We start from the raw sequence: 144,179 nt of genomic DNA on the forward strand, positions 1-144,179 counted from the left end.
CCTTCCTCTTGCTTCATCCGATTTTTCACTGCAACTTTCGATTTTCTTTGCCTGTTTTCTTTCCTTCTGTAGAATTCAGGTAACTCCAGACTTTCCCTTAAGTACCCTCTCCTTTGACATTTGACTTTGCCTTAGGTTCAGGGCTCTGCCATTCCTTTTTCATCCTTAAGTCTTTTGCTGAACAGTGAGTGTAATTTCTTGCTTAATTAGTTTATTTCTTTTACCAATCATCATTCATTTCCATGACAATCATTATGTGAATCATGGGATGGTAAATAACGAAAGAGTTGAAATAAAGAGGTGAAGAAAAACTTCATATATGAGGAATCAAATAGTTCAAGGTAAACAGAATTTACAAGGCAGACATTAGATCTTTTAAATAATGAACACCCAGACCACTAAGAGAAAACAATCTGATATTCGATTTCAAGAATTGTCCTTGATTGATGCTTTGATCAAATCTGTAGGTTGCAGATTCCTTAGCTTCCCCTTCTTTGTGAAATTGCGGAGCTCCATCCATGGTGTATTTAGGCCGACATCCCCAAATTCCCTTCTATCTTCCTGTTTTTCGGCCTCAAGCCGCCCTTTTTCGGGTTTTCGACATGAGCCTCCTCCCTTAGGTACGAGCTGCCCTTTTCGGGTTTTCAGCACGAACCCCCTCCTTTAGGTACGAGCCGCCCTTTTCGGGTTTTCAGCACGAACCCCTTCCGGTACTTCTTCACCGCATCCGCATTTATTGGATTAGGCAGATCTCCCCCATCCATGTCAGCCAAAATCAAAGCTCCTCCTGAAAAAGCCTTCTTTACCACGTATGGCCCTTCTCAATTCGGCATCCATTTTCCCCGAAAATCAGTTTGATTAGGGAGTATTCTCTTGAGAACCAACTCTCCTTCTCGGAACTGCCTGGGATGAACTTTTTTCTCGTATGCTCGTATCATCCTTCGTTGGTACATCTGACCATGACAAAGAGCCGCCAGCCTTTTCTCCTCAATCAGATTCAACTGTTCGTAGCGGGAGCGGACCCACTCAGCATCTTCCAATTTTGTTTCCATCAACACCCTCAATGATGGGATTTCTACTTCAACAGGTAGGACTGCTTCTGCACCGTATACTAATGAGTACGGAGTTGCCCCGGTGGAGGTACGCACAGAAGTTCGATATGCATGTAGGGCAAACGGAAGTTTCTCATGCCAGTCTTTATAAACTTCAGTCATCTTTTCGACAATCTTCTTGATGTTTTTGTTGGCTGCCTCTACCGCTCCGTTCATCTTCGGACGGTAAGTTGTCGAGTTATGATGCTTGATCTTGAATTTAGCGCAAACATCCTTCACCATCGCACCATTCAAATTGCTTGCGTTATCCGTAATGATCCTTTCTGGAAGTCCATACCGACATATGATCTCCTTTTGGATGAACCTACACACCACCTTTTGTGTCACATTGGCATAGGAAGCTGCTTCTACCCATTTCGTGAAATAATCGATGGCCACCAATATGAATCGATGTCCATTAGAGGCTTTTGGCGTAATAAGTCCAATCACATCCATTCCCCACATTGAAAATGGCCAAGGTGCTGTGAAAACATGCAATGGGGCTGGTGGAGCATGGATCCTATCAGCGTATACTTGACACTTGTGGCATTTTCGAGCAAAGTTTATGCAGTCTGATTCCAATGTCAACCAATAATAACCAGCTCTCATAATTTGTCTAGCCAACATATGTCCATTAGCATGAGCTCCACAAGTTCCTTCATGGACTTCTTTCATTATTTTGTTGGCTTCCGCAACATCCACACATCTCAAGAGTACTTGGTCTCGACTCCTTTTGTAGAGCACTTCTCCGCTAAGGAAGAAACCCATTGCTAATCTTCGAAGAGTTCGCTTGTCATTATCGGTGACATTCTCAGGATATGCCTGGTACTTGATGTATTGCCTGATATCATGATACCACGGCCTACCATCAACCTCTTCTTCAACATTTAGGCAGTGTGCGGAGACTTCACGAACTTCTAAATCAAAAGGGCGTACATCGACCGCCTCTTTTATTTTGAACATCGCTGCGAGGGTGGCCAAAGCATCAGCAATCTGATTCTCTTCTCGAGGTAAATGGTTGAAGCTGATTTCTTTGAATTGTTTGCTTAATTCTGTAACCAGCTTTTTATATGGAACTAGTTTAGGGTCTCTAGTTTCCCATTCACCTTTCATTTGACATATCACTAAAGCCGAATCTCCGTAAACATCTATCGCGTCAACCTTCATCTCAATTGCTGCTTGTAATCCCATTACCAACGCCTCATACTCCGCCATATTGTTGGTACAATTGAAATTCAATCTCGTCGTGGCTGGATAGTACTTTCCGTTTGGAGAAATCAACACTGCCCCAATTCCGTGCCCCAAAGCATTGGATGCTCCATCAAAATACACCTTCCATGGATTAAGTTCATTGGGACTAACCTCTTCTATATGCAAGACGGCCATCAAATCTTCGTCTGGAAAATCGAAACTTACAGATTCATAATCCTCATTAGCTCGATCTGCAAGGAAATCGGCGATGGCGCTCCCTTTGATTGATTTTTGGGACACATACACAATGTCATACTCAGACAATAGCACTTGCCATCGAGCTATTCTTTCGGACAGGCAGGGTTTTTCAAAAATGTACTTGATGGGATCTAATTTCGCCACCAACCATGTTGTGTGATACAACATATACTGCCGGAGCCTCTGAGCGGTCCATGCTAGTGCACAACACATCTTTTCGAGCGCAGAATATTTGGACTCATACTCCATGAATTTCTTGCTCAAGTAATATACGGCTCGTTCTTTCTTCCCAGTTTCATCATGTTGTCCCAATACACATCCCATAGAATTCTTGTTCACAGTCAAATACAAAATAAGAGGTTTTTCGACCGTCGGTGGCACCAACACCGGTGGATTTGTGAGATATTCTTTGACTTTATCAAAGGCTATTTGACATTCTTCATTCCACTCTCCTGGGTCTTGTTTCCGAAGCAGCTTGAAGATTGGGTCACATTTGCAGGTGAGCTGGGATATAAATCGAGCAATGTAATTCAGCCTCCCTAAAAATCCTCTCACTTCTTTTTGTGTTTTGGGAGGTGGTAGCTCTTGAATAGCTCGTATTTTATCCGGGTCCACTTCGATTCCTTTTTCACTGACTATGAACCCCAACAATTTCCCAGAGGTTACACCGAAAGTGCATTTTGCAGGATTCAACTTGAGCTGGAACTTCCGCAATCTCTCGAACAGTTTCTTGAGATTGACAGTATGATCCCTTTCTGTATGAGATTTTGCAATCATGTCATCCACGTATACCTCTATCTCTTTATGCATCATATCGTGGAACAAAGCTACCATTGCCCTTTGGTAAGTGGCGCCTGCATTCTTCAATCCAAATGGCATTACTTTGTAACAAAAAGTTCCCCACATGGTCACGAACGTTGTTTTTTCCATATCTTCGGGTGCCATCTTAATCTGATTGTAACCAGAAAAGCCATCCATGAATGAGAACAAGGCATGTTTTGCCGTGTTGTCCACAAGAGTATCAATATGTGGCAAAGGGTAGCTATCCTTCGGACTCGCTCTGTTCAAGTCCCTATAATCGACGCACATTCGAACTTTTCCATCCTTCTTAGGAACTGGAACTATATTAGCTACCCATTCAGGGTACTTAGCCACCTCTAAAAATCCAGCATCGAATTGCCTTTTTACTTCCTCTTTAATCTTCAGCAACATCTCTGGCTTCATCCTTCTCAACTTCTGCTTAATAGGCTTGCAATCTGGTTCCAAAGGTAACTTGTGAACAACCATGTCAGTATTAAGACCTGGCATGTCCTGATATGACCAAGCAAACACGTCCACATATTCATGGAGCAATTCTTCCAGCTTTTGCCGTTCATCGGATGACAGCGAGGTGCCAACCTTAACCTCTTTCTTCTCTTCCCCATTTCCGAGGTTAATCATTTCCGTGAGTTCCTGATGAGGTAAAATCTCATTTTCTTCCTGTTCCAACATTCTCGACAAATCAGGGGGTAAGCTGTAGTCATCCACCTCCTCTTCATTTTTCAATCCATCAATGTTCGGAATTATCTCAAAATCGATATTCAAATCATTGTCTAGATTGTCTTCGTGTTCATTATTTAAAGACCTGCAAACAGGTAAAGTTGGACGGGTGTATGGGCAGGTATTTATTGGCTAAAAGAATAGATGAAAGGAAATATGCAAAAAGATTGATGAATTATGAAACACATTATGCATTGTCATTTATTCAAATGATGAAGGTAATAGAAAGCCCTACTTAAACAGAAAATTAATCTTAACACCCTTGGGCATAGGCATTTAGATAAAATTGTTCATTACATTTTGGAAGACTTAAAGATGATGGGCAGTTTCGTGGCTGTCCAATTGCTTAGCTCCTCTCCTGGCAGTACTGGATACACCATAGGGATCTCGTTAAGTTCTTCATCTTTGATCATATGAATTGATAGCTCATCAAACATCCGTGGAACCTGATTGACCTCGTCCGATGCCTTGCACCCCACGAATCGAAAGGTTTCATACAAAAAGGGAATTGTCTTTTTCCAAAATTCTTCCTCCTCACTTTCTTCATAAAACTCGATTTCTGACAAATCCATCAACTCTTGCAACTTAAGACGAAAGCCATCACAATTTTGAATGGAATGTCCAACAACCCCCATATGGAATTTGCAAGAAAGGGTGAGATCATGTCCTACTTCTTTTATCTCTATCGGTTCTGGAGTGATGGTTTTTATTTTGGACAACGCCTCAAACACTCTATCCATCGGTGTTCGAATCTCGTCGACATTCTTTTTCACCCTTCGAATCATCCCTTCATGTATTGCATTCACTGTCGGTCTTCCATGATTAGGTAACGGGTTCCCATCAACATTCGAACTGTCTTTTTTGGCAAAATTTAGGAGCCCTACCTTAATGAGCGCTTGGACCTTATGTTTTAAAGCAGTACAATTCTCGGTGGAGTGCCCTTGAATTCCAAAATGGTAATCACAATGTGCATTCGGGTCATACCATTTTGGGAAAGGTGGTCGGAGTGGTTCTAAAGGGGTTCGAGCAAGGAGTCGATTTTCTATGAGTTGTGGCAACAATGTAGTGTAAGGGACTGGAATATGATCAAACTTTGGTTTTTCTAGGGTAGTTCTAGGTCCTCTTTGACCATTGCCAGGATTATTGGTTGAAGCTACTGGTCTTGGTGGTGGAGTTTGTGGAAGAACATTGGTTTGAAATGTTGGTTGCGGGGCGGGTTGGTACACATATGGGTTTTGTGTGATGTTGCCTATGTGCCGATAGAAAGGTTGGTATGGAGGGTACGAGTAATATGGGTTAAAGTTGTGGGCTTGTTGGCTGTCGTGAGCGACTGCTTGCACATCTCCTTCTTTCTTCTTGGGCATACTCCCTTTCTTTGAGCTGGCAACTTCATGCCCTTCAATTTTTCCGCTTTTGATAGCTCCTTCTATTATTTCTCCCGATAAGACCAAATCTGCAAAGTTTTTCGTGGCATTGCCGATCAAGCGCTCATAGAATGGAGCTCGGAGGGTATTTATGAACAAAACAGTCATCTCCTTATCAGTGAGAGGTGGTTGAACTTGCGCTGCTGTATCTCTCCACCTTTGGGCATATTCCTTGAAGTTCTCGCTTTGCTTCTTCTCCATAGTTTGTAATGACAACCGATCAGGGGCTAATTCAGCCACATGCTTGTACTGAGCTATGAAGGCTCTTGCTAAGTCTTTCCAAGTCTTGATACGGTTTCGATCTAGCTGTACGTACCACCGAGCAGCTGACCCAGTCAAGCTGTCTTGGAAAAAATGGATCAATAACTTATCATCGTGAGACTGTGCAGCCATCTTCCGACAGTACATGGTGATATGTGCCATGGGACATTTTGTTCCGTCATATTTTTCAAATTCCGGAACCTTGAACTTGGCAGGGATCAATACATCCGGCACTAAGCATAGCTCAGTTGCGTCCATGGTACCAAACCTATCAACTCCTTCGATAGCACGCAGACGCTCTTCCAACAGATCGTACTTCTTCTGATCTTTTTCATTTTCCCCCGTTTGTGACGAGTCCTTTCTCAGTTTCTCTTGCTCTTTTGGATCGTCTAAGTCTGGAACATTTATTGGTTCAGCAGGATTTATCCCAAGGTATGGCCCAAATTGCCCCTGAGTCGGTTGATGGCCTAGCGGGGGTGGTGCATTGTAATAGATGGATGGCATCACTTGAGGGTGGACCCTTTGAGAGGTTTGGGCATGTGGTGGAGTGAACCCTGGGGGATAGGATGGATCATCCCTTTGGTTTTCACTGTCTTGTGCTGGTGGGTTTTCTAACGGAGCTGGCTCTTCGATCGCTCTTTTTCCTTTACTGAGACTCATCATCAATTCCATCATCTTTGCTAACTGTTCTCTCATTTCTTCTTGAGCTCTCTCCATTCTATCCATTCGCTCACTTTGTTCTTCTTCCATGATCCTTGCTCGTCGACGCGTATTATGAACACGCTGGTCACTTGACTTAGGTGGTCGAGCTATTTTTGGAACCTTATTGTAATCATAAACGTGAATTAGATGCATGTATGAATGAAAAAATGAACCCCTTATCTTTATTTACAGGTGAAAATACTTATTGTCATGAAATGAGGATTTATGCACATATGAATGATCATGTACTAAAAGTATCTGTCACATAACACCCCTCAACAAAGTAATTCAATGCATAAGCTATTGTTTTGATGCCATTCAGGAGTCATCTTTTGCATCTACTTTGTCAATGGTTGTCAAATGACATACTTTTCCTATATACAAAATTATGATGCAAAAATGCATATGCAAAAAGTTCAAGTTAGCACTATAAACAAAAATTCCAAAAGATGAATGAAAGTAATTAGTAACCTGATACCTTTATTATTCGCGGAGAAAAATTTAGAACAAGGGGATTATGAAAATTCCTTCATGTGTACCTAGTCAAAAGGTATATTCTCACGGGTGAAGCTCTACCTAAGCAAAGGCGACTCTCGGTATTCTACATGCTGAGTTTGGGTTGAAAATGGAGCTAAAGGTTCCCAAATCGCTCCTCACTGTCGTCCACACGGACTAGTAAGGCACCCCGGTCCTCACCCATTACAAGCTTCAAACGGACTAGGTTCGATTTGAGTGGGAGTCTTCACTAGCCCATGCGGAGGTTATCACCTCACGAGAGCGTAGCTACTTAACTCCCTCCTAATCAAGGATAAAGCCCGGGTGGAAGGCTTATGCATGAATGCAAGATGTGTAGTGTGTGAGAAGGAATATACCGACCTTGGACCAATAATTTCACATTCCCCTTATCCTAAATTTCCCGCAATTATTAAAATAGTGAAGTAATAATAGCAAAATAAATAAATGCATTAAACAAAAATATGCAAAATTGATGCTAGGGAAAACAACAAATTATTCAAGGCTAAAGATAACTTATGATTAATTAATGGCTTGACTCTCGAAGTCCCCAGTGGAGTCGCCATCTGTCGTGACGTGCGGGTCCGAGAACCCGTCCGCCAGACGCGGGCGAAAATTAATATCTCAAAGGTGTGGGAGTCGCCACCAATCTTTTTTATCTAGGTGTGATTGGTCACCTATTAACTCGATTCTTAATCGACGAAGCCCTAAATTAATTTTGGGTCCGTCAAAAGAACGAGAACTGGTCACGTTTTTTAGAGATGGGTTCGGGAGTGCGGTTACGCACGGAGAAGGGTTAGCACCTCTGTGACGCCCGTTCTACGAACGGTACCATTTAATCTTAAGTTATCTTAATATAGCCTTTCTTAGTTTAATCCCTATTTTTATTAATTAAATTTTATTGAATTGTCAAACTGAGTTTTTCACTTGGTTTTACGTATGCATATGATGCAAGCGTAGAATGATATCGTGACTTGTTTATTTTAAATGATGGAGTCGGTAATCTTTTATTGGAAAATTATTCGAAGACTATCCCAACGCTTTGGTGAAGTCTCGAAATTTTCCTCACCTAGAGATATCCCCGGAAGAACTCGTCTCTACGAGCTCCTCAGGAAAATTCCATCATCGGGATTCTCGCGCCATTTGCAAAATATGAGTGGCATGCAATGACAGTGTAAAATGATGGTATCTATATGCACGCGTTTATTGATTGTTTAAAAAATTTTTGGTTATTTATTTATTATTTATTATTTATTATTATTTATTTATTATTTTTATATATACTTTATTTTTTGGTTATTTAAATCCATGTTTGTTGTTGGTCAATTTTTACTTGTTTACAAAGCTTATCTAAATAATTAATTAATTAACCTTTAAATGATTAATTTAACTTTGTTTAGTAATATTTATTTGAATTAACAAAATCTTTCTACATATATTATTTTCTAATAATGACTATTTGACTTAATGGGTTTTGAAATTTAGAGTTCAGATTTATCCCGACGCTTCGGTGAAAATCCGTCTCGAATTTCGTACCCGAAAAACATCCGCCCGAAAGAGGCAACTCTTTGCCCCCATTTTGGCGGTAATACTCAAATATTTTCTTCCAATTATATTATTTATTATTATTATTTATTTATTTTTCTATTTTATTATTATCTTTTAATTTTTATATTTTATATTTTATATTTTTTTTTATCTTAATATAATATAATATATATATATATATTTGCATCATAAATTACTATTATTATTATTTATTTTATTTTTTGATTTTTAATATTAAATATAAGTACCCATATTATATAAATATTTATTCCCTAAAAAAAATAAATAAATGCATTTAAATTAAAAATGGGCTAGACCCAAGCAAAACAAAAAAGGTTATACCTTGTTGGGCTGCGATTGGCCCAACTCGGCGACCCGTGGGAGCCCAAATTCAGCACCCCGGCCTGTTTCAGGAAGCCCGCACGGTGAAGTCCAAAACGCACCGTTTTGATGCCTGCGAAGCCGCTCAAAACGACGCCGTTTTGCCTGGTCCTTTCAGCTTCTGCTTGCCTCTCCGAAACGACGTCGTTTTGCCCACGAACCCTAGGTATTTAATCCCCTTTTCTCTCTTTCTCTCTTCAGTTTCACTCCTCACTTTCTCTCTCTAGCCGCGGCGCCCTCTCCCTTCTCTCTAAAAATCTTCTTCTTCTCTCTTCGCCGGCGGTCTCACTCCTCTCAAATCTCTCCCTTCCGTCGGTCTCTCTCCTCCCAGATCTCACCGGCTTCCTTGCACCTCTTCCCTTCCGATCGACATCTCTCCTCTCCGATCTCACCCCCCTCTCCTTGTTTTTCTTTTTTTGTTTCTTTTTCTTGTCTGCGGCTAACTGTTGATGATTTTTTGGTTTTTTCGTGTTGTAGCTAACTGCTGTCTCCCTTTTCTTTTGCAGGTTTTGCAGGGTTTTAAAGAGCCGGGTTGTCCAATTTTTTGGACAACCCGGCGAGGGGGTTCTGGCACCCTTGGAGTTGGTGGCCAGAACCCCCCGTCCCGCGTAGTGGGTGGGGGATGGGACGGCGACGGGATGGCTGGGCGTATGCCCAGCCATCCCGATTTTTTTTTATTTTTTTTATTTAATTAATTTAATTTATTTATTTATTTTTTTTTAAATTTATGTGTCTACAGCTACACAAGGAAATCTTTCAACCTTTTCCACCACTGGGTGAAAGTAGTTTTCCCATCAAACTTGTTAATTGAAAAATTCGTAGAATTGGTAACTTTCGACATCCTTGTTGAATCTTGATTTTATCAAACTCAAAGCTCTAATACTAGTTTGTTATCAAAATTGCCTAAGAAACAATAAAGATAAAACATAGAGAAATCAAGCGAACATAAAAACATAAAAATTTACATGATTATATCTATTGCTTATGTCCACGAAGTGAACCCATTTTTTTATTAATGAGAAATTAAAGTATAATAAATTGACCTCTATGGTTCCTCAAATCAACTTAAGATCCCTTGCACACCCTTTCTCAATAACCTCCCAAGAACACTCACCCAAACCACTCTAGCTCCACTTAGATCAAAAAATAGAGTTACAATGTATTCCCTCTATAGGGCTTTCAAAGCACTACTCACTATTCTAAAGCCTAGAGATCCACTTTTATAATATAAAAGTCCAAAGTATAATGTGATTAGGACTCGATGTGGAACTAGAAGTTTAAAAACCATACAACTACTCAATGTTGTACACAGACAATAATCCTAGTCAAATAAGATCTAGAATTCTAGTAAACTTAAAACTCAACACAAAAGTTCCAACATCTAAATCTTGAATTCAAGCAACAAAACCAGCAAGAAAAGTGGCACAAATCAGCCGCTATTTCCAACGCCAATTTTTGAGTTTTAAGAACTGCACTTTTCATGGAACCTTTCCAGGGATTGGTGCTGCTCATAAATTTCAGCAAAGATACTAATAATTCTTCATGTTTGATTGAAATTATTAACTCAAAAATCAGTTAGGAATTAGCTTCAAAATGGCCCCATAACTAGTCCAATTTTGGCTAGAAAATTCTGCATTATGCTGCCTTACTTTTCAATAAGCTATCTTGTACAATAACAACCCCAAAACTTGAACTTTTCAAGGTTTGTTTGCTGCCATTAGTTTCCAGCAAATGTGCATAACATTTCTCCACCCATTGATAGAAAATTCTAGACCCAAACAACCCCAAACAACAAGAAACAAGCCAAAAACAACTTGCACAATCCCACATGGCAACACCAAGCAGACCTACAAAACAGTCCTAAAATTCACCAATTTTTTTGTGCATCTAATTCACATTCTTGGCTCATATTAGGAAACTTTTAAAATGAATTAAATGACCATGAATCAAGGATTGAAAGCATGAATAACATGCTATCCAGAATTTCAGAAAAATCAAAACAAGTTTTGAGAAATTTCTAAAATTCAAAATCGCATCAAATCGACACAATCAAAAACCAAAATTTGAAATTAACAACAACCAAGTATAAACCAAATCAAGAACAGCCAAGAAGGCTCTGATGCCATTATTAGTGATTGGCCATGCAAATTAAACAAAGTATGCAGCAAAAAAAATTTAAACATTTGCTTATCACAAACCGAGGATCACTTGAGTTAAATGATTTGGTGGAAAAACAAGAATATCAAAACTCTTTTGATAGAGATGTGATTACCTTTGGCCCTTGGATGTATGAATCCACAAAGAGCAACAACTCTTAGGCTCGAAATCATGCACATTGGAATTGGTTGTTGCAAACTAATAGCCATCCAATTGTCTGACCTCCAACAGTGTCCACACAACGCCAAAATCAAAAAGCCTTCTCCAAGGTTGGGATAGTTATGGCCACAAGCCTTGTGCTAGCAAGGAGGATTTCAAAAGTCCCTTCTTCAACTTGTATTTCTTTGTTGGCTGAACCTATGGAGAAGAAACTATTTTCTCTCCACTACCAAAGAGGCAACTAGGAATATAAAGTAGCACTAACTCTTCTAGGTTGGTGAAGGAGTGGCTACAACTTAGTATTTATACTTGGGTTATATTTTCAACTCATACTAAGGTTAACACTTAATCTTTTAGTATTTGTGAAAATAACCCCAACCTCAATTAAACATTGTAATTTAGCCTTTTGGTGGTTCTCAATTAAGTTCCACTTAAAACAACTCCCATTTTAATTTCAGTTTTGTCACTTATTGTGTGTGAACCATTAGATTCCTAGCATGTTGCTAATAAACATAAATTATAATCCAAGTCCAGTTAGGATTAAATGAATCATATTCACTATCAACCTTAAGTTGATTAATTCAAGTTTATAGACCAAGATTGGCATTTAGAAATACATCATGGCCACCTAAATATTAAGAATGTCAAAATGGTTTGACTAACCTTTCAATGTGCAATCTACTAGTGTAATTCATTCCTTTCATCATATATCCCAAAAAGACTAAAAGCATGACACAGTGTCTTCTCTTAAAGTATTTCCATATTAGTTCTTGCAGCTAATTTATTAACTCCTATGAAATTCAAAAAACTCTTTTCCAAATATTCATACTACCTTGGCCAAGGATTTTTATGAGTTAATACTAGCCAAGAAACAAACAGGATATGTCCCCTAACAATTCACATGGGGTGATGAATCCTCTATAGACCACTTATATACCTTCATATGTTTCATGTTATACCCAACAATATTCTGTTTAGGCATCCTTGGTAGAACTCAAAGGGATGAAATCAAAGTAACGCACTCCACATGTAAGACAACCTAGTGGCATAAGTCAAAAGAGTACTTATATGACTGACATGTGAGAAGTATTCCATAAACACTTGGTGAGATACCAAATGGACTTCTTATGACGGGTCATGTTCAATGAATTTGCTTTCCTAGGCAAGCACCCACATGTTAGTTCTAAGTATCAATATACTTCAACCTATGACACCAATTGCTTACTTAAGAAGGAACATAACATGTGCTAGTCTTTAAGCATTATCGATGCCCTGTCTCAATAATACAATGACCAAGAACTATTTAGGAATAATGCTTTGATGTACAAGGATTTCATAATTTTAACTCCTTACAATTCCTTTGCAAAACATATTTAATTCCTAGGGCTTTATCCAATAAGTACATGATAACTCTTTATCATTAAACTTATTGATGAAGTAACCTTTAGTATTTAGATTTAACCAAATGATTATGCATAAATAACAATATAACCCTTGACCAATCAGATTGGCTATATGGTATATACCAATAGAGACACCTTTTATTTTGAAAATACACCAACACTCAGTACAAAAATCTAAAAAATATAGCTTAGAACAACAAGCACAGTTTACAAGCATAAGGAAATAAAGCACTGCTAGAAGGTCAATTTAACATAAATATTTTATAAATAACTGTAACAGTTGGTATTAAAAACCTTTTAATAAAATTAATATTTTATATTCAATCAAAAGCTTCATAAACAAATTATTGCAAGATAGCTAAAAAGTTTCTAGTGCAATAAATCCCAATTTTTGCTAATTCATCGACAATTGAATTTGCTTCTTTAAGAATATTTTGGAAAGAGAATTTTAAAATTTGACCTTCTACAACTTCAATACGATTTGAGATAAGCTTTATTTATCAAGAAACTATTATATTATTATTTTTGCTTGAAATTATGTTATTGGAATTACTTTCAATAATGAGAAAATAAGAAGAAGTACTACATGACATGCTCCACGTGGCCAATGTCAAATGCAACTAGATATATCTACTCATTTGGATCTTTGTATACCACAACAAACAGAATACCCTTGAATTTACCTTTCAGATTTGTGGCATCGATAACAACTACAAACCGTATTACAGCACTGAACCCTCAAATACATGCCCCGAATGCCCATAAACAATATTTGAATTGTTGTTCCCCATCCGTAGCAATAGCTATGACAGTACAGAGATTTTCACGTTCCAATATATGGAAATATGAGGGAAGGAGTTGGAATGACTCCTCTAGGGGACCAAAAACAAGACTCTTCGTATACTCATTCGCTTGTCAGGCCTGACCATATAGGCATTGCAATCCCCACTTGCAATTCATCTCCTCCATTATTTCCTTATGTCTCAATAAGGTTACATTATTTTCTTGTAGCTTGGGGGAGATAAACTCACCAATTATCCTCGCGCTTACAGTTTGGTATCCACCTTGCAAACCATCAACAGTACACATGTGTACCTTCTAGAATGTTCGAACTTGCCAATAATCTCCCTTAGGCAACTTTGTTACATGTAAAGCAAACTTGCATGCCTTCTTTATACAAACAACCTCCAAATGAGCGTGACATGACTTTTTAACTCTAATCTCAAAATCCTCTTTCGATGCTAACATGCTCAAAGCTCGTTTCAATTCGGCTTTCAATGGAAACACTTTTTCATCCATTAATCTGGACTCCTCAATTGTAATTGTTTGGAAAGATATCATATCTACTCACGGAATAATCCATTGATGAGATACCCTTATATTTACCTTCTCTTGATCACTGTCATCAAGCGAACAAATCGCATTCTCAAGTGTGATGAGGTTGTCGTAAATAAGGTCAGCACCCTCAACATCTTCTAATTCAACAGTTGTGGCATGGTCATCGCACTGAACCTCATCTAACGCAACAATTGTGGCATGTTCTGTACTATCATCTGCATGATTGCAATCCAGAATGTCATTATGCTCACCCCTGTCATCCTTTGAATAGTCATCATGTCCGCCAACGTAATCATCTTTACAGTCCTCCTCCAACTGATTGTTCAAATCCGTAATGTCTTCTTCTTCAACATCATCTTCAATCTGATCAAATGCATCATCATCACTCATAATCAGCATAGTGTCTTTTGCGAATGGCAATGGACCCACTGCATTTTCGAGCCATGGTTGCGTTTGTTGCAAAGTACCAAGTATTTCATTTGATGCACATTTCAATCAGAATTGTGTAGACATCATTTGCAAACACCTCATGTGTGTACCAAGCTGCTCAAACTCATATGCATACATCAATGGTGATTGCCATTGTTGTTTGTTAAGAAATGCATGGTGTGGTATGTCAGAATAATTAACATACTGTTGTAAGTGATTACTATGTTGGACACCATATTCATGTGGAATATCATTTGCATTTCATGCCTTAACTGTCACAAACACAACAACTGCCTTCTCATCTTGCAAAATACTTGCTACATCTTGATCGTCCCTAATAACTATGCGTGAAACCCCTACAACATAACTAAGCAATGCATGTAGCTCGATTTCGTTATTATGTGAGTTGATCTCAACAACCTCTTCAACCAGCTTCACTAGGCCCAAAAATGACAAGTCACTCCTAACACCCCTCGCTCGTGTCTCACCACCCTCGTAAGTGTCATCGACCCAATGACTACCGTATGTAATCATAAGCTTCACATTTTGCAGGCCATTGAAATTGAATAGAAAATAAGTGTCGCAATCAGTCAATTTATCAAAACCTACCCCTCAATGTATAAAAACCACCTATGCAATGCCTAAGTCACGGAATAACATAAAGTCAGTCTTGTAATGTCTAATACACATTCACGCAATGCTTAAAAACTAGTGAAAAATGCCTCAAAACAATATATGCATTGCACAAGTCATGCATCGCTAGTCTCACAATACCTAATAATAAGTCACTTGATAGCTCTATGATATAGAGTTATTTGGGCTTAATTTTGATAATAATTTGGCTTAGTTCTTGTAGTAATGCATAAAAATTAGTAGGTTTTATTTTATTACTTTAAATTAGCTAATTAGGTGAGTCAATCTAATCTTAGTTAATTTTATACTTAATTTGGTGTTAATGTGATAAAGATAGGTTGTTATTAATTTATTTGTGCTTTTGTAGGTATTTGATGAAAGAAGTATCTTAATGAAAAAAGGAGATCAATTTCAAGGTGTAGACTTCCACTGCACATGTTTCAATATTTCAACCATAACTCTCTCTACAATATTTCAAATGAATATATTCTTGAACCATTGGAAAGATAAGAGAAAAAGCTACAACTTTTGTGTTTACCACTTTGCCCAGTTCGACTTAAAACGTGGTCAAAAAATCTTATCAAAGTTGATACATTGCAGTAGTCCTAGAGCAATTACGATTTCTGTTAATTAATTGGGCAAAGCTGCGGCATACATAGTATGATGAGGAAATCCCAGCTGAAATTGACTTCTTTCTCCACCCAGCTTGGCCTAACTTTAAAACCCTATAAAAACAATCTTTTAGAGGACTTTTAAAAGAGAACAAAACACCAAATTGACAGCTGAGAGTCAAGCCACAGAGTCATTGAAGCTAAGAAAAATTTGAAGGATTCAAAGAGATTTTCAGATCAAGAATACAATTCTTGGGCTTTTCTATCTTTTTGTTATTTTCTTATTTTTCTTAGTTTGATTTTAATGTTTAAACTTTATTCAATGATGATGTGTGACTTGATGCGGAACTAATTCATGAATCTAAGATTATGATTGAACTCAATATGTAGCCTAAATTATTTCTCTCATTTTTGCTTATATTTGATAGATTTAAGTTGTTTATTTTATTATGTTCTTGATCTTCTAATTGACTGGCCACCAATTAGATTGAATTGGAAACCTAAGTTAAACCTTGACGAAGGAGATTTAGGTAGACTTTGAATAGAATAGCGTATGATCAAATGCACTTAGTTGATTATGTGGTTTGATTTGCATATAGCATAGACATACACCTATAAGTCATACGTAGCCAAAATTAGAACACAAATTTAATGAATCTTTCTTCAATATAATTTGCATAGACATATAGTAAATTAATTAGGAGAGGTATTTTTATGAGAAACTCGATAAAGACTTGTAAATAACCTAGGACTCTAGGTTAGCAACTTAATCCATTAAACTGAGTTAAAAGAGAGAGACAATATTTAGATGAAGTATTAAGAGATGTCATAATCTTAGGTTTGGTAATCACTAGAAGTAATTTTGCTAATATATTAGTTTTAATTATTAGTTTATTAGTTTCAATTTTTCTTTTTAATTTTAATTGTTTATATAAAATTAGGGTGTTTTAATTTTAGTAAGGATTAATTCAATTCTCTGTGGAATCGACAGTCTACTCATCTCTATATTATCTTTGCGATACGTACACTTTCGTGTGTAGAAAATTGAACATCATCACTCCATGCCTAACAGTTATTCATGTTATACCAAAATAACTAGTCACGTATTAGCCTAACGTCACGTAATACATAATAATAAGTCACGGAATATATACCAACCAGTCACGTAATGACTAAAAAACAGTAAGAGATGTCTCAAAATAAGATGTGTTGCACAATTCACACAACGTCTATAAGTCAGTCTCGCAATACCTAATAATAAGTCACTCAATGCCTAATATCCACTCACGTTATGCCAAAATAACCAGTCACGTATTGGTCCAACATCACGCTATACATAACAATAAGTCATGAAATACATAACAACCAGTCACGCAATACCTAAAAAAAGAGTCAAGAAATGTCTTAAAACAATATATGCATTGCAAAATTCATGCAGCACCTATAAGCTAGTCTCACAATACCTAATAATAAGTCACGCAACGCCTAATATCCACTCACGTTATGCCAAAATACACAGTCACGCATTGGCCTTATATCACACAATACATAAAAACCAATCACGGAATACATAACAACTAGACATGCAATGCCTAATATCCATTCATGCAATGCATAATATCCATTCACTTAATGCCTATAAATAAAATAATATTCCAACTTTTGTCATCATACCTTTGCTTCTCTTATATAAATAGAAAATTAAGAAATTAGGGTAAGTAAACAAGTTACCATGGTTCATTTCTTCCTAATCCCATCTAGTATTTCACAAATTTCAACTAGAATCTTGTTATTGCCCAGAATTTCAGTCTCTAGGACTTTTGTTCTAAACAACACTTTATCCATCAACCCATGCATGTCCTTCTCCATGTTCTCAATTTGGTCCATCAACTTGACCAAATATGCTGCAACATTGTCGAGGATATCTTCCTCTTTAACCTCAACCCCCTTCCTAGTTTCGCCTTTGGAATGTTTGGAAGCCATGAGAATTTTGAGATTTTCTTTCAGATGATTTTGATTAAAATGGATAGTGGTTCCCTTTATTTATAGGCATGAATGCTGTAACGACCCCTACTTAGTCGCTACCGACGTCTGAGACCTCCGGGAAATCCCGCCAAGTCTCGAACAAGCTTAAAAGAAATTTCTTCATAACTCGTTGTACGCCTTTACTAATCCATATAAATGTTTGAGCCAATATATATTTTTATAACTTAAAATTTCACAAGAAGCATAGCCATTAAATTTTGACTTTAAGTCATGATATCACAATTAAATACATTGAGTTCAATAATTTAAAATTTATGTTTTATCAAAACTAATATTTGTTTACATAGTAAAACCAAAGTACCATAACTCAATCTCTAACAGCAGAGTGACTCGGAATAAAAGGCCATGAGATGCCTTTACCTATTTGCGGTAGACCGAACGCGTTGATGATTATTCGTTAGGTCGATCCTTGTCTGCAAAAAAAGGGAAAAGAGGAGTGTGAGTCTCACAAACTCAGTGATCATCAGCTCCGTGAGTAGGGCGTAGATGGGAAACAAGCAAATAGCATATCAGTTGAATATAAAAATGCAAGATTACAAAAATAATTTATTTTGAACGGGAGTTTGTGCCTTATATGTAAAACCGAGGATTTTTTAAGCATTGTAAACACTTCAATTGGTAAGTCAACCAAGGTAGATAAAAATTTTGCTATAAAACAGATCAATAACCTTATTCAAGTCAATCATTTGAAATATTGAATTAAAACAATTTTAAATAAAGAAAATTCCGCCCTCAAAATCAATTGACATTTTACTCAAATCAAATCAGTATATTCAACAAGCTCCCATGAAATCGAATGTTAATCAAACTCATACGTAAATCACAAATCACCTTGCACTTGAGGAGTTAAAATTCATTTCACCGTAAAAATAAGGAGAGCTGTAGAAAAATCATTAAATTTCGTTTTTACCATGCAAAGAAATATGAGTTTGAAAACCCAGAGATGTCACTCTCGAGTAAGGAATGAAAATAAACCCGTGGTCTCGCTACCACGTAATAACATCCGGGAGTATCGTTTCCACCGAATTCCCATGTGCCATGGCAGTCTCACGATGTTGGCCGACATCGGAGAATCAAATGGTCGTAACCGTGTAATCATCTGGTGGCCTAGCCACGCATACATATATCAAAAGCCGTGGCCCCAACCACGCCTAACCGCCCGTCGGTGACCTAATAGTTCTCTAGCTAGAGCTCACTCGTGCACGAGGGTCACACTTAACCGATGTGACATTCGGGCTACTCTAGAATCTCTCGATTTTAAAAAAAATTATTTTAGAATCGCTTTATGTCCTTAAAATCTCATCTCAAAATTATTTCCAAATTATCCAACATAGGATATGATAAAATCTATCATTTTCTCAAAATATATTTATGTATGAATTTCAAAATAATAATTCACATGGTGAATAAGCAATATAACCATGAATGCACACTGCACAAATATAAGGCACAGATTTTGATGTAAAATAGTATAAAGGGCTTGTTTCCCGTTTTTTTAAACACTTTACATATAATTTATACATATAAATATTCAAACCGATTTCTAGACGTCATTTGCAACCACAATTTCCTAAAATTGTTACCAGCACATGCTATCCATAATTTTCGCATTTAAAATAAGTCATATGTATAGGTATATATATTTATGAAAATTTTAAAATTGGCACCCCCTACTCACCTCATAATAGAGGGATGTTACGTCGCTATTAATTCAAAGACGTATCGAGCTACTCCTTCTTACCAGTAGTTCGTTATTTCTTTCAACCTTTCACCACAGTGCACCATTTATTTATATCTTCTAAATATTAAAACCCACTTAATTAATATATCTATTTTTATTCTAGCATCCTTATTATATATATATATATATATATATTTTTTTTTTTTTATTTTCTTACCTTTCTTTCTCGTTTTTTCCTTTCTCTTCTACTTTTTTTTTCTCTTCCTTTTTTCTCCCTCCTTTCACGCACTAATCGACTGCACTTTCTTCCTCTCTTTCTCTCACCGCTAGCAACACTCCAATACTCAGCTTTCTCTCTTTTCTTTCCTCAAAATACAGCAGTAACTTAGCTTTCTTTTCCCTTAAAATTTGCAGCAAACTCTCCTCTTTTGACTCCTCTAAGTGGCAGCACAAAATCTCTCTCTCCCAGCTCTCTCTTTCTCTCTTTTTCCTTCCTCCTTTCTTTCTTTGCTTCTCTCGTTTTTGGCAGGCCTTCTCTCCCTTTTTATTTCTCTCCATATGCTGCTGGTTAAGAAGGAAGAAAAAAAAATGACTTTCACGTGGAAGGGAGAAAAGAACGAACATGACAACTTTTGTCTTTATCTCCCTCCTTTCACTCAATCTTTCTTTCTCTTTTTACTCCTTGCCAGCCCCTATCATCATTCACCATAAAAAGAGATAGTTTCTTATTATTTTACTATTACTTTGACTCTTAATAAGTCACATGCAACCAACATCCATTCTTATCTTCTCTCTTTTCACCTTTATTTCTTCTTTTAATTATTCTATTCTTTCTTTCCTCTTTTGAAATGGCCGGCCCCCCACTCTTTTATATCTTCAATTGCTTGTTCAATCACTTCACACTAAGAAATTTGCTTGACTTTCCTTTTTACTTAGTTGACTAGCCTTTTCAACATTTGTCTACATCATCACTCTAATTTCAATTCCAACTCCTTTTGTTCCTCAAATGGTTGGCCCCTACTACCCAATTCATTACTTAAAAAAAATATATTCTTACTATTATTATATATATATATATATATTTTTTTTTATCTCATAATTTAATTATTTTATTTCCTCAAAATAATAAAGTTTACATATAAACTCTCCCCCACTTAAATTAGACATATGCCCATCTTTCAGACTAATTCCCGTAATTGATAATATTTTATTTTAAAATATTCTTTTTATCCGTGATCGCTCTCCAACACCTAAATTTACATCAATTGTCCCTTCGTCTTATTGATAGGTCTTATTGACGATTAAACGAGGATACGGGGTGTTACAAATGCTGACTCTTGGAAAGGTGTTCAATGGTTTTAGGCTTGTTTTCTAATGAATATGGTTTGTTCATAAATTTATGCATTAAGTGCTTTAAAGAGAATTTCAGAGTTTTGTATCAATTGAATCTGAATGGTTTTCTACACCGATATAAGTGGAATTAAGAGGGCTAAATTAGTTATTAAGCATGCCTAATTCTCTTCTAATTTTACAAAATTTGTTATTAAGTGGGCTGAATTAGTAGTTAATCAACTTCAGCATTAGGTAGATGAAGCAATGCAATAACTAAAAACCAGTCACGCAATGCTTACAAACTAGTCAAGCAAATTCTTAAAACCTCGTCATGCAATGCACAACTCATGCAATTCCTAAAATCTAGTCTCGCAATGCCTCTTATCTAGTCCCACATTGTCTAATATTCAGTCACGTAATGCCAAATAAATAGGTTACGATTCCTAATAATCAGTCATGCAATGCCTAATATCTAGTCACACACCTTAATATCTAGTGACGCAATACCTAACAAATATTCACGCATCGCTTATAAACTGATTGATTTCATTACTTCCAACCAGATTTAAGTTTTCAAAATCATATAATTTACCCATCAACTTTTACGTTCTATGAATATAAAAAAATAAACCCAAGAACCCATAACAAATACCTTGATGTCATCTTTGCACTTTAAGATAGTGAGAAAGTTGGATGGCGATATAGACCTTGATGGCGTTAGAGAGCTAGATGATGAGAAATAGACCCCGATGGCGTTGGAGAGTTGGAGGGCGAGATAGCTAAATTGAAATTTAATTTTGAAATTTTTTATCTGAATGACAGGAGAGGAGAATGAAACCGGAACCACGTAATTTGGATTAAATGGTTTAAAGGGTATTCTTATTAAGTCATGTCAAAAATTGTCTTAAAACAGTTAAAATTATAGTGAAGATTGTTTTTGAAGTGAGCTTATTAAAAAGGTTATTTCTCACAATTTCCTCTTGAAATTACTTTCAATAGTGAGAAAATACGAATAAGCTCAAAGTGAGGAAATGAAGAAAATATACCAATAGATTTGAAAATTACCCTTTTGGTCACACTACTATGATGTTGTAACACACCACCAACACAAAACTTCTCAATAACAGATTCATCAACATTTAGTTTCACAAAGCCCAAACAAGTAGAAGACCATGAAGTTACTAACCATTTGGGTTTAGCCCCTTCGAATTACAAGATGTCCCATGGCTCCAAAAAGAAATCCACATCCATAACCCAATAAAACAACCATCCAGCTAAATCCATTTTCGGATTCTGAGTCATCTACAGATGATGGTACTGGTTGCCCTACCTCGTCTTCTTTGCAATCTTTGGACAATGGAAATCCACATAACCCCAAGTTTCCTTCGAATGAACCATTTTCAAATGTATTGAATTGTTTACCTTGAGGTATGGGTCCAACAAGTTGGTTGTCGGAAAGGTTCAGGGAAGAAAGTGATGTCAAGTCTACCAATTGCTTTGGAATCTTCCCAACCAGCTTATTTGAGGAGAGGTCTAACCACTCAAGAGCATTCAGGTTTCCCATCGTCCAAGGGATATGACCAGAGAAGCTGTTGTGAGACAAGTTTAGTCCTTTAAGTGAAACAAGTTTTCCTATGGATATTGGAACTTCTCCTCGAAACTTGTTATTTGAGAGATCAATGCTCTTGAATATTTTCAAAATTTTTACGAGTTCCCTATCGTGTCCTTTCATTACCACACTTACAGAATAATCATAGGAGTAACCATACTGATTCCCAATATCACTCACGAATTCCAAATAAGGACTTTGGCCTTCCCCAATCTTTGTCATTGACTTCAGATTTTCAACGTACTTGCTTGGTAGAGAACCGGTAAAATCATTGTTGGACAGGTCTAAGATTCGTAAGTTGGAAAAACAGTTCTCGGTCTCGCAACCACGTATGGAACCATGCAACTTATTTGAACGTAAGACGAGAACTTGTAATTCTGAGAGATTTCCTAACCAATGAGGAAATGTATCGTTTATCATATTGTTTCCAAGATCAAGAACTTCAATGTTTCTGCAATTCACCATAGATCGTGGCAATGTTCCTTCTAGTCGATTTGAATTGATGTTGATATTCTTCAATCCACAATCCTCTGCAAATCTCGAAGGAATGGTTCCGGAAAAATTATTCATCTTTAGATTTAATACTGAAAGACTTGCATTAAAGCTTCCGAGGCATTCTGGGATGGTTCCGCTCAAATTGTTGTGAGACAAGTCGAGCACCTCAAGGAAACTTACATTGCAAATTTGAGAAGAGATCTGCCCGTTCAAGTTGTTGTTTGAGATTGAAAAGAAAACTGTTGAGAGAGGAAAAACTGGAAGATTTCCTTCAATCAAGTTGGATCGGAAGTCCATAACTTCAATATGTCTCCAAGGAATTTCCTCTAAAGATGTCAACAAGTTGTGAGAAAGATTTAGATAAGACAATGAATCCTTCCCCATGTCCCATGCCCATTTGGGCAGATGTCCTTGAATACCATTATGAGAAAGGTCTAACTGTTGCAAATTGGTTAAAACTTTTAAAAATTTTGGAAACTCATCTACTTTGCAAGATGACAAAAACAAAAACTCGAGGCTAACAGGCAATATAGGACTGTCATTGTTGTTAAAGGACAAGGATAAACTATTGTGGGAAAGGTCTAGAAAAAAAAGATTATTGAGCTCTGAGAACATGTCTAATTCTAAATTGCCACTCAAGTTATTGTATGACAAATCGACGTCAGTGAGGTTCACCAGTCTGGATATGGAGCTGGGAATCGAACCTTGGAATTTGTTGTTTCTCATATCTACTTCTATCAATGATGTTTGCTGAAACTCATGGATACGACCAATGAGTTGGTTATTATGGAGATACAAGTACTGTAATGATGATAGGGAAAACAACCAAGATGGCAATGTTCCATTAAGTGAGTTATAAGACAAGTCTATATAAAGTATACTATGAAACAAAGCTGCCATATTAGGAATAGAACCAACTAGTTGATTAGTTGAAAGCCGAAGAAATGTAAGATCTGTCAAGTTTATGAGTGAGGATGGGATATGGCCACTAAAACTATTAGCTGCGAAATCTAGATGAATAAGTTTCGAGAGGTTTCCCAATGATCTTGGCACTCTCCCAGAAAAGTTACACAAGGCAAAATTCAAATGCTTTAAAGATTCCAGATTGCCAATTGAATCAGGCAACTCTCCAGAGAAAGATGTGTCCCAAAGGCTCAAAAACTCTGAGGGTCCAGTCCAATTGGATTTTGGAATATAACCAATGAGTTCTGGGTTTCTGTGCAAACTAAGCAACCTGAGATTAGGTAGGTGAAAAACGTATTCTGGGAATTTTCCTTGCAACTCACAATAGTTAAGACTTAGAGATGTCAAAGAAGAAGACACATTCATCAAGGAACCAAGTTCAAATGACCCAAAGATAATTTGATCTAGAAAGATTTCTCTAATTTCAGTTAGATTCTGAACAAGTTTTCTGAAAGTAGGTTCTTCAATTGTCATTTGATAAAAATTGTTAGAGAGGTCAAGTGAAACCAAGTTAGACAGGTGAGAAGTACTAGATGGAACATTCCCAGAAAACGATGAAGAGGAGAGGTTAAGATGCATCAAACTAGCAAAATTACCAAATTCAGAAGAAACCGTGGAGGCTTTAAAATCATTATGGGCAAGGTTCAGCATCTGCAAGTTTCGAAGGAGGAAAAGGCTGCTATTCGAAGTGATGCTGCCAAGAAGCCAGCTGCAGCTTAGGTCCAAGCCTATCACATAACCTGTGGCACTGTCACAAGTAACCCCATCCCATGAGCAACAATCTGTACCATTCTTCCAAGAGTTTGTCTTCGGATAGGATTTAATACCAACAAGACCACAACCAGAAGAAGACATATTGTTAAGAGAAAAGGTGCTCTTAAATTGTAGTAAAGCAGCACCTTCATCTATATGTGTTGATGAAGGTAAAGAGGCTGACAAAATAGCTTGAAGTTTTAGGGAAAACAAGAGAATGCACAGCATTTGATACAACCATGCAAACCAAGCCATCTTTCTTCTTGATGGGAAAGAAAACCAATGCACCAATGTGAGTATCAGTACAGCGATAAGTTATGGTAGAAATGGATATTTATAGTCAAGTTAATCAAAGTAGTCAATGTAATACTTAAAAACCACAAGTGAACTTGTGTCTACACAGTGCCATATGGAAACCCCACAAAGTGGAGTTTGACTTTAGCAATTTTCCATGTCTAAATATATCTTGGAATAACAGTATTAGTTTCTTGCTAATCAAATGAAAGAAAACGACAGTTGTGGAACTAGCTAGTACGAGTAGCATTTCAAATAGTTGCCGGCTGCCATGTTGAAGACTATCCATAACATTTCAAATAGTCAATTCTATTTTAATATATACAGGTCACAGAACTAGTCTAGTCAAAGCCGGCATTAATCTTAAGTTATTCTGCCTTGATTTTAATCGACACATTCAATGATCGAATAGAAACATGCATGTAATCCAATACCAACACAAGCACATTCATGGTGGAAACTGACAATGCCTCAAAAACATTCAATTCAACTCAAACATGAATATAAACAAGAAAGAAGAAACTAAATAAATGATGACAATATTGTACCATATGTTATACATGGAGCTAGTATTATTAGGACAGAAGAAGATAAGCACAAGAATAAGAGAAAAGTACCGGCTTAAAGCAGGATATTTAAAGTAATAAACGACAGGTGATGCATTGATTCGATAATGAGTCTCAGCTTTTAAAACTTCAAATTGGGTTAGAAGAAGAATAGAAGAGGCAATTTTGGTCCGCCAAGACTTATTAGGTTTGACATATCAAGCGAGGTCTAGTTTAGAAGACACACATAAACAAAGTTGTCTCCAGGGAGTACGTCAGAGGATGGACAGACCGAGGAATATTTAGACCAAAGATACAAAGCTAGGATTGACTTCAAACACAAGCACCTATGCTGTTTTGGAGTATAGCAAATGATGTCTACAGATTCTTGAAATGACAATGTTTTAAGGCTTCAGATCCTGCCAGTTGAAAAAGATCCAGCTAAGCGAAGATGATTGTCATGGCTCCATGATAGGCTTGGAAGTATTAAAGGAAGGAATTACCCTTAAAATAATTTCAGAAGTTTCAGTGCAAGGCTTCAACCTCAGTGGCTCCAACATCTGCAGGTCCATAGTTTGATGCATTCTCAGAACCATCTATGCAAGTGCTGTTCTTAAATTGTTCCACTTGTTGGGAGTCCAACAATGGGGAAGGACCTTTCAAGACCTGGTGGATAAGGTTTTGTTGAACTTGTGAATTGTCTGATATGCAACCAATAGGCAACCCCAATAAACTTGCTGATTTGCGCTCACAAGGGAACTTTGTGGAAGCAGGTGATTCAGGTGTCTCAGGATGCTTTCCTGGCAACTCCAAAGGCCGATGGAAAAGTAAATGAGCAACTGTTCGGTCTATGGGATTGGTCTCTGTTTCTGCGTCAGACATCCTGTACCAGTACAGCTTATGAATAAGATGATACTAAAGCTTCTAATGCAATCTAACTCCAACAGGCACAAAATGCAGCATTAAGGGATAGAGATGGATATTTTAAGTTGGAAAAGGCTGTTGATTTATGGAAAGAATCTGAAACTTCAGAAGAAGACTTTACAATGATATACTACATTAAGCAAGAAACAAAAACCAAATAAAACCACACTAATGATTTTTAATTTGTTGGAGGGTGACCAGATCATGGAAACTTATGAAATCTCAGCAGAGAAGCAGATAATTAATAAACAAAAAATGAGTAAGCATATACTTCTTTAACTTACACAAACCTTGGCTGTTAATAACATGAAAAATAAAATAAAATTGAGGTGACGAAAAGAACCTAGCATGCTTGAATGTTCACCATAATTCCCTCCCAAAATACTGCAATGGAATGGGATAGTGTAGATGAAAGGAAACTTCTAGACACAGTTGCATTGTTTGGTTCGTTAAGTAAGAGCTACAATTCCATTTGTCAAACACTCTAGAGCATATTGTTGATCGTCAATGTCCAAAACTTGCAGTGACATAGCTATTGCAGAATTCAGTTTTGTCAGGAAATACACCAAGTCTTCCTATCGACAATTTCATTACTATCTATGGCTTTTTCTAATTTTCCATTATTATGACACCTTAGTTTATGTACTTCAAGCAGATGCTAAATTCAAAAGTTACCAAATTTTGAGTTTCTTCTTCCCGAAAATAATTTAACCACAGATCATTTAATTTGCCCAGCAAATTCTTCTTTTGTGGATGCATGTTTCCTAGTTTAAAGGCCATGATTGAATATTCTATGACATTTTCATCTTGGCTTTATTTGATCATTTTGGTTGTCCACATGATCTATAATGGATTATATCTCATAAGGATTGGAACTCTAGATGGACACTGAAATTGTCTTGAACCCCAAAAGAACACATAAATGAAACTCTTAGAGCTTGAAGCAAACGCTCTATACCAAATGATACAATTAAAAACTGATTCAAACCTAATTTAAGAAATGTGGCTTTATCTTTAATCAACTATCAAAGATGGAAACTCAAGAGAAAAAAAAGTAAGTTGCTTAACTGAAATTACATTCGTACAAAGGCAATGTGCGGTTACCCTTCCTTGGCTGCATCTATGGAAGAAATTGGAAACAGAAATCTTATGTGGTGACAAAATGGACAGGTAAGGGGTGCTAATTCTTTCAAAATTTTAGCCATAAGAGATGTTGAGAATTTTAAAAGAAATTTATTTAAAAAATTCCAGTAATTTCCTATAAGATCATTATGCAAAAAAATTGTCTCTTGATTGGAGAATTTTCTTCTTAGTCAACGCAAAATGGAAGAAACATACCAAGGCCCTAAATCTTCCCTTTTTCTACTTCTTTCCACAAATTAAAAAGGAAAAGAATGCAAACAGGATCTAAAGAAACTGCCAATAAATATATAATAGAGCCATCTAAGCCCAGGTGAAAAAAAGGGAAGGTGAAACCATAGTTATCACCATGCTATTTAAAGTGTAAAAAATAGCAAATTGTCATAAAGCTAGCAATTCATCAACCTAGAAAATGAGTTATGGGAAAAAAAATCTTTCGTTGAACACCCTTCCTATTTCATCTATATTTTTCGCCTTGGCTTAAAATACATTGATGCCTCACTAAGTCAGCATTCATCCATTAATAGTGCAAACCATAAGTAATCAACTGCTATTTAATTTTGCTAAAACCTTTGGAGAGTTGATGACAAAGATTAATGTTTCCAAGGATAATATAAAATCAGTTTTCCTTTCAAAATAAATATAAATGCAACAGTGTAGAGTTTACTAACCTGTTATGGTTCTTATTTTCTTCTTTTGCAACCTCATTTTCATCCCTGCTACTTTTGTTAGTGCTGCTTGTGTCACTGGCATAATGCCTCTGCATCGCACTTTGAGCCAACCGGAACAAGCTATCTCTTATGCAAAGTCTAATTTTGATGTCCAACTGTGAACATTGATTTGTTGGTGTCACTGATTCCTTATTAGCCAATGAGGGAAAAAATTTATTAGCAAGTCAAGCATACCTTTCCAATTACATCTTGTAGCCGGTAAAGTACTGTTTCCTCCACTGAGCAGTCATCAACTGCAACAGAGACTGTATTAGAGTCATCTTGCTCTAGAGAGGAGTTTGGGTCAAATGAGGCAAGAGTGGTAAGGTCTTCAACATCAGCTCTCTCAACATGCTGAAATTGATTTTCTTGATTACATTTTTGAATGACAGAGTGATCGGCACAAGGAACTTGACGATGAAACTGCTGTTGTTGTTTCTGAATGGCAAGTAGTGCTTGCATTTGCTGGCGCCGCCTCAATTTTTCAATTTTTTCCTGAGGTGTCATGCTCAAGGGTTTTGTAGAAGCCTCAACTGACCTGTTTACAGAATTTGCCTTGCTAGGGGAAACATCATAACAAGAAAGCAAGGGTTGCTGTTTAAATTCTCCAGACTGAACGTTGGACAAAACAGGTATTGTAGGATATTGGTTTGTAAGATTCCCGTATGCAGAAGGGGCCACAAATGTATTGGAGATGTGCTGGTACTGCAGTGAGTCAGATCCTCGAAGCTGCCTCTGCTGACCAACAACTGAAGATGGAGAAGATTTTACTATGGAGGTTGCCACATTATTCTCATATTGAGCCAATGGGTTTCCAGATGGAGTCCATGTACCATATAAATCCTGTAATAATTTTGCCTCACCTATGTCTCCAGATTTTTTCCAAAATTTCAACAGCTTTTTCTGCCTATGTGCCTGCACAGAGAAGAATTAAACTAAAAATAACACATTGACATCTTTACTGGAACAGCAATACTTAAAATGATGGTAAATTAATGTAATAACAGCAATCTCCCCCCCCCCCCCCCCCCCCCCAGGGGGGAAAAAAAAGAAGGAAGAACCCTCAAGAAGTTCTCTTGTATATTGGGTCAAGAAATAAGTTATTATTTAAGAGAAAGAATTACTCAAGCTTGAAGGAAAAACAAAAATAGGCCAAATTAACACATAAAAGTCCTCTGCGGATGACATTTTTAGGCTAAATGGGATATAACTTTTTTATACATGAATAAGTCAAAGATGTCTTTAGTTAAAGCAATCTCCATCATCTTAACTTCATAGCTCTATGGACAATATAAACCAGTAAACCTGTTGTCAATGTATATAGCAATCATCCACATGTCCAAAACTAAGCTTCTGCCCAACCAATATTTCTCAAATCGCCATAATATAAAAAAAGTGGGCCTGATTCAGCTTAATAAATTAGATATTGGACATTAGAACATCAATATATAATATTACATTCTCAGCATCTATTAGCTATTCCAAACTCCAAGCTATATCAGCATCTACCAAAAGCTCAAATAAAACTTAACACAGTAACAATGTGGCAACGGCTTGAAAAATACTGTGTCTACAATGGAAAGCACATAATCACAGTTAAATGTCATAGTTAAATATACAATAACATTAGAATTAGACAAGGAGAGGCACTTCTTCCTGGATGGTTGTCATTGGATAATATTATTAGATATCTTCCATGACCTAATAATACCAAGCCAAACCCACTAAAATCCAGGCACATGACAATCTAACAACCAATTCCACCCATCTATTTTGTTTATAGCTAACAAAATTATTTATTTATTTTAATATTCTGCCCTTAAAGATGCTGGACTCTTTTTTCGCTCCCTATATAGCACTAAAGAAAGGTTCTACAAACCTACTCCTATAGTTCTGTAAATGCACAGTGATTGGGACATCATTCAAACCTGCCATCCCCAGGAACATGGAAAATAGTAATTTATTCCAAACGTTAAAGAGATATACCAGAAACCAAAGCCAATTTGAATAGTTAAGTATTAAGTGTATGATAGGAATACCTTATCACCCAATTCATTAGGGGCCATAACTTTTTCAGCAACCATGTAAGACTTTGATGCACTGGTTTTTCCCCTGGTTTCCACATTCATCTGTGAAAGTAAAATTAGAAATTATGTTATTTATAGCTTGGTTTAGTTGTTTAAGTTAAAAGCATGAGTAATAAAGAATTGATCATTCTGCATGTGGATTTTTCGCACCTGCTCCTCAATTATGGATTTACTTTCATCTCCAGCAAATTCTACATGATGCAGACCATGAGATGTGGAACCATCCAATTTCTCATAACTAAGGGTAAATGGCTGGTTATCTTGTTGCTCATATTCTCTTTTGACCTCCAAATTCTCAGATGTGCTCCTTAATGCTCCTAAACCTAAACTAGGAGAATCCATAGTAGTAGGAAAGGATTTTGCTGCGCTGTTTGTTACCTCTTTAGATGAGGACCATAAGTCATCAGCACTACCAAGACTTACATTGCCAAATATTGGATCATCATTGCTGTAAAATCATCACTTGTGAGAATATTGAGTCAGATGGATGCCATTGTGTATGATAAAAAGAATGAGAAACAAGGAAAGGAACACTATGATTGGAGTTATCTCCTTTTTCCCTGAGAAGGGGACGGGGGTAGTTGAAGCAAGAAATGCTTTTATAATTAAGCAAGCTTATTTTATAAATTTACTTACGCTAATTTGGAACACTGCTACAAAATCAAGGGAAACACAAAACAAGGGCATACTAAATTTGGACAACCAAAGTGAACAAACTGGTGCAGGAGTTTCAGGTGCTTTAGTTCCACATTTAAGAATACACAGAATAGTTACAACTTAGAGCAAATGAAACTTGAAAATTTTGAAGTTAGAAGTCCACAAAAATAAAATGATCACTTATGTGAAGACACCACGGGTCATTCCACGGGAAGAAAAGTTATCAACTTGTGGTTACTTACCGAGTTCAAAAGAAAACATGAGAATCATAACAAATGCTACTTGGATGACTGCACAAATATCAATCTTCCAGACTAGATTGTCATTACAATGCTTTCATAAGCTACAAGAAAGGTAAAAATTGTGCTTTACCTAAAAATTCGATCAAGATCATCAAAGCTTCCAATGTTAGCCCAGCTGTAGTCCACTAAATCACCTTGTTCTTTACCTTCATTGGGATTTTGAAATATTTGAGAATCTTTAGTAAGTTCAGTCGTCCCTGCTGTTGAGAGAATGTGCCTATTTAGGGTTATAAAAAGAAAAAGAAAAAACAACTTCCATCGGCTTTAGTCTAAATAAATAATATTCTCACCATTTGTTGAACTATATTTATTTACTTCAGCCAAATGGTTAGAGACTTCACTTCCCATGGAATCCTGATCAGTTTTGGCTGCATTAGATAAAGATAACTCTGGCCACGAGACCATGCCAAATCCTGAAGTGGCAATCCCTCCATTTGCATTGAAATTGGAACTGCCCTCCACCTTTCTTCCATGAAGATCAACTTTATCCCCAGGTGTCTTTTGGTCAGTAGACTTTATGGTTGCAGTTTCTTGACTCCATTCCTTCTTACTATGACAGTTTTCACTTCCCTCTTGATAAGGTACTATATGGTCATCACTCTCACCATCCTCACCCCATATTATATTTGTTAGCTGAAAATATGAGTAAAGGATCATATCACCACTCATATGACATCCAAGAAAGTATTATCATATGAAGCAATCAAAATAATAATACTAAAGTAAAATGGTTAAAACAATTGAAAAGCTATAGCGAAGCAGCAGCTCTGTTGTTTGGTGGATGGGCCCATGGGTGTGCCTCATTAAATCACTGCCAATAACGATAATTTCACCACAGGAAAAAAAGATAGAAATTGTTTAGAACTCATAAGATATCAGAAGGATAGGATATGAGTTTCTCGAATGGAGATTATAATAAAAAATCATCAAGCTCTCTCCCCAACCCAGATCATTACTTTGTTCACTTGTATCACAGCCTCATTTATTCCACAAAGCCTCATAGTTTTCTTTCCTTCTGCTCAAATGTCTTGACTTCACTTGAAATCCATTCAATCTTCCTTCAACATGATTTGATTCCAAAATGAATTTGATCTCAAGAATGTTTATTGTTTCTATGTTGATTGGACCTATTACTGTTAATTATTTACTTTGAATCACAATTTAAAGCATCCTTCCCACAAATTAACCTTAGATAACACTACTTTCTATGTACATACAAAACAAAAAATTGCAAAAAAAGATAAAATAATACACTACTGTTCTCTCACTTGGATGTAAAGCAAACAGATTCAACATCAAAAGTAATTTCTTATTGATGGAGCAAAAAATAGTCATGGTCGAGATGTGCAAGTCCCTTTGAACCAGGAAAAAAAAAAGACACAAAGCACAATTGAGGACAATACATGCTGAATTGAATCTGACACACAGAATTAAAAGAAATTGAAGTTGCTGATTGAGAAGATATAGGAAGCCCATCTTTCATGAACTCCAGAAATTAACACATCAGATACAAAGGTAAGACATATAGGTTGGGAAAAATAATCCAGGGCGTACTTAAATAGTCCATCGACAAGGAGAAGTACGCATGTAGTAGTGAGATATAGAGTAGATTTATTGGAATATCCCTTTTTTTTTTTTTTGAACACAATTAAAATATCCTATCTGATCACATGTAAATATGTTCTTTTTTGCTGATGATAAATTTGTGGGTTCTTGAAGGGCCCGTGAACAAACCCATCCCAAATGTAGCAGGCACTATTAAGTCCCCATCCCAAATGTAGCAGGCACCATTAAGTACTAAAATTCAAACTCTGTTTTTCTTTTCTTTTTTTTTTCACATGTTAATCAATAATTAACACATACATGCAGGGAAGGGGAAGAGTACACATGATGAAGCAAACCGTTACTTTTAAAAGGCTATGTTCAGGCCCAATTACAGTCAAGAGTTGAAAGTATTTATCAAGAGCTGTGTCATATTTTAACAAATTGTTGTCCAGTCTATGGATGCTACTGCCCATGCAACTGCAGACACGGTTACATAAGCTTCCCTAGCGTGCAAATATGAAGGAAATGAATATCTGTTCAAAGATCTTCCTTGCTAATAAATAGCTCACTGATGTAGGCATGAAGGCACAACCTCTCCCAAACATAATGAAAAGGGGAAGACTACCTTAGACTGCTAAAAGTAATAACTTACAAAGAATGCAAGCGGAGTGGTTCACAGCACTCTTTACCATATGCGATCAAGAAGCATGCATATTTACCAAATATGTCTGTCTAATAAGAATGCAGACAGGTGAACAACTAGAAAGTTAATTTCCCCTGTGAGGCCTGATTAAGGTGGCACGAAATTTCAATTACAAATATACACTGCCTTGACATTGTAGATTTTAATATTCCACATGAAAGTATGTGATGTAGTGCAGCAGTGAAAATGGTAAAAAAGAAAACCAAAAACAGTGACGAAAACCAGACGAGCTAAAATTGATGTCCAATCGAATTAGGAACAAACTAGGGTTTAGAGTTCTAAAACCTCTATCAGAAAATAATCCAAAATAATACAGCAGCCTAATGAGTCTAAAAGGAATATTTACACTAAACATACCAAGATAACCAATTAGATATAAGATTTGGAGTTCTATGAATTACGGAGATTTGTATATTGAGGCTTTGATATTGGCAATTTTGATACTAAGAATTGACTATTGAGAGTTGAGAGTTGAGATTTAAGATTGGGAGAATCTTGATTAAAATTCCAGATTACGTCTTGAGTGTTTTGTTTAAGATGACTTGTTCTGCATCATGAGGCAGGCAATAGCACATACTGATGCAGGAGCATTATAGATAATCCTAAGCTACTACAAACTTAAATGATATGCGTACTTAAAAGCTAAGCCCTAAATCCTAATATAAGCTCAAATTACCAAATATAACTATAACAACGTAATACTTGGAAAATAAGTAAAATACTATAAATAGAAAACAACATATATAATCTAAAATACCATAAATATATGTAAAAAAAATTAAAGCATATCACACAAAAAAATGGTAACAAAATGTAAAAAATTTAATCCATCAAGTAGCTCTATCTATCTCACATCACCAGGGCCAACCTTAGTTACGTGTCCAAAACCGTCTAAAGGGCTTGAGCAGGTTGCCTCAGTGCTTGGTCTCCTTGTTAATAACACAGAAAATTTCTCTAATAAACTAATTATTTTTAAGCTACAAGAATGATCTTGAAGGCCAACTATGATTAAGTTTATAAACCAAGGACTCCCCTTGCTTTTACAATTAGAATAGTAATACGGACACAAGAGGGCTAGAGAGAACTTTACATGCAAAAATTATCTAAGTCCCTTGAGATGACTCTTTAGTCCTCATAGGTGCCAGGAAATTAGGGAGTCAACAAAATTAATTTAAAAATAATAATAATAAATAAATAAAGGAAGTGGGGAGGGAAGAAACTATGAACAGCCACATAGCATAAAATGAAGAAGAACCTTCATCCTTGCACTCATTATAAACCATGCAACCTACAGCACAACTGCAAATACTGACACTAATAATCATTCACCCTGTTATTTATTTCCTCTACTTTTCTGTTTTCATGTTAAGTTAACAAGAGGCTGCAGAACAGAGAATAATGCTCTGCTCCCCCATGCACATAAACTGTTTAATTAGTAGCAGACAAGTTCACTCCATTGATTCTCGTCTTTCATGCTTCCTAGTTCCTAACCCATATAAATTCTTCATAATGAATTGTTTTAATACCTCATAAAGACCAAAGCTCCATGTTAACCCCAGAAAACATCCTTTGGTTTTCCAGACTAAAATTGTTCTCAGGATTACTCCACTCTTGTACAGCTTAACACGTCCAATTCATCCTAGATCTCTAACATTAACCTCATTCCTGTGTTCAGTATCTTCTTTACCTAAACCCAAGACTCCTATTTTTCTTTCAACTCAAGCAAGAAAACCATTGAATTTTTAAGCAAGGAAATCCTAAGACCCATAGTTTTTCCATGATATCATTGCTAACCAAAAACCAAGATCTCATTGAATAATTCATCGAAAATGATGATAATTCATTATGGAAAATAAAAACCAGTACCCTAAGCACCCTCGATAATTTGCTAATTTCATAACAATTTTTTTAAAAAAAAAAATTCACTACAGTTACTATAATTGATAGTTGCATCACAATCCTAAGCAAAGATATTTCCTTAAATAGAAACCTTGACAAGTGCACTTCAATTTTCATAGTGAATTAATTCGAGCTGAACTACAGAAAGATCCATGTGAAAACATAGACAGAACACAAAAACAGAGCCAAAATAGCAAATTTTCAGTTAAATTTATTCCAAGTAAAATTATTTAAATTGAAAAAATATAAAATAAATTAAAAATGAAATTGAATTCATATTTTCTGAAACAACATACTCAAAAAAAAATTTTAAAAAACAGAGTTATTTACAGAGCAAGAAAAGAAATTAAATTAAAATTTAAAAAAAAAGGAACTTTAGATCTAATTACCTCTTCGTCGTTCCAATCAAACATTTCTAAAGAAACCGCAGCTAATCACAAATCCAATTCCAAATCTCGATTCAAAAGCACGTGCTGAAATTACTCCACACATCGCCAACTTCCCCAAAAACAAATACAAAAAAAAAGACCACTAAAACAAATGAAACATCACACAAAATTCAAACTGAAAATTAAAAATATAAGTTACTTTTCGGATTTTTCTTTTTTGTTAGAATAAACAGAGGAATGCTAAATAAGCAATGAAGACGAAAGAGAGAAACAGTAAACAGAGGAAGCGAGAGAAAGTGAAAGAAAAAATATAATTTTCTTTTTTCTTTTTCTTTTTGGGGGGGAGGAAGAAGGTTAAGATGGTGGGACCTAGTCCACGTGACGTCACGTGGGAGCTGACTGGCCAAGAAGATGACACGTGTGAACAGGCGTGTCTGAAGATGTGGTCAGGAATGAGCCGATCTGTTGCTGACTCGTGATTGGTCTGCTTTGATTGCATTTCAATTTCATTTGCATTTCAGTTTCATTTTGACGAAAATAGTTTCAGTTCCTTTTTGGGTTAAATTGCAATTACACCCTTTGGCTTTTCACATCTTTGCATTTAGCACCCTATGATTTTTTTAATTGTGAAATGCTTGTGGTCTTAATTCATTTTCATAGAAAGTTAAGTCAATATTATATATATTTATAAACACATCTTTGAAAATAATTAATATCAGAACCATATAATAACATTGAAACCAAATAAATAAGGGTGAGCAAACCGGTTCATTTATTTAAACTAAATTAACCTAATGTTGTTTAAAAGTTAATCTAACCAATTGAAAATTAAGTATTAACTAAGTAATCAAATTAGCTCAATTAATTCAGTCTAAATCAAACTTAATTGAAATATTCGACTTTAAGCCCAATTTTCTTATTTTCATTTTTTTCTATGTTAATTACAAAGTATTAATGCCGTAAGCTTAATACCATTAAAATGTTCCAACAAATATAGTTAAAAACATTATAATATTTCAACAAATATAAATAAAAATACATTGAAATATACCTATCTAAATACTTATAATCTTAAATCAATTAATTTAGTTCAATAAAACAAATTCAAAATCAAAATCAATCGAACCCTATTCATTTCCGAATTAATCAAACCGTTACAAATTATTCGATTAATTTAGTTTTAATAAAAAATTACTTACCCTTACGAATTCGATGTTAAAATGCAAATAAATCACGAACAAGACAAGAAAGACAAAAGTAAAAAGGGTGTAAGCATAATTATTCATTTCTTCCCTGTCTTGCCTTTTGGAACTTTCACCTTTTCGTACATGAATTCTTAATTTGACTAGAAACTAGAAAGGTCTAGGGTTCATAAAGGTTAAAAAGGAAAAGAAAGTTCTAGGGTTAGTGGTAGTGGTAGTGGTAGTGGGCAATTTGCATGTCACTATCGTCGGTGGGATAAGGACCAAAGCTTTAACCCAATGTCCTATAGTATAAAGATCCACATTAAATTATATAATTATTAGATTAAGGTCCACTAAACATCTTATCCAAAAAATAAAGATCCACATGTTGTTGTCTATTTGCAATCATCAGCATATTTATATAATTTCGTACTGATCATAACTTATATAATATATTTGAGTGAAAGTATTTGACATTAATTAACCCATCCAAATATATACAAATACATGCTTTGAAAATATCTAATTTTATATAATTATATGATTTTTTTCACTTTTTTGCATATAAATTTTGGGTAATTAGGGTTGGAAGGGGTGCCACAAAAATTGAAAAAAAGAATAACTATGGAGTTTTTGTATGTTTTTTGCAAGTATAAACATATAGTGTAGATGAAGACAATTTCTCTATATTGATCTGTTTTGTCAGCCTTATCCTATTAATTATCCATGTTGTATTAATATATGAATGATATAGTTGGAGTACTCTTGTTCTTTATACCAAAAATAGATAAACATATTCCAACATGTATGTTATTTAATTATTCAATTATACCAACATGTATAATCATAGAGTATATTTTCTTATTTCCTAATTAAGCATATTTTTAAGGTTCTATGTTTAATATATTGTCTGTATATGGTATCACTTAATCATAGAGTATTATTTTATAAATATTTAAAAATAAAATTTATTTATTAACAAAGAGATAATATTTGATTCGTTCATAACGCATGTCAGTAATAATTTCATTTTTGAATAAAATGAGAAAACTATAATAATTTCTTATTATTATTTTTTTTTGTTGATTAAGCATACCTATGTTTAAAACTTAATAATTTTGAGGTATATATCACTGAATTTAGATGTAAAATAATTGGTTTTTTTTTTTTACTTAAACATATAACAGTTTCTTTATTCATTCATTCATTTTATGAATTGTGTTTAATGATGTATAAATGAAGTATTAATTTTATTTTATTTATAATATTAAATATAATTATTTTTCAATTTATATCGTTTAGAAATAACAAATTGATTATTAAATTATGAATTAAAGTAAAAACGTATGGAATTGTTGAAATTAGTAAATACTTATAATATTTATTGCAATTCTCAAAAAGTAGTAAATATTGAAGAAAATAAATAAATAAGATATTTATGAGGATGCATAATGAAATATTAATTCAAAAAAATAAAAACATTGCTTTGATTTTCTTTTTTGTTTTTCAAAATTTGCAAAAAGAAAAATAAAAGGATTTGCTTTTGGGCCTACGAAAGGGGCTGGACGTTAGAAAGTTGGGCTCCATTACGTTACGGCCTCGTTGGCCCACAAAGGAAAATTCGCAAAACTTAATCCAAGTGCGACTCCACTGGGGATCGAACCCAGAATCTCTGGTTCCGTAGACCAGCGCCTTATCCATTGGGCCATGGAGTCCTTATTGCTTAATGCCAAGATTATATACTACTATTTTTTAACAATTTAAGTCCCTGTTTGTTTTGATTAAAGTATACAATATATCCCTATATTATATATTTTTCAATTTAATCTCTCTATTATAAATTTTATTTAATTCAATCCCTATTCTTTACTATTTTATGTATTTTGATCCTTATGAGAAATTCTTCTTAAATTTGTTATAAGAGACACAAATGTAGCATTGATGTGGCCTTTAACGTACTAAACGGTGATGACTTGACATTGACATGTCAAAAATATTTTTTTTAATATCCTCATGCTGAAATAATGTTTTATTGAGGATGATGTGTATACCCTTGTCCTTGTTTCTTTTTCATTTTCTCCTTTCTTTCTCTCTACCTTTTCCCTTTTTCTCTCTTGTTCCTTTCAAGCCCAAAATCTAGTGGGTTGCTGCTCAGATTTCGATCATAGCATGAAAATACTTAGGGTTTCTGTCAGCTTCCTTAACTCATTTAACTCTAGATTTTCATTACTAACACTATGTTATAAAAGTTTTTTTTTCTCATTTTCCTTAATTTTTTTATCTCTCTCTTCAATTTTTTTATCTCTCTCTTCTTGATATGCCTCTCACCCCTTCTCTCTTTAAGCCAAAATTGAAAATATTTTTTCAATAATTTTTTCTTTTAATAATTAAATTGACTTGATACATTAAGAAGCTAAAAATAGCTTACAATTTAACACTTTTTCAATGAATATATTTAGTGATTTTAACATTGAATTATAATAACAATTAAATCATTAAAAATTTTAATTTTTTATCAGTTTGAAAAATTTCAATAGTTTATCAAACATTCCCTAAAGTTGGAATTTGTGAAGTTGCCACATAAAATTAAGTAAATGAAAAGTAAAACAAAAAAAATGCTAAATTGATGAAACTCAATGAGTAGGTCAATGATATATCAAAATTTCATAAAAAATTTAATTAATAGGTGATGAATGAGAAGAACTTACCATAATTTGTACTTAAATTAACACTTATTAAAACTATATATATAGAGAGAGAAACTTCATGACCTTTACTTGAATCTTGCCATAATATTAAGATAAATAAAAAGTATGAATATAAATAAGTAGAAGAAAATCGCCTAAAACCCTTCGCTTGTGTTGCCTTCATTCTTATTCTTGAAGAATCCAAGAAAAAGAGAAAGAAAAAGAAACGAGAAAGTTGATGGCTCATGAACAAGAAAATCATCCTCTCAACCCTCAATTCCTTTAGAATCAGAAGCTTACTGTAGACACCTAAAAAAAAAAATAATAAATAAAAAATTTAAATTATAATAAAATAAAATAAAATATATATATAAAAAAAAAGAGGTATGGTTGGGCGTACGCCCAGCCATCCTTTCCCCAACCACCATGAGTAATGGGGCTCTGGCTACCAACTCTTTGGTGCTAGAGCCCCATTATCAGGTTGTCCAAATTTTTGGACAACCCCATTTTTAAAGAAGAGGACAGAGCAAACCAGAGGAGGGGGGCACCTGTAAAAAAAACCAAAAAAAACTGAAACAAAAAAACCAAGAATTAACCCCCAAAAAAAGCAAGAAAAAAAAAGAGGAAGAAAAAGAAGAAGAGAGAGAGAGGTGAGAGGTCGGCGTAGGGAAGGAAAGAGAGGCGCCGGCGGTGGGAGTGTTACGCCGGGGAGAAGAAGGAGAAGGAGAAGGAAAGGAAGAAAGAAGAAAAAGAAAAAAGAGAAGGGAGACCCACAGGGAGAAAGGAGAGAAAGAGAAGGAGAAAGAAAGAAAGAAGAAGCCAACGGGGAGAAGAAGGAGAAAGAGAAAGAAAGGAAGAAAGAAGAAAAAGAAAAAAGAGAAGGGGGACCCGCGGGGAGGGAGAAGAAAAGAAAGAGAAAAAGAAAAAAGAGAAAGAAAGGGAAGAAAGGAAAAAAAAAAGAAAGAAAAGGAAAATAAAAAAGAAGACGAAGCAAGTTGACCAAGAAACAAGATAAGAAAAAAAGTTGTGGGCTCTTGAATTCATCTGGGTTTCGTCGGATTCAAAATTAGGTAAGTTTTGTATTTTTTGTTATTTGGGTTATTATATTATTAGTATTAATTTTATTAGCATTCAATATAGTTTTTACAAAAATTATAAATGTATTTATAAAATAATAAATAAGAAAAAATATATTTAAGAAATCAAATAAATAATTAAATAATAACAATAACGATAACAAGAGTAAGTAAATGGGAAGAATAAAATAAAAAAAGAGAAAGAAATAGTTATATTATAAATATATTTAGATAGTTGTAAATATAATATACATACAAAAATACATGATACAAATATAAAAAAAAAATATAAAAAAATGAATGAAAAAATGATTATTGAAGAAATTCCACCTAAGAAAGGCAAAGAGTTGCTTTTTTTTAAGTGGATTTTTTTTATGCAAAGTTCGAGACGGATTTTCACCGAAACGTCGAGATAAATCCAAACTCTAAACTCCAATGCCCGTTAAGTCAAATAGTTGTTGTAAAAAAAATAATAATATATATAAAAAAATTTATATAATGTTGCATTTGAATTTAAATTAATAATATTAGTTAATTAGCTTAAATAAATATTACTAAATAAAGTTAATTTAATCGTTTGGAAAAATTAATTAATTGTTTATTTGATAAGTTATATAATCAAGTTAAATGTTAATCAACAATGTTAATTAAAAGATATGGATCTAAATAAAAAATGAAAAAAACAAAATAATAATAATAATAATAATAATAATAAAATAAATAATTCATAAAAAAATAAAAAAATGACAAAATAAACATATAAATAAGGTGATAAATTATTAAACACATAATTGGACGAATTATGAACCGCTTAATTCGATAAACGCGTGCATGTAGACATCAGCATCTTATCCTGTCATAGCACGCCACATTTATCTTGCAAATGGTGCTGAAATCCCGATGATGGGGTTTCCCCGAGGAACTTGTAGAGACGAGTTCTTCCGGGGATATCTCTAGGTGAGGAGAATTTCGAGACTTCACCAAAGCGTTGGGATGGTCTTCGAATAATTTTCCAATAAAAGATTACCGACTCCATCATCTAAAATAAATAAGTCATGACATCATTCTACGCTTGCATCATATGCATACGTAAAACCAAGTGAAAAACTCAGTCTGTCAATTCAATAAAAATTTAATTAATAAAGTAGGGATTAACTTAAGAGAAGGCTATATATTAAGATAACTTAAGATTAAATGGTACCGTTCGTGGAACGGGTGTCACGGAGGTGCTAACCCTTCTCCGTGCGTAATCGCACTCCTGAACCCATCTCTAAAAAACGTGGATCGGTTCTCATTCTTTCGACGAGCCTAAAATTAATTTAGGACTTCGTCGATTAGAATCAGATTAATAGGTGACCAATCATACCTAGATAAAAAGATTGGTGGCGACTCCCACACGGATTTTAATTTTCTCCCACGTCTGACGGACGGGTTCCCGGACCCGCACGTCACGACAAATGGCGACTCCACTAGGGACCTCGAGAGTCAAGCCATTAATTAATCATAAGTTATCTTAAGCCTTAAATAATTTGTTGTTTTCCCTAGCATCAATTTTGCATATTTTTGTTTAATGCATTCATTTATTTTGCTATTATTACTTCACTATTTTAATAATTGCGGGAAATTTAGGATAAGGGGAGTGTGAAATTATTGGTCCAAGGTCAGTATATTCCTTCTCACACACTACACATCTTGCATTCATGCACAAGCCTTCCACCCGGGCTTTATCCTTAATTAGGAGGGGGTTAAGTAGCTACGCTCTCGTGAGGTGATAACCTCCGCATGGGCTAGTGAAGACTCCCACTCAGATCGAACCTAGTCCGTTTGAAGCCTGTAATGGGTGAGGACCGGGGTGCCTTACTAGTCCGTGTGGACGATAGTGAGGAGCGATTTGGGAACCTTTAGCTCCATTTTCAACCCAAACTCAGCATGTAGAATATCGAGAGTCGCCTTTGCTTAGGTAGAGCTTCACCCGTGAGAATATACCTTTTGACTAGGTACACATAAGGGAATTTTCATAATCCCCTTGTTCTAAGTTCTTCTCCGCAAAGTAATAAAAGTATCATATCATTAATTATTTTCATTCATCTTTTTTAATCAGAATAGCTTTTGGAATTACTGTTTACTGTACTAACTTGAACTTTTTGCATATGCATGTTTGCATCATAATTTTGCATATAGGAAAAGTCTGTCATTTGACAGCCATTGACGAAGTAAATGCAAAAGATGACTCCTGAATTGCAACAAGGAAAAATAGCTTATGCACTGAATTACTTTGTTGAGGGGTGTTATGTGACAGATACTTTTAGTACATGATCATTCATATGTGCGTAAATCCTCATTTCATGACAATAAGTATTTTCGCCTGTAAATAAAGATAAGGGGTTCATTTTTTCATTCATGCATGCATCTAATTCACGTTTATGATTACAATAAGGTTCCAAAATAGCTCGACCACCTAAGCCAAGTGACCAACGTGTTCATAATACGCGTCAGTGAGCAAAGATCATGGAAGAAGAACAAAAAGAGCGAATGGACAGAATGGAAAGAGCTCAAGAAGAAATGAGAGAACAGTTAGCAAAGATGATGGAATTGATGATGAGTTTCAGTAAAGGAAAAAGAGCAATCGAAGAGCCAACTCCGTCAGAAAACCCACCAGCACAAGACGATGGAAACCAAAGGGATGATCCATCCTATCCCCCAGGGTTCACTCCACCACATGCCCAAACCTCTCAAAGGGTCCACCCTCAAGTGATGCCACCCGTTTATTACAATGCACCACCCCCGCTGGGCCATCAACCGACTCAAGGGCAATTTGGGCCATATTCTAGGATAAATCTTGCTGAACCAATACACGTCCCAGATTTAGACGATCCAAAAGAACAAGAGAAACTAAGAAAGGACTCGTCACAAATAGGAAAAAATGAAAAAGACCAAAAAAAGTACGATTTGTTAGAAGAACGTCTTCGTGCTATCGAATGAGTTGATAGGTTTGGTACCATGGACGCAACCGAGCTATGCTTAATGCCAGATGTATTGATCCCTACCAAGTTCAAGGTTCCGGAATTTGAAAAATATGATGGAATAAAATGTCCCATGGCACATATTACCATGTATTGTCGGAAGATGGCTGCACAGTCTCACGATGATAAGATACTGATCTATTTTTTCCAAGACAGCTTGACTTGGTCAGCTGCTCGGTGGTACGTACAGCTAGATCGAAATCGTATTAAGACTTGGAAAGACTTAGCAAGAGCTTTCATAGCCCAATACAAGCATGTGGCTGAATTAGCCCCTGATCGGTTGTCATTGCAGACTATGGAAAAGAAGCAAAGCGAGAACTTCAAGGAATATGCCCAAAGGTGGAGAGATACAACAGCGCAAGTTCAGCCGCCTCTCACTGATAAGGAGATGACTGTTTTGTTCATAAATACGCTCCGAGCTCCATTCTATGAGCGCTTGATCGACAATGCCACAAAAAACTTTACAGATTTGGTCTTATCGAGAGAAATAATAGAAGAAGCTATCAAAAGTGAAAAAATTGAAGGGCATGAAGTTGCCACCTCAAAGAGAGGGAATACGCCCAAGAAGAAAGAAGGGGATGTGCAAACAGTCGCTCACGACAGCCAACAAGCCCACAACTTTAACTCATATTACCCATACCAACCTTTCTATCCGAACATAGGCAATATCACACAAAACCCATATGTGTACCAACCTGCCCCGCAACCAACATTTCAAACCAATGTTCTTCCACAAACTCCACCACCAAGATCGGTAACTTCAAATAATCCTGGTCATGGTCAAAGAGGACCTAGAACTACCCTAGAAAAACCAAAGTTTGATCCTATTCCAGTCCCTTACACTACATTGTTGCCACAACTCATAGAAAATCGACTCCTTACTCGAACCCCTTTAGAACTACTCCGACCACCTTTCCCGAAATGGTATGACCCGAATGCGCATTGTGATTACCATTTTAGAATTCAAGGGCACTCCACCGAGAATTGTACTGCTTTAAAATATAAGGTCCAAGCACTCATTAAGGCAGGACTTTTAAATTTTACCAAAAAAGACAATTCAAATGTTGATGGGAATCCCTTGCCTAACCATGGAGGTCCGACAGTGAATGCAATACATGAAGGGATGATTCGAAGGGTGAAAAAGAATGTTGACGAGATTCGAACACCGATGGATAGAGTGTTTGAGGCGTTGTCCAAAATAAAAGCCATCACTCCAAAACCGATAGAGATAAAAGAAGTAGGACATGATCCCACCCTTTCTTGTAAATTCCATATGGGGGTTGTTGGACATTCCATTCAAAATTGTGATGGCTTTCGTCTTAAGTTGCAAGAGTTGATGGATTTGTCAGAAATCGAGTTTTATGAAGAATGTGGGGAGGAAGAATTTTGGAAAAAGATAATTCCCTTTTTGTATGAAACCTTTCGAGTCGTGGGGTGCAAGGCATCGAACGAGGTCAATCAGGTTCCACGGATGTTTGGTGAGCTATCAATCCATATGATCAAAGATGAAGAACTTAACGAAAAGGTCCCTGTGGTGTATCCAGTACTGCTAGGAGATGAGCTAAGCAATTGGACAACCACAGAATTGCCCATCATTTTTAAGTCTTCCGAAATGTAATGAACAATTTTATCTAAATGCCTATGCCCAATGGTGTTAAGAGTAATTTCCTGTTTAAGTAGGGCTTTCTGTTATCTTCATCATTTAAATAAATGACAATGCATAATGTGTTTCATAATTCATCAATCTTTTTGCATATTTCCTTTCATCTATTCTTTTAGCCAATAAGTACTTGCCCAAACAAGTGTCCAATTTTACCTGTTTGTAAGTCTTTAAATAATGAACACGAAGACAATCTAGATAACGATTTGAATATCGATTTCGAGATGATTCCGAATGTTGATGAATTGAAAAACGAAGAGGAGGTGGATGACTATGGCTTACCCCCTGATTTGTCGAGAATGTTGGAACAGGAGGAAAATGAGATTTTACCTCATAAGGAACTCATAGAAATGATTAACCTCGAAAATGGGGAAGAGAAGAAAGAGGTTAAGGTTGGCACATCGCTGTCATCTGATGAAGGGCAAAAGCTAGAAGAACTGCTCCGTGAATATGTGGACGTGTTTGCTTAGTCATATCAGGACATGCTAGGTCTTAATACTGACATTGTTGTCCACAAGTTACCTATGGGACCAGATTGCAAGCCTATTAAACAGAAGTTGAGAAGGATGAAGCCAGAAATGTTGCTGAAGATTAAAGAGGAAGTAAAAAAGCAATTCGATGCTGGATTTTTAGAGGTGGCTAAGTACCCTGAATAGGTGGCTAATATAGTTCCAGTTCCTAAGAAGGATGGAAAAGTTCGAATGTGCATCGATTATAGGGATTTGAACAAAACGAGTCCGAAGGATAGCTTCCCTTTGCCACATATTGATACTCTTGTGGACAACACAGCAAAACATGCTTTGTTCTCATTTATGTATGGCTTTTCTGGTTACAATCAGATTAAGATGGCACCTGAAGATATGGAAAAAACAACGTTCTTAACCGTGTGGGGAACGTTTTGTTACAAAGTAATGCCATTTGGATTGAAGAATGCAAGCGCCACCTACCAAAGGGCAATGGTAGCTTTGTTCCACGATATGATGCATAAAGAGATAGAGGTATATGTGGATGACATGATTGCAAAATCTCATATAGAAAGGGATCATACTGTTAAGCTCAAGAAACTGTTCGAGAGATTGCGGAAGTTCCAGCTCAAGTTAAATCCTGCAAAATGCACTTTCGGTGTAACTTCTGGAAAATTGTTGGGGTTCATAGTAAGTGAAAAAGGAATTGAAGTGGACCCGGATAAAATACGAGCTATTCAAGAGCTACCATCTCCCAAAACGCAAAAAGAAGTGAGAGGATTTTTAGGGAGGTTGAATTACATTGCTCAATTTATATCCCAGCTCACCTGCAAATGCGATCCAATCTTCAAGCTGCTTCGAAAACGAGACCCAGGAGAGTGGAATGAAGAATGTCAAATAGCCTTTGATAAAATCAAAGAATATCTCACAAATCCACCGGTGTTGGTGCCACCGAAGATCGAAAAACCTCTTATTTTGTATTTGACTGTGAACAAGAATTCTATGGGATGTGTATTGGGACAACATGACGAAACTGGGAAGAAAGAACAGGCCATATATTACTTGGGCAAGAAATTCATGGAGTATGAGTCCAAATATTCTGCGCTCGAAAAGATGTGTTGTGCGCTAGCATGGACCGCCCAGAGGCTCCAACAGTATATGTTGTATCACACAACATGGTTGGTGGTGAAATTAGATCCCATCAAGTATATTTTTGAAAAACTCTGCCTGTCCGGAAGAATAGCTTGATGGCAAGTGCTATTGTCTGAGTATGACATTGTGTATGTGTCCCAAAAATCAATCAAAGGAAGCGCCATCGCCGATTTCCTTGCAGATCGAGCTAATGAGGATTATGAATCTGTAAGTTTCGATTTTCCAGATGAAGATTTGATGGTCGTCTTGCATGTAGAAGAGGTTGGTCCCAATGAACTTAATCCATGGAAGGTGTATTTTGATGGAGCATCCAATGCTTTGGGGCACGGAATTGGGGCAGTGTTGATTTCTCCAAATGAAAAGTACTATCCAGCCACGACGAGATTGAATTTCAATTGTACTAACAATATGGCGGAGTATGAGGCTTTGGTAATGGGATTACAAGCAGCAATTGAGATGAAGGCTGACGCGATAGATGTTTACGGAGATTCGGCTTTAGTGATATGTCAAATGAAAGGTGAATGGGAAACTAGAGATCCTAAACTAGTTCCATATAAAAAGCTGGTTACAGAATTAAGCAAACAGTTCAAAGAAATCAGCTTCAACCATTTGCCTCGAGAAGAGAATCAGATTGCTGATGCTTTGGCCACCCTCGCAGCGATGTTCAAAATAAAAGAAGCGGCTAATGTATGCCCTTTTGATTTAGAAGTCCGTGAAGTCTCCGCACACTGCTTGAATGTTGAAGAAGAGCCGTGATATCATGATATCATGCAATACATCAAGCACCAGGCATATCCTGAGAATGTCACGGATAATGACAAACGAACTCTTAGAAGATTAGCAATGGGTTTCTTCCTTAGCAGAGAAGTGCTCTACAAAATGAGTAGAGATCAAGTACTCTTGAGATGTGTAGATGTTGCGGAAGCCAACAAAATAATGAAAGAAGTCCACGAAGGAACTTGTGTAGCTCATGCTAATGGACATATGTTGGCTAGACAAATTATGAGAGCTGGTTACTATTGGTTGACATTGGAATCAGACTGCATAAACTTTGCTCGAAAATGCCACAAGTGTCAAGTATACGCTGATAGAATCCATGCTTCACTAGCCCCATTGCACGTTTTCACGGCACCTTGGCCATTTTCAATGTAGGGAATGGATGTGATTGGACTTATTACGCCAAAAGCCTTTAATGGACATCGATTCATATTGGTGGCCATTGATTATTTCACGAAATGGGTAGAAGCAGCTTCCTATGCTAATGTGACACAAAAGGTGGTGTGCAAGTTCATCCAAAAGGAGATCATATGTCGGTATGGGCTTCCAGAAAGGATCATTACGGATAACGCAAGTAATTTGAATGGTGCGATGGTGAAGGATGTTTGCGCTAAATTCAAGATCAAGCATCATAACTCGACAACTTACCGTCCAAATATGAACGAAGCGGTAGAGGCAGCCAACAAAAACATCAAAAAGATTGTTGAAAAGATGACTGAAGTTTATAAAGACTGGCATGAGAAACTTCCTTTTGCCTTACATGCATATCGAACTTCTGTGCATACTTCCACCGGGGCAACTCCGTACTCATTAGTATACGGTGCAGAAGCAGCTCTACCTGTTGAAGTAGAAATCCCATCATTGAGGGTGTTGATGGAAACAGAATTGGAAGATGCTGAGTGGGTTCGCTCCCGCTACGAACAGTTGAATCTGATTGAGGAAAAAAGGCTTGCGGCTCTTTGTCATGATCAGATGTACCAACGAAGGATGATGCAAGCATACGAGAAAAAAGTTCATCCCAGGCAGTTCCGAGAAGGAGAGTTGGTTCTCAAGAAAATACTCCTTAATCAAACTGATTTTCGGGGAAAGTGGATGCCGAATTGGGAAGGGCCATACGTGGTAAAGAAGGTTTTTTCAGGAGGAGCTTTGATTTTGGCTGACATGGATGGGGGAGATCTGCCTAATCCAATAAATGCGGATGCGGTGAAGAAATACTATGCTTAAAAAAAAAAACAGAAGGGGTTCGTACTGAAAACCCGAAAAGGGCAGCTCGTACCTAAAGGAGGAGGCTCATGCTGAAAACCCGAAAAGGGCGACTTGAGGCTGAAAAGCAGGAAGTTAGAATGGAATTTGAGGATGTCAGCCTAAAGGGAACATAAGATGGAGGTAGAAATACACAATGAATGGAGCTCCACAATTTCACAAAATAGGGGAAGCTAGGGAATCTGCAACCTACAGATTTGCTCAAAGCATCAATCAAGGACAATTCTTGAAGTCGAATATCAGATTGTTTTCTCTTAGTGGTCTGAGTGTTCATTATTTAAAGATCTAATGTTTGCCCTATAAATTCTGTTTGCCTTGAACTATTTAATTCCTCATATATGAAGTTCTTCTTCGCCTCTTTATTTTAACTCTTTCGTTATTTACCATCCCATGATTCACATAGTGATTGTCATAGAAATGAATGATAATTGGTAAAAGAAATAAACTAATTAAGTAAGAAATTATACTCATTGTTCAGCAAAAGACTTAATGATGAAAAAAGGAATGGCAGAGCCTTGAACCTAAGGCAAAGTCAGATGTCAAAAGAGAGGGTACTTAGGGAAAGTCTGGAGTTACCTGAATTCTACAAGAGGAAAGAAAACAGACAAAGAAGATCGAAAGTTGTAGTGAAAAATCGGATAAAGCGAGAAGGTCTTGGAACCTTAATGAATCATAAACATGAAAAGCATTCTATCATGTCAATCATGCATACATGCCTAGCCACGCACTCGACAAGAATCAAAATTAATTCATGTCTCAAGCGTCGAAGGTAGAAAGTCACTCGACCTAAAGGGTTGAGATTGTAAAACTTTGATGGAAAGATTTGAGTTTTTTTTTTTCATTTTATGTTAATCCAATTAAGTTAGCATTAAAGAATTTAAATCGAACCTGTTGTGAGATAGGTCGAGCCTAGATTAAGTCTAGGAATTTCAATTTTAAATCAAACTTGTTGTGAGATAGGTCGAGCTTAGATTAAGTTTAGGAATTTCAATTTTGTTTAAATCGAACCTGTTGTAAGATAGGTCGAGCCTATATTAAGTCTAGGAATTTCAATTTTGTTTAAATCGAACCTGTTGTGAGATAGGTCGAGCCTAGATTAAGTCTAAGAATTTCAATTTTGTTTAAATCGAACCTGTTGTGAGATAGGTCGAGCCTAGATTAAGTCTAAGAATTTCAATTTTGTTTAAATCGAACCTGTTGTGAGATAGGTCGAGCCTAGATTAAGTGTAGGAATTTTAATTTTGTTTAAATCGAACCTGTTGTGAGATAGGTCGAGCCTAGATTAAGTCTAGGAATTTCAATTTTGTTTAAATCGAACTTGTTGTGAGATAGGTCGAGCCAAGATTAAGTCTAAAAATTTTAATCGAATTTGTTCTAACATGGGTCAAGCCCAGATCAAGTCTAGAAATTTCATTTTTTTAAAATCGAACTTATTTTGAGATAAGTTGAGTCTAGATCGATTTGATTAAATCAATTGGCTTCGAGATAAGTCAAATGCGGTGTCTACATCTTTGCACTATTCTTGATTTTCAAGAATGTACAAAGAGGGGCAACTGTAGACACCTAAAAAAAATAATAAATAAAAAATTTAAATTATAATAAAATAAAATAAAATATATATATATAAAAAAAAGAGGTATGGCTGGGCGTATGCCCAGCCATCCTTTCCCCAACCACCATGAGTAATGGGGCTCTAACTACCAACTCTTTGGTGCCAGAGCCCCATTATCGGGTTGTCCAAAATTTTGGACAACCCCATTTTTAAAGAAGAGGAGAGAGCAAACCAGAAGAGGGGGGCACCTGCAAAAAAAGTAAAAAAAAACTAAAACAAAAAAACCAAGAATTAACCCCCAAAAAAAGCAAGAAAAAAAAAAAGGAAGAAGAAGAAGAGAGAGAGAGGTGAGAGGTCGGCGTAGGGAAGGAAAGAGAGGCGTCGGCGGTGGGAGTGTTACGCCGAGGAGAAGAAGGAGAAGGAGAAGGAAAGGAAGAAAGAAGAAAAAGAAAAAAGAGAAGGGAGACCCTCAAGGAGAAAGGAGAGAAAGAGAAGGAGAAAGAAAAAAAGAAGAAGCCAACGGGGAGAAGAAGGAGAAGGAGAAAGAAAGGAAGAAAGAAGAAAAAGAAAAAAGAGAAGGGGGACCGGCGGGGAGGGAGAAGAAAAGAAAGAGAAAAAGAAAAAAGAGAAAGAAAGGGAAGAAAGGAAAAAAGAAAGAAAGAAAAGGAAAATAAAAAAGAAGACAAAGCAAGTTGACCAAGAAACAAGATAAGAAAAAAAGTTGTGGGCTCTTGAATTCATCTGGGTTTCGTCAGACTCAAAATTAGGTAAGTTTTGTATTTTTTGTTATTTGGGTTTTTATATTATTAGTATTAATTTTATTAGCATTTAATATAGTTTTTACAAAAATTATAAATGTATTTATAAAATAATAAATAAGAAAAAATATATTTAAGAAATCAAATAAATAATTAAATAATAATAATAACGATAACAAGAGTAAGTAAATGGGAAGAATAAAAAAAAAAGAGAAAGAAATAGTTATATTATAAATATATTTAGATAGTTGTAAATATAATATACATACAATAATACATGATACAAATATAAAAAAATATATATAAAAAAAATGAATGAAAAAATGATTATTGAAGAAATTCCACCTAAGAAAGGCAAAAAGTTACTTTTTTTTAAGTGGATTTTTTTTGGAATGCAAAGTTCGAGACGGATTTTCACCGAAGCGTCGGGATAAATCCAAACTCTAAACTCCAATACCCGTTAAGTCAAATAATTGTTGTAAAAAAAATAATAATATATATAAAAAAATTTATATAATGTTGCATTTGAATTTAAATTAATAATATTAGTTAATTAGCTTAAATAAATATTACTAAATAAAGTTAATTTAATCGTTTGGAAAAATTAATTAATTGTTTATTTGATAAGTTATATAATCAAGTTAAATGTTAATCAACAATGTTAATTAAAAGATATGGATCTAAATAAAAAATGAAAAAAACAAAATAATAATAATAATAAAAAATAAATAAATAAATAATTCATAAAAAAAATAAAAAAATGACAAAATAAACATATAAATAAGGTGATAAATTATTAAACACATAATTGGACGAATTATGAACCGCTTAATTCGATAAACGCATGCATGTAGACATCAGCATCTTATCTTGTCATAGCACGCCACATTTATCTTGCAAATGGTGCGGAAATCCCGATGATGGGGTTTCCTCGAGGAGCTTATAGAGACGAGTTCTTCCGGAGATATCTCTAAGTGAGGAGAATTTCGAGACTTCACCAAAGCGTTGGGATGGTCTTCGAATAATTTTTCAATAAAAGATTACCGACTCCATCATCTAAAATAAATAAGTCATGACATCATTCTACGCTGACATCATTCTACGCTTACATCATATGCATACGTAAAACCAAGTGAAAAACTCAGTCTGTCAATTCAATAAAAATTTAATTAATAAAGTAGAGATTAACTTAAGAGAAGGCTATATATTAAGATAACTTAAGATTAAATGGTACCGTTCGTGGAACGGGGCGTCACGGAGGTGCTAACCCTTCTCCGTGCGTAACCGCACTCCCGAACCCATCTCTAAAAAACGTGGACCAGTTCTCATTCTTTCGACGGACCTAAAATTAATTTAGGACTTCGTCGATTAGAATCAGATTAATAGGTGACCAATCACACCTAGATAAAAAGATTGGTGGCGACTCCCACACGGATTTTAATTTTCGCCCACGTCTGGCGGACGGGTTCCCGGACCCGCATGTCACGACACTTACAAGATCGTTGATGATATTGAGGTTTGTTTTAGTGCTAAATTTTGCAAAGCCGAATGTGTTCGCTTGGATTCAATTGTTGTTGCCATCAAATTTATTGATCTTGACTAGTGTTCCAAGGCTGATTTCGACAAGAATATTTAACATGAAACTGAGATTATGTCGTTTCCTCCTCACCCTAACATCCTCAACGCTCATTGATTCTTCACCATTGATGACCAACATTTTTGGGTGGTGATGCCTTTTATGTCTGTTGGTTTCTTACAATCCATAATTTCATCGTCTTTCCCTAATGGCTTATTAAAGCAGTGCATTGCCATTGCTTTCAAAGAAACCCTATATGTATTGTAGTATCCTTACAACCAAGGGCTTTTTCATAGACATATTAAGGCTGGCAACATTTTGATGGACTTAAAAGTGTGTGCTAAGCTTGTGAATTTTGGGGTTTTCAGCTTACCGCTGATGCACACTAACGTGACGGGAACACCATATTAGTTAGCCCTAGAGGTGGTCCATTACTCGCATATAGGATATAGTTTCAAGGTTGATATATGGTTTTTTGGTATAATCGTGTTTGAATTAGCCCATGGAAAGCCTCATTTATCTCATCTACCTCCTTCAAAGTCTTTAATTACGAAGATTAAAGAGAGGTTTAAAGTTTCTAATTACAAAAATAATAGCAAGAAAGTTAAGAGCAACAAGTTTTCCAAGGCATTTAATGATATGGTTGCTTCATATCTTGATCAAGATCCTACAAAGTGACACTCGATAGTAGAACTTTTGAAAAATTCTTTTTTTAAGAGTTATGGAGGTTCGAAATTTCTTGAGAAGTATGTGCTGTAAGGATTGCCTAGTGTTGAAGAAAGGTTCAAGGTAAGCAAGATTCCTAGGAAAGGTGTTGATGTTGATGAGGAGTCAGGGTCTCAACTTGTTGAACATACAAGGATTAATGGGTGGAAGTTCAATGAAGATGGGTTCAATCTTGAACCCCGTATTCCCTGATGAATCAAAAGAAGATTCAATTAGTTTTGGTGGCCAAACGATCATTGCAAAAAGATAGGGGAGGCAAATGGATCAAGTAACTATGAGGGGACAAATTTGAATTCACCAAAGGGGTTAGGTACGGAGGAGATGAAAAAAGTCTAGCATTGAGGGAATTACAGGGATGATCAACCTGGAGTTGAAGGCATTGTTAATACAGACTAATAAATAAAACATGAAATCCCAATTAATATTAAAGTGATATGTTAATGATGGGCTTTGCACGTCAAGTTGGGTCAATGTGAGATAAACCAATTTGCATGTGTTTTAGAGTTGATATCTAAGGTTTAATTACATAAAATCTAAGTGCTTTGCAACCGATTTTGAAAAAACTCAAAAATGGGTTGGGAATAAGTTTTTGAAATTAATTCTCTTGAAGATTGATCCCGGTTTTGTAGTTTTTGTTTTTGGAGTTTTTTTTTTTGCTCAGCAAAAATAGATTGGTTGAAGTCAAAAAAGAATCTAGAAAATTGCCTCATATTGTAAGCATTGCCTCATGATGTAAGCATTGCCATTCCACTCAATATGTCATATGGCTGGAATATTTTTCATTTGTTAAAGAATCAAGAGTCATGTATTTTTTTTTTGTCAATTTACTCTCTATATTCACAATTTGATCAATTCAATCCTTTAATTTTTAAATTTTGAACAATTTCATCCCTCCCCTCCCCTCCCCTCCCCTAAGTAGGTGGAAATTTATTAAAAATACCAAACTTACAAATACAGCTTAAACCCGAGCTGAGCTGGATGCATTTGAATCTTTATATGCATCAAATTATGAGATAAATTAATGATAATGTCCAATGCAAGATTACTAGCAATCTTCCCAAATGCTCATTTAAATCATTCCATTTAAGATTCTCCTCCCCTGAGTTTGACAATTATCAATGTGCCTAATAACATTGTTTGATTCATTTTTGTGAATGCACCAAAACCCAAAGATGAACAACCAGGGCCTGAAAAGAAAACAATGTGCAAGCAAACACAAGTTCATCTACGCACCAACATAACCACACACCCTTGAATTCAACTGCAAACGACATACCAAACAACATTAGCCATATTTGGATTCAGTAACAATGTAACCAACCAGAGTCCTACTTGAAAGTAAGTAACATTGGCAGACAGCTTGACCTGGGTTGTTGTTATGTGCAAGATGCATAGGTTTCAAGTTTTGTTTTGTATCTAGGGTCTTGAAGGAGTATTGGAGGTGTATACTCACCATCAATGTAAGGGTATATTGCCCAATACCTCTCTTTGTGGGATGTTTTGGTTTCTGTTGGTCCCCATATAAGGCATAAATTCATTTTTTCTTTTCTAATGAAAGCAGCTTGATAATTAAAAAATAAAAAGCATGTAACTGTTTTGGCTGGTAGTTAAGGATGTTTCAAGCTGGCATGATAAATAGACAGACTTGATACATACTCCAAACTTTCCTACTTCTTTTCACATTGCTAACTATTTCTTCACAGAGCAGAGGTTCAAATTCTGTATATAATTGTTTGGGGAAACCATTTTTCCATTTTAAAATTTAAAATTTTTTGTAAACAGGACATCTATTACAAATGCTGTTCAAATTGTAATTACATGCAGGAACTCGGAAACAAGTGATTTTGCTGAGAGCTAGCAAGAAAAAACCTATGGTGTCAACTCAAAACCTACTTGCCACATTTACAATTGCTGCTATCTTCTTTGAGAGTTCTACCTTATCAACACCTACAAATTTATCCGCTTATCGTCCATCTTTAAGAAAAAAGAATGTAGAAGTAGCATTGATATCTGATGAAGTAACTCTTTTTCGTAATACTGCCTTCACAATACTTTCAGCAAGTCTATTTCAGCTTTTTCGTATTTTTCAAGTATATCAGTTAATGGTGTACCCACTCTCTTATGAAATGCAATCAGTCCATTGTAGGTAATATTGATTATTTTAATTCTTTTCGAATTTAAAAGGAATCATAGTGTCCTTTGGTGAAATATCTAATGTGGCAAATGCAGCTATCACATGCTCACTCAAATCATCGCGTGCTTTTAAAGGATATAAACAATTAGCTCTAAGCAGGTCTTGAAATAGATCAAATACTACTTTTAATTCTTTGAAAGTCTTTTCCTTTAATTGATCGAGCGCATGCCAAGCATCATCTCTTGCATTTTACAGTCTCTCCCTCTTCCTCCGCGGTGTCTCATCTCCATCTCTAACTCCACCTCCATCTCTAGCTCCGTTTCTGTCTTCGTCAACTCCAATGCCAACTCTAACTCCGATGTCTCTATAGACATCAACTCCCAAGTCCCTGTCCATAATGGGAATACCACCATCTCCATCATCTGGAATACCAACTCCATCTCCCCTTCCCCTTCTTTTACAACACTAGCTCCCTCCCTCTCCCCTCCTTCTACTCTGATGGGTGCACTGAATATTTCAATGCCATGAAATCTAACTTGACGAAACCAGGGCTAGCAAGCATGAGCACCACGACCACCACGACCACGCTCATGACCGCGAGCTGATCTTTCTTCTTGTAAGCCTCCTCGTCGAAGGACAAGTATATCCTGACCGTTTCTCTCCTTAATGGTGAGGTGTCGTAAGGGAAGAATTGCCTGGAAAGCCATATTAGCGCCTTGAAAAATCACATCTCTACAGTTATCATGTAGAGCTAACAGTTGAGCTAGCTTTGTAATGTGAAGTTCAGCACGTTCAATTTCCAACCTTCCAATGGTCGGAACATTGTCGGCATCGAAAACAGGAGCTGCGACATCCATGAGGAAAAAGTATTTTTAGAGAGAGCCTTGGGTTGCAAGAAGTCTCGTTTTTGGAGTGTTTTGATGTATGAGTTTTGTAAAATTGAAGTCTAATTAAGTTTTAGTTAGTTTAATTGCATAAAAAACGAGCTAAAAAATTGAAAAATCTAGAAAAAATCTCAAAATAGACCTTACGGAGTATGTTCTCACCTAAAACATGTTAAAAATGTGCGAAAAATGTGCTAAAAATGTGTAAAAGATGGCGTGTGTGGCACGTGTGGGTTTTAAGGAGGTTCGATTTCATTTTCGTTTTTTTTAAAAGCCTTAGAATTTTAATTCTGAATTCTTGGATATTTTTTCAAAATTTTTATATGGCTTAAAATATTATTATTTAATTTTTGTGCATTTTTATGTATTTTCTCCAATTTATATGTATGTATTTTGTGAATTTGTTTTATTATAAAATATTTTCGCATGTTGAGAGTCTATTGGCATTGTGTACTCTCTTTAGATTAGCCTCATATTTTGTGTACTCTCAGGTTGAAATTATGTGCATAATTTAGAGACTGTATTGCATTTATGTGGAAAGTTCAATATCTTAAGTTTTAATGCAGCGCATATACTTTAAGATCAAATGAGATACATCTAAGCTTAGTATCTCAGTTGGAATGCTCTATTGTATACATTGGATTGAGTATGCAAATAAAGGACTTTGGGTAACTCGTACATTCCCGGTTTGAGAAAATTTTTTATTAATTGATATAAGTATTTGATTGTCAAAATGACTCATTTTCTTAAGTACCTATTAGGGGATGGTCTTTAAATTGCCTTATACAATTGCCTGCACAAAAGAGTTATTGTGTGAAGCAACTTAGAGTGGGACATGAAGTATCATAATTGAGGATATACCGGTCTAGAAGGTCTATTTGCCCAAAAGGGATAGATTTTTTGAAAAGTAGCTAGGATATTCTGCACCAAGGAGTTATTGTGTGGAACAACTTAGAGTGGGACATGAAATATCATAATTGAGGGTATACCAGTCTAAAAGGTCTATCTGCCCAAAGGGGATAGATTTTTCGAAATATAGCTAGGATATTCTCATATTAGTTTTACGTGGAGAGTGCCTATTAGCATGTCATATTCTCTGCTCAAAGGGGAGTCTATGGTGATGCACATGGACTCTTTGGTTATCTTAGTACATTATGAATTGTTGCTAATTATTTTGTTATTGCCTATTGACTAAAAATTGCATTTCTTGTCTTGAATAGTGAACTTTTCTATTTAAATTTTTTAAGTCACCTTTTCTGTTAATAAAAGACTTAGCCACCATGAGATTTTGAGTAGATAAACCTTAAGGATTAGAAAAGTAATGTGGATTAGTTTGTCATTTATACATACATAGATTTATCTATGAATATAGATAAGCATCTATAATATATTGTTGAAAGTTTTTTGAATGATAAGAAAACCTTTGAGGCATGAGAGAGATCTAATAAATTTTGTCTACTTGTTGTTAAAAGGTATATCCTTGTATACCTATTAAGTGGATTTCTTGATATTACTAAAATAAAGGAGTTCTCCACTATAGTAGCACTAAGGTGTAGGGTGTCATCAAATGTTGAAATTGACAGTTTTTTGGAAGGACTTTATTCCATGAGTTATGACGCGATAGGAAGATTTAAGATGTACATTATTAAGATGCTCCACTAAATTTAATACCTAAAAAGTTTAAGGATAAGAGAAAGAATCTAGTCAATCTGTGAGCTTAATAGTACCTAAAATTGTCTCAAGAAGGAACATAAATATGTTGTTTTCAAAGAAAAGAGATATAAGAAAGAAGATTGTCTTAAATATAAGATTCAGCTAGAAAGCATAAACTTAAAGAGATTAATAAGTAAGAGAAAGCCAAATAAGGAGACGTCTAGAGTCATGATTAGAGGTGGAAGTTGAATTTGTAAGATCAGTTTGTTGAAATTTAGTTTCAATTTCTTTATTAGACACTACTAGTTGAATTTTGAAATAAAGATTATATTATTAAGATAATTAATGATTCAAATTGTATTAGCCTATGTTCTTTGACTCATATATTATATAGATTGTATTTAGTTCCTATTAATATTATTGCCACCTTGTATTATGTTGAAAGGGTTGCCAAAAGACCCTACATAAAAAAACATCTTCCTTGTTGCGGCATAAAAGACTTTGCTACATTTCCAAAGAAAGGGTAAAAAGATTGATAAAGGATAACATCTTGCCTACTTCTATTTTTGATGACCTAGAGACATGTGTTGATTGTTGTAGGGATAAGATGACCAAGATAAATGCAAGAGATCAAATAGAAAGTTTTGATTTATTAGAACTCACCTACATTGACATAAATGGACCATGTACCCTTACTATCTCTAGTTATAGACATTTGAGGCATTCATTAATGATTTTTCTCATTATGATTATAATGTTCAACTATTTCTTGATGAGATCCCTCAACATTAGTATGTTGTATAATAGATGCCACAAAAGAGATCCACAAGGGTAAGGAAGTCTACTCTTTCCTTAGACATCTACGAATTCTATCTTTAAAACGGTGATTATGATATTGGCCATGTAATATATCTAGTAGCTTTTCTAGAAGTTGTTTTAACTCTTAAATTAGATCTGTGGTGAGATGTAATGAAGGATAAGACACAATCTATATTATACACTAGTTTTTGAGAGCTTGTTGAGCTAAGTAATGGTTGCAACCTCATTAGTTGTAAACAAGCATACAAGACTAAGAAAAATTCTAAAAGAAAGGTTGAAAGGTTTAAACCAAAAGTTAGTTGTCAAAGTTTTTAATTACAATTTTTTTTTTTGTTGTTGTATCCTACTAGGTTATTGTTTAGAGTATTTATGGCATTAGTAGTTCATTATTATTTAGAACCATACTAGATAAATGTTATGATTGCCTTTTTAATTGAAAATCTTATTGAAAAGATTTATATGTTGCAACCTAAAGAATTAAAAAAAAAAAAGATCATATTGTGTGAAGACCTAAAAGTCTATTTATGGGTTTTAATAATTTTTTTGCTAGTGATATCTTAAATTTGATGATGACTGATGCAAAGTCACATAGTCTAACATTTTTGTTGGTGGATGATGCAAAGACTCGTAAAAAGGTGCTTTTAGGACTAGTTCCATTTAGTCATTCCTCATGTCGAAATGCAATAGATTGACCATCACCTACAACAATTCCAAAGTTTGTTGAAAGCTACAAGAAAAATTTATTAGTAGGCACAAGTGGAGAAATTATATTTTTCCAAAGATTAGAGTTTTTATTATTGATAATAGCGTCGGGTAAAAAAGGCATTTGGCTCATAGTGAGTCTTCACCACAATTATCTCTCTTCGGTAGTTATCTCGTTCATTCTCATATCTCTAGAGTCATTTATTGAGTAAAGTTCGATTTTTTATTTTGAGATCAACTATACCTAACCTTCCTATATTTTTATGTTGACAAACTACATCCCATTTCACATAGTGTATTCCTCTACTCAAGCCATTACCTCTTTAAAGATATCTTCTTTGAATTTTTTCCAATTCATTTTTAACTCCCTATGGCATCTAAAAAAGTGACATGAAAAAAACAAGCAGACTATTCATCACAAATTTTATCAAAGTTATTCGGCCTTCAATTGAGAGCATTTCGATTTGCATCCATCCAATTTAGACTGAAAATGATTTATCACTAGTTGCCATATTTTCTTTGAAGCTTGAACAGCCCTCAACGGAAAGCTTAAATAGATAGATGGAAAGTGGCCTGCCTTGCATCAAATTCTTGCTACCCAAGTACTAAGTAAATTTGAATTCATACCCGCCCCAAAGAGATTACTCTTCTTTTTTAACAATCCCCCACTATGATTTTAGGAAGTTAAAATTATAGCCATCAGGCCTAAGAGTTTTGTTACCATCACATTCTTGTAAGATTTCCATAACTTCTATCTTAATGTAAGGTGCCTCTAAAGCCTCTCTGGACTCCTTTTTAATCTACGGATTCCACACTCTAAATCAACAAGTTTCATCACTTTTCTAGTACCATACAATTGGGTGAAGCGTTTAGCAACCTCCTTTCTTATTTGCATTGGCTCCTCAATCAATTGATCATTCACTGTTGAGATTTGTGATCTGATGCAAGCTTCTTCTAGCAAAGTCCATGATGGTTGTTTTTGTTGTAACTGCTAAACGGTGCAAGCTATTTGTTGTTCTTGTGGAATGTGATATTTCTTGTTCATGGATATCAATCGATATTTCTCACAAATAGCTTGATTGTAATATAAGATCAAGTCCACAAAATAGCTTTGATTAACTTGCGATTATTTTTTTTTCTCAGCTTTCTGTAAACCTAGGAATATTGGAGTAGATCTTGAAAAAAACTACCCCAATCAAGTGAAAGAAGGCAAGACAAAGAATTTTTGGGATTTTTCTAACATTTTTGACATCGACGAGCAACAGCTGACCACCAGTAGTGGTGGTTGTAGCGATGGCGGTCAGTTGGAATCTAGGCAGCTACCCACCAGATTCTTAGTTTGAAAAGAATAAGATATTAAAAGGACAAGGGTAGAGAGAGGGAGGGAAAAGAAAAAAAATGAAAAAAAGAAATTTTTTTTTTTATTTTTTCCATGTCAGTATAGCCTGACACGTCAAGGCTACGTCAGCATTTCTAACAGTAAATTTAGACAGAGTTACTCATAAGAACCAAATTATATGAAATAGCAATGTACATAGACTAGATTAATTAAATAAATTTTGTTTAGATTGATTAAATTGAACAAAACACTATACAATATGAATTTCCTGCGTACTTTTACCATTTGTTTTTTATTATCATAATTATCTTTTTTTTTTTGTATAAATGAGGTAATTATATTTATCCAAAAAAAGTTGCTATAGAAACAAACACTTAATAAAGTTACATCAGTTTAAGTTATTAAATAGCTGTTTATTAGCTGCACCACTAGTAACATTTTTTTTTGAAAGTTCCAGTAACATTCTTAAGCCTATTTAAACAAAAACAAACAATCTCCAATGTTAGTAAAAGATAAATTTAATATTCTGAATTGTTTATTGAACATATTTATTGTAATCTTACTGTATCATAATTTAACAGAATTATACTAATTTAATCATAACTTATTGAAATGAAGACAATCTCCTATGTTAAGAGAAGAGGATTCTAATATTCTAAATTGTATATTGTACAGAGGTATATATATATATATATATGCACATACACACACACACAAAGCTAACAGTATTCTAATCTAACTAAACCACATAGATTTAACCTATAGTTTGTATAATTGCTATAATTATATTAACACTCCCTTAAAACTCAAAATGTTATGATAGGTGGTGACCTTAATGATGTGGCAAAACATGTACCAGACTAGCATGCAATATGTAGCAAGCAGTTGTAGAAGACATAACAGAAGATGTGGGCAAATAACGTAACAGCATATGTGATAAGTAGTTGATTAATTGATAGACGATAAGACAGAATATGTTGCAGACTTAAATAGTATGGAAACATCGTTGCAGACTTAAACAATATGGAGATATGATTTCAGAATAAGATAGAATGGCTCTAATACCATGTTAGTAAAAGAAAAATCTTATATTTTAAATTATATATTGTACGGAGTGTGTGTGTATATATAACGCTAACAATATCATTGACAGTATCGTAATTTAATTGTATTACTGATATTAACATAATCTAGTTATTAATTTAGTCTATAATATGTAGAATTACTATAATTATTCTTATCATCCTGCATGCTTTTCTATAACTCTAGAATAGACTTAGGCTTTTTGCCAATGAACTCTGCCATTTCTCTCAGATAAAGGTAAATAATAGCCTCCCAGGCAAAGCCAAGGATGATCTTCAACAAAGCCTTGCCTATCAACCTGGTCTTAGCCCAAAGAAAATCTTGAGTGCCAATCGCCAACAGGTTTCTGGATTCCACAAAGCTTATAAAACCAACATCCAAAAGCTGCTCAGAATATATGACAAAAAATCTCATAAAGCAAAATGCTGGCAAATCTGTCATATGTTGGAAATCTCTTTCTTTAATTTTTCTTTTTCAATCAAACAATTTCAGTGGTCATCATGTGAAGTTCTTGAACACGTTTCAATACCATTGGAAAGTGACTCCAAATTGTCTAGTTCTGCTTCATAGTTCATTCAGGTACATCCAAAATAGGTCACCATCCAAGTTTTCAACAGCAATATCTAAGTGGGTTAATTAATTAGCTGTACCTATAAGTAGCATCCATCTTGATGTCACTAGGTTTGAGAAATTGTAGGCTTTGCATGATTCAAAATGAAAATGAAAGGGCTTAAAATTTTTAGAAGGAAAAAGGGAAATGTGTGAAGACTTGCCCATTAATTGGATTGATTTTCCTATTCTTTTGCCATAGTTAATGACTCATCAATTAATAAAACTTCTTGTATTTTAATTAATAACGAAAATAAAAAAAATTCAAGAATTGAAATGATTATCTAAGTAGTTTATATCAATCATAATTTAAGTATTTTCCATTTACTTTAGTTTGTCTTGATTTTTAATATTCAAACACTTAATGAGACTTTATTTTAATTATATGTAATCTTATAATTTTTAAAATTTTTAGATTCATGACTCATTACGTGTGAGTTTGATCGATTAATTTTATATTAATTAATTTATTTTTTAAATTAACTAATAAAAAGTTATGAACACATATCAATCACTTCTTGCAGTGTCAGATTTTTTGTGTGCTCTCATTCTAATTAATGGAAATTTAATTCTTAAAAATATTTCGATATTTATAGGAATAAAGGATGCCTACAACTAAGATAAAGAGGAAAAGGCACAGAAACTGAAGAAGGAAAAAGCTGAAGGTAATAGCTGGAGAATCCTATGTTTTCCCTTGACACTTTGCATCCATGCATGCAACTAGAAAACGACAATGCCATGCACCTTCATTTTCTGACAAACCACACTTTGCATTCATGAAATTCAATTAGTTTTGCTTTTGCTTTTCAGTATTTTAATCAGAAAAGAATAAAGGGTATCTGCTAAATTTTTAATTCAATGCAATAAAAAGCAGAGCTAGCTGGGTTGAAAAGCATGATAAACTTGAGCTGGCGTCAACTTCAACATTGGGTATCATACACAATTTCTTTTGCTATAAATAGGGAGGTAGAGGAGCAAGTTTTCTTCACCTAGCCTTTAGTTTTTGTACGTAATTAATTAGATTAGAGAGTTCAGAGATCAAACCAATGGCAACCCTCATTGCTCCTGACCACCCTTCTGCTGTTGAAGATGCTGAAGCCCTTCAAAAGGCTTGTAAAGGTAATCTTAATTTCACTAATTATATGTGTAGAGATATACATTTCTCTTCCTTATCATGGCAAGCATACCAAATTCACTGTGATCAATAATATAGTAACATATACTGGTATATATGATTTGCTAAACACAGTTGCTTTTGCAGAGTTTCATTCATACCATTGATAGACAAAACAATCCTTGTCTATAAAGGATGAGGCTACCATTGTTACCATAAAGCATGGAATATTGCTAAAACTAATTTTTGACAACTAAGCTGCCGGTGGGGTGCTTTTGAGCCTTATATAGTAGTGGTTTTGCAGTTAGAATTTGAGATTTCAATTTGAATGTCTCTTACTATGAAGTTCAAAACAATATGAAAAATCATATTTCTGCAATGAGTTTTATTGATTATTATTAAAAATTATATCATATAGTTCTTTACCAATGTCAGCAAGATCACTAGTGTTTAGGGTATATCATACAATATGGACACCTGGATTGCTAATTTGTATAGAAATAATTATATAATATATGATACAATTTGTGATAACTATTAAAGTAATTGATCTCATTCTATCTTCCAATTAAAAGAATTGAAGAAGTCATATCTAGTAACTATTTAATTATCTTGTGGGAAGGTTCCTTTTGATGTCACCAACACCACATACACCAAATTTCTACTTGGTAGGTGCAGGTTTTCTTGTCCTTTAATGCCACCTAGCTTCTTATGTCAACTTCTCTTTGATCTTTTTTGCCTTTTGATTTTCTTTTATCCAATTCTTTTCTGTTCTATTTTTCTTTCCTGGTGAGAAGAAAAAAGCAGACAAACTGCTCCAATTAATCTCTGTATATAGAACTAATTTTTTCTTGATTAGTTGCATAGGTATATGCATAGACATCCTACAGCTAGACCATGCTATAATTCAGAAAACTTTGCTGAACAATGAGAAAGATCTGATCAAAAAACTTTCAGAAAAATGGCTTAAAAGAGGGGTATCTGATAAAGATTAGAAGATTATATGTAGTTCACCTAACACTATTAAATGAAAAAGATCAAAAGATAGCAACATAGGGAAAGCATTTATTAGATTAATATATACGGAAAAAAGTGTAATAGGGAAGACTTCAAGAAAGGAATAGATGTGATATGAACAATGACATCTTTCTAGCTACTTACTGCTAATATCTAATTTCATTTTTCATCAGCCTGAGTTGGATCTCTCTGTATTAGATTTTATCAGATACAAACAATTTAGTTCACCATCTATGACCAAATTGAATAATATTAACCATTTCATTTCATTTATCGATTGGAAAAGGAATTCGAACCCGGTTCAGGAAATACGTATATCTATCATTAAGAAAAATGCTCAAAATTTAAATCCGATTTTTGAGTAGGGATTCATTCATCTATACCATTCAGTGTTTATTTTTTGGAAGAGAGTAAATAGCAGAAGTGATTTTTCATTTTCCTTTTAGTACAAAAGTACCATGACTTAAATTAACTTACCATTTCTGCTCCATTTCTTGTCCTTTCCCTAGCACTTGAGTCCAGCTTATTTAGCAAAGCAGAAAAACTTTTACTAATCAATTCCATATACTTGTAGTCTATAAAGTTACAGTAAGAAGAATTTTATGGTTGGAAATGAGAGTTGATATTCTTTGAAATGGAAGCATCTGTTACCAGGTAGGAAAGTATTGTATTGTATATGTTACAGCTAAGCATAAATTGGAAGATCATAAATATGCACTAAAATCAAGATAGCATATTTCATTCCAAGAAACCCAAGACCTGACACATTAATTTTCATAAATTAAGGCCAGCTAGAAAGAGTATAGTGAGGAAACTAGTATTATAAATAAAGGTCTTAAGGCAAGTCTCCTTCAAAATTCATTGACAGTCTCTAGAGACACAGAGGGAAAATAGTCCAAAACAAATGGCTACCATTGATGTTCCTCATCAGGCTTCTTTTCTTGAAGATGCTGAAGCTCTCCGAAAGGCTTGTCAAGGTTATTCCATTGACAATTGACAAATTTCTAGTCTTAGTCCTTTAATTTTATTAGATGACAATTTTCTATGGAATGATCATTGTTATTCTTATAATACTTCAGACTGGGAAGAAATATTTATGAGTTACACATGGTTTTTTCCTTGTAACTTTGCTAGGATGGGGGACTGATGAGAAGGCTATAATTTCAGTTCTGGGTCATAGAAATGCAGCTCAGAGAAAGCAAATCAGGCTAGCTTACGAAGAGCTGTACCAGGAAGATCTCATCAAGCGTCTTGAATCAGAGCTATCTGGTGATTTTGAGGTTAATACGCCAGGCGCCATCATCATTAGCATTTTCTGTTTCATTTCTGAAGTATGTGTATCAGTTTTTTGATAGTGATTAAGTTTGATTTGTTTGAACATAGAAAGCTGTGTATCGTTGGGTGCTGGATCCAGCAGATCGAGATGCTGTCCTAGCTAATGTTGCCATAAAGAAAATTAGCCCTGATCACCATGTGGTCATTGAAATTTCGTGCACCAGATCCCCTGAAGAGCTGTTGGCTGTGAGGAGAGCCTATCAGGCTCGTTACAAGCATTCCCTGGAGGAAGATGTTGCTGCTCATACCAAGGGAGACATCCGAAAGGCATGTCCTGATCAACATCGTTTTCTTTTCTTCATTTTATGGTTGATGAAACCTTTAAAGGAATGAGTAATTAATGAAGGTTTTTGGTTGATGTTGCAGCTCTTAGTTGCCTTGGTGAGTGCATTCAGATATGATGGGGAGGAGATAAATACCAGACTAGCAAATTCTGAAGCCAATATTCTTCATGATGCTATCAAAGACAAGGCTTTCAACCATGAAGAAGTTGTCAGGATCCTGAGTACAAGGAGCAAGATGCAACTTATGGCAACTTTCAACCGCTACAGAGATGATCAAGGCACTACCATCACCAAGGTACACATAAAAAGAGCACCTTTTTTTCATTAAAGTTTCAATAGCTTAAAACCAAACTATGCTCGCATATCAAATGCATTCTCTACCCTTTCCTTCTTGTTTCTCCAGAAATTGCTAGGTGAGTCAGGTGATGAATTCCTGGTGGCACTGCGTACTGCAGTTCGATGCTTCAATGACCCGAAAAAGTACTTTGAAAAGGTTCAAGTCTTACATGATTCTAATACCATTTTGATACCCTTTTTTCATCATAAGAGTTGGTATATGGACTCAAAATTTACCATTCTCTTACAACAGGTTTTGCGCAATTCGATCAAAGGGATCGGAACTGATGAGGATGCTCTTACCAGAGTGATCGTTACAAGGGCTGAAAAGGACCTGAAAGAGATCAAAGACCTTTACCACAAGAGAAACAGTATGCCTCTCGAACAAGTTGTCGCCAAGGACACCTCAGGCGACTACAAGGCCTTTCTTCTTACTTTGTTGGGGAAGGAAGATTGATATCTTCATTGGCCATTTGCTGGTTTTAATTAAGTGGTGTTATTTACTTTGGTGGAACCTTGTTGATCTGAGTGACTACCATCTTGAACCCTGTTTAAGTTCTATGTGGCGTGACAAAATTTATCCATGTATTTCCATTTCGTATGGTGTTTTTTTAATGGTCTGGAAGGTCTTGTTGTCTAATGGCATATACAGTGAGCTTCGAACAACATCTGAATGGTTTATGATACTCTATCCTACATCAGATAAGAATGCAATTTAATAAGAACTCGTAAGAGTTGAAATCATCTACCGCTAGGCTTTGATAAATGGAGACAACTAGCTAAGTACAAAAAGCACATAAAAGGTCTTAGGCCATATCCACTGAGCTGAGTCATAGCTGACATCAAACTCTAGCAAAACAACAGAACTACTAAAGCTACTTTTGATCCAAACATTTATTGTATCAAACTTTGATCAATTCAAAGCTGCTCTTGTCATCACACACATACCAACACACACAACATTCAAAGGGGTACGAAAAAAGTTGTATGTTCCCATTCATGGTAAGATGCATTTCCACCAAGAGTTCAACTGGTTAGGGGACAAGTTTTACTTTGAAATTATATACTAAACTATTGTAAACAACTACAGAACTGTATTATTGATAAAGTATCATTGATTATTCCTAATAGAAAAGGCAAAAAACTCTAATAACTTATGCTAATCACAGTCTCCTACAATGCAGATTGGAAAATCATCTCTGCAAGTTCCTGCAACAACACAAACAAATAGTCCTTTTAGATTTGATTCAAACTGAGAAAACATCTAACTAGACAATAATCTAGAATAAAGCCATACATAACGGCACATATAGAAAGAAGCTTGAAATGGAACATGTTACTCGACTCTGTGAAAATAATTGTCTTGTGTCATTTTATAAACCCCAACCCCAAATCCCAACCTCTCCTACTCGATGTTTGAGCAACATGCTCATCATGGTCAATCATGAAGTTAGTAAGCCTATCAACATAGTAAAAAGTAATATATCTAACTACCTGCTTGGCTGAAGCAACCTTTGGTTCGCCCCATTCCTTGGCTAGCTTCTCAAGCATTTCAAAATCAGCTTTACCAGCCTGTTGGATGATGCATTACTTACATTAGCCATAAAAATTTGCATATTTTACACCAAAAAGGAAGATATTACAGAAACACATCACCTCAATTTCAGCACCAATCTCTGTGTCAAAGCTGGAATATCGCTTACGAACAAGCTCAACCAAAGAACCATCCTATAATCAACAAATGCATTAATAAAGCAAAATAGGGAGAAAGTGAAAGAGTCAATAAGTGACGGACACTTGATGCATAATATATTACCTCAATTAGCTTGGCAGCATTTCGGAGTCCACGGGCCAAGGTGTCCATTCCACTAATATGAGCAATGAACAAGTCCTCAACATCTGTACTCTCTCTCCGTCTACAAAATCATAAAAAGTCAAAATTTTTATCTCAACAGGATGAAAGTAATGACAGTCTAGGTAGATACAATCACAAGTGAAAGAAAATTAATGAGGAAAAATTACACTCACAATTTTGCATCAAAGTTGAAGCCTCCTGGTGCTAATCCTCCCTGTAATAAACAAAAGTGAAAACACCAACTGTAGCCTCATTTGGAGTCAAACTCTCATTGAACTATCAAAAGTAAATAAAAACAATCCTTCACATACATTTCTTATCACACTTAGCATAACCATAGTAGCCTCTCCAATATCTGTCATGAACTGATCTGTATCCCAACCTGTATTGCAAACAAATCCATATCTTAAATTCTAAAAGGACTGTAGTTCCAACTTTGTGAACTGAAAGTAAGAAATTTTGAAAAAATAGGATGCTTTTAGTTATTGAATAGTACCAATCTGAGGATCGCCAGTGTTCGCATCAATATTTCCTAGCAATCCATTGATTCTTGCAGTCTCAAGATCATGATGACAGCTGCATATTACACATGTACCATAGATTGGCAGGGGAAATATACATGCATGCAGTTGTTGGACAATTTTACTCAGAAATAATAAGCAAGAATCACGAAATTGAAAGAATGGAACATCACAAACCTGTGACCAGAAAGGGTGGCATGGTTGCATTCAATGTTAAGTTTGAATTCTCCTGCAAAAGGAAAGAGCGAACAGTTAGTCAAAATGCAACTGCCAACCAACAGAGACGATAGCTAACATTGATTAGAGCTGATCAACTAAAATTTCTGATGTTCTGCTAAGTATGGTTTGCAACATTAGGTATTTGAATAATGATGATAGTTTACTTCATTACAGTTTCTGAACACATAGACAACAAAATGTTTCTACATAAGAAAATACCATAAAGCCCAATAAATTCCAAATTAGGTGATATTATTCTCTGGGCTGAGGGTTACCCCTTCTATAATATTTTTTCTCAGCCAGCTACTCTTACCATGAAATAATCAGTTTCTTCTTTGTTCTCCGGGTAAAAGCATGACCTAAACACTTGATTTTATCTAAAAGGGTGCAGTTTTCACTTTTCAAACAGCACATATAGTCACATTCATGAAATCAACTCTTGCTTTACCAGGTAACAGTTATCTATGAGACAAGTCCCCTTAAATGCACAAGTTTCTTTTTTGGCCAAACAAATGGACACATTTAGGTTATACTTTATTTAGCCAATGCATGCTGAAAATTAGAACCATGATTATTAAAAACAACAGAGTTAACAAAGATCATTTGGAAGGCAACATTAGGGATCAGATGAGAATTCATTAGAGCTCACCAAGCAGCCCGTATTTTCGCAAGAAGTTAGCTGTTGTTGCAGCATCCCAGTCATACCTGGAAAAATTAAGCATAGTTCATACAAAGAACAGAAGGGACTTAATTGACATTACTAAGCACAAAAGGTATGTTGAAACATACTGATGTTTGGTAGGTTCTTGAGGCTTAGGTTCAATCAGTAGAGTTCCTGAATCAAATTACGTTCCATTACAATTTCAGAAAAATGAAGAAAAAGAATGAAAAAGAACAGTAGGGAAGAAATTCAGATTGTAGAAGACTCCTTTGGTCCAGAACAGCGTCTTTTTTTCTTTTGTTACCTTCTTCCTACCCACCCATATTTGCAGGAAGGAGAATTATCATACAGTTTTTAAGATTAACATAATGGAAAATTACCATTGAATCCAATCTTCTTCTTGTAGGCAACAGCAGCTTCAAGAAATCTTGCCTGTCAAAATAAATAACAATAGTTTAATCTGAAGAGAACTAAGACACCACATCAGACACAACTTTGAATAAATTTCAATATGCGAAAAATGCATATAATATAGTAAATCTTTTAACTACATTAAAACTAACAAAAGCTGACATTGAAAAACATAACAAATTACCAGATGATCAAGCTCTCTTTCCATGTCTGTGTTCAAGAGTGATTGATAACCCTCACGACCACCCCAAAAGACATAGTTTTCACCCCCTAGATAATGTGTGACCTATAGAACGAGCAGAGCAGAGCAGCATATAAGCAATTATCAGAAAAAAGAACAATGCAACCGTAAAACTAAATGCACAAAAATAGACAAAGTTTCCTCAGCCACACACCTCCATGGCTTTCTTGACTTGAGCTGCAGCATATGCATATACACCCACTTCAGAGCTGCCAAGCAAACACAGATGTAAGTATTAAGTTCATCAAGGGTCAAGGCAATGACATTCTATTCAGGTATATAAAGGATATATGCAAGATACTCAATTGAGGATACCTAGTAGCACCACCATGCATGTAACGAGGATGCATAAATAGTTGAGCTGTACCCCACAGAGGACGGATCTTGTCTCCCTGCATTGTCAAGTAACAGAGATGTTCAAGAAACACATAACTTTGGCATGTTTTAAGCAACAAAAACTTATCAAGCAGTGAATATTGAAGCCCTACATGCAAGCATAATGTTCCACACAAGAAAAAATGGCAAAACAAGTTGCCAAATTATTGTGAAGACAAAAAATAGATTCTTAGTCTATTAGAAGGAAAAAAATAGCTAAAAAAAGGCAAGCCCCAATTAACAACCCTTCTCCAATCCCAAACTATTAATACAAGATTGTGAATTTTTCTATTTCTTTCAATCCCCAGGTAGGTAACCAAGCACTCAAATGAGACAATGACAATCTACTAGGACGCCTAGTAACTTATCGTTATACTTCTTTAACAAACAATAAACTAGTTCAACTTGTTTACATGATATGCATATGTTGACTGTAAATGACATGGCATGGGCTGGCTTAGATAATAACAGGCACAGTGCATACTACCAGTGTGATATTGATTGATAAATCCAGACTGTTAAAAACCAAATAAAAATAAATAAGTAAATAAGATGTAAAGAGATCTTCAAGAACATGTAGAATTATATGAAAGAAAAAAAATAGGACATTAGGTACTTAAGTAAGAGAGAATCCATTTAACACTTTTTTGCACATTCAGCTAGTTACCTGAAGTTCTTTAGCGAGGGCAACAACTTCATCCAAGTTTGCATTAGCTTCCTACAACAAACACAATAATACAATTATTGATAGACAATTATCAAAAGTAAAAGGATAGTTGTCAAAACAGTTTAGAAGAACCAGTTCATTTCCAAATCCAAACATTCAAATATTAAAAGCAACTTAAGTACTAACAAAAAATTTATCTGACCTCTAGGGTTTTGCCATCAGGAGCAATGTCCCTGTCATGAAAACACCACCGATCAACTCCAAGCTTGTTTATGAATTCAAAGTTGGCTCTCACTGCAATTTGTTTTAAGGAACAAAAAAGATTACTGCATGTCACAAAATTAGACTTAATCAGAGAAAGGTGGGCAATAACTATCAATCTTACTTCTTCTTTTGGCCATAGCAATGGAATTAGTACCATCTTCCCATGGCCAATACTTAGTGGGTGCACCAAAGGGATCAGCACCTGTCCCACGGAATGTATGCCAAAATGCAACACTAAATCTCAACCAGTCCTACATCATTGATAACTTGTCAGAAACCATGAACATCTTGACAAGTCTCATATAAGTTAAGAATAGAAACCAACCTTCATTTTCTTCCCAAGAATCTCCTCTTCCGCATTGTACCATTTGTATGCCAGTGGATTTTTGCTAGAAGTACCCTGCAGTCAAAATCTCTGTTAAATATCATATTTTTGTATAATTAAGCTATGATAATCACAACTCTGTTCACTTTGAGAAACATATTTCTGATTTCTAATAAAATCTTCCAACAAGAGAAAAATGTAGCGTTTCAGTAATAACAAAGTAAAAAATTACAACCCTTTAAATTTTAATTAACCAACACATGTACATTATTTTGCATATCATTGGGATGTAGCCATCTTTACCTCGTACTTAATTTTGGGAATTCCAGGGAAAAATTCCCCTTCCCAATCATCATCTTCAGCACATTTTCCACCAAGATCAGCAGGGCATGTTTGTGGTACAGCATTCTATGTGCAAAAACATTCCAATTCAGAAAAAAAATAAGAAAGAAGAAAGATAACATAATACAAGCTACATAAAGAACACTATAAAGGAAGATCTTTTACCACTATAAAAGAGACCGCATTCATACAAAGAAGTAACAATAAAATCCTGCCAGCCATATTTTTCTTTTCCAATGTCATGCAAACTAAACCCTGCAAAAACATAACCAACCAAACAAATAAATACTAATACAATAATATCAACTAATAATTATCCAACAAAACAAAAAAAAAATTTTTAAGGATTATCCAACATCATAAATCACATAAAAATGGGTCAAACATCAAACTTTAGACCAAAAGAAAAAATTAAACTTTAACAATGAGAAACTAATAATCTAAGAACAATCAACTCGAAAAGGTAATGAGCAAAATCAAATTTTTGCAGATAGAACAAAAAAAAATCTGTTTTTCTTTTTTCTGATGAATACCCATCATCAGATATCAGACAAAAACAACAACAGCATACAAAAAAATTGAAAATTTTGAACCATACCCATCATCGGAAATCGCATGAAAAATCAAGGGTCATTCTCAATTTTTTTAAACAAAAATAAAAACCCAAGCTGATATATAGAGAACTTACAGATTGAAAAACAGAGCAGGGTTTTTGAAAAGGAGGAGAAAAGAGCTGACGAAGAGTGGAAGAGACTCCGTATTTATACGTAAGTTGAAGAAAGAGTATCGGATTAGAAGGGTGTTAAATTGTAATTATTTTCAAAATGATTTTCAAGTGATTCTTTTGGATAAGGATAGGTACATTGCGTCACCATGTGTAAGTCCTTTTTTAATAGCTATTAATTAGGAAATTATTAGGTTTTTTTTCCTTTTTTAAACACTAATAAATAACATAAATAAAGATAAAAATATATTATAAAATTTATATTTAATATACCTTCATGACTTTATATCTTTCAAATAATCAAATGTTATGATTTTGTTAATAAATAAATTTAAATGCTAAAAATTTTAAAAATAAATATTTATAATTTTTAATTAATATTTGATTAAATAATAACGTATACATATTATACTTAAATAGTACATTAAATATAAATTTATATTTTATTATATCAAAAAATTATTGATAATTTAATATATTTCCTATTAGGAGTCGAATTTTTAAATTATGCAATAAATATAAACTTCTAACATATTCATCCTTCTCTTCTTATGAATTTATTTAAATTAAGAAATAAAATTATTTCTATTTAGTACTAACTTCGTTTGACACAAACACTATGAATTGTTCTTTATTGTAATTTTCTTTAACACACACACTTATTATTTATATTTTTATTATTAAATTAAATATTTAAATGTAAACATAATACCTTTCATTATTTTATATTTTTTTATTACATTTAATATTTGTGAAAAATAAGAAAAAAATAAAGAAATCCGATGAACCATCTCTTTCAACCCTTTAGACTAAGTTTTCTATGAGATAACAACATACACGTATGTCTCACGTGGCAGTTTCCTATTTTGTTAAATTTCCTTAGCTAAAGTTGAATTTCTTATCCAATATGGTTGAAACAGTACTTTATAAAGAATTTATGTTTTGAATTTTCTTTATTTTTTAAAAAAAATTGGAATATATAATTAATTACTCACCTTTGTTTCAAGTTTATTACCATTATTTAGAATTATTTTTTTTTATAATTCAACAGATTATTTAATCGATTCAAAATTACTTATTGTAAAATCAAATAAACTAATCAAATGACCCAAATTTCATATTTAATGTTATGATTAAAATGTAAAATTACTACTTTCATTAGTTAGGTCAGATTCATCACTAATCTTTTAATTGGCTTAATTTTACTATCATACTTTTAATTCGGAAGTGAATTTAGCCCAATTGTCAAAGAATATTTCAAAATAAATTTTCATAATTTTAAAAATATTTATTTTGAAAGATTTTTAATTTTTTATCTATACAAGTTAATTGAGTGTCGTTTTGTTAAAGTGTAAAAATATTCTACATTGACAGTACATCAAATGTACACTTATTTACTCTGTGATTGGTTCAAATTTATCACTAATATTTCAATTCATTTAATTTTATTATTGTACTTTTAATTTTGAAACAAGTTTGATGGTATTGTTGAGAAATAGTTAACGAAATATTCAGCTGGAAGTTGTTTTATAATTTAAAAAAAATTGAAGATAACATGAGACAAGAAAAAACTCCAATTCCACGTGTCCTCAAGCAATAATGCTACATTCAAAACCATTACAAAAATCAAACATTTTCAATTTTTGTGTCAACTTTTGCCTCTTATACCATGTCATTTTTTCTGAACGAAAAATAAGGTAATATGTAATTGAGCCAATTAAAAGATTAATAATAAATTTAAACTACCAACATATTAAAATAATAAATTTACACCTTATTTTCTAATACTATTTCCAATATATATAATTTTAATTTAGTTGCTTCCTCGAAGAAGTAACATTTGAAGTAAATGAGATGGAATTTGAAGATTCCTAGTGGTATAAAGTTAAATTATATAAAGTGATGATAAAAAATAGTTAATTTAATATATAATTTCGCACATTCAAACCACCAAAGCAGATTGCTGTTCCCAAAAGTGTTAACAAATTAAATTTGATTAATAAGAGCATATTATTTACATTTGATTTGAATATTTAATTTAATAATAAAAATATATTTTTTATATTTAAAAAGATATAATATTAAATTTTTTATTTTTGAAACTAAAGAGAAAAAAAATTATAACCCATTGTGAAGAATCAAGATCGGTCTTTAAGCTCATCCGAAATAATGTTTTCTTAAAACCCCATTGACCGATCATAAACATATTTTAATTTTAAATTTATGAATTAAAGCCTCTCATTTATCACATTCTATTCAATTTTAGTTATATAAAATATATATAAAACTCTAACATATTCATGAAATTTATTTAAATTAATAAAAAAGTTATTTATTTATTTATCTACTATCCTAATGATTATGCAAAGTAGTAGCAACTTTGTTTGACACAAACCCTAATTAAATTGAGTATTTAAATGCAAATGCAATTCCCTTCACTATTCCGTGAATAAAGTTTGGCTTGCGGCGTCATCTTTGTTGGTTGTTGACGTATTCTTTGAGTTGCTGCAGACGCAGAGATCTTGCCTTTGAAGTCTTAATCCTTTGTTTCAGATAAAGAATGAAGAATTGCTCCATGTCGATGCCAATTATCAACAAAGAATTGCCAGAAATCCTAGTGATGTAAATCCTTTTGAAGCTTCCTATTAAAGCCTTGATGAGATTCAAGTGCGTTTGCAAATCCTGGTGCTCTTCTTTTCAAACTTCCTATTTTATCACCAATAATAAAAACAATAACCTCTATCTCCTTTTCTTTAAGGGTTTTGACAAGGCCCCTCACTTCTCCTTACTTTCAACTAAAATAGAAATTAAGAAACATCTTAGACCTGATGTTGAGTTTAGTGTGAAAGTCAAGGAAAATATCCATATGCCTGTCTCTATCTATAGTTGCAGTTATCAACTCACAGTGTTTGGTCCATGCAATGGTTTGCTTTGTTTACACGATGGTTATAGGATTACCCTTTGGAATCCTTCCACGAGAGAAGTTAAGCTTCTTCCTAAGTCCCCTATCCTATGTCCTCCTTCGCTTGATCGCACTTATTTTTTTTTGCATTGGGTTTGGGTTTGATAGTAAGTCAGATGATTACAAGATTTTAATGACGGTTACGCATCGTGTCCAGTCAGAATCTATATATCTAACTTATTTATACAGCCTAAATACAAATTCTTGGAGAGAAATTCCTAATCCTAAAGTCTTTGTTAATACTTTCTTTTTTAACACTTACATAAATGGTAATTACTATTGGAAAGCTGCGGGATATGATGGTAGATATCTGATCCTTTCTTTCGACATGGCTGAAGAAGTTTTCTCAACATTACCTTTGCCGAATTTCGGTATGTCTAATCTTCAGTGTTGTTGGTTTATTGCTTCCTTTAATGAAGCTCTTGCTACAATTGTTCATCCAAGGGATTGGCATGGAAAAATGTTATAGCATATGGGTCTTGAATGGATATTCATGGACTAAAAAACTTACAATTGGGCCTATTGTTGGAGTCGAGAGGCCGTTGGCACTATGGAAGAATGGAGAATTGTTTCTGCTAAGTAAAAACAATTCACTAATTATGTTTGATCCTTGCACTGGAAAGCTTCAGGATTTTGGAATCAATGTGCCTAAGCACACAAGGCAGCTATTTGTTTACGCTGAAAGCATTATTCCAATTTAGGAAATTTCAGAATATGAGGCAAAATTATGCCACTAAGGCTTCAATAGTATTGTTTCAAGAAGAAGAAAGTAGCATTCAATGCATTTATTGTGTTTATTATATACTATTGATTTAAGTAGTAAAATCAAAATATGATTAATACTAATACATCATAGAATTGATGATTTTGAAAATTTTTATTGTCCAATTTTTTTTTATTTAGCATTTCTGACTTTAATATTAGTAGCTTTAATATTGGTAGATTTTTGTAATGTGGGCTGCTTTTGAGTTTTGTGTGATAAAGCAATAGAACCTTGATTAATTAAATACTAGTGTCTATCCTACATGAGCATGCTAGCTTGAATTGTTGAATCCATTGCATCATTGTGCTCTGCCATGTGTTATTAACTAAAATTTAATTACATCATATATATATATATATAGTTTACTGGCAAAATCTATAGTAGGAGAGAAATTCAACTTTAAATTCCAAAACTTATAACTTCACAACTTCAACTTCACATTGCAGAACCCCAACTTCACATCATTGCATTCAAGACAATTTAGTTTACCAAGTCTCTTTAGCTTTTTCCTGATATAGTTAGGTGTCTCACATTAATTAATGCTGCAAATATGATGTAGCACTAGAAGATTGCCCAGCTAATAGGGCAATGTGTCATTTATCTTGCTCCTTCTAAGATTTAGCACTGCCACAACTATTTTATTGTGGTAATGGCCCATCAAAATCATTAACATTAAGGTTAATACTCTTGAGTTATAGCTAGGTGTCTCACATTCATACTGTAAATTATTCCGATGCACTTTCAGGGAATTTTTTCTTTAATCATGGCCATAGCATAAAAGGAAGTTTTATAGCAGACCAAGAGAAGAGATTTCTACCTATTAACATCAGTGCATGCCATTTATTTTTCCTGGTATATCTTATCAAAAACATGTTTATTATCATTTAAATTTTAACAATACTATGCCACAAAGAGCAATGTAATTCAAAAAGAAATTTGCCCATTTCAACAAAGAAAGCTATACCTATACTAGCAATTCCGTGATGATTTCGTTCAGTTATTATTGTGGTTGGATCAAATTTACCACTAATATTTCAATTGATTTAATTCTACTAAATCTATTTTATTTATGTATTAACGATATGATAACTTCTTAAAGCCCCATTCACTGATCATAAATCTATTTTATTTTTAAATTTTAGTTGTATATAATAATTATAAAGCTCTAATTTATTCATTTTTCTCTTTTTATGGAATTTTTATTTAAAATAATAAAAAATATTTTTCTATTTATTTATTTACCAACATAATGATTATGCAGAGTAGTAATTTTGTTTGACACAAACACTTATAAATTAAATATTTAAGTGTAAATACAATTCCTTTTACTATTTTATTTTATTTCTATTCAACTCATTAAACATATTAGCTTAATCAAAAGCCCAAACCTAGAGTTGAGGGTTTTAAAGTTTTCCAGGCCGCATGATCTTTGTTGGTTGTTGATGTATCCTTTGAGTTGAAGTCTTCCAAGTCTTAATCCTTTGTTTTAGATAAAGGAGCTCCATGTTGATGCCAATTACGGACAACTGAGTTGGGTCCATGGAATGGCTTGATTTGTTTGCATGATGGTTATAAGATTACCCTTTAAAATCCTTCCACGAGAGAAGTTAAGCTTCTTCGTGAATCCACCATCTCACTTCCTCCTTCCACATCTCACACTTTTTTTTTTTTTTTAAATTTTGACAATACTATGCCACAACTTGGTCATTTGGTGATCATTACAAGGGCAATGTAATTCAGAATGAAATTTGCACATTTCAACATAAATATTTATAATTATTAAAAAATAAATATTTATAATTTTTAAGTATATTTATTTTGAATAGTAATTTGTGATTAAATAATACTATACAATAAATATAACATATAGACGATACATTAAATGTCAATTTATATTATATTATATTAAAAATTTATAAATAATTTATCATATTTCTCTTTTTATGAAATTTATTTAAATTAATAAACAAAATTATTTTTCTATTTAGTACTAACTTTTTTGACTCAAACACTATGTATTGTTTTCTTATTGCAATTTTCTTTAACACAAACACTTATTATTAATTTTATAATTAAATTGAATATTTAAGTGCAAAAACAATACCTTCCATTATTTTATATTTTTCTTTTAAATTCAATATTTGTCAAAATAAAGAAAAAAAAAAATCCAACTGAGGAACCATCTCTTTCAACCGTTAGACTAAGGTTTCTATGAGATAACCACATACACGTAGGTCTCTTGTAGCAGTCTCCTATTTTTGTTAGATTTCCTTTGCTAAAAGTTGAATTTCTTATGCAATATGGTTGAATTGTACTTGATGCTTTGAATTTCAATTTCTTTTTTTTTTTTATGAAAAATGGATATATGCTTAATTACGTACCAATATATCCAAGTTTATTTGCTTTATTTACAATTATATTTTTCTTATAATTATATTTCTCTTCTTTTGTCTAGAAAATAATATAGTGAATGTTACTTTTTTTTTAAATTTTTGTTAGTTTGAAATTCTCTAGAGAAGATATCCCAATCCTCCGGTCCCTATAAAAACATATTAATAGTAAGATTACTATACGTTTTGTCCAAAATTAATAGATTAATATATGGCTCCATTTAGTTTTATTTTTAATCTAATACATGTATTTTTGAAATGATATCAACAAGAAAAGCTATTTGATAATCAGAAACGTGAGCTAAATATATTTTTTCTCTTAAATTTAAAAAAAATTATTTTTTTAGTTTAATTTAGTCTCTAAGTTTTATTCAATTTAATCTTCGTACTCTAAATTTTTATTTAATTTAGTCTCAATATCATACATTTTTTTTCAATTTAATCCTTCTAATGTGACAATACCACATCATGTTAGTGTCACGTAAAAATGCCATGTCAGCATGTTAGAGTGACATTGTCAAGTTAGCTAAAATTTTACTCAATTTTAATCCCTATACCTTACATTTTTCTTAAATTTAGTCCCTTTAAGGTGATAATACCACATTAGCATGTTAGTAACACATGGCAGTGCCACGTCAATTTGACATGTTGATGTGGCACTGCCACATCAGTAAATCTACCATGTCAGTGTTGACATCATCCCCTTTAATGATAAAATTATATACCGTTAGGAGGAGGAATTAAATTGGAGCAATTCTCAAAATAATGGAACTAATTTATTTCGATTTTGAGTACATGGACTAAATTGAACAAAATGCATAAATATAAAGACTTCTTTAATATTTTGATCATATAAAAATATGAATGTGTGTGCAACTTTGAATTGATGAAAAAAGATAACACCATTTAATATATTTCTAAATCGTCGTTCGAAAACATCTTTTATTATAATTTTTAATTTTTAATTTTAATTAATTAATAAAGTTTTAATTTCTATTGAATTACATGTTTTAGAGTTGTAATTTAGAATAAATATCATAACTAATTAATTAATATAGGCTAGCTTCAACAAAAATAAAAATCCATAAATAAGAATTATGGTAAGAAGACATTTTTCAGCTTTAGACAATGGGAGAAATCAAAGCCTGAAAAGTCATACTATTAGAAAATAGAGATGAGATGGTTTCACAAATTTGGACAATTTCATAATTTCTGATAAAAACAAAGCTATTTTTCTAATATTCAAAAACTGAAGAACCTTCACTGTCATTAATCAAACATCACCCCCATGTGATTGAATCAAATAACTTCCCTATATCTAACTGAATCACCGAACCCCCAATCCACATTTGCTCATCAAAACTTTCTAATCTCTCACTCTCTCTCTGGCTATACTGAGATTTCCTTCGTCTTGTTATTGTAAACCTCGTTTCTTGTTTCTTTGATCATCAATGGCTACCCAAGACAGAGACATTCACCAAACACTTGGCCAACTCAATCAGACGCTCTCCATGATTGACCAAAACCTTGACCAAGTAAGCCAAGACAGCAGTACCAAAGTGCTTAATGGGTTGGCAGAGGCAGCAGCAAAACTCAAGGCGAATCAAGAAGATTTGAAGGAGGTTTTTTATGAGTTGCTGACACCATTCTATCAACCCGGTGAAGGTAATAATCACAACCTTGATCTTTCTCAGTTGCAAGATGAGGTTCTTAAAGTGATTGAAACCAAAGGAGAGGATGAGTTGGTAGGTTTAGTTGAAGGTCTTGAAGGGTTAAAGAAAAGAGGGGATGAATTGAATGAGAGAGTCATTGAGTTGATGAGGGATTACGATATAGTGCCAAAATGCAGTGGGATTGAAGAGAGTTATAAAGAGAATAAACCTATGGATCTTGAAAGTCTTGCTTTTACTAAAGAAGATGGAAAAGAGAAGAGTCAAGGGTTAAAGAGAAAATTAGAAATTGGAGACTTTAGCTTCTATGTTGTTGCTACTCAATTGTATGGGTTTCCATGGGATGCTGCAATGGAGATAAAAACGTCTCTAGGGCATAAGGGGCTGGTCAACAGTAATCGTGTATTTCTTGAAGATGAGGATCAAACTGTATTTGATGAAGATTCAGACTTGGATGATGATGGTGAATTGCAGGAAAAAGATGAAGGGGAACTGACATGGGTTAGAGTCAAGAAACTGAAACAGGTTTTTGAGGAGTTGAAGAAGAAAATTGATCTGAATGTTTCTCAAAAAGCCTCAGATTCTGTTGCTGAATTTGATCCTGTGACTGTGAATCTGAGAATAAGATTTCTGAAAGTGATAAGGAATTGGATTTTCCACATTGAATCTGTCTTTATCGACCTCATGACTGAAATTTACCATGTCTTTTCAGTCAATGAAGCACAAGAGACCATTTTCCAAGATTTGAAGTCTAAGCTGAAACATATGATGGAAATCTACCTTGGGATGGTACCCATTTCAGTCTACAAGATCATTTACATGATGGAAAATCCAGAAGAGCTAAAGCGAAGGGGACTGGTGATAAGGATGGCAAAACTATTTCGAGTTCAGGAGAAAATATTATATAAAAAAATGAATTTAAAACGCAGGATGGATCAAGCTCATAAAATAATCATGCGTTTGAGGTCAATGCTGGTTACTGCAGGTGATCTGTCCTATACTGGATTGATAAAGGAGGTTGAATCAGGTTCATATGAAAAGCTGCTTTCAGAATCTGAAAAGGAACTCAGAGACATCCAACGGAACCTCGATGTGGTATTGTCAAAACTCAAAATTAAATAGGTACAAAGCTGAGAAAGAGTGATTCTTTGGGGAGGGAGCACAGAAGCCGGAGAAAGGAAGGAAAGACCATGAGATTGGAGATAGGTTAATACAAGTTTGAGTTTCTTACTTACTGCCTAGAGATTGATTTGTTTTTTGTTTTTTGTTTTCCATTTACTTGTTGGTTTACCTGGATTTAAACATACCTATATAGGCATTGGGATACTGATAGAGAAAGATATAATTGACCTCTCTGCTTTGCTAGCATCATTGTCAATTTTTTTTCTTGAAATTGTTCATTGGATCAGTTTGAGAATGGAAGCAAACCATCTTTGCATAAATGGGACAAATTAACAACACAATTGGTAGCTTTTGGATTTATGCCACATTGGCATGCATTACAGAAATTGTCTAATTTACAATGCCGTTACTTCCATTACTCTGTTGGAGATTAGCTACGTGTCTATAAAGGTGGTCAGTTGATGAGAATTTCAAGTTTCTAAGTTCTTGCCAAGCCTATCAAAATCAAAATTTTATATATTTTATTTTTGTGATGAAGTATTTTAAATTTATTGTTTCATAGACACCTCTTTCATTGATGTAGTCATATTTGTACCTGTGTATAATATTACATTTTGCAATTTGTTTTTCTTGCATCTTACAAAATTATACAAATACGGTAACCTATAATTATATGAAATCTGCATAAGAACATTTAACTCAATGGTAGGTGCATACCATTAAGTCCACTGTTGGGATGCTTATCCATCAATTCTTAACGACCAATTAACATAATAAATAAGTCTGAAATGGAGTAGCAAATTCATGCTTTATTACAGGTTTATTACCAGAAAAAGTTTCTGGTAACCCCTATAGATGAAACAGCAAAAAGAAAACAAAAACATCAGAAAGAAAAGCAACTGGTTGTGTTACTTAAAAGAGAATGTGAAGTTCAATTGATGGACTCATGCAGAAGGCTGCTAGCAGCGATTTATATAAAGAGATCCCTAGATATCTTAGACATTGAATGTCAAGTATGAATGAAAGATTTATAGATAAAGTTGCCAGGTTTAGATGTAGGAGATGATTGATTAGCATCATGATCACCTTTAACATTCAAGAATGTAATGTTGCTACAGAAAGAAAAATCAGTAATGCAACAAATGAAATTGACAGGGAGGGGTCGATAACGATGGCAAAGACCAATGTGCCAGCTAGACAAGCCAAAAAAAGATTAAATTTATACATGGATGTCATAGTAAATTTCTGCAACTTAGACCTATGCCACTTACAGAAAGTGCAATTCAGTTTCCCATAATGCTATCACTTTAAAGGGGTTAATCAACAAAGATTAGCATCAAACAACGCGGCAGCATCGTTCATGAAATTTGACAAATTCCTCAGTGTAAGTAACCTTCACCACCTGTCCCTTCTTCAGTCCATAGTATTGGGCAATTGGGTTGGTTTGTAGCATCTGGGGGAGTTGAAAATTTAAGAATTACAGAAAAGAAATTAAGAAGTAGACAACATATAGTTTGATCTATCCAGAAACAATAACTTGTTGTGTAATAAGGCAGTATCAGCAATAGTAAGGTTGAAAAACATCTCAAGGGATGGCAACTGGCAAAGTACTCGTTAAGTCAAAATTAGTTGTTGTTGAAAAACCAACAACAGCATACAAAAAAATTGAAAATTTTGAACAATACCCTTCAACGGAAATGGCATGAAAAATCAAGGGTTAGTCTTAATTTTTTTTTAAATTAAAACTCAGCCTAAAGGTAGGACTTTCAGATTGAAAAAATACAGAAGGGTGTTTGGAAAGGAGAAAAGAGCTGAAGAAGAGTGGAAAAGAATCAGTATTTATATGTAAGTTGAGGAAAGAGTATTGGATTAGATGTGTGTTAAATTGTAATTATTTTTAAAATGATTTTCAAATGATTCTTTTGGATAAGGATAGGTACATTGCGTTACCAGGTCTAAGTCCTTTTTTAATAGCTATTAATTAGGAAATTAATAGGTTTTTTCCCTTTTCTAAATACTAATAAATAACATAAATAAAAATAAAAATATATTATAAAATTTATATTTAATATACTGTCAAGATTTTATATCTTTCAAACAATCAAATGTTATCATTTAATTAATAAATAAATTTAAATATTAAAATTTTTTAAAAATAAGTATTTATAATTTTTAAGTATATTTATTTTGAATAGTAATTTGCGATTAAATAATAACCTATAAGTATTAGATTTAAATAGTACATTAAATACAAATTTACATTATATTATATTAAAAATTTATAAATAATTTAACATAATTTTTCAATTGACTTAATTTTATCACTATACTTTTAATTTTTTGAAACAAATTTTGATCATATTGTTGAGAAATAGTTAATAAAATATTCTACTGGGAGTTGTTTTATAATTTCAAAACTAATATTAAAGATAACACGACCAAAAAAAAAAAAACTTCAATTCCACATGTCCATAATATTAATTCCCTTCAAAACCATTTTGAAAAATCAAACATTTTCAATTTCCGTGTCAACTTTTGCCTTTAAATTGGCTTAATTTTACTATCATACTTTTAATTCAGAAGCGAATTTGGCTTGATTGTCAAAAATATTTTAAAATAAATATTCATAATTTTTAAAATATTTATTTTGAAGGATTTTTAAATTTTTATCTATACAGGTTAATTGAGTGCTGTTTTGTTAAAGCGTATAAATATTCTACGCTGACAATACATCAAATGTACACTTATTTACTTTGTGGTTGGTTCAAATTTATCACTAATTTTTCAATTGACTTAATTTTATTACTGTACTTTTAATTTTGAAACAAGTTTGATTGTATTGTTGAGAAATAGTTAATAAAACATTAAGTTGGAAGTTGTTTTATATTTTTTAAAAAAAATTTGAAGAAACCATTACAAAAATAAATCATTACAGGAGATTACAAAAATAAATCATTACAAAAATAAATTTTATTACTGCTTTGTGTGTGTATATAGGAGGAAAAACTCCAATTCCATGTGTCCTCGAACAATAATATTACCTTCAAAACCATTACAAAAATAAATCATTTTCAATTTTTGCGTCAACTTTTACCTTTTCATTTATCATATCATTTTTTTTGAAAGAAAAATAAGGTAATGTAATTGAGCCAATTAAAAGATTGATAATAAATTGAACTACCACCATATTAAAATAATAAATTTAGACCTTATTTTCTAATACTATTTCCAATATATATAATTATAATTTAGTTGCTTCCTCGAGCAAGTAACATTTTGAAGTAAATGAGATGGAATTTGAAGTTTCTTAGTAGTATAAAGCTAAATTAAATAAAGTGATAATAAAAATTAGTTAACTTAATATATAATTTCGCACATTCAAACCGCCAAAGCAGATTGCTATTCCCAAAAGTGCCAGCAGATTAAATTTGATTAATAAGGGTATATTATTCACATTTGATTTTAATATTTAATTAATGATAAATATATATTTTTATATTTAAAAAGATATAATATTAAAATTTTTTATCTTTGAAATAATAGAGAAAAAAAGTATAACCCATTGCAAAGAATCAAGATTCATCTCTAAGTTCATCCCAAAAAATGTTTTCTTAAAACCCCATTCACTGATGATAAATAGATTTTATTTTTAAATTTACGAACTAACAAGATGGTAACTTCTCATTTACCATTCTACTAAATCTTAGGTGTATATAATAATTATAAAGTTCTGATATATTCCTTTTTCTCTTTTATTGAATTTTTACTTAAATTAATAAAAAATATTTTCTATTTATTTATTTACAATAATAATTATGCAGAGTAGTAAATTTGTTTGACACAAACATTTATTAAATTTAGTAGGTCAAAATACTTGGGAAGTCCCTGTACTTATGTATGTTGTGCATTTTGTTCAATTTAGTCTCTATACTTAAAATCGTAACATTTTAGTTTCTTAATTTTAAAAATTATTTCAATTTAGTCCCTCTTTCTAACGATATCCAATTTTGCAATTAAAAAAGATGATGTAAGCACTAACATCAAGTTGACGTGGCACATTTTGATGACGTGACACCTATATGATGACATGGCATTGATATGCTAATATGTTAGTGCCACACGGCAAATCAAAATTTTTTTTCAAAAATAGTTTTTTTGTGTCACGTCATAAGGATTAAATTGAACAAAAATATATAGTAAAGGGATTAAACTGAACAAAATTAAGATGTTAAGGGACTAAATTGAAAAAAAATTTGAAAAATGTAAATCTTTAAGTAGATGATTACTAAACCAAATATTTAAGTGTAAAAGATTTATGGTATTAAAAAATATATATAAATATATTCTTACTTGATTATTTGATTTTAAAATATGTACATTAATTTATTGTTTGTGAAAAATTAAGTTTAACTTCTCCTTTTATAAAAAAATTTAGAAAAAAAATTTCATACCTAAAATCAAATTTAGATGAATAACTTACATTATGTTGGAATAAAATAATATAAAACAAATAAATAAATTCTTTTTTGTCTATCTATAATAGTATAAAAGTTTGAAATTTATTTGACTTAATTTTTAACTTGAGTTGAATTCAAATTAACAAAATAAGTTGATTTAGTTACAACTTTCATAATTTACAAATAACTGTTCTTTTGGAATTATTCAACCCTTACCCAATTTATCTTTTATTTAAATTTACTCAAAATTTCTTATAAAATGATATTATTTAACTTCAAATACCACAATCAAATTTTGCTAAATTTAAATTTAAATTATTAATTTGGATCCACAAAAAAATTGTGAATACAAAATAAAATTATACAAATATTTACAATTATATTTAACTCTATCCACCATAAATATATGCAATCTTTAATCTAGGAAATTTCAGCCTAAAAAATATAACCTGAAATATTAAACAAAATAAAAATATAAAAAATAAATAAAAAATTAAAGGGGTGAAGTATCTTAGATTCTATGTTGTAATAAAAGGTTTGTAATGTCCAAATTAAACAAATCAGAATGAAGAATGAAGAATTATTTTTATAATTATCGCTAACTCCATATCTCCCTTCTTCATTATTTTAAAAGAAAAACTAAATCAATCTATTTTACTAATTTGAATTCAGCTCAAATTAAAATTAAGTCAAATAAATTTCAAATTTTTGTACTATTATAGATAGACAAAAAGAATTTGTTTAGTCTTTTTATATTATTTTATTCCAACAGAATGTAAGTTATATATCTAAATTTGATTTTAGGTATGAAATTTTTTTCTAAATTGTTTTATAAAAGGAGAATTTAACCTTAACTTTTTTAAAAATGATAAATTAATGTATATATATTCTAGAATCAAATAATCAAGTAAGAAAATATTTATATATATATTTTAATATCATAAATTTTTTATACTTAAATATTTGACTTATTAATAAGTATATCTATCATCTACTTAAAGATTTGCATTTTTTAAATATCTTTTTCAATTTAATCCCTCAACATCTTAATTTTGTTCAATTTAATCCTCATACTATATATTTTTGTTCAATTTAATCTCTATGACTTGGCACAAAAAATTTTTTTTGAAAAATTTTTGATCTCTCATGTGGCAATGACATGTCAACATGTCAAGGCCACACTAGCATTGCCATGTTACCATAGTAGTGCCACGTAGTACTACCACGTCATCACGTTGGTGTCAAAGTGGCATGCCTCGTCATCATGTAGGTGTTACGTCATAAAAAAATGTGCCATATCAATGTTGATGTCAATGCTGACGTTATTTTTTTAATAGTAAAATTGGATGCTGTTAGAGAGAGTGACTAATTTGAAGTAATTTTCAAAATTAAATAATTAAAATATTATAATTTTGAGTATAAGGATTAAATTGAACCAAATACATAGATACAGAGATTTTTCAGATATTTTAACCGCATATGTCACATGGCCATTGTCCCCAAAGCCGTTTTTCAATGAAAAGTTTGTGACTGATGTTCTGAAGATCGGGATTGTTGTTGGTATTCAGCAGTCGGTCAAAATGTTGGGAAATTTTGTGAAGAGAGAAGCGATACAGAAGGCAGTGAAAGAGATAATGGTGGGTGACACAGCGCACGAAATGAGAAAGAAAGCCAAGGCACTTGGGGAAATGGCAAAAACGGCTGTTGAAAAGGGGGGTTCTTCTTACACTGATTTGGATGATCTGACTGCAGAATTAAGCTTGCGTCGCCACTTGGCATTGAATAAAGAGGAAGAAAGCAAATCATTCTTCTGTCATCATTTGCTTCTTCTTAATTTCCTTTTATCAATTGCTGCATTAACGCTAACCTTTAGCTAGAGGGTTGTCTCGATGAATACTTTCCTTATACTCAGAGGTTGTTGGTAGATGATGCCTTCCATAGCTAGCTTGGCTTAGTGCAGTTTTCTGTCACTTTCAAGGAGGTCTATCAACAATCAATAAGCAGATTTGTCTGTTAGGCATTTGTAATGATCCTAATGAGAGGCTTAACCATTGAAAGGGTGGAAATTGGACTGTTGTAATTTGTAAAGAAACGATTGTCTGCTAATGTTATGACCGGCTAATACCAAGTTCTGATGCCTTGATCAATATGGCCATGAAGAAAAGGATAAGTATATAGATTCCATTGGCCGAAATAACTCCGTTTATGTTAATAAAAGATTACTAGTAGCATATAACTTATGAGTCTTTTTTTTTAATATTTATTAATTATAGAGAAAATTATGAGGAATAATCTTTTTTGATAAGGACATTTTAAAAATAACCATCAAAATCAATTTAACTGTTTTTAGTCATATTTTGTCATGACTTGACAAAAATATCCTTAAAACTATTTCAAATAAATTAAACCATTCATCACAATTTTTTTCCCATTTACACTTCTGATTTCTCTCTCTCACCATCACACTTTTTCAAATTTTATCGATTTCTCTTTTTGGTATTGGTCTGCTATGTTTCCTATTTCTTTTTCCCGCGTTTTTGGATTTTTCTTCTTGTGCTTTCAAGACACCAAACAATGATTTTGATATGCTTGGGTAGGTGGTTATTTGAAAATTTTGATTTTTAGGTATTTTGGATAAAACTAAAATGGTAGAAATGATCTTAAATGTTTGAAATAGCTCTTAATTGAATCAATTCGAGACTTAAACATCAATAAACTCATAGATTGAAATTTATAAACCTAGGTTTTTAAGAGAATTTTTTTTATTTTTAGTCAAAATAAGTGTTTAAGATAAGAAAATTTGTATTTTTATTTATAAAAATATGTTAAAAACACTTTAATTAATGCCAAATGGTCAAAAAAACAAAAAAGAAATAAAAAGAGTTGAGAGGATTTGAAGTTTTGGTTCATAAGTAATAATAACATTTTAGGCATTAAAGTGCAACAAAATATTTTTGAATATAGCAGACAACAACAATATTTTTTTTTCAACATGGTGTGTAACAACATTTTTTAATCATGGCGTGTAACATGTTTTTGTACATGACGTGTAACAACAATATTTTTTTTTCAACATGGTGTGTAACAATCTAACTATGGTGTGTAACATGTTTTTGTACTTGGCATGTAACAATAGTATTTTTTTTCACATAATGTGTAACAATATAATTATGTCATGTTACATGTTTTTATACATGGTATGTAACAATCTAACTATGACGTGTAATATATCTTTGTACATGACATGTAACAACAGTATTTATTTTTAATATGACGTGTAACAACCTAACCATGGCTTGACACATATTTTTGTACATAACGTATAACAATCTAATCATGATGTGTCACATGTTTTTGTATATGACGTGTAACATTATAGCGTGTAATTTCATTAAAGGTAATTTTATCTAATTTGATTAAAAATAGTTAAAATTATAAAAAAATTATTTTTAAAAATATTTTACCTTTAAAGATTATTTTTAAAAATACGCTTTAATTATAAGAGGATGCATCTTTTTTTGTATTAGACAGCTCAATGGCACCGGCATGAAATCGGTTTTTTCTTTTTATTCTCTTGAGAATAGAAATTATACAGTAGTACATAGTGGTAACTGTTTTCCAAATGAAAACGGAAAGAAAGTCAACTATGCGGGAAAAAAGCAATTTGAATAAGCTGAAAACTTAGCACAGCTTCCGACCTTTTAAGTAAAAAACTTTTTTGATGATAAGTATGTTGGACCTAATTTAGAAGCATCTAATTTCTAGTTGGACATAGTCCATCATCAAAGTGATTGCTTGAACGATGATAAATGATTAGACGTGAGCAAGCCCACCTGCTTTTTTTCAGAACCTACTTTTCCAACTTCGTTACGTAATGGCTGATGTAACACTAGAAATTGCTGATAATGAGAACCTGCTTTCGGCGGTAGTGGTCCTAGTAGAGTTGCACTTTGACTAGGTGGTTTGATATTTACATGGCTCTTCCCGAGCGGCATTGCCATTCATTTGCGTTAATATCAGGGAAGGTATTTGTGCGCTTTGCTCTGTAGTCCTAGTCTCTTCTCCATCCTATCCTCCTGTTTACCATATCTACTCCACCGTCCTTCATACGGCTTTAACAGAGGCTCGTTTCAGCTTGTTGGCTTGGATCAGAGTTTAAACTGTTACGGGAATTTCTGAAAACGAGCCCCATGAGTTGTAAAAACCGTCAGCTTCAAATCTTCTTCCTGCCCTTCATGGCTCATGGCCACATGATACCATTCATAGATTTGGCCATGCTCTTTACCGCTAAAGGTGTAAAGACAACCATCATTACCACTACTCTGAATGTGCCCCATATCTCCAAGGTCACTGAGAGGGCCAAAAACTTGGGCTATGAAATCAACATCCTCGTCACATATTTCCCTTCTGTGGAGGCTGGATTGCCTGAAGGATGTGAGAGCTACGATCAGGCTTCATCACCGGATATGCAGTTTAAATTCTTCACGGCTACCACCATGCTCAGGGAACCCCTTGCGCATCTACTCCAAGCTCATCGTCCTGATTGCCTTGTTGCAGACATGTTCTTTCCTTGGGTAACTGACGTTGCAGCTGCATTTGGAATTCCAAGAATTGTCTTCCATGGAACCTGTGTCTTCTCCCTATCCGCCACAGAACACATCAGATTGTATGAGCCTCACAAGAAGGTGTCGTCTGATTCGGAACCCTTTGTCATCCCTAATTTTCCAGGTGAGATCAAGCTGACAAGATCACAAATGCCAGATTTTGTTAGGCAAGAAACAGGCTTTACCAAGTTCTATAGTGAAAGCAAGGAAACCGAGCTGAAGTGCTATGGCGTTATAGTCAATAGCTTTTATGAACTTGAATCTGCTTATGCTGATCATTACACGAAGGTCTTGGGGAGAAGGGCTTGGCATGTAGGTCCCATATCGTTACGCAATAAAGGGACTATTGATAAAACAGAAAGAGGAAAGAAAACATGTATTGACGAAAATGAGTGCTTGGCATGGCTCAATTCGAAGAAACCAAACTCGGTTGTTTACATATGTTTTGGGAGTGTGACAAACTTCAGTTCCTCTCAACTTTTGGAGATTGCAACGGGTCTTGAAGCTTCAGGGCAACAGTTCATTTGGGTAGTCAGGAAAGAAATGAAAAATGAAGAGAAAGAAGATTGGCTGCCAGAAGGGTTTGAGAAGAGAATGGAAGGTAAGGGACTCATCATAAGAGGGTGGGCACCCCAAGTGTTGATTCTTGATCATGAAGCAATTGGTGGGTTTGTGACTCACTGTGGGTGGAATTCCGCTCTTGAATCAGTATGCGCCAGTGTGCCTGTGGTCACATGGCCAGTGGCTGCCGAGCAGTTCTACAACGAAAAGTTGCTGACTCAAATACTGAGGATTGGGATCGGTGTTGGTGCGCAAAAATGGGCCAGGCTAGTTGGGGATTTCGTGAAGAGACAAGCAATAGAGAAGGCAGTGAGAGAGATAATTGTGGGCGACAGGGCAGACGAAATGAGAAGCAGAGCCAAGGCACTTGCAGAGTCAGCTAGGAAGGCTGTTGAAAAGGGTGGTTCATCTGACTCTGATTTGAATGCTTTAATTCAAGAACTAAGTGCTCGTGCCTTGAAAACATACAAGTAATGGAGATTGGAGGGTATATGTAGCACTTTTATGGTCTAATTTTTTAATGAGTTTCCAATAATGATCATTGTTTCATAATCTCTTGAAAATTAACAACCCACACTCTTCCTCATAGCCTTACTCACCTTGTTCAAAGCTTTACCAACGATCTCGCTAGCTTTAGAATGTGTTTACCTACTTGTTTGAACTAATTTTCTTACTTTGCAGCGCACTACCAAAATAATAACAATAATAATAATAATAATAATAATAATAATAATAAAAGAAAGGTCAAAATACTTGAGAAGTTTTTATATTTATACATTTTGTTCAATTTAGTCATTATACTCAAAATCGTAATATTTTAATCTTTTAATTTTGAGAATTATTTCAATTTAGTATTTTCTTTTAACGGCATCTAATTTTGTCATTAAAAGGATGATGTCAGCACTGACATCAACATTGATATGGCACATTTTGATGACGTGACATGTCGCGTGGTACCGAATTGATGATGTGGCAATATCATGTGGCACTACTATGATGACATGGCAAAGCTGACGTGACACTGACATGTTGACATGCCAGTGTCACGTGGTAAATCAAAAAAATTTTTTAAAAAAAATTTTGTGTTACGTCATAGGGATTAAATTGAATAAAAATATATAATTCAGAGACTAAATTGAATAAAATTGAGATGTTGAGAGACTAAATTGAAAAGAATACTTGAAAAATGTAAATCTTTTAAGTAGATGATTAATATGCCAAATATTTAAGTGTAAAAAATTTATGGTGTTAAAAAATATATATAAATATTTTCTTATTTGATTATTTGATTCTAGAATATATATACATTAATTTTTTTTTTTTACAAAAATTAAGTTTGAATTCTCCTTTTATAAGACAATTTAAAAAAATTTCATATCTAAAGTCAAATTTAGATGAATAACTTACATTGTGTTGGAATAAAATAATATAAAAAAACTAAATAATTATTTTTCTTTTATTTATAATAGTACAAAAATTTGAAATTTATTTGACTTAGTTTTAACTTGAGCTGAACTCAAATTAGAAAAATAGATTGATTTAGTTTTTCTTTTAAAATAATGAAGAAGGGAGATATGTAGTTAGCGATGATTATAAAAATAATTCTGCGTTCTGACTTGCTTAATTTGGGCATTACAAACCTCTTATTACAACATAGAATTTGAGTTACTCCACCCCTTTAATTTTTTGTTTATTTTTTATGTTTTTATTTTGTTTAATATTTCATGTTATATTTTTTAAGTTGAAATTTTTTGGATGAAAGATTGCATGTATGGTTGATAGAGTTAAATATAATTATAAATATTTGTATAATTTTATTTTATATTACAAAATTTTTGCAGATCCAAATTAATAATTTAAATTTAAATTTAGAAAAATTTGGTTGTGATATTTGACGTTATATAAAATCTTTTTATAATAAATTTTTGGTAAATTTAAATAAAAGATAAATTATGTAAGAGCTGAATAATTCCAAAAGAATAGTTATTTGTAAATTGTGAAAGTTGTAACTAAATCAACCTATTTTATTAATTTGAATTCAGCTCAAGTTAAAAATTAAGTCAAATAAATTTTAAACTTTTATACTATTATAAATAGAAGAAAAAAAGAATATATTTAGTTGTTTTATATTATTTTTTTCTAGCAAAATGTAAGTTATTCATCTAAATTTGACTTTAGGTATGTAATTATTTTTGAAATTTTTTTATAAAAGGAGAATTTAAACTTAATTTTTACAAAAAAGATAAATTAATGTACATATTTTAGAATCAAATAATCAAGTAATAAAATATTTATATATATTTTTTAACATCATAAATCTTTTACACTTAAATATTTGGCTTATTAATAAGTATATCTATCATCTACTTAATGATTTGCATTTTTCAAATAATTTTTTCAATTTAGTCCCTCAACATCTCAAATTTGTTCAATTTAGTCCTTATACTATATATTTTTATTTAATTTAGTCCCTATGACATGCAACAAAAATTTTTTTTTAAAAACTTTCTGGTATGCCACGTGGCACTGACATGTCAACATCTCAGTGTCATGTCAGCATTGCTAAGTCATCACGTCGGTGCCACTAGCATGCCACATCATCATGTAGGTACCACATCAGCACTGATGTCAATGCTGGTGTCATCTTTTTAACAGTAAAATTGGATGTTGTTAAAAAGAGAGACTAGATTGAAACAATTCTCAAAATTAAAAGATTAAAATGTTACGATTTTGAGTACATGGACTAAATTGAATAAATTGTATGGGTACAGGGACTTCCTAGATATTTTGACCAATTTAGTATTTAAGTGTAAATACAATTTCTTTCATTATTTTATTATTTTTATTAAATTCATTAAATATGTTAGCTTAATCAAAAGCCTAAACCTAGAGTTGAGGGTTTTAAAGTTTTCCAGACCGCATGATCTTTGTTGGTTGTTGATGTGTCCTTTGAGTTGAAGTCTTCAAGTCTTAATCTTTTTGTTTTAGATAAAGAATGAAGAATTGCTGCATGTCAATGCCAATTACCAACAAGGAACTGGCATAAACCTTGGTGATGGAAATCCTTTTAATGCTTCAATTTAAATCCCTGATGACTGGTGCTTTTCTTTTCAAACCTCTTATCTTATCACCAGCTATAAAAACAACAACCTCAATCTCTCACATTTTGACAAAGTCCCTCTCTACTCCTTGTTTTCAATTGAAAGGAAAATTAAGAAAGATGGTGGACCTAATGGGTTTAATATGAAAGCCAAAGAGAATATCCATATGCCTATACGACGAACTGGGTTTGGTCCATGTATTGGCTTGCTTTGTTTGCAAAATGGTTATAGGATTACCGTTTGGAATCCTTCCACAGAGAAGTTAAGCTTCTTCCTGAATCCACCATCTCTCATCCTCCTTTCGCATTTCACACTTTTTTTTATGCGTTGGGACATGTTTAATATGAAAGTCAAAGAAAATATCCATATACCTATACAACAAATTGGGATCGGTCCATGGAATGGCTTGCTCTGTTTACATGATGGTTATAGGATTACCCTTTGGAATCCTTCCACGAGAGAAGTTAAACTTCTTCCTGAAGCCACCATCTCACGTCCTCTTTCTGCATCTCACATTTTTTTTATGCATCGGGTTCGGGTTTGATTGCAAGTTAGATGACCACAAGATTTTAGTGAAAGTTATTCACGGTGTCCAATCGAAAATTATACATCAAATTCATTTATACAACCTAAATACAAATTTCTGGAGAGAAATTCTTCATTCAGATGTCTATATTTATGCTCCTGAATTGTTTAACACTTAACCTAAACGAAATTTACCATTGGGAAGAATTGACGATGATGGTGGTGATTTGATCCTTTCTTTTGATATGGTTGAAAAAGTTTTCTCGACATTACCCTTGCCGAACTTAATAATGAGTGTTTACGGCATATTACTTCCTTTAATGAAACTATTGCTGCAATTGTTTATCCAACTAGAGGCATGGAAAACAACTATGACATATGGGTCTTGAATGCATATTCAAGGACTAAACAACTTACAATTGGGCCTATTCTTTGGAGGTCATTGGCATTTTGGAAGAATGGAGAATTATTTTCGGAAAGTGAAAATCGTAAGGAAGCATTATTCAAATCAAGTGAATTTTAGAGTATGAGGCAAAACTCATGGCCGGCCCTTGGGTGAAGCCACCCAAGCAAGGGCTTTAGGCCCCCAATTTGGAGAGGCCTCAGTTTTAGAGAAGATTTATAATTTTATAATAATTATAATATAATTAATTATATTAAAAATATATAAAAATTAAAAAATATAAAAATAAAAAATAATTAATAAAATTATTTGTTCTTTCACTTTTTTAATTATGTGCTTAATAAATCTCAATTTTCTATTACTTCTTTATTTCTAAAATACTATTAATTCTCAACTTTATTATCTTATTTTCAATAAACTAACAGTCATATGTATTTAATAATTTTCAACAGCTATTTTTTTCTCATTTATTTCTCTTATTCCCAATCAATGCATTTAATGATTTCCAACAGCTATTTTTTTCCTATATATAAAACCAATTATTTTTTTCAATGTATAATATCTACTTTTGAAATCTTCCTTTCTCATTTGCTCTTTCTTCCTTTAACTTCAATTTTTCTCCAAAGAATACATAAGAAGTCTATTCTTTTATTATTTTCATAAAGCTGTGAGCCTCATTTTTTTTATGCTGAAAATTCACGCAGGGCCCAGCTACCTTGTTAAATTTTATTAATTATAAAATAAAAAGTACAAAAGAAGGGGACCTAAACCATACCTTCAAATTACATGATCATAAGAAAGATTCGGAGAAGCACCTAGAGTAAGGAAAACCATTTTACGTGCATAACTTTTGATGCTATAGTAAAACATAAATTCCTTACTATTACATTGAGACAATAAACTAAAATAAAATTTAAAATAGGAAATGAAAATAAGAAAAGCACCTAGAGTGGAGTGTTTCATTTTATGACCATATTTTTTACTATCGTCATAAAATTGAAACACTTCCATATTACAAAAATCTATGTGAATAACAAAAGAAGAAAAATAAATTAGGAGTACTACTCCTTTACATTCATTTGAAGCGAACATAAGGTAAACTAACTTTATCTAATCTAAGAATACCTTTAAGCTGACCTTTTGCTTGTGAAAATACCTGCAAGTTCTGGTGCGTATGCCCTTGATTTGAGAGATGGTCTGCTGCTTGGTTTCCTTCTTTATGGATGTGCGAAATCCGAAAAGAGATACCACTCAAGGATTTGCGAATGGAAGCAAGCAAAGATCGAGTCCTAGAGGATCCCCGATGACCTTCAGTTATCATGTGTGCCACTACTTTTACGTCAATTTCTATCCAAAGTCTAGTAACATTGTACTCAATACACAAAAGTAAGCCCCCGTGTAGTGCCATAAACTATGCCTGTAATGAATCACACGGTCCAAAATTTTCAAAAAATCCAAAAATCATGGTACCTGTATGATCTCGAAAAAGTCCTCCTCCAACAGCATTCTGAAAATTATGCTTGGAACTCCTATCAACATTCAACTTAAACTCACCTGCTGATGGCTTATGCCAAGAGAATATTTTTGATGAATGTGGGGCTACCTGCTGAAATATTAGACCCCATGCCTGAGCAATATGTAGATCTCCCCTCCAATGCCACCGGTGGAATTGCCTCCCATGAAATAATTGGTGGTTTCAACAATAAGCATTCAACAATTAGGTACTATTGTTCTAATCTTTACAGATTTTTTTACTTTAATTTACTGATTTTTGCTTTTAGAATAATGTTAACAGTTCCAGTAAGTGTTGCTTCAGGAGAAAGAAGTTTTTCAAAACTAAAATTAATAAAATCTTATTTAAGATCAACAATGTCGCAAGAAAGATTAAATGGATTGGTTATATTATTAATTGAAAAAAAAATATTAAAAGAACTTGATTATAAAAGTTTAATTAAAAATTTTGCATCTCAAAAAGCTAGAAGAATAAAATTTTAATAATTTTTTTAATTTCAATAAAAAAAGCCTCATTTGAATATTTCGCTTTTGGTCTTTGAACTTATTGGGCCGCCCTTGGCAAAACTAACTCGTCAAGTTCTATTGTAAGTGTAGAATTTAGTTAACAACGCTTCAATAATATTGTATAAAGAAGAAGAGAGTAGCATTCAATGCATTTATTGTGTTTATTAAATACTATTGATTTCGGTAGTAAAATCAAAGTATGATTCATTTTGCACTAAAAAACATACTGATACATCTATTGATTTTGAAATTTTTTATTTATCATTACTGGCTTTAATATTAGAAGCTTTAATTCTCTATATATCAATGAAGGAAAGCTTTCCAAAAAAAAAAAAAAATAGTAGCTTTAATATTAGTATATTTATGTAATGTAGGCTGCTCTTGAGTTTTGTGTGATAAAGCAATAGATACAATTGTAAACTACATAGTATTGCATTATATGTGTTTCAGTTGCAGGAATCTTGAGATGTTCACTCCAAGTATAGTGTGAAGGGAGTGTCCAAAGGCAGCTGAGACAAGATTTTATCTTCCTCCTTAAGAAAGTCAAAAGAATAACAACTTGACAAAAGAATTTAAAGAAACAACAACTTGAGAAAAGAATTTAAAGAAACAAAAAATGGGAGAGGGATCAGAAGCCTTGATTAATTAAATACTAGTGTTTATCTTACAAAAGCATGTCTACTTGGATTTTTGAATCCATTGCATCATTGTGCTCTGCCATGTAACATTAACTAAAATTTTAATTACATCATATAGTTTACTGGCAAAATCTATTGAAGGATAGAAATTCAACTTTAAATTCCAAAACTTATAACTTCACAACTTCAACTTCAACTTCACATTGCAGAACCCCAACTTCAGATCATTTTTACCAAGTCTTTATAGCTTTTTCCTGATATAGTTAGGTGCCCTGTGTCTATGATTGGTCTTTCTCATCTTTCTGTGATGATTTCGTTCAGTTATTATTGTGGTTGGATCAAATTTACTACTAATTTTTCAATTGATTTAATTTTATTACTGTACTTTTAATTTTGAAACAAGTTTGATTGTATTGTTGAGAAATAGTTAATAAAAATTCAGTTGAAAGTTGTTTTATAATTTATAAAAAAATTTAAAGATAATAGGACGGAAGAAAAAACTCAAATTCCACGTGTCGATATACTATTCATATTTGATTTAAATATTTAATTTAATAAATATATATTTTTTATATTTAAAAAGATATAATATTTATTTTTTTTATTTTTGAAAGTAAAGAGAAAAAAGATTATAACCCATTGTGAAGAATCAAGATTCATCACTATGTTCATCCAAAACAATGTTTTCTTAAAACCCCATTCACCAATCATAAATATATTTTATTTTTAAATTTATGATAACTTCTCATTTACCATTGTACTAAATCTTAGTTCTATACAATAATTATAAAGCTCTAATACATTTATTTTTCTCTTCTTATGGAACTTTTATTTAAATTAATAAAAATATTTTTCTATTTATTTATTCACGAACATAATGATTATGCAGAATACAAACATTGTTTGACAGAAGCACTTATTAAATTGAGTATTTTAGTGTAAATACAATTCCTTTCACTATTTTATTCTTTTCTATTAAATTCAAAAATATATTAACTTAATTAAAAGCCCAAACCTAGTTGTTCCATTCTTAAGGCCTCACAAAAGAGTTGAGGGTTTTAAAATTTTCCTGGCGGTATGATCTCTGTTGGTTGTTGATGTATCCTTTTAGTTGAAGTCTTCAAGTCTTAATCTTTTGTTTAAGATAAAGAATGAAGAACTATTTCATGTCGATGCCAATTACCGAAAAGGAATTGCCAGAAATTTGGGTGATGGAAATCCTTTGTTTCAGATAAAGAACAAGGAACTATTCCATGTCAATGCCAATTACTGACAAGGAATTGCCAGAAATCCTGGTGATAAAAATCCTTTTGAGGCTTCCTATTAAATACTTAATGAGATTCAAGTGCGTTTGTAAATCTTGGTGCTCTTCTTTTAAGACCTCCTATTTTATCGCCAACTATGAAAACAACAACCTCAATCTCCTCTTCAGGGGTTTTGACAAGCTCCCTCGCTTCTCCTTGCTTTTAATGGAAATGGAACTCACTCGCTTTTCCTTGCTTTCAATTGAAACGAAATTAAGAACACGATGAACAAGAAGTCGGGTTAATGTGAAAATCATCCATATGCCTGTCTCTATTCGTAGACTCACAGTGTCCGGTCCATGTAATGGCTTGCTCTTTGTTTGCATGATGGTTATAGGATTACCCTTTGGAATCCTTTCACAGGAGAAGTTAAGCTTCTTGAATCCACTATCTCGCGTCCTCTTTCTGCACATAGCACTAATTATTTTTGCGTCAGATTCGAGTTTGATTGGAAGTCAGATGACTACAAGATTTTTGTGCAGGTTAGTCACTATACTCGGTTGGAATCTATTTATCAAATTCATTTATACAGTCTACATACGAATTTCTGGAGAGAAATTCCTCAACCTAACGTTGTTATTACTCTTGTTTAACACTTACATAAACGGCATTTATTATTGGAAAGTGACTGGTGATGATGATAGTCATTTGATCCTTTCTTTCGACATGGCTGAAGAAGTTTTCTCAACATTACCCTTGTTGAATTTTGGTATGTCTAATGCTAGGTGTTTGTGGTGTTGCTCCCTTTAATGAAGCTCTTGCTACAATTGTTCATCCAACGGAAGGCATGGAAAAATGCTATGACATATGGGTCTTGAATGGATATTCATGGACTAAACAACTTACAATTGGTCCTATTCTTGGAGCCGAGAGGCTGTTGGCATTATGGAAGAATGGAGAATTGCTTTTGCTAAGTGAAAACAATACATTAGTTATGTTTGATCCCTGTACTGGAGAGCTTCATGATTTTGGAATCCACATGTCCAAGTACACAATGTGGCTAGTTGTTTATGCTGAAAGCATTATTCGAATCAAGGGAATTTCAGAGTATGATGCAAAACTAACTCGTCAAGTGCTGCTGTAAGTGTAGAATTTAGTTGGCAATGCTTCAATAATTTTGTTTCAAAGGAAGAGAGTAGTATTCAATGCATTTATTGTGTTTATTAAAAACTATTGATTTCGGTAGTAAAATCAAAATATGATTTCGTTTTGCATTAAACAACATTCTGATACATCATAGATCTCATAATTGTCCAATCTTGTTATTTAGCATTACTGGCTTTAATATTAGTAGCATCAATATTGGTAGATTTTTGTAATGTGGGCTGCTTTTGGGTTTTGTGTGATAAAGCAATAGATACGATTGTACTAAACTATACAGTGTTGCATAGAATGTGTTGCAGTTGCAGGAATCATGAGATGCTCACTCCAAGTATAGTGTGAAGGGACTGTCCGAGGAAGCTGAGACAAGATTTTGTCGTCCTCCCTAAGAAAGTCAAATGAATTAAATACTAGTGTTTATCTTACACAAGCATGCTCGCAAAATCTATAGAAGGAGAGAAACTCATCTTTAAATTCCGAAGCAAAATTTATGACTTCAACAAAAGAGAGTTAAGTTTGCAACCTCAAAACTTTCAGTAATAGTTCTTATGTGGAATGACCTTATATATATATATATATATATATATTGCTCAGTCAATTCTGATTCATTTCATTAATTGATAAAAATATATACAAGTTTGGCAAGGCCAAGATAGAACATGCCATGGCCATAACACTCATGTCCGCACATACAACGCCCATACCATTTCTACAGAAAAATTGAGATGACCAAAAAAAATTTCTCGATATTAATTTTTTCGATCTTGACCAACAAAAAAAAGTGAAACTAATATCATTAATGATAATATGGAAAACAGCAGGCTGGATTAGATTTCCTTTGCTAAAAGTTGAATTTCTTATCCAACATGGTTGAAATAGTACTTTATATAGAACTTATGCTTTGAATTTCAATTTCTTTTTTTTTTTTTATAAAAAATAGAATATATGCTTAATTACATACCAGTATATCTCTTCTTTTGTATAATTATTTACATTATTTATAATTATATCTTTCTTATAATTATATTTCTCTTCTTTTGTTTAGAAAATAATATAGTGAATGTTACTCTCTTTTTTCATTATTGTTTAGTTTGAAATTCTCTCCCAATCCTCCAATCACTATGAAAACGTATTAATAGTAAGAATACCGATATTGTTTGTCCAAAATTAATAGGTTAATATATGGATCCTTTTAGTTTTATTTTTAGTCCAATATATGTATTATTGAAATGATATCAACAAGAAAAACCATTTGATAATCTGAAAAGTGAGCTAAATGTATTTTTCCCTAAAATTTCAAAAACAAAATTAATTTTTTGATTCAATTTAGTCTCTAAGTTTTATTTAATTTAATCACCGTACTCTAAATTTTTATTCAATTTAGACCATGTACTATATATTTTTTTCAATTGAATCCCTCTAACATGGCAGTGTCGCATCAGTGTGTTAGTGCCACGTGGCAATGCCATGTTAGCATGTCAAAGTGACGTGGTACTACCACATTAGCTAAATTTTTATTCAATTTTAGTCCCTATAGCATAGGTTTTCTTTAGTTTAGGCCATTTGACATGGCAATGCCACATTAACATGTTAGTACCATGCGGTAGCGCCATGTCAATTTGACATGCTGACATGGCACTGCCACATCAGCAAATCTACTACATTAGTACCAGGTCAGCTCTAATATAATCCTTTTTTAATGGAAAAATTAATTGTCATCAGGAAGAGAGACTAAATTAGAGCAATTCGAATAAAGTTTTAATTTATATTGAATTACATTTTTTAGGGTTGTAATTTAGAATAAATATCATCACTAATTAATCAATATACGTTAGCTTTAACAAAAACAAAAATCCATAAATAAGAATTATGGTAAGAAGGTATTTTTCAGCTTTAGATAATGGGAGAAATCAAAGTCCAACAAGTCATAGTACTAGATAATAGAGATGAGATGGTACAATATATAGTTTCACAAATTAGGACAATTTCATAATTTCTGATAAAAAGAAAGCTATTTTTCTAATATTCAAAAACCCAAGGACCTTCACTGTCATCTAATCAAACACCACCCGCATGTGATTGAATCAAATAACTTCCCTATATCTAACTTAATCACCTAAACCCCAACCCACATTTGGGCGCCAAAACTCTCCTCTCTCTCTCTCTCTGGCTATACCAAGATTTCCTTCTTCTTGGTATTGTAAACCTCGTTTCTTGTTTCTTTGATCATCAATGGCTACCCAAAACAGAAAAATTTTCCAAGCACTTAGCCAACTCCATCAGACGCTCTTCATGATTGACCAGAAACTTGACCAAGTAAGCCAACACAGCAGTACCAAAGAGCATAATGGGTTGGCCGAGGCAGCAGCAAAACTCAAGTCAAATCAAGAAGATTTGAAGGAGATTTTTTATGGGTTGCGGGATGAGGTTCTTGGAATGATTGGAACCAAAGAAAAAGAAGATGATTTGAAAGATTTAGCTGTAGGTCTTGGAAGCTTAAAGAGCAAAGGGGATGAATTGAATGAGAGGGTCATTGAGTCGATGAGGGATTACAATATAGTGCCAAAATGCAGTGGGATTGAAGAGAGTTATAAACCTTTGGATTTTGAAAGTCCTGGTTCTACTAAAGAAGATGGACAAGAGAAAAGAAAATTAGAAAGTGGAGACTTTAGCTTCTATGTTGTTGCTACTTAATTGTATGGGCTTCCATGGGATGTAGCAATGGAGATAAAAACATCTCTAGAGCATAGGAGGCTGTTCAACAGTAATCTTCTATTTCTTGAAGCTGAGGATCAAATAGTGCTTGATGAAGATTTAGGTGAATTGGAGGAAAAAGATGAAGAGGAACTGAAATGGCTTAGAGTCAAGAAACTGAAACAGATATTTCAGGAGTTGAAGAAGAAAATTGATCTAAATGTTTCTTCAAAAGCCTCAGATTCTGGTGACGAATTAGGTCCTGAGCCTGTGAATCTGGGAATAATATTTCTGAAAGTGATAAGGAATTGGACTTTCCACATTGAATATGTCTTGATTGACCTCTTGTCTAAAATTTACTATATCTTTTCAGTCAATGACGAGCTGGAGACCATTTCCCAAGACTTGAAGTCTAATCTGAAACATATGATGGAAATCTACCTTGGGATGGTACCCATTTCAGTCTACAAGATCATTTACATGATGGAAAATCCAGAAGAGTTAAAGCGAAAGGGACTGGTGATAAGGATGGTAAAACTGTTTGGAGTTCAGGAGAAAATATTTTATGAAAAAATGAATTTAAATTAACAACACAATTGGTAGCTTTTGGATTTGTGCCACATTGGCATGCATTACAGAAATTGTCTAAACTACAATGCTATTACTTCCATTACTTTGTTGGAGATCAACTACTTGTCTATAAAGCTGGTCAGTTGATGAGAATTTCAAGTTTCTAATTTCTTGCCATGCCTATCAATTGTCTATAAAGGTGGTCAGTTGAAGAAGTTTTCTCAACATTACCTTTGCCGCATTTCGGTATGTCTAATCTTCAGTGTTGTTGGTGTATTGCTTTCTTTAATGAAGCTCTTGCTACAATTGTTCATCCAAGGGATGGCATGGAAAAATGTTATAGCATATGGGTCTTGAATGGATATTCATGGACTAAAAAACTTACAATTGGGCCTATTGTTGGAGTCGAGAGGCCGTTGGCACTATGGAAGAATGGAGAATTGTTTCAGCTAAGTAAAAACATTTCACTAATTATGTTTGATCCTTGCACTGGAAAGCTTCAGGATTTTGGAATCCACGTGCCTAAGCACACAAGGCAGCTATTTGTTTACGCTGAAAGCATTATTCCAATCAAGGAAATTTCAGAATATGAGGCAAAATTATGCCTCTAAGGCTTCAATAGTATTGTTTCAAGAAGAAGAGAGTAGCATTCAATGCATTTATTGTCTTTATTAAATACTATTGATTTCAGTAGTAAAATCAAAATATGATTAATACTAATACATCATAGAATTGATGATTTTGAAAATTTTTATTGTCCAATTTTTTTTTATTTAGCATTTCTGACTTTAATATTAGTAGCTTTAATATTGGTAGATTTTTGTAATGTGGGCTGCTTTTGAGTTTTGTGTGATAAAGCAATAGAACCTTGATTAATTAAATACTAGTGTCTATCCTACATGAGCATGCTAGCTTGAATTGTTGAATCCATTGCATCATTGTGCTCTGCCATGTATTATTAACTAAAATTTAATTACATCATATATATATATAGTTTACTGGCAAAATCTATAGTAGGAGAGAAATTCAACTTTAAATTCCAAAACTTATAACTTCACAACTTCAACTTCACATTGCAGAACCCCAACTTCACATCATTGCATTCAAGACAATTTAGTTTACCAAGTGTCTTTAGCTTTTTCCTGATATAGTTAGGTGTCGCACATTAATTAATGTTGCAAATATGATGTAGCACTAGAAGATTGCCCAGCCAATAGGGCAATGTGTCATTTATCTTGCTCCTTCTAAGATTTAGCACTGCCACAACTATTTTATTGTGGTAATGGCCCATCAAAATCATTAACATTAAGGTTAATACTTTTGAGTTATAGCTAGGTGTCTCACATTCATATTGTAAATTATTTCGATGCACTTTCAGGAGATTTTTGCTTTAATCATGGCCATAGCATATGAAATGCCCCATACTTTGATATGGTGATAAATAAAGTTGGTCGAATGTGAATTGAGACATAATAAGGAACTTTGGGAACCAAAGAGACAAGATAAAATTTTTAGAATAAAATAATATTTTATTAATAAAATAATATTAAAATATTAATATTTAGTCGGATGTCAAAATCAGACATGAAGAAGGATCATATGGTTGATTCAAGTAGGGGAAAAGATGTCAAGTTTGACTCTATAAAATACTTGTCATGACATACATGTGATGGATAGCATGTTTGTATGCTAGAAGAGTCCCGAAAAAAATTTACAAAAGTCGGTATTGTACCTAGAGGTACAACAAAGTTGATTTAAACCTCGAACTAGATCAAATAGAGAATTTAAGATGAAACTAAGAATATTAAAGTCTCAGAATGGTTTAATATGGTGATTTGGAGTTCGAGGATTAATTTGGAGTCAAACTGGAATTTTCACTATCTAGGGGCAAAATGGTAATTTTGTCACCTCATGGGCAAAATAGTAATTTTCCACCACCAGGACATTTGTCTAGCACATGGTCTTCCCTTATTCTCATTTTGACCATTGACTAATTGTGTGGTGGAGATAAAAAGGATTAAAATTTTTAAAGTTTTAAAAACGGACCAATGATATGATGCCACGTGTCACGCCTTTATTAATTTATTATTTTCCTTTTAAAAGGCACAAAAATCAGCCCATCTTCCACCCCATGGCCGGCCAAACCAGCAAGAAGAGAGAGAAAACAAAAACAAAACCCTATAGAGAGAAAATCAAAGAAAAAGTGTGAATTTTCAAGGAAATCAAGTGAAAAAGGTGAGATTTTTTCTATTAAGCTTGAGTTTTCTTATTCCCAAGCATTTCTCCTTATTTTCCATGATTAAATTGCATGTTTTCATGGTGATTTAATGGCTGGTCATATGGGTCTAGAGAGAGAAAATTGTTGGATTGATTTGATTTTGATATATGTTAGTGTTTAGTGTTAGTTTAGCATGTTAGTAAACAAAATATGTAGAAAAACATTCATTTTTCCCATTACCTAGCCTTAGCTGAATTTTCAAGTCAATGGTGAGGAAGAATGTGATGTTATTTTAGGTTATTTGATTATGAAATCATGGTTTTTGATATGAAAATTAATGAATTATGGAAAGAAAATCAAGTAGGAAAAATTGTGACAATAATGCACCATTTTGGCCGAATTTTTCCAAGAATGAATATGAATGTGGCTTTGCTGATTTTTGGGTTATTTGGCTGGACATTGGTGATTTGAAGCATTAGAAAAAGAAATGGGATCAATTGGAGCTAAATTGGATGCGTATTTCAATTTATCGGGTTAAAGATCGAAATAGGTCAATACGGTGTTTAGGCAAAATTTAGACCTTTTGCATTTCATACCATGCATTAGTGATCTAAATTAGTTATTTCAATTTAAGGGCAACGTAGTAAATTTCTTGATTTTATACTGTGTCAAGGTGGTGTGTCCTTCGACAAAGGCAAAGAAATTACGCTTGGGGATCATTAAGCTGAGTACACCTGAAATCTGAACTTTTGAAACCTGTGAGTAAACCTATTATTGTCTGAATTATCTAAAGTAGTTTTTATTCAATTTTGTGATTTGTGAAAATTATTTTAAATGATGAATTTCTTGTTTTATGAATAAAATATGAATTTATAAAATAAATTAAAATTTTTATAAATTGATTTGAAAATAGAATGTTGGATTTGAAAATTTGAGTAATTGGAGACCATGTGATTTATTGTAAATTATGATTTGAATTAAATGGCTTGTGATAAATTGGCATGATTGGCTAAATTTATACTTGTGTTGAAAAATATGAACTGTCTGTTTTGCCTTGATAAATTGGTTAGTAATGTAATTGCCATGCTATGCCATTGAAATTTGATCAATTGATGGATTAAAGATTAGCTACTGCAGTGGCGGGGTTCCGTGGACCAACCTATTAAAGGAGTACGGTAAACTCCTTTATATTCTCACCTCGATCGTAGAGGCGCGTAGGGTATCTCCTGAGGTGGGCTTTTTGAGTGCACTTCACGTCTAACCACCACGTGAAGTGAGATTCAACCAACGCTAAGGAACGACTGCTTTTCAAAATAAAAATAAGTTTTTTTTATGATTATATAAAATTTTTCACAGCATTGGTGGACTCGGTTGGATACCCTTGGTCCAGGTGTCCCCGAATACAGGATTTGGCATGAGCCAAGTTTTGAGAAATTCACGAGCCATATTGATTATTTGATTGAAATGAATATTCGTGTTGTGAGAAATTTGCTGAAATGAATTATTTTTAATTGTCTCCCTTTACTCGCTTTTAGATTATTTAGATGGTGTTTGTTTACTTATTGAGATTTTATAATCTCACCTTTTTTTTTATCCCATCATTTCAGGCCTGGTTAGCTTGTAGATAGCAGACATCGTCGAGAACTATAGTTGGCCATACTACTTCAAAAATTGTAGGTTTACTGTCTTTACTACTTTTGTTCATTTGTGGGCCCACGTAGCACTGTAAATTAAATTTCATACTTTGGTTTTTCTTATTATAGTTTGTATAAATATATTTAACTTTTACGCTACTAAAAATCATTTTCAGAATACTCTATAAATATTAATTTGTAAGAAAATAGAATATTTTGTCGAATATTTTTATTTTTTTTAAATGGTTATAATTCCATTTTAAATCACGTTTTAGACATTCAAATTTAATTTCGATTTCGAAATATGCATTTCTCGCTTAAATACTACATTTTGGTTGAATTTGAAATTTTTGACGAAAAATGACCAAAATGCCCCTATGAAGTGAAATTTATTCTTCCACTGTTTTAAATCGGAAAAAGGCTAAAAAGCCTCTAAAATACGACATTTGGCAACGATTAACCATAGGGGAGATAAAAAAACTGATACGAAAGCCTTGCAAGGTCTCGATATGGTATTTGGGAGATGAGTGCCTATCGGGACATCGCGGCGGTTGTCACGAACTCGAGGATGGTTCCGGGTCGTGACAACATAAAAGGAAGTTTTATAGCAGACCAAGAGAAGAGATTTCTACCTATTAACATCACTGCATGCCATTTATTTTTCCTGGTATATCTTATCAAAAACATGTTTATTATCATTTAAATTTTAACAATACTATGCCACAAAGAGCAATGTAATTCAAAAAGAAATTTGCCCATTTCAACAAAGAAAGCTATACCTATACTAGCAATTCCGTGATGATTTCGTTCAGTTATTACTGTGGTTGGATCAAATTTACCACTAATATTTCAATTGATTTAATTCTACTAAATCTATTTTATTTATGTAGTAACCATATGATAACTTCTTAAAGCCCCATTCACTGATCATAAATCTATTTTATTTTTAAATTTTAGTTGTATATAATAATTATAAAGCTCTAATTTATTCATTTTTCTCTTTTTATGGAATTTTTATTTAAATTAATAAAAAATATTTTTCTATTTATTTATTTACCAACATAATGATTATGCAGAGTAGTAATTTTGTTTGACACAAACACTTATAAATTAAATATTTAAGTGTAAATACAATTCCTTTTACTATTTTATTTTATTTCTATTCAACTCATTAAACATATTAGCTTAATCAAAAGCCCAAACCTAGAGTTGAGGGTTTTAAAGTTTTCCAGGCCGCATGATCTTTGTTGGTTGTTGATGTATCCTTTGAGTTGGAGTCTTCCAAGTCTTAATCCTTTGTTTTAGATAAAGGAGCTCCATGTTGATGCCAATTACGGACAACTGGGTTGGGTCCATGGAATGGCTTGATTTGTTTGCATGATGGTTATAAGATTACCCTTTAAAATCCTTCCACGAGAGAAGTTAAGCTTCTTCGTGAATCCACCATCTCACTTCCTCCTTCCACATCTCACACTTTTTTTTTTTTTTAAATTTTGACAATACTATGCCACAACTTGGTCATTTGGTGATAATTACAAGAGCAATGTAATTCAGAATGAAATTTGCACATTTCAACATAAATTTTTATAATTATTAAAAAATAAATATTTATAATTTTTAAGTATATTTATTTTGAATAGTAATTTGCGATTAAATAATACTATACAATAAATATTACATATAGACGATACATTAAATGTCAATTTATATTATATTATATTAAAAATTTATAAATAATTTATCATATTTCTCTTTTTATGAAATTTATTTAAATTAATAAACAAAATTATTTTTCTATTTAGTACTAACTTTGTTTGACTCAAACACTATGTATTGTTTTCTTATTGCAATTTTCTTTAACACAAACACTTATTATTAATTTTATAATTAAATTGAATATTTAAGTGCAAAAGCAATACCTTCAATTATTTTATATTTTTCTTTTAAATTCAATATTTGTCAAAATAAAGAAAAAAAAAATCCAACTGAGGAACCATCTCTTTCAACCGTTAGACTAAGGTTTCTATGAGATAACCACATACACGTAGGTCTCTCGTAGCAGTCTCCTATTTTTGTTAGATTTCCTTTGCTAAAAGTTGAATTTCTTATGCAATATGGTTGAATTGTACTTGATGCTTTGAATTTCAATTTCTTTTTTTTTTTTTATGAAAATGGATATATGCTTAATTACGTACCAATATATCCAAGTTTATTTGCTTTATTTACAATTATATTTTTCTTATAATTATATTTCTCTTCTTTTGTCTAGAAAATAATATAGTGAATGTTACTTTTTTTTTTTAATTTTTGTTTAGTTTGAAATTCTCTAGAGAAGATATCCCAATCCTCCGGTCCCTATAAAAACATATTAATAGTAAGATTACTATACGTTTTGTCCAAAATTAATAGATTAATATATGGCTCCATTTAGTTTTATTTTTAATCTAATACATGTATTTTTGAAATGATATCAACAAGAAAAGCTATTTGATAATCAGAAAGGTGAGCTAAATATATTTTTTCTCTTAAATTTAAAAAAAAATTATTTTTTTAGTTTAATTTAGTCTCTAAGTTTTATTCAATTTAGTCTTCATACTCTAAATTTTTATTTAATTTAGTCTCAATATCATACATTTTTCTTCAATTTAATTCTTCTAATGTGACAATACCACATCATGTTAGTGTCACGTAAAAATGCCATGTCAGCATGTTAAAGTGACGTGGCATTGTCAAGTTAGCTAAAATTTTATTCAATTTTAATCCCTATACCTTACATTTTTCTTAAATTTAGTCCCTTTAAGATGATAATACCACATTAGCATGTTAGTAACACATGACAGTGCCACGTCAATTTGACATGTTGATGTGGCACTGCCACATCAGTAAATCTACTATGTCAGTGTTGACATCATCCCCTTTAACGATAAAATTATATACCGTTAGGAGGAAGAATTAAATTGGAGAAATTCTCAAAATAATGGAACTAATTTATTTCGATTTTGAGTACATGGAATAAATTGAACAAAATGCATAAGTATAAAGACTTCTTTAGTATTTTGATCATATAAAAATATGAATGTGTGTGCAACTTTGAATTGATGAAAAAAGATAACACCATTTAATATATTTCTAAATCATCGTTCGAAAACATCTTTTATTATAATTTTTAATTTTTAATTTTAATTAATTAATAAAGTTTTAATTTCTATTGAATTACATAATTTAGAGTTGTAATTTAGAATAAATATCATAATTAATTAATTAATATAGGCTAGCTTCAACAAAAGTTAAAATCCATAAATAAGAATTATGGTAAGAAGACATTTTTCAGCTTTAGACAATGGGAGAAATCAAAGCCTGAAAAGTCATACTATTAGAAAATAGAGATGAGATGGTTTCACAAATTAGGACAATTTCATAATTTCTGATAAAAACAAAGCTATTTTTCTAATATTCAAAAACTCAAGAACCTTCACTGTCATCTAATCAAACATCACCCCCATGTGATTGAATCAAATAACTTCCCTATATCTAACTGAATCACCTAACCCCAACCCACAATTGGGCGCCAAAACTCTCTCCTCTCTCTCTCTATACTAAGATTTCCTTCTTTTTGTTATTGTTAACCTCATTTCTTTATTCTTTGATCATCAATGGCTACCGAAGACAGAGACATTCACCAAACACTTGGCCAACTCAATCAGACGCTCTCCGTGATTGACCAAAACCTTGACCAAGTAAGCCAAGACAGCAGTACCGAAGTGCTTAATGGGTTGGCAGAGGCGGTAGCAGGACTCAAGGCAAATCAAGAAGAATTGAAGGACGTTTTTTATGAGTTGCTGACACCATTCTTCCAACCCGGCGAAGGTAATAGTCACAACCGTGATCTTTCTCAGTTGCAAGATGAGGGTCTTAGAGTGATTGAAACCGAAGGGGAAGATGAGTTGGTAGGTTTAGTTGATGGTCTTGAAGGGTTAAAGAAAAGAGGGGATGAATTGAATGAGAGGGTCATTGAGTTGATGAGGGATTACAATGTAGTGCCAAAATGCAGCGGTGGGATTGAAGAGAGTTATAAAGAGAATAAACCTATGGATCTTGAAAGTCTTGCTTTTACTAAAGAAGATGGACAGGAGGAGAGTCAAGGGCCAAAGAGAAATTTAGAAAGTAGAGACTTTAGCTTCTATGTTGTTGCTACTCATTTGTATGGGTTTCCATGGAATGTAGCAATGGAGATAGAAAGATCTCTAGGGCATAGGACGCTGGTCGAAAGTGAGCGTCTATTTCTTGAAGATGAGGATCATATAGTGCTTGATGAAGATTCAGATTCGGATGACGATGGTAAATTGCAGGAAAAAGATGCAGGGGAACTGAAATGGGTTAGAGTCAAGAAACTGAAACAGATATTTGAGGAGTTGAAGAAGAAGATATACATAAAGGAGGAAATTGATCTGAATGTTTCTCCAAAAGCCTCAGATTCTGGTGATGAATTGGATCCTGTGAATGTGAATCTGAGAATAAGATTTCTGAAAGTTATAAGGAATTGGATTTTCCACATTGAATCTGTCTTTGTTGACCTCATGTTTGAAATTTACTATATGTTTCCAGGCAATGATGCAGAAGAGAACATTTTCCAAGACTTGAAATCTAAGCTGGAAGATATGATGGAAATCTATCTTGGGATGGTACCCATTTCAGTCTACAAGATCATTTACATGATGGAAAATACAGAAGGGGCAAACCTAGAGGCATTGATGAAAATGATGACAACACTATTGGGTAGTAACGAAGAAATATTATATGAAAAAATGAATTTAAATGATAGGATGGATCAAGCTCATAAAATAATCTTGCGTTTGAGCTCAATGCTGGTTACTGCAGATCTGTCCTATACTCGATTCATAAAGGAGGGTGAATCAGCTACATATGAAAAGCTGCTTTCAGAATCTGAAGAGGAACTCAGAGACATCCAACGGAACATCGATCGGGTAAAGTCAGAACTCAAAATTAAATAGATACAAAGCTGAGAAAGAGTGATTCTTTGTGGGTAAAGTCAGAACATTTTGACTAGGGATACTGATAGAGATAGATATAATTGACCTCTCTGCTTTGCTAATATCATTACCAAATTTGTTTTTCATGAACTTGTTCATTGTAGTTGAGAATGGAAGCAAACATCTTTGCATAAGTGGGACAAATTAAGAACAAAATTGGTAGGTTTTGGATGTATGCCGCATTGGCATGCACTACAGAAATTGTCTAAATTACAATGCTATTACTTCCATTACTTTCTTCTAGATCACTTCAGAAATTAAATCAGTCTAACTATATTGATAAAATATAGAGAAGACAAGCTTCACTTCCATCTTTCATCACTTCAACCAAATCCAAATTAACAATTGCATGTATGAATTTGCTACTTGTCTATAAAGGTGGTCAGTTGATGAGAATTTCAAGTTTCTATCTCTTGCCAAGCCTATCAAAATAAATAGAATAATTTGAATAATTTGATTACATCTACTACTCCATGTAGTAACTTATTGACAATATTCCAAAGTTAGTCATGGCTATTTTATTGCAATTTTGTAGTAAAGATGGAGAAACAAATAAAAGAGAAGTCCCCAAAGGAAAAGATATTGATAAAAGGGAAAAAAATCGATACACAGAGGACCATGTGCAAGTAAGACCAAAGAAGAAGCAAAAGAGATATCAAACTTCATACTTGGATTGGGTTAAGATAAATTAAACATTAAAAAGCTTCTTTTCCCCTCACCAAAGAAAAACATCACACAAAACACAAGGCGCCTCTTTTCTGTCTTTGCTGTTTTGCATAATTAATGTCATTTCATGCAAAATGCAATCTTTGTCTAACTGACCAACTCACCCTTTAATCCAACCATTTTCTTTTGCTTAATGTTTTAGTCACACTCTAGACTCAAGACATAACAGACACCACATACCTATAAGATCTAATCCTACAAACATGTGAAGTTCGAAAACATATATCTTATACAACTAACTAAAGAGTAAAATATTTCTGAAAATATAATGATTCACAAAGCTAAGGCTATCAACATAATTCAAAAGGGATATAATTTGACAATGATCAAAAGTACGTTTCCAATACTATAAAGCTAAGATATCGAGATAAAGGCCTGAATAACTAATTTAAGATAACTAAAAGTTCATAACATTTAAATAATCCTAAAGCAATCCAAATCCACATGCTAGCCTATGAAACGTCAATCCTTGTAATTTCCCACGTGCCTAACCAATTCACAACCTGTGAAATTGTGAGAGAAGGCGTGAATATAACCACTTAATAAGTAACAAACTTCCCTTCAACCCGATTAAGCATGCCCAAAACATTTAAGTCAAAATATCATTAATCATATAAATATCAAAACAAAATTTAGGTAATCTTATTTAAAATCATATTATTCCAAAATTTCATTTCTATATCTTAAAACAAAACATAATTTCACAAATATTCATATTTTTTAATGGTCTCTTGTAACATATTATGACCACACTTAACCTTTGTGGTATAAGTCATAATTATAAACCACAATTAACCCCAATGGCACGGGTCATTATCATAAATTAAACCACAATTAACCCCAGTGGCGTGGGTCATAATCATAAACTACAATTAACATCAGTGACATGAGTCATAAGTTTATCACAAGCAATTATTGACTGCATTAAACATACATCACAAAAACCACTATTCTGAAACCAGTGGAACGATTTGGAAATCGATCTCTAATCTTAAAATACATGTCGACATAGCCAATAATTAACCCTCATTGGCGGGATCATAACATAGCCATACTAGGCGACAAAACGAGACATATTTTTGATTACCCAAATTCACAAAACTGTAATATTCATTTTCATCAAAACACATATCGTGCATATCAAAACATATTCGTTTGAAAAGAAATATTTTATATTTGCATCACAAAGATAATCATATATCATACAGTAAACAAAATCATATTTAGGTTTCAAAATCATAAATCACACTTTACATAATTCACATTCTAAATCTAACATACAAAAATCATACACATACATTTTTACATGCCCAACCCTATTTTAACAAATCATAAGACAAGATATATTATATATAATGTACTAAATACAATTTCACATTTAGGTTAATTTTTAGCATGTGAAAACACCAAAGGGACATCGATCACTTACTTGATTTGTCAAATTCACTTTCAAGTAGCAAATCAGAAATCCTCCTAATTATCTAATATTTCAAGAAAATATAAATAAAAATCAGAACTAAGTTTGCAAACAAATTCGACAAAGCCACTTTCCGTTGACCATTCTAAACACTTAGGGTGTGCAGTAACCTCTATTGCAATTTAAGAACATTTTCGATTAATAAGACAATATATATATTTTTCAACGAATTAATAAAAAAAATAAAATTGAGAATTAAACTTAAATCATAAATACAGTAATGATTTTAATTTTTGATAGAAATATATTATTAATTTTATATTAAAATCTTATTCGTAATTGGTAGACTTGACATCACTTTCTTCCTTGAACCTTTCCTACAACCAACTTGTTGGACCCATACCTCAAGGTAAACAATTCAATACATTTGAAAAAGATTCATTCGAAGGAAAGTTGGGGTTATGTGGATTTCCATTGTCCAAAGATTGCGAAGAAGATGGGACAAGACCACCAGTACCATTATCTGTTGATGACTAATTACAACTTGAAAATGGATTTGGCTGGAAAGTTGTTTTATTGGGTTATGGATGTGGGTTTCTTTTTGGAGCCATGCGATATCTTGGGATCCAAAGGAGATAAACCCAAATGGTTTGTAAATTTCATAGTCTTCTACTTGTTTTTGTTCTATGAAACTCATTATTAATGAATAAGTTATTGAGAAGTGAGGTGTTGGTGGTGTGTTGTGTTGCTTATAAATCTATTGGCATATTTTCTTCATTTCCTCGGCTTAAGTTTCTTTTAATTTGCTCATTATTGAAAGAAACTCTAATAACGCAAATTTTAACATAAATAATAATTTAATTATTTCTTGACAGATAAAACATATCTCAAATCACATTGAGATTGTAAAGTGTCGAATTTAAAATAGTCTTTTTTAAATATTCTAAGAGAGACAAATTCTATTTTTTTGCTCAGTCAATGTAGTGGTTTTCATTAATAATCTGCTTAAAGCAGCAAAGAGTTACAGGCAGGGTGGGACTACCTAGTTCTACCAGCATACATATATGAACAATTTATAATCTCATCCATTTTTAATCAAAGAACTTGATTATTATTTGAACATATAATAATTATTTAAAAATAGATAAGAAAAAGTAGTTATATATAGTATATATAAATATATGAATGTGTGTGAAATTTTGAATTGACGAAAAAAGACAACACCATTTAATATATTTCTAAATCGTCATTCAAAAACATCTTTTATTATAAATTTTAATTTTTAATTTTTATTCATTAATAAAGATTTAATTTATATTGAGTTACATTTTCTAGAGTAATAATTAAGAATAAATATCATCACTAATTAATTAAAGTAGGTTAGCTTCAACAAAAGTTAAAATCCATAAATAAGAATTATGGTAAGAAGACATTTTTCAGCTTTAGACAATGGGAGAAATCAAAGCCTGAAAAGTCATACTATTAGAAAGTAGAGATGAGATGGTTTCACAAATTTGGACAATTTCATAATTTTTGATAAAAACAAAGCTATTTTTCTAATATTCAAAAACTCAAGAACCTTCACTGTCATCTAATCAAACATCACCCCCATGTGATTGAATCAAATAACTTCCCTATATCTAACTGAATCACCGAACCCCCAATCCACATTTGCTCATCAAAACTTTCTAATCTTTCACTCTCTCTCTGGCTATACTGAGATTTCCTTCGTCTTGTTATTGTAAACCTCGTTTCTTGTTTCTTTGATCATCAATGGCTACCCAAGACAGAGACATTCACCAAACACTTGGCCAACTCAATCAGACGCTCTCCATGATTGACCAAAACCTTGACCAAGTAAGCCAAGACAGCAGTACCAAAGTGCTTAATGGGTTGGCAGAGGCAGCAGCAAAACTCAAGGCGAATCAAGAAGATTTGAAGGAGGTTTTTTATGAGTTGCTGACACCATTCTATCAACCCGGTGAAGGTAATAATCACAACCTTGATCTTTCTCAGTTGCAAGATGAGGTTCTTAAAGTGATTGAAACCAAAGGAGAGGATGAGTTGGTAGGTTTAGTTGAAGGTCTTGAAGGGTTAAAGAAAAGAGGGGATGAATTGAATGAGAGAGTCATTGAGTTGATGAGGGATTACGATATAGTGCCAAAATGCAGTGGGATTGAAGAGAGTTATAAAGAGAATAAACCTATGGATCTTGAAAGTCTTGCTTTTACTAAAGAAGATGGAAAAGAGAAGAGTCAAGGGTTAAAGAGAAAATTAGAAATTGGAGACTTTAGCTTCTATGTTGTTGCTACTCAATTGTATGGGTTTCCATGGGATGCTGCAATGGAGATAAAAACGTCTCTAGGGCATAAGGGGCTGGTCAACAGTAATCGTGTATTTCTTGAAGATGAGGATCAAACTGTATTTGATGAAGATTCAGACTTGGATGATGATGGTGAATTGCAGGAAAAAGATGAAGGGGAACTGAAATGGGTTAGAGTCAAGAAACTGAAACAGGTTTTTGAGGAGTTGAAGAAGAAAATTGATCTGAATGTTTCTCAAAAAGCCTCAGATTCTGTTGCTGAATTTGATCCTGTGACTGTGAATCTGAGAATAAGATTTCTGAAAGTGATAAGGAATTGGATTTTCCACATTGAATCTGTCTTTATTGACCTCATGACTGAAATTTACCATGTCTTTTCAGTCAATGAAGCACAAGAGACCATTTTCCAAGATTTGAAGTCTAAGCTGAAACATATGATGGAAATCTACCTTGGGATGGTACCCATTTCAGTCTACAAGATCATTTACATGATGGAAAATCCAGAAGAGCTAAAGCGAAGGGGACTGGTGATAAGGATGGCAAAACTATTTCGAGTTCAGGAGAAAATATTATATAAAAAAATGAATTTAAAACGCAGGATGGATCAAGCTCATAAAATAATCATGCGTTTGAGGTCAATGCTGGTTACTGCAGGTGATCTGTCCTATTCTGGATTGATAAAGGAGGTTGAATCAGGTTCATATGAAAAGCTGCTTTCAGAATCTGAAAAGGAACTCAGAGACATCCAACGGAACCTCGATGTGGTATTGTCAAAACTCAAAATTAAATAGGTACAAAGCTGAGAAAGAGTGATTCTTTGGGGAGGGAGCACAGAAGCCAGAGAAAGGAAGGAGAGACCATGAGATTGGAGATAGGTTAATACAAGTTTGAGTTTCTTACTTACTGCCTTGAGATTGATTTGTTTTTTGTTTTTTGTTTTCCATTTACTTGTTGGTTTACCTGGATTTAAACATAGCTATATAGGCATTGGGATACTGATAGAGAAAGACATAATTGACCTCTCTGCTTTGCTAGTATCATTGTCAATTTTTTTTCTTGAAATTGTTCATTGGATCAGTTTGAGAAATGAAGCAAACCATCTTTGCATAAATGGGACAAATTAACAACACAATTGGTAGCTTTTGGATTTATGCCAGATTGGCATGCATTACAGAAATTGTCTAATTTACAATGCTGTTACTTCCATTACTCTGTTGGAGATCAGCTACGTGTCTATAAAGGTGGTCAGTTGATGAGAATTTCAAGTTTCTAATTTCTTGCCAAGCCTATCAAAATCAAAATTTTATATATTTTATTTTTGTAATGAAGTATTTTAAATTTATTGTTGCATAGACACCTCTTTCATTGATGTAGTCATATTTGTACCTGTGTATAATATTACATTTTGCAATTTGTTTTTCTTGCATCTTACAAAATTATACAAATACGGTAACCTATAATTATATGAAATCTGCATAAGAACATTTAACTCAATGGTAGGTGCATACCATTAAGTCCACTGTTGGGATGCTTATCCATCAATTCTTAACGACCAATTAACATAATGGGATGCATACCATTGAGATTGATTTGTTTTTTGTTTTTTGTTTTCCATTTACTTGTTGGTTTACCTGGATTTAAACATAGCTATATAGGCATTGGGATACTGATAGAGAAAGACATAATTGACCTCTCTGCTTTGCTAGTATCATTGTCAATTTTTTTTCTTGAAATTGTTCATTGGATCAGTTTGAGAAATGAAGCAAACCATCTTTGCATAAATGGGACAAATTAACAACACAATTGGTAGCTTTTGGATTTATGCCAGATTGGCATGCATTACAGAAATTGTCTAATTTACAATGCTGTTACTTCCATTACTCTGTTGGAGATCAGCTACGTGTCTATAAAGGTGGTCAGTTGATGAGAATTTCAAGTTTCTAATTTCTTGCCAAGCCTATCAAAATCAAAATTTTATATATTTTATTTTTGTAATGAAGTATTTTAAATTTATTGTTGCATAGACACCTCTTTCATTGATGTAGTCATATTTGTACCTGTGTATAATATTACATTTTGCAATTTGTTTTTCTTGCATCTTACAAAATTATACAAATACGGTAACCTATAATTATATGAAATCTGCATAAGAACATTTAACTCAATGGTAGGTGCATACCATTAAGTCCACTGTTGGGATGCTTATCCATCAATTCTTAACGACCAATTAACATAATGGGATGCATACCATTGAGATTGATTTGTTTTTTGTTTTTTGTTTTCCATTTACTTGTTGGTTTACCTGGATTTAAACATAGCTATATAGGCATTGGGATACTGATAGAGAAAGACATAATTGACCTCTCTGCTTTGCTAGTATCATTGTCAATTTTTTTTCTTGAAATTGTTCATTGGATCAGTTTGAGAAATGAAGCAAACCATCTTTGCATAAATGGGACAAATTAACAACACAATTGGTAGCTTTTGGATTTATGCCAGATTGGCATGCATTACAGAAATTGTCTAATTTACAATGCTGTTACTTCCATTACTCTGTTGGAGATCAGCTACGTGTCTATAAAGGTGGTCAGTTGATGAGAATTTCAAGTTTCTAATTTCTTGCCAAGCCTATCAAAATCAAAATTTTATATATTTTATTTTTGTAATGAAGTATTTTAAATTTATTGTTGCATAGACACCTCTTTCATTGATGTAGTCATATTTGTACCTGTGTATAATATTACATTTTGCAATTTGTTTTTCTTGCATCTTACAAAATTATACAAATACGGTAACCTATAATTATATGAAATCTGCATAAGAACATTTAACTCAATGGTAGGTGCATACCATTAAGTCCACTGTTGGGATGCTTATCCATCAATTCTTAACGACCAATTAACAAGTTGCCAAATTATTGTGAAGACAAAAAATAGATTCTTAGTCTATTAGAAGGAAAAAAATAGCTAAAAAAATGGCAAGCCCCAATTAACAACCCTTCTCCAATCCCAAACTATTAATACAAGATTGTGAATTTTTCTATTTCTTTCAATCCCCAGGTAGGTAACCAAGCACTCAAATGAGACAATGACAATCTACTAGGACGCCTAGTAACTTATCGTTATACTTCTTTAACAAACAATAAACTAGTTCAACTTGTTTACATGATATGCATATGTTGACTGTAAATGACATGGCATGGGCTGGCTTAGATAATAACAGGCACAGTGCATACTACCAGTGTGATATTGATTGATAAATCCAGACTGTTAAAAACCAAATAAAAATAAATAAGTAAATAAGATGTAAAGAGATCTTCAAGAACATGTAGAATTATATGAAAGAAAAAAAATAGGACATTAGGTACTTAAGTAAGAGAGAATCCATTTAACACTTTTTTGCACATTCAGCTAGTTACCTGAAGTTCTTTAGCGAGGGCAACAACTTCATCCAAGTTTGCATTAGCTTCCTACAACAAACACAATAATACAATTATTGATAGACAATTATCAAAAGTAAAAGGATAGTTGTCAAAACAGTTTAGAAGAACCAGTTCATTTCCAAATCCAAACATTCAAATATTAAAAGCAACTTAAGTACTAACAAAAAATTTATCTGACCTCTAGGGTTTTGCCATCAGGAGCAATGTCCCTGTCATGAAAACACCACCGATCAACTCCAAGCTTGTTTATGAATTCAAAGTTGGCTCTCACTGCAATTTGTTTTAAGGAACAAAAAAGATTACTGCATGTCACAAAATTAGACTTAATCAGAGAAAGGTGGGCAATAACTATCAATCTTACTTCTTCTTTTGGCCATAGCAATGGAATTAGTACCATCTTCCCATGGCCAATACTTAGTGGGTGCACCAAAGGGATCAGCACCTGTCCCACGGAATGTATGCCAAAATGCAACACTAAATCTCAACCAGTCCTACATCATTGATAACTTGTCAGAAACCATGAACATCTTGACAAGTCTCATATAAGTTAAGAATAGAAACCAACCTTCATTTTCTTCCCAAGAATCTCCTCTTCCGCATTGTACCATTTGTATGCCAGTGGATTTTTGCTAGAAGTACCCTGCAGTCAAAATCTCTGTTAAATATCATATTTTTGTATAATTAAGCTATGATAATCACAACTCTGTTCACTTTGAGAAACATATTTCTGATTTCTAATAAAATCTTCCAACAAGAGAAAAATGTAGCGTTTCAGTAATAACAAAGTAAAAAATTACAACCCTTTAAATTTTAATTAACCAACACATGTACATTATTTTGCATATCATTGGGATGTAGCCATCTTTACCTCGTACTTAATTTTGGGAATTCCAGGGAAAAATTCCCCTTCCCAATCATCATCTTCAGCACATTTTCCACCAAGATCAGCAGGGCATGTTTGTGGTACAGCATTCTATGTGCAAAAACATTCCAATTCAGAAAAAAAATAAGAAAGAAGAAAGATAACATAATACAAGCTACATAAAGAACACTATAAAGGAAGATCTTTTACCACTATAAAAGAGACCGCATTCATACAAAGAAGTAACAATAAAATCCTGCCAGCCATATTTTTCTTTTCCAATGTCATGCAAACTAAACCCTGCAAAAACATAACCAACCAAACAAATAAATACTAATACAATAATATCAACTAATAATTATCCAACAAAACAAAAAAAAAATTTTTAAGGATTATCCAACATCATAAATCACATAAAAATGGGTCAAACATCAAACTTTAGACCAAAAGAAAAAATTAAACTTTAACAATGAGAAACTAATAATCTAAGAACAATCAACTCGAAAAGGTAATGAGCAAAATCAAATTTTTGCAGATAGAACAAAAAAAAATCTGTTTTTCTTTTTTCTGATGAATACCCATCATCAGATATCAGACAAAAACAACAACAGCATACAAAAAAATTGAAAATTTTGAACCATACCCATCATCGGAAATCGCATGAAAAATCAAGGGTCATTCTCAATTTTTTTAAACAAAAATAAAAACCCAAGCTGATATATAGAGAACTTACAGATTGAAAAACAGAGCAGGGTTTTTGAAAAGGAGGAGAAAAGAGCTGACGAAGAGTGGAAGAGACTCCGTATTTATACGTAAGTTGAAGAAAGAGTATCGGATTAGAAGGGTGTTAAATTGTAATTATTTTCAAAATGATTTTCAAGTGATTCTTTTGGATAAGGATAGGTACATTGCGTCACCATGTGTAAGTCCTTTTTTAATAGCTATTAATTAGGAAATTATTAGGTTTTTTTTCCTTTTTTAAACACTAATAAATAACATAAATAAAGATAAAAATATATTATAAAATTTATATTTAATATACCTTCATGACTTTATATCTTTCAAATAATCAAATGTTATGATTTTGTTAATAAATAAATTTAAATGCTAAAAATTTTAAAAATAAATATTTATAATTTTTAATTAATATTTGATTAAATAATAACGTATACATATTATACTTAAATAGTACATTAAATATAAATTTATATTTTATTATATCAAAAAATTATTGATAATTTAATATATTTCCTATTAGGAGTCGAATTTTTAAATTATGCAATAAATATAAACTTCTAACATATTCATCCTTCTCTTCTTATGAATTTATTTAAATTAAGAAATAAAATTATTTCTATTTAGTACTAACTTCGTTTGACACAAACACTATGAATTGTTCTTTATTGTAATTTTCTTTAACACACACACTTATTATTTATATTTTTATTATTAAATTAAATATTTAAATGTAAACATAATACCTTTCATTATTTTATATTTTTTTATTACATTTAATATTTGTGAAAAATAAGAAAAAAATAAAGAAATCCGATGAACCATCTCTTTCAACCCTTTAGACTAAGTTTTCTATGAGATAACAACATACACGTATGTCTCACGTGGCAGTTTCCTATTTTGTTAAATTTCCTTAGCTAAAGTTGAATTTCTTATCCAATATGGTTGAAACAGTACTTTATAAAGAATTTATGTTTTGAATTTTCTTTATTTTTTAAAAAAAATTGGAATATATAATTAATTACTCACCTTTGTTTCAAGTTTATTACCATTATTTAGAATTATTTTTTTTTATAATTCAACAGATTATTTAATCGATTCAAAATTACTTATTGTAAAATCAAATAAACTAATCAAATGACCCAAATTTCATATTTAATGTTATGATTAAAATGTAAAATTACTACTTTCATTAGTTAGGTCAGATTCATCACTAATCTTTTAATTGGCTTAATTTTACTATCATACTTTTAATTCGGAAGTGAATTTAGCCCAATTGTCAAAGAATATTTCAAAATAAATTTTCATAATTTTAAAAATATTTATTTTGAAAGATTTTTAATTTTTTATCTATACAAGTTAATTGAGTGTCGTTTTGTTAAAGTGTAAAAATATTCTACATTGACAGTACATCAAATGTACACTTATTTACTCTGTGATTGGTTCAAATTTATCACTAATATTTCAATTCATTTAATTTTATTATTGTACTTTTAATTTTGAAACAAGTTTGATGGTATTGTTGAGAAATAGTTAACGAAATATTCAGCTGGAAGTTGTTTTATAATTTAAAAAAAATTGAAGATAACATGAGACAAGAAAAAACTCCAATTCCACGTGTCCTCAAGCAATAATGCTACATTCAAAACCATTACAAAAATCAAACATTTTCAATTTTTGTGTCAACTTTTGCCTCTTATACCATGTCATTTTTTCTGAACGAAAAATAAGGTAATATGTAATTGAGCCAATTAAAAGATTAATAATAAATTTAAACTACCAACATATTAAAATAATAAATTTACACCTTATTTTCTAATACTATTTCCAATATATATAATTTTAATTTAGTTGCTTCCTCGAAGAAGTAACATTTGAAGTAAATGAGATGGAATTTGAAGATTCCTAGTGGTATAAAGTTAAATTATATAAAGTGATGATAAAAAATAGTTAATTTAATATATAATTTCGCACATTCAAACCACCAAAGCAGATTGCTGTTCCCAAAAGTGTTAACAAATTAAATTTGATTAATAAGAGCATATTATTTACATTTGATTTGAATATTTAATTTAATAATAAAAATATATTTTTTATATTTAAAAAGATATAATATTAAATTTTTTATTTTTGAAACTAAAGAGAAAAAAAATTATAACCCATTGTGAAGAATCAAGATCGGTCTTTAAGCTCATCCGAAATAATGTTTTCTTAAAACCCCATTGACCGATCATAAACATATTTTAATTTTAAATTTATGAATTAAAGCCTCTCATTTATCACATTCTATTCAATTTTAGTTATATAAAATATATATAAAACTCTAACATATTCATGAAATTTATTTAAATTAATAAAAAAGTTATTTATTTATTTATCTACTATCCTAATGATTATGCAAAGTAGTAGCAACTTTGTTTGACACAAACCCTAATTAAATTGAGTATTTAAATGCAAATGCAATTCCCTTCACTATTCCGTGAATAAAGTTTGGCTTGCGGCGTCATCTTTGTTGGTTGTTGACGTATTCTTTGAGTTGCTGCAGACGCAGAGATCTTGCCTTTGAAGTCTTAATCCTTTGTTTCAGATAAAGAATGAAGAATTGCTCCATGTCGATGCCAATTATCAACAAAGAATTGCCAGAAATCCTAGTGATGTAAATCCTTTTGAAGCTTCCTATTAAAGCCTTGATGAGATTCAAGTGCGTTTGCAAATCCTGGTGCTCTTCTTTTCAAACTTCCTATTTTATCACCAATAATAAAAACAATAACCTCTATCTCCTTTTCTTTAAGGGTTTTGACAAGGCCCCTCACTTCTCCTTACTTTCAACTAAAATAGAAATTAAGAAACATCTTAGACCTGATGTTGAGTTTAGTGTGAAAGTCAAGGAAAATATCCATATGCCTGTCTCTATCTATAGTTGCAGTTATCAACTCACAGTGTTTGGTCCATGCAATGGTTTGCTTTGTTTACACGATGGTTATAGGATTACCCTTTGGAATCCTTCCACGAGAGAAGTTAAGCTTCTTCCTAAGTCCCCTATCCTATGTCCTCCTTCGCTTGATCGCACTTATTTTTTTTTGCATTGGGTTTGGGTTTGATAGTAAGTCAGATGATTACAAGATTTTAATGACGGTTACGCATCGTGTCCAGTCAGAATCTATATATCTAACTTATTTATACAGCCTAAATACAAATTCTTGGAGAGAAATTCCTAATCCTAAAGTCTTTGTTAATACTTTCTTTTTTAACACTTACATAAATGGTAATTACTATTGGAAAGCTGCGGGATATGATGGTAGATATCTGATCCTTTCTTTCGACATGGCTGAAGAAGTTTTCTCAACATTACCTTTGCCGAATTTCGGTATGTCTAATCTTCAGTGTTGTTGGTTTATTGCTTCCTTTAATGAAGCTCTTGCTACAATTGTTCATCCAAGGGATTGGCATGGAAAAATGTTATAGCATATGGGTCTTGAATGGATATTCATGGACTAAAAAACTTACAATTGGGCCTATTGTTGGAGTCGAGAGGCCGTTGGCACTATGGAAGAATGGAGAATTGTTTCTGCTAAGTAAAAACAATTCACTAATTATGTTTGATCCTTGCACTGGAAAGCTTCAGGATTTTGGAATCAATGTGCCTAAGCACACAAGGCAGCTATTTGTTTACGCTGAAAGCATTATTCCAATTTAGGAAATTTCAGAATATGAGGCAAAATTATGCCACTAAGGCTTCAATAGTATTGTTTCAAGAAGAAGAAAGTAGCATTCAATGCATTTATTGTGTTTATTATATACTATTGATTTAAGTAGTAAAATCAAAATATGATTAATACTAATACATCATAGAATTGATGATTTTGAAAATTTTTATTGTCCAATTTTTTTTTATTTAGCATTTCTGACTTTAATATTAGTAGCTTTAATATTGGTAGATTTTTGTAATGTGGGCTGCTTTTGAGTTTTGTGTGATAAAGCAATAGAACCTTGATTAATTAAATACTAGTGTCTATCCTACATGAGCATGCTAGCTTGAATTGTTGAATCCATTGCATCATTGTGCTCTGCCATGTGTTATTAACTAAAATTTAATTACATCATATATATATATATATAGTTTACTGGCAAAATCTATAGTAGGAGAGAAATTCAACTTTAAATTCCAAAACTTATAACTTCACAACTTCAACTTCACATTGCAGAACCCCAACTTCACATCATTGCATTCAAGACAATTTAGTTTACCAAGTCTCTTTAGCTTTTTCCTGATATAGTTAGGTGTCTCACATTAATTAATGCTGCAAATATGATGTAGCACTAGAAGATTGCCCAGCTAATAGGGCAATGTGTCATTTATCTTGCTCCTTCTAAGATTTAGCACTGCCACAACTATTTTATTGTGGTAATGGCCCATCAAAATCATTAACATTAAGGTTAATACTCTTGAGTTATAGCTAGGTGTCTCACATTCATACTGTAAATTATTCCGATGCACTTTCAGGGAATTTTTTCTTTAATCATGGCCATAGCATAAAAGGAAGTTTTATAGCAGACCAAGAGAAGAGATTTCTACCTATTAACATCAGTGCATGCCATTTATTTTTCCTGGTATATCTTATCAAAAACATGTTTATTATCATTTAAATTTTAACAATACTATGCCACAAAGAGCAATGTAATTCAAAAAGAAATTTGCCCATTTCAACAAAGAAAGCTATACCTATACTAGCAATTCCGTGATGATTTCGTTCAGTTATTATTGTGGTTGGATCAAATTTACCACTAATATTTCAATTGATTTAATTCTACTAAATCTATTTTATTTATGTATTAACGATATGATAACTTCTTAAAGCCCCATTCACTGATCATAAATCTATTTTATTTTTAAATTTTAGTTGTATATAATAATTATAAAGCTCTAATTTATTCATTTTTCTCTTTTTATGGAATTTTTATTTAAAATAATAAAAAATATTTTTCTATTTATTTATTTACCAACATAATGATTATGCAGAGTAGTAATTTTGTTTGACACAAACACTTATAAATTAAATATTTAAGTGTAAATACAATTCCTTTTACTATTTTATTTTATTTCTATTCAACTCATTAAACATATTAGCTTAATCAAAAGCCCAAACCTAGAGTTGAGGGTTTTAAAGTTTTCCAGGCCGCATGATCTTTGTTGGTTGTTGATGTATCCTTTGAGTTGAAGTCTTCCAAGTCTTAATCCTTTGTTTTAGATAAAGGAGCTCCATGTTGATGCCAATTACGGACAACTGAGTTGGGTCCATGGAATGGCTTGATTTGTTTGCATGATGGTTATAAGATTACCCTTTAAAATCCTTCCACGAGAGAAGTTAAGCTTCTTCGTGAATCCACCATCTCACTTCCTCCTTCCACATCTCACACTTTTTTTTTTTTTTTAAATTTTGACAATACTATGCCACAACTTGGTCATTTGGTGATCATTACAAGGGCAATGTAATTCAGAATGAAATTTGCACATTTCAACATAAATATTTATAATTATTAAAAAATAAATATTTATAATTTTTAAGTATATTTATTTTGAATAGTAATTTGTGATTAAATAATACTATACAATAAATATAACATATAGACGATACATTAAATGTCAATTTATATTATATTATATTAAAAATTTATAAATAATTTATCATATTTCTCTTTTTATGAAATTTATTTAAATTAATAAACAAAATTATTTTTCTATTTAGTACTAACTTTTTTGACTCAAACACTATGTATTGTTTTCTTATTGCAATTTTCTTTAACACAAACACTTATTATTAATTTTATAATTAAATTGAATATTTAAGTGCAAAAACAATACCTTCCATTATTTTATATTTTTCTTTTAAATTCAATATTTGTCAAAATAAAGAAAAAAAAAAATCCAACTGAGGAACCATCTCTTTCAACCGTTAGACTAAGGTTTCTATGAGATAACCACATACACGTAGGTCTCTTGTAGCAGTCTCCTATTTTTGTTAGATTTCCTTTGCTAAAAGTTGAATTTCTTATGCAATATGGTTGAATTGTACTTGATGCTTTGAATTTCAATTTCTTTTTTTTTTTTATGAAAAATGGATATATGCTTAATTACGTACCAATATATCCAAGTTTATTTGCTTTATTTACAATTATATTTTTCTTATAATTATATTTCTCTTCTTTTGTCTAGAAAATAATATAGTGAATGTTACTTTTTTTTTAAATTTTTGTTAGTTTGAAATTCTCTAGAGAAGATATCCCAATCCTCCGGTCCCTATAAAAACATATTAATAGTAAGATTACTATACGTTTTGTCCAAAATTAATAGATTAATATATGGCTCCATTTAGTTTTATTTTTAATCTAATACATGTATTTTTGAAATGATATCAACAAGAAAAGCTATTTGATAATCAGAAACGTGAGCTAAATATATTTTTTCTCTTAAATTTAAAAAAAATTATTTTTTTAGTTTAATTTAGTCTCTAAGTTTTATTCAATTTAATCTTCGTACTCTAAATTTTTATTTAATTTAGTCTCAATATCATACATTTTTTTTCAATTTAATCCTTCTAATGTGACAATACCACATCATGTTAGTGTCACGTAAAAATGCCATGTCAGCATGTTAGAGTGACATTGTCAAGTTAGCTAAAATTTTACTCAATTTTAATCCCTATACCTTACATTTTTCTTAAATTTAGTCCCTTTAAGGTGATAATACCACATTAGCATGTTAGTAACACATGGCAGTGCCACGTCAATTTGACATGTTGATGTGGCACTGCCACATCAGTAAATCTACCATGTCAGTGTTGACATCATCCCCTTTAATGATAAAATTATATACCGTTAGGAGGAGGAATTAAATTGGAGCAATTCTCAAAATAATGGAACTAATTTATTTCGATTTTGAGTACATGGACTAAATTGAACAAAATGCATAAATATAAAGACTTCTTTAATATTTTGATCATATAAAAATATGAATGTGTGTGCAACTTTGAATTGATGAAAAAAGATAACACCATTTAATATATTTCTAAATCGTCGTTCGAAAACATCTTTTATTATAATTTTTAATTTTTAATTTTAATTAATTAATAAAGTTTTAATTTCTATTGAATTACATGTTTTAGAGTTGTAATTTAGAATAAATATCATAACTAATTAATTAATATAGGCTAGCTTCAACAAAAATAAAAATCCATAAATAAGAATTATGGTAAGAAGACATTTTTCAGCTTTAGACAATGGGAGAAATCAAAGCCTGAAAAGTCATACTATTAGAAAATAGAGATGAGATGGTTTCACAAATTTGGACAATTTCATAATTTCTGATAAAAACAAAGCTATTTTTCTAATATTCAAAAACTGAAGAACCTTCACTGTCATTAATCAAACATCACCCCCATGTGATTGAATCAAATAACTTCCCTATATCTAACTGAATCACCGAACCCCCAATCCACATTTGCTCATCAAAACTTTCTAATCTCTCACTCTCTCTCTGGCTATACTGAGATTTCCTTCGTCTTGTTATTGTAAACCTCGTTTCTTGTTTCTTTGATCATCAATGGCTACCCAAGACAGAGACATTCACCAAACACTTGGCCAACTCAATCAGACGCTCTCCATGATTGACCAAAACCTTGACCAAGTAAGCCAAGACAGCAGTACCAAAGTGCTTAATGGGTTGGCAGAGGCAGCAGCAAAACTCAAGGCGAATCAAGAAGATTTGAAGGAGGTTTTTTATGAGTTGCTGACACCATTCTATCAACCCGGTGAAGGTAATAATCACAACCTTGATCTTTCTCAGTTGCAAGATGAGGTTCTTAAAGTGATTGAAACCAAAGGAGAGGATGAGTTGGTAGGTTTAGTTGAAGGTCTTGAAGGGTTAAAGAAAAGAGGGGATGAATTGAATGAGAGAGTCATTGAGTTGATGAGGGATTACGATATAGTGCCAAAATGCAGTGGGATTGAAGAGAGTTATAAAGAGAATAAACCTATGGATCTTGAAAGTCTTGCTTTTACTAAAGAAGATGGAAAAGAGAAGAGTCAAGGGTTAAAGAGAAAATTAGAAATTGGAGACTTTAGCTTCTATGTTGTTGCTACTCAATTGTATGGGTTTCCATGGGATGCTGCAATGGAGATAAAAACGTCTCTAGGGCATAAGGGGCTGGTCAACAGTAATCGTGTATTTCTTGAAGATGAGGATCAAACTGTATTTGATGAAGATTCAGACTTGGATGATGATGGTGAATTGCAGGAAAAAGATGAAGGGGAACTGACATGGGTTAGAGTCAAGAAACTGAAACAGGTTTTTGAGGAGTTGAAGAAGAAAATTGATCTGAATGTTTCTCAAAAAGCCTCAGATTCTGTTGCTGAATTTGATCCTGTGACTGTGAATCTGAGAATAAGATTTCTGAAAGTGATAAGGAATTGGATTTTCCACATTGAATCTGTCTTTATCGACCTCATGACTGAAATTTACCATGTCTTTTCAGTCAATGAAGCACAAGAGACCATTTTCCAAGATTTGAAGTCTAAGCTGAAACATATGATGGAAATCTACCTTGGGATGGTACCCATTTCAGTCTACAAGATCATTTACATGATGGAAAATCCAGAAGAGCTAAAGCGAAGGGGACTGGTGATAAGGATGGCAAAACTATTTCGAGTTCAGGAGAAAATATTATATAAAAAAATGAATTTAAAACGCAGGATGGATCAAGCTCATAAAATAATCATGCGTTTGAGGTCAATGCTGGTTACTGCAGGTGATCTGTCCTATACTGGATTGATAAAGGAGGTTGAATCAGGTTCATATGAAAAGCTGCTTTCAGAATCTGAAAAGGAACTCAGAGACATCCAACGGAACCTCGATGTGGTATTGTCAAAACTCAAAATTAAATAGGTACAAAGCTGAGAAAGAGTGATTCTTTGGGGAGGGAGCACAGAAGCCGGAGAAAGGAAGGAAAGACCATGAGATTGGAGATAGGTTAATACAAGTTTGAGTTTCTTACTTACTGCCTAGAGATTGATTTGTTTTTTGTTTTTTGTTTTCCATTTACTTGTTGGTTTACCTGGATTTAAACATACCTATATAGGCATTGGGATACTGATAGAGAAAGATATAATTGACCTCTCTGCTTTGCTAGCATCATTGTCAATTTTTTTTCTTGAAATTGTTCATTGGATCAGTTTGAGAATGGAAGCAAACCATCTTTGCATAAATGGGACAAATTAACAACACAATTGGTAGCTTTTGGATTTATGCCACATTGGCATGCATTACAGAAATTGTCTAATTTACAATGCCGTTACTTCCATTACTCTGTTGGAGATTAGCTACGTGTCTATAAAGGTGGTCAGTTGATGAGAATTTCAAGTTTCTAAGTTCTTGCCAAGCCTATCAAAATCAAAATTTTATATATTTTATTTTTGTGATGAAGTATTTTAAATTTATTGTTTCATAGACACCTCTTTCATTGATGTAGTCATATTTGTACCTGTGTATAATATTACATTTTGCAATTTGTTTTTCTTGCATCTTACAAAATTATACAAATACGGTAACCTATAATTATATGAAATCTGCATAAGAACATTTAACTCAATGGTAGGTGCATACCATTAAGTCCACTGTTGGGATGCTTATCCATCAATTCTTAACGACCAATTAACATAATAAATAAGTCTGAAATGGAGTAGCAAATTCATGCTTTATTACAGGTTTATTACCAGAAAAAGTTTCTGGTAACCCCTATAGATGAAACAGCAAAAAGAAAACAAAAACATCAGAAAGAAAAGCAACTGGTTGTGTTACTTAAAAGAGAATGTGAAGTTCAATTGATGGACTCATGCAGAAGGCTGCTAGCAGCGATTTATATAAAGAGATCCCTAGATATCTTAGACATTGAATGTCAAGTATGAATGAAAGATTTATAGATAAAGTTGCCAGGTTTAGATGTAGGAGATGATTGATTAGCATCATGATCACCTTTAACATTCAAGAATGTAATGTTGCTACAGAAAGAAAAATCAGTAATGCAACAAATGAAATTGACAGGGAGGGGTCGATAACGATGGCAAAGACCAATGTGCCAGCTAGACAAGCCAAAAAAAGATTAAATTTATACATGGATGTCATAGTAAATTTCTGCAACTTAGACCTATGCCACTTACAGAAAGTGCAATTCAGTTTCCCATAATGCTATCACTTTAAAGGGGTTAATCAACAAAGATTAGCATCAAACAACGCGGCAGCATCGTTCATGAAATTTGACAAATTCCTCAGTGTAAGTAACCTTCACCACCTGTCCCTTCTTCAGTCCATAGTATTGGGCAATTGGGTTGGTTTGTAGCATCTGGGGGAGTTGAAAATTTAAGAATTACAGAAAAGAAATTAAGAAGTAGACAACATATAGTTTGATCTATCCAGAAACAATAACTTGTTGTGTAATAAGGCAGTATCAGCAATAGTAAGGTTGAAAAACATCTCAAGGGATGGCAACTGGCAAAGTACTCGTTAAGTCAAAATTAGTTGTTGTTGAAAAACCAACAACAGCATACAAAAAAATTGAAAATTTTGAACAATACCCTTCAACGGAAATGGCATGAAAAATCAAGGGTTAGTCTTAATTTTTTTTTAAATTAAAACTCAGCCTAAAGGTAGGACTTTCAGATTGAAAAAATACAGAAGGGTGTTTGGAAAGGAGAAAAGAGCTGAAGAAGAGTGGAAAAGAATCAGTATTTATATGTAAGTTGAGGAAAGAGTATTGGATTAGATGTGTGTTAAATTGTAATTATTTTTAAAATGATTTTCAAATGATTCTTTTGGATAAGGATAGGTACATTGCGTTACCAGGTCTAAGTCCTTTTTTAATAGCTATTAATTAGGAAATTAATAGGTTTTTTCCCTTTTCTAAATACTAATAAATAACATAAATAAAAATAAAAATATATTATAAAATTTATATTTAATATACTGTCAAGATTTTATATCTTTCAAACAATCAAATGTTATCATTTAATTAATAAATAAATTTAAATATTAAAATTTTTTAAAAATAAGTATTTATAATTTTTAAGTATATTTATTTTGAATAGTAATTTGCGATTAAATAATAACCTATAAGTATTAGATTTAAATAGTACATTAAATACAAATTTACATTATATTATATTAAAAATTTATAAATAATTTAACATAATTTTTCAATTGACTTAATTTTATCACTATACTTTTAATTTTTTGAAACAAATTTTGATCATATTGTTGAGAAATAGTTAATAAAATATTCTACTGGGAGTTGTTTTATAATTTCAAAACTAATATTAAAGATAACACGACCAAAAAAAAAAAAACTTCAATTCCACATGTCCATAATATTAATTCCCTTCAAAACCATTTTGAAAAATCAAACATTTTCAATTTCCGTGTCAACTTTTGCCTTTAAATTGGCTTAATTTTACTATCATACTTTTAATTCAGAAGCGAATTTGGCTTGATTGTCAAAAATATTTTAAAATAAATATTCATAATTTTTAAAATATTTATTTTGAAGGATTTTTAAATTTTTATCTATACAGGTTAATTGAGTGCTGTTTTGTTAAAGCGTATAAATATTCTACGCTGACAATACATCAAATGTACACTTATTTACTTTGTGGTTGGTTCAAATTTATCACTAATTTTTCAATTGACTTAATTTTATTACTGTACTTTTAATTTTGAAACAAGTTTGATTGTATTGTTGAGAAATAGTTAATAAAACATTAAGTTGGAAGTTGTTTTATATTTTTTAAAAAAAATTTGAAGAAACCATTACAAAAATAAATCATTACAGGAGATTACAAAAATAAATCATTACAAAAATAAATTTTATTACTGCTTTGTGTGTGTATATAGGAGGAAAAACTCCAATTCCATGTGTCCTCGAACAATAATATTACCTTCAAAACCATTACAAAAATAAATCATTTTCAATTTTTGCGTCAACTTTTACCTTTTCATTTATCATATCATTTTTTTTGAAAGAAAAATAAGGTAATGTAATTGAGCCAATTAAAAGATTGATAATAAATTGAACTACCACCATATTAAAATAATAAATTTAGACCTTATTTTCTAATACTATTTCCAATATATATAATTATAATTTAGTTGCTTCCTCGAGCAAGTAACATTTTGAAGTAAATGAGATGGAATTTGAAGTTTCTTAGTAGTATAAAGCTAAATTAAATAAAGTGATAATAAAAATTAGTTAACTTAATATATAATTTCGCACATTCAAACCGCCAAAGCAGATTGCTATTCCCAAAAGTGCCAGCAGATTAAATTTGATTAATAAGGGTATATTATTCACATTTGATTTTAATATTTAATTAATGATAAATATATATTTTTATATTTAAAAAGATATAATATTAAAATTTTTTATCTTTGAAATAATAGAGAAAAAAAGTATAACCCATTGCAAAGAATCAAGATTCATCTCTAAGTTCATCCCAAAAAATGTTTTCTTAAAACCCCATTCACTGATGATAAATAGATTTTATTTTTAAATTTACGAACTAACAAGATGGTAACTTCTCATTTACCATTCTACTAAATCTTAGGTGTATATAATAATTATAAAGTTCTGATATATTCCTTTTTCTCTTTTATTGAATTTTTACTTAAATTAATAAAAAATATTTTCTATTTATTTATTTACAATAATAATTATGCAGAGTAGTAAATTTGTTTGACACAAACATTTATTAAATTTAGTAGGTCAAAATACTTGGGAAGTCCCTGTACTTATGTATGTTGTGCATTTTGTTCAATTTAGTCTCTATACTTAAAATCGTAACATTTTAGTTTCTTAATTTTAAAAATTATTTCAATTTAGTCCCTCTTTCTAACGATATCCAATTTTGCAATTAAAAAAGATGATGTAAGCACTAACATCAAGTTGACGTGGCACATTTTGATGACGTGACACCTATATGATGACATGGCATTGATATGCTAATATGTTAGTGCCACACGGCAAATCAAAATTTTTTTTCAAAAATAGTTTTTTTGTGTCACGTCATAAGGATTAAATTGAACAAAAATATATAGTAAAGGGATTAAACTGAACAAAATTAAGATGTTAAGGGACTAAATTGAAAAAAAATTTGAAAAATGTAAATCTTTAAGTAGATGATTACTAAACCAAATATTTAAGTGTAAAAGATTTATGGTATTAAAAAATATATATAAATATATTCTTACTTGATTATTTGATTTTAAAATATGTACATTAATTTATTGTTTGTGAAAAATTAAGTTTAACTTCTCCTTTTATAAAAAAATTTAGAAAAAAAATTTCATACCTAAAATCAAATTTAGATGAATAACTTACATTATGTTGGAATAAAATAATATAAAACAAATAAATAAATTCTTTTTTGTCTATCTATAATAGTATAAAAGTTTGAAATTTATTTGACTTAATTTTTAACTTGAGTTGAATTCAAATTAACAAAATAAGTTGATTTAGTTACAACTTTCATAATTTACAAATAACTGTTCTTTTGGAATTATTCAACCCTTACCCAATTTATCTTTTATTTAAATTTACTCAAAATTTCTTATAAAATGATATTATTTAACTTCAAATACCACAATCAAATTTTGCTAAATTTAAATTTAAATTATTAATTTGGATCCACAAAAAAATTGTGAATACAAAATAAAATTATACAAATATTTACAATTATATTTAACTCTATCCACCATAAATATATGCAATCTTTAATCTAGGAAATTTCAGCCTAAAAAATATAACCTGAAATATTAAACAAAATAAAAATATAAAAAATAAATAAAAAATTAAAGGGGTGAAGTATCTTAGATTCTATGTTGTAATAAAAGGTTTGTAATGTCCAAATTAAACAAATCAGAATGAAGAATGAAGAATTATTTTTATAATTATCGCTAACTCCATATCTCCCTTCTTCATTATTTTAAAAGAAAAACTAAATCAATCTATTTTACTAATTTGAATTCAGCTCAAATTAAAATTAAGTCAAATAAATTTCAAATTTTTGTACTATTATAGATAGACAAAAAGAATTTGTTTAGTCTTTTTATATTATTTTATTCCAACAGAATGTAAGTTATATATCTAAATTTGATTTTAGGTATGAAATTTTTTTCTAAATTGTTTTATAAAAGGAGAATTTAACCTTAACTTTTTTAAAAATGATAAATTAATGTATATATATTCTAGAATCAAATAATCAAGTAAGAAAATATTTATATATATATTTTAATATCATAAATTTTTTATACTTAAATATTTGACTTATTAATAAGTATATCTATCATCTACTTAAAGATTTGCATTTTTTAAATATCTTTTTCAATTTAATCCCTCAACATCTTAATTTTGTTCAATTTAATCCTCATACTATATATTTTTGTTCAATTTAATCTCTATGACTTGGCACAAAAAATTTTTTTTGAAAAATTTTTGATCTCTCATGTGGCAATGACATGTCAACATGTCAAGGCCACACTAGCATTGCCATGTTACCATAGTAGTGCCACGTAGTACTACCACGTCATCACGTTGGTGTCAAAGTGGCATGCCTCGTCATCATGTAGGTGTTACGTCATAAAAAAATGTGCCATATCAATGTTGATGTCAATGCTGACGTTATTTTTTTAATAGTAAAATTGGATGCTGTTAGAGAGAGTGACTAATTTGAAGTAATTTTCAAAATTAAATAATTAAAATATTATAATTTTGAGTATAAGGATTAAATTGAACCAAATACATAGATACAGAGATTTTTCAGATATTTTAACCGCATATGTCACATGGCCATTGTCCCCAAAGCCGTTTTTCAATGAAAAGTTTGTGACTGATGTTCTGAAGATCGGGATTGTTGTTGGTATTCAGCAGTCGGTCAAAATGTTGGGAAATTTTGTGAAGAGAGAAGCGATACAGAAGGCAGTGAAAGAGATAATGGTGGGTGACACAGCGCACGAAATGAGAAAGAAAGCCAAGGCACTTGGGGAAATGGCAAAAACGGCTGTTGAAAAGGGGGGTTCTTCTTACACTGATTTGGATGATCTGACTGCAGAATTAAGCTTGCGTCGCCACTTGGCATTGAATAAAGAGGAAGAAAGCAAATCATTCTTCTGTCATCATTTGCTTCTTCTTAATTTCCTTTTATCAATTGCTGCATTAACGCTAACCTTTAGCTAGAGGGTTGTCTCGATGAATACTTTCCTTATACTCAGAGGTTGTTGGTAGATGATGCCTTCCATAGCTAGCTTGGCTTAGTGCAGTTTTCTGTCACTTTCAAGGAGGTCTATCAACAATCAATAAGCAGATTTGTCTGTTAGGCATTTGTAATGATCCTAATGAGAGGCTTAACCATTGAAAGGGTGGAAATTGGACTGTTGTAATTTGTAAAGAAACGATTGTCTGCTAATGTTATGACCGGCTAATACCAAGTTCTGATGCCTTGATCAATATGGCCATGAAGAAAAGGATAAGTATATAGATTCCATTGGCCGAAATAACTCCGTTTATGTTAATAAAAGATTACTAGTAGCATATAACTTATGAGTCTTTTTTTTTAATATTTATTAATTATAGAGAAAATTATGAGGAATAATCTTTTTTGATAAGGACATTTTAAAAATAACCATCAAAATCAATTTAACTGTTTTTAGTCATATTTTGTCATGACTTGACAAAAATATCCTTAAAACTATTTCAAATAAATTAAACCATTCATCACAATTTTTTTCCCATTTACACTTCTGATTTCTCTCTCTCACCATCACACTTTTTCAAATTTTATCGATTTCTCTTTTTGGTATTGGTCTGCTATGTTTCCTATTTCTTTTTCCCGCGTTTTTGGATTTTTCTTCTTGTGCTTTCAAGACACCAAACAATGATTTTGATATGCTTGGGTAGGTGGTTATTTGAAAATTTTGATTTTTAGGTATTTTGGATAAAACTAAAATGGTAGAAATGATCTTAAATGTTTGAAATAGCTCTTAATTGAATCAATTCGAGACTTAAACATCAATAAACTCATAGATTGAAATTTATAAACCTAGGTTTTTAAGAGAATTTTTTTTATTTTTAGTCAAAATAAGTGTTTAAGATAAGAAAATTTGTATTTTTATTTATAAAAATATGTTAAAAACACTTTAATTAATGCCAAATGGTCAAAAAAACAAAAAAGAAATAAAAAGAGTTGAGAGGATTTGAAGTTTTGGTTCATAAGTAATAATAACATTTTAGGCATTAAAGTGCAACAAAATATTTTTGAATATAGCAGACAACAACAATATTTTTTTTTCAACATGGTGTGTAACAACATTTTTTAATCATGGCGTGTAACATGTTTTTGTACATGACGTGTAACAACAATATTTTTTTTTCAACATGGTGTGTAACAATCTAACTATGGTGTGTAACATGTTTTTGTACTTGGCATGTAACAATAGTATTTTTTTTCACATAATGTGTAACAATATAATTATGTCATGTTACATGTTTTTATACATGGTATGTAACAATCTAACTATGACGTGTAATATATCTTTGTACATGACATGTAACAACAGTATTTATTTTTAATATGACGTGTAACAACCTAACCATGGCTTGACACATATTTTTGTACATAACGTATAACAATCTAATCATGATGTGTCACATGTTTTTGTATATGACGTGTAACATTATAGCGTGTAATTTCATTAAAGGTAATTTTATCTAATTTGATTAAAAATAGTTAAAATTATAAAAAAATTATTTTTAAAAATATTTTACCTTTAAAGATTATTTTTAAAAATACGCTTTAATTATAAGAGGATGCATCTTTTTTTGTATTAGACAGCTCAATGGCACCGGCATGAAATCGGTTTTTTCTTTTTATTCTCTTGAGAATAGAAATTATACAGTAGTACATAGTGGTAACTGTTTTCCAAATGAAAACGGAAAGAAAGTCAACTATGCGGGAAAAAAGCAATTTGAATAAGCTGAAAACTTAGCACAGCTTCCGACCTTTTAAGTAAAAAACTTTTTTGATGATAAGTATGTTGGACCTAATTTAGAAGCATCTAATTTCTAGTTGGACATAGTCCATCATCAAAGTGATTGCTTGAACGATGATAAATGATTAGACGTGAGCAAGCCCACCTGCTTTTTTTCAGAACCTACTTTTCCAACTTCGTTACGTAATGGCTGATGTAACACTAGAAATTGCTGATAATGAGAACCTGCTTTCGGCGGTAGTGGTCCTAGTAGAGTTGCACTTTGACTAGGTGGTTTGATATTTACATGGCTCTTCCCGAGCGGCATTGCCATTCATTTGCGTTAATATCAGGGAAGGTATTTGTGCGCTTTGCTCTGTAGTCCTAGTCTCTTCTCCATCCTATCCTCCTGTTTACCATATCTACTCCACCGTCCTTCATACGGCTTTAACAGAGGCTCGTTTCAGCTTGTTGGCTTGGATCAGAGTTTAAACTGTTACGGGAATTTCTGAAAACGAGCCCCATGAGTTGTAAAAACCGTCAGCTTCAAATCTTCTTCCTGCCCTTCATGGCTCATGGCCACATGATACCATTCATAGATTTGGCCATGCTCTTTACCGCTAAAGGTGTAAAGACAACCATCATTACCACTACTCTGAATGTGCCCCATATCTCCAAGGTCACTGAGAGGGCCAAAAACTTGGGCTATGAAATCAACATCCTCGTCACATATTTCCCTTCTGTGGAGGCTGGATTGCCTGAAGGATGTGAGAGCTACGATCAGGCTTCATCACCGGATATGCAGTTTAAATTCTTCACGGCTACCACCATGCTCAGGGAACCCCTTGCGCATCTACTCCAAGCTCATCGTCCTGATTGCCTTGTTGCAGACATGTTCTTTCCTTGGGTAACTGACGTTGCAGCTGCATTTGGAATTCCAAGAATTGTCTTCCATGGAACCTGTGTCTTCTCCCTATCCGCCACAGAACACATCAGATTGTATGAGCCTCACAAGAAGGTGTCGTCTGATTCGGAACCCTTTGTCATCCCTAATTTTCCAGGTGAGATCAAGCTGACAAGATCACAAATGCCAGATTTTGTTAGGCAAGAAACAGGCTTTACCAAGTTCTATAGTGAAAGCAAGGAAACCGAGCTGAAGTGCTATGGCGTTATAGTCAATAGCTTTTATGAACTTGAATCTGCTTATGCTGATCATTACACGAAGGTCTTGGGGAGAAGGGCTTGGCATGTAGGTCCCATATCGTTACGCAATAAAGGGACTATTGATAAAACAGAAAGAGGAAAGAAAACATGTATTGACGAAAATGAGTGCTTGGCATGGCTCAATTCGAAGAAACCAAACTCGGTTGTTTACATATGTTTTGGGAGTGTGACAAACTTCAGTTCCTCTCAACTTTTGGAGATTGCAACGGGTCTTGAAGCTTCAGGGCAACAGTTCATTTGGGTAGTCAGGAAAGAAATGAAAAATGAAGAGAAAGAAGATTGGCTGCCAGAAGGGTTTGAGAAGAGAATGGAAGGTAAGGGACTCATCATAAGAGGGTGGGCACCCCAAGTGTTGATTCTTGATCATGAAGCAATTGGTGGGTTTGTGACTCACTGTGGGTGGAATTCCGCTCTTGAATCAGTATGCGCCAGTGTGCCTGTGGTCACATGGCCAGTGGCTGCCGAGCAGTTCTACAACGAAAAGTTGCTGACTCAAATACTGAGGATTGGGATCGGTGTTGGTGCGCAAAAATGGGCCAGGCTAGTTGGGGATTTCGTGAAGAGACAAGCAATAGAGAAGGCAGTGAGAGAGATAATTGTGGGCGACAGGGCAGACGAAATGAGAAGCAGAGCCAAGGCACTTGCAGAGTCAGCTAGGAAGGCTGTTGAAAAGGGTGGTTCATCTGACTCTGATTTGAATGCTTTAATTCAAGAACTAAGTGCTCGTGCCTTGAAAACATACAAGTAATGGAGATTGGAGGGTATATGTAGCACTTTTATGGTCTAATTTTTTAATGAGTTTCCAATAATGATCATTGTTTCATAATCTCTTGAAAATTAACAACCCACACTCTTCCTCATAGCCTTACTCACCTTGTTCAAAGCTTTACCAACGATCTCGCTAGCTTTAGAATGTGTTTACCTACTTGTTTGAACTAATTTTCTTACTTTGCAGCGCACTACCAAAATAATAACAATAATAATAATAATAATAATAATAATAATAATAAAAGAAAGGTCAAAATACTTGAGAAGTTTTTATATTTATACATTTTGTTCAATTTAGTCATTATACTCAAAATCGTAATATTTTAATCTTTTAATTTTGAGAATTATTTCAATTTAGTATTTTCTTTTAACGGCATCTAATTTTGTCATTAAAAGGATGATGTCAGCACTGACATCAACATTGATATGGCACATTTTGATGACGTGACATGTCGCGTGGTACCGAATTGATGATGTGGCAATATCATGTGGCACTACTATGATGACATGGCAAAGCTGACGTGACACTGACATGTTGACATGCCAGTGTCACGTGGTAAATCAAAAAAATTTTTTAAAAAAAATTTTGTGTTACGTCATAGGGATTAAATTGAATAAAAATATATAATTCAGAGACTAAATTGAATAAAATTGAGATGTTGAGAGACTAAATTGAAAAGAATACTTGAAAAATGTAAATCTTTTAAGTAGATGATTAATATGCCAAATATTTAAGTGTAAAAAATTTATGGTGTTAAAAAATATATATAAATATTTTCTTATTTGATTATTTGATTCTAGAATATATATACATTAATTTTTTTTTTTTACAAAAATTAAGTTTGAATTCTCCTTTTATAAGACAATTTAAAAAAATTTCATATCTAAAGTCAAATTTAGATGAATAACTTACATTGTGTTGGAATAAAATAATATAAAAAAACTAAATAATTATTTTTCTTTTATTTATAATAGTACAAAAATTTGAAATTTATTTGACTTAGTTTTAACTTGAGCTGAACTCAAATTAGAAAAATAGATTGATTTAGTTTTTCTTTTAAAATAATGAAGAAGGGAGATATGTAGTTAGCGATGATTATAAAAATAATTCTGCGTTCTGACTTGCTTAATTTGGGCATTACAAACCTCTTATTACAACATAGAATTTGAGTTACTCCACCCCTTTAATTTTTTGTTTATTTTTTATGTTTTTATTTTGTTTAATATTTCATGTTATATTTTTTAAGTTGAAATTTTTTGGATGAAAGATTGCATGTATGGTTGATAGAGTTAAATATAATTATAAATATTTGTATAATTTTATTTTATATTACAAAATTTTTGCAGATCCAAATTAATAATTTAAATTTAAATTTAGAAAAATTTGGTTGTGATATTTGACGTTATATAAAATCTTTTTATAATAAATTTTTGGTAAATTTAAATAAAAGATAAATTATGTAAGAGCTGAATAATTCCAAAAGAATAGTTATTTGTAAATTGTGAAAGTTGTAACTAAATCAACCTATTTTATTAATTTGAATTCAGCTCAAGTTAAAAATTAAGTCAAATAAATTTTAAACTTTTATACTATTATAAATAGAAGAAAAAAAGAATATATTTAGTTGTTTTATATTATTTTTTTCTAGCAAAATGTAAGTTATTCATCTAAATTTGACTTTAGGTATGTAATTATTTTTGAAATTTTTTTATAAAAGGAGAATTTAAACTTAATTTTTACAAAAAAGATAAATTAATGTACATATTTTAGAATCAAATAATCAAGTAATAAAATATTTATATATATTTTTTAACATCATAAATCTTTTACACTTAAATATTTGGCTTATTAATAAGTATATCTATCATCTACTTAATGATTTGCATTTTTCAAATAATTTTTTCAATTTAGTCCCTCAACATCTCAAATTTGTTCAATTTAGTCCTTATACTATATATTTTTATTTAATTTAGTCCCTATGACATGCAACAAAAATTTTTTTTTAAAAACTTTCTGGTATGCCACGTGGCACTGACATGTCAACATCTCAGTGTCATGTCAGCATTGCTAAGTCATCACGTCGGTGCCACTAGCATGCCACATCATCATGTAGGTACCACATCAGCACTGATGTCAATGCTGGTGTCATCTTTTTAACAGTAAAATTGGATGTTGTTAAAAAGAGAGACTAGATTGAAACAATTCTCAAAATTAAAAGATTAAAATGTTACGATTTTGAGTACATGGACTAAATTGAATAAATTGTATGGGTACAGGGACTTCCTAGATATTTTGACCAATTTAG

The 144,179-nt window shown here is 32.6% G+C and overlaps 7 protein-coding genes, 3 non-coding genes and 2 pseudogenes across 17 annotated transcripts; 7 read left to right on the forward strand and 5 right to left on the reverse strand.

The window, feature by feature from the left end:
* Positions 1–21,855: 21,855 nt before the first annotated feature.
* On the reverse strand, positions 21,856–24,772 carry LOC18587329 (receptor-like protein 6). The gene has a single exon (XM_007011055.3). It carries the CDS (start codon positions 24,770–24,772, stop codon positions 21,893–21,895), a length of 2,880 nt encoding a protein of 959 aa, XP_007011117.3. The 3' UTR covers positions 21,856–21,892.
* A 673-nt stretch (positions 24,773–25,445) lies between these two features.
* On the reverse strand, positions 25,446–36,028 carry LOC18587330 (agglutinin-like protein). 2 transcript variants are annotated; one of them, XM_088810655.1, is made up of 8 exons: positions 35,713–36,028; positions 31,467–31,809; positions 31,247–31,373; positions 30,368–30,665; positions 30,170–30,259; positions 28,326–29,045; positions 28,092–28,246; positions 25,446–26,239 (listed from the first exon to the last, which is right to left on the reverse strand). In XM_088810655.1, exons 1-8 carry the CDS (start codon positions 35,734–35,736, stop codon positions 25,882–25,884), a joined length of 2,115 nt encoding a protein of 704 aa, XP_088666781.1. In that variant the 5' UTR covers positions 35,737–36,028; the 3' UTR covers positions 25,446–25,881. The 2 variants fall into 2 exon arrangements, with proteins under 2 accessions (XP_088666781.1, XP_088666780.1); XM_088810654.1 differs by having other exon boundaries at positions 31,247–31,376; positions 35,713–36,027.
* A 2,510-nt stretch (positions 36,029–38,538) lies between these two features.
* Positions 38,539–38,611, reverse strand: TRNAR-ACG (transfer RNA arginine (anticodon ACG)). Its single transcript has one exon. It is a non-coding gene; the product is annotated as a tRNA-Arg (tRNA).
* Positions 38,612–44,850: 6,239 nt separating this feature from the next.
* On the forward strand, positions 44,851–53,946 carry LOC108663665 (serine/threonine-protein kinase BLUS1-like; annotated as a pseudogene).
* A 9,721-nt stretch (positions 53,947–63,667) lies between these two features.
* Positions 63,668–67,587, forward strand: LOC18587333 (annexin-like protein RJ4). 4 transcript variants are annotated; one of them, XM_018129349.2, is made up of 6 exons: positions 63,668–63,952; positions 66,099–66,244; positions 66,348–66,566; positions 66,666–66,878; positions 66,987–67,076; positions 67,173–67,587. In XM_018129349.2, exons 1-6 carry the CDS (start codon positions 63,880–63,882, stop codon positions 67,374–67,376), a joined length of 945 nt encoding a protein of 314 aa, XP_017984838.2. In that variant the 5' UTR covers positions 63,668–63,879; the 3' UTR covers positions 67,377–67,587. The 4 variants fall into 4 exon arrangements, with proteins under 4 accessions (XP_017984838.2, XP_088658571.1, XP_017984837.2 ...); XM_088802445.1 differs by having other exon boundaries at positions 63,865–63,952; positions 66,132–66,244; XM_018129348.2 differs by lacking the exon at positions 63,668–63,952 and adding an exon at positions 65,705–65,941.
* A 199-nt stretch (positions 67,588–67,786) lies between these two features.
* LOC18587334 (xylose isomerase family protein) lies at positions 67,787–73,627 on the reverse strand. 2 transcript variants are annotated; one of them, XM_018129347.2, is made up of 21 exons: positions 73,489–73,627; positions 72,966–73,055; positions 72,762–72,866; positions 72,459–72,533; positions 72,255–72,384; positions 72,072–72,163; positions 71,870–71,920; positions 71,143–71,219; positions 70,982–71,036; positions 70,771–70,872; positions 70,556–70,607; positions 70,304–70,349; positions 70,164–70,219; positions 69,473–69,524; positions 69,271–69,350; positions 69,086–69,156; positions 68,948–68,988; positions 68,736–68,835; positions 68,576–68,647; positions 68,414–68,491; positions 67,787–68,128 (listed from the first exon to the last, which is right to left on the reverse strand). In XM_018129347.2, the coding sequence occupies exons 2-21, from the start codon at positions 73,041–73,043 to the stop codon at positions 68,093–68,095; spliced, it is 1,449 nt and encodes a 482-aa protein (XP_017984836.2). In that variant the 5' UTR covers positions 73,044–73,055; positions 73,489–73,627; the 3' UTR covers positions 67,787–68,092. The 2 variants fall into 2 exon arrangements, with proteins under 2 accessions (XP_017984836.2, XP_088658569.1); XM_088802443.1 differs by lacking the exon at positions 73,489–73,627 and having other exon boundaries at positions 72,966–73,067.
* A 2,457-nt stretch (positions 73,628–76,084) lies between these two features.
* Positions 76,085–77,187, forward strand: LOC148760549 (F-box/kelch-repeat protein At3g23880-like; annotated as a pseudogene).
* Positions 77,188–90,858: 13,671 nt separating this feature from the next.
* LOC18587340 (scopoletin glucosyltransferase-like) lies at positions 90,859–92,641 on the forward strand. The gene has a single exon (XM_007011074.3). The coding sequence runs from the start codon at positions 91,079–91,081 to the stop codon at positions 92,525–92,527; it is 1,449 nt and encodes a 482-aa protein (XP_007011136.3). The 5' UTR covers positions 90,859–91,078; the 3' UTR covers positions 92,528–92,641.
* Positions 92,642–93,630: 989 nt separating this feature from the next.
* LOC148760550 (small nucleolar RNA snoR8a) lies at positions 93,631–93,722 on the forward strand. The gene has a single exon (XR_016023272.1). It is a non-coding gene; the product is annotated as a small nucleolar RNA snoR8a (small nucleolar RNA).
* Positions 93,723–113,694: 19,972 nt separating this feature from the next.
* On the reverse strand, positions 113,695–122,970 carry LOC148760551 (xylose isomerase-like). 3 transcript variants are annotated; one of them, XM_088802622.1, is made up of 9 exons: positions 122,815–122,970; positions 122,292–122,381; positions 122,088–122,192; positions 121,785–121,859; positions 121,581–121,710; positions 121,398–121,489; positions 121,196–121,246; positions 115,467–115,518; positions 114,157–114,540 (listed from the first exon to the last, which is right to left on the reverse strand). In XM_088802622.1, exons 2-9 carry the CDS (start codon positions 122,367–122,369, stop codon positions 114,500–114,502), a joined length of 624 nt encoding a protein of 207 aa, XP_088658748.1. In that variant the 5' UTR covers positions 122,370–122,381; positions 122,815–122,970; the 3' UTR covers positions 114,157–114,499. The 3 variants fall into 3 exon arrangements, with proteins under 3 accessions (XP_088658750.1, XP_088658748.1, XP_088658749.1); XM_088802624.1 differs by lacking the exons at positions 114,157–114,540; positions 115,467–115,518 and adding an exon at positions 113,695–113,733; XM_088802623.1 differs by lacking the exon at positions 115,467–115,518.
* Positions 122,971–140,184: 17,214 nt separating this feature from the next.
* Positions 140,185–141,967, forward strand: LOC148760552 (scopoletin glucosyltransferase-like). The gene has a single exon (XM_088802781.1). It carries the CDS (start codon positions 140,405–140,407, stop codon positions 141,851–141,853), a length of 1,449 nt encoding a protein of 482 aa, XP_088658907.1. The 5' UTR covers positions 140,185–140,404; the 3' UTR covers positions 141,854–141,967.
* Positions 141,968–142,956: 989 nt separating this feature from the next.
* On the forward strand, positions 142,957–143,048 carry LOC148760553 (small nucleolar RNA snoR8a). The gene has a single exon (XR_016023273.1). It is a non-coding gene; the product is annotated as a small nucleolar RNA snoR8a (small nucleolar RNA).
* Positions 143,049–144,179: the final 1,131 nt, after the last annotated feature.

This window comes from Theobroma cacao, chromosome 10, assembly GCF_053813885.1.
Source record: "Theobroma cacao isolate CCN51 chromosome 10, ASM5381388v1, whole genome shotgun sequence".
Lineage (NCBI taxonomy): Eukaryota > Viridiplantae > Streptophyta > Magnoliopsida > Malvales > Malvaceae > Theobroma > Theobroma cacao.

Excerpts from the sequence above, each read along its gene's own strand:
- LOC18587334 (XM_088802443.1), bottom strand. The coding sequence starts at position 73,067 with ATGTTTTTGCAGGGTTTAGTTTGCATGACATTGGAAAAGAAAAATATG. Across the intron at positions 69,157-69,270 it reads CACTGGCGATCCTCAGATTG|GTTGGGATACAGATCAGTTC; the intron begins GTACTATTCAAT and ends TTTGCAATACAG. Across the intron at positions 68,129-68,413 it reads AGGTTGCTTCAGCCAAGCAG|GAACTTGCAGAGATGATTTT; the intron begins GTAGTTAGATAT and ends GTGTTGTTGCAG.
- LOC18587330 (XM_088810654.1), bottom strand. The coding sequence starts at position 35,736 with ATGTTTGATTGGAACGACGAAGAG. Across the intron at positions 30,260-30,367 it reads AATCCATAATTGAGGAGCAG|ATGAATGTGGAAACCAGGGG; the intron begins GTGCGAAAAATC and ends TTACTTTCACAG. Across the intron at positions 28,247-28,325 it reads TACAAGATGTAATTGGAAAG|TTGGACATCAAAATTAGACT; the intron begins GTATGCTTGACT and ends CAATGTTCACAG.
- LOC18587329 (XM_007011055.3), bottom strand. The coding sequence starts at position 24,772 with ATGGCTTGGTTTGCATGGTTGTATCAAATGCTGTGCATTCTCTTGTTT.
- LOC148760551 (XM_088802622.1), bottom strand. The coding sequence starts at position 122,369 with ATGACATTGGAAAAGAAAAATATGGCTGGCAGGATTTTATTGTTACTT. Across the intron at positions 121,247-121,397 it reads CTGATGGCAAAACCCTAGAG|GAAGCTAATGCAAACTTGGA; the intron begins GTCAGATAAATT and ends TGTTTGTTGTAG. Across the intron at positions 115,519-121,195 it reads CCCTCGCTAAAGAACTTCAG|ATAATTAGGAGGATTTCTGA; the intron begins GTAACTAGCTGA and ends TTGAAATATTAG.
- LOC148760552 (XM_088802781.1), top strand. The coding sequence starts at position 140,405 with ATGAGTTGTAAAAACCGTCAGCTTCAAATCTTCTTCCTGCCCTTCATG.
- LOC18587333 (XM_018129349.2), top strand. The coding sequence starts at position 63,880 with ATGGCAACCCTCATTGCTCCTGACCACCCTTCTGCTGTTGAAGATGCT. Across the intron at positions 63,953-66,098 it reads CCTTCAAAAGGCTTGTAAAG|GATGGGGGACTGATGAGAAG; the intron begins GTAATCTTAATT and ends TAACTTTGCTAG. Across the intron at positions 66,879-66,986 it reads AAGGCACTACCATCACCAAG|AAATTGCTAGGTGAGTCAGG; the intron begins GTACACATAAAA and ends TTGTTTCTCCAG.
- LOC18587340 (XM_007011074.3), top strand. The coding sequence starts at position 91,079 with ATGAGTTGTAAAAACCGTCAGCTTCAAATCTTCTTCCTGCCCTTCATG.